This window comes from Amblyomma mixtum, chromosome 9 (assembly GCF_055824585.1).
Source record: "Amblyomma mixtum isolate Tamu chromosome 9, ASM5582458v1, whole genome shotgun sequence".
NCBI lineage: Eukaryota > Metazoa > Arthropoda > Arachnida > Ixodida > Ixodidae > Amblyomma > Amblyomma mixtum.
Genome location: NC_143020.1, coordinates 101,023,897 through 101,168,075, shown reverse-complemented (window position 1 = coordinate 101,168,075; position 144,179 = coordinate 101,023,897). Strand labels below are relative to the sequence as shown.

Sequence of the window (144,179 nt, the reverse complement as noted above, 5' to 3'; positions counted from 1 at the left end):
CCGGCATTCCCTTAGTCAACTTTTATTTGCACGGGGAACGTCACGCATTCAAGAACGTCATTGTCATCCACAACCTCAAGCTTGACGTTAAGGTTCCCATCCTGAAAAGAAGAGGGAAACAATAAGATTGCTGAGTAAAAACTAACCGCGAGCTTTTAACGTGGTGCGTTGGAGCTGACGTTCAACTTGGACCCCGGGGGCACAGTGAAATTTCTGACTGGTCGACCACGATGTGGCTTCACCACCACATAACCTAGCACGGGGAATCGAAACACCCGACAACAGTTTCAAAATAGCACACAGATGATGTCACTACACAAATCGTCAATGGTCTGCAGGGTCGTAAAGCCATTCCACCACCGTTGCGTAGTGCGTCTCAGAAAAAATCGTCAACGCATTAACCCTTGGCCACTAAAGCACTTTATTTGTGTTGCATGTAAATACCTCTATACTCTATATACAGACGAGTAGAATTCTAATGCTCTATTGCACCTCACTCGCCCAAGCATCAAAACTACAGGAGCCAAATGCATGAGTCAAGCAGCGGCAACCATTCAGGAGGTTGATCCTGCGCAGCATAAACACCCCTCCCCAAGGAGCACTGTTCTCTGTATAAAGTTAGTTGAACGAGGCGGTTCCTTAAAGTGATTCATCATACAGCTCGTTCACAAGCTAAAAGTCCAATCAGCACTAACAGACCAGGAAGGTTCTTTCAAAGTGCGACAGTTTAGCATCATTATGCAGCTACCTCACACCACACTCTTGAGAGTACTTAATAGTCTTTGGATTTCTTGCTATCCCCCTCTCCTGCCCCATAAAAGCGCTAAAAATCCCATCGCACACGGTACGACCCGGACCAAATGATAATAGGCACCACGTTCTAAGACCACTCACTAACCAGCTCGAGTGTTTTTAGGCCCATTCAGGTAGCATGTCCCTCAATATATTATTCACACATGGTTGACTTTCTAAACTTTTAATGCGCACTCCATTAACAGGGAGGTTTTTTTCCCACAGTTTTCTCCGAGCTTTCTTAACATTACTTCTTTCCCGGCCCTCAAGTGGCAGCTAGTGCAGCCAACATCACAGGCTTTGCATTGTGCAGTGAACTTCGCCTTTGGAAGATGACTGTGGTTTGATCCATAAATTGTAGGGACAAGTTGGTTAATGTTTCGTTTTGCTTCCATTTGACTTTTTGTCATTGCTCGCCGCTCCCCGTGATATAGGCTGTGGGGCTGAAGTCACGCTGGCAGTAGCGGTAACATGCCAATAGTGCCATTCGCAAAATGAACTCCGTGTCCATGCTTTTATTTAATTTGAGATGCCTCCCTGGACTTTTACGAGCTACTTCCGTTTTGAAAAAAAAGCCACTCTGTGGTTGCTATGCGACCGATTAGTGACGACATGGTCTAAGTGGCAAGGCAGATGTGGATACGTTACTGTTTGTGCGGCTAGCGGCGGTGCTACGTTCAGGCCGGCCATACCCGTGGCTGGCGGTTTTCGCTCTTCACAATTGATGGTTCGGAGAGAACGAAAGTATGAATAAAACGTTCTAAACTACGGCCAGACAACTTGGCTGTCAGGGATAAACTTATCTGAACAGTCAACAATGTCAGCTGTCAGAGTCTCGGCACGTATTCCGAAGTGTCAGAAAAGTGGCAATGTGAACTCACCCCGAAATAAAGTTTTGCCAGAGCGTTGTCGGGCACGTCGAATGTCAAGAGGGCCGTGTAAGTTCCCGGAGCGACTGGACAAGTATTGCCCCAGTCTTGGTTGAGTGTCTTCTCTATTTCGGTTGTGCCACCGCACAACTTCAGCGTACTATTGGTGGAAGGAAAAAGAGAAGCACAAGAAATATCCTCAAAATAGACCGTACCCTTGCATTGCCCCTCTAGTTTAGCTCATCATCCCAACCAACCTCCCTACTCCCACTGTAGGACAAATGCCTTTCCCACTTAGCTTCAAATATGACAGTCATTTGCCAGCTGCAGGCAGTAGTAGCTCTCTTTCCAACAAAAGCCGCAAATGGCCGAATGAAATGTCATGTGCAGTCTAGCGAAGAACAAAAATATTAATTTACGTCGGGTTCGTTTGTTGTCATTGAAGTGCCAGTTCGCACTTTAAAAAGTCATAAGAGGTGTCTTAGGGGAGGTGATCACTAATTTTTAACCGAAGGCTTTTTGAGGTAAATAGCAGCTTTCTTCTTTATAAAGTACCATTGCTGGCAGACGTTAGAAAACTGAGGTGTCACGTTAACTATTAAAGCGAATAACTGAAATCTAATGGATAACTTTTTAACTACTACCGATAGGCACCTGACTTCAATTATCGATTTGTAGCCGGCTGTTAGTAATCGCTGTATCAGCTTTAGAATTTCGAAAACTCGATTACTCTCGCCGCTTTGGCTGAACTAATTTTGGCTACATTCAGCCTCAATACATGCACCTTCAAGAAGCATGCAGGCAAAGCAACCCCTCCGATGCTCGTAACTAGTGGAAATATCCAATTTTTGTCAAGCCACAGCGCCGTGGGCAATCGCGTTTTCGAAAGAATAAAACCTAATATATCTATTACCAGCGGACGGCAACAAAGCTCTAATTACAATCAGGCGCCTATCACTAATAGTTAAAAGGATAACTTTTAGGGTTTAGTTAATAACTTGAATAGTTAACACGATTCGCCTGTTTGTTCATGTCCACCAACACCGATATTACTCTATCGCACAGAGCCTCCTTAGCTCGAAAGCCCTATCTTTAAATATTAGTGCTCAGTTTTCTCCGAAACACCTGGTATTTTAATGATAGAGTGAGTTGTCCACTGAGCAGCTTTCGGGCTATGCTTTTAGAAGAGTAATTTTGAGCTACTTTTTGAGACAAGCGCAAAGACAGATATGATAGGACACAGGCGGGGTGTGTGTTTCAGTGAGCTTAGTTGAATTGAAGTCAGACGCTCATCCGCTCGTCTCTGTGTGGTCTTCTGAAAAAAGTAACGCTGAATTACTTTTCTAGAAACAATACATCACCATGTAGTCCGGCAACGTCTTTATTGAATTACATGTGCTACTCGGAATATATAGCAACATTAGTTAAAGAATATCAAGTGCAACGCCGAAGGCTAACAGAGTCGTCTAATTGTGACGTGGTTGGCTGAAAATGTTTGAAGCATTTCAATGCATGGAACTCCATTTAGTGAGCTGTTAATGCAACAAATAAAAAGTCAGATTAGATTCAGGCGTAGGAAATGCGAATGCATTCTCTTTCACTCCAAAATATATTTCATTTCTGATTGTATTCCAAGACCGGCTTCGACACTACGCAAAATCTACCAGAGTTTGAGATTTTGGTGAGTTCGTGCGACACGACCGGTGGAGTGGCGCGGACGTTAACTTCAGAAATTGTTAGATCGAAGGAGTTTCGGGGCCCTGCAACCAGTTTTATTAAAGTGCCCGGATTCTTCAAAAATTGAAACAAGGTGAAATAAAACGTTTGGTTGAAGCAGCGAACTAAACTCCCTACAGGGATCACGCAAAAAGAACGGAAACAATACGTGATTTTGTTTTAACTTTGAACAAGTTCAAAAGGCCGAACGTTTTTTGGCGTTGGGCCTCTACTCACGTTGCAGTGATGTGCATTTTCTCTGGTATTTTTGAGAAGAACTTTATTCGGCTTAGGTGTTCCGTCAATTTATTAAATTACTTTGAAATTGTGGAATTAAATTAACTGGTACCTCGGCCTGCGATGGACCGACTAAGTGCGCAGTATTTTTCAGACGGCTCAAAATCTGGGTTTGATTCTGCGATAAAGAGCAAATAAATGTTGCACAAAACAATGTCGATATTCTCTGCGACTAACTTAGTAGAGTTCGTGACAATTCTATACCAGTTTTCGCCCGTCGCCTTCCGGTAGACTGCGCTAGATTGGACAGGTTAGGAAAACGAAACCGCGTTGTCAAAACTGCGTTGGACTAAAATGAAATAGGAGCATAGAGTGTGGGGAGAAATCAGCAGGAGCGTGGCCATTCTGTGCGTTCTTCGGTGCGCGCAGTGTTAAGTTCTTTTGCTAAATTGCAATAAGATGCATACATTCGCGCGCTTTGAGTCCTCTTGAAGTAAAAGCTGTAGTGAAAATTTACATCTCGCGCTCACACTCTCTGTGTTGTTTTCATTATTGGCTAGTCGCTGTGTCGTATTTTCTGGTAGATATGCTATGACGAGTTATGCGTCGTAAAGATCTCAAAGATATCTGCGTTGGCTTAATTTTCTTTCCAAAGAAGTGTCTCTTTAGTTTGTATCTTATACCGAAGCAGCACAGGTAGTCGTCCCAATATTGTAAATGGATGGCTTCACTCTGGTACTTTTAGGGCCGGCATTTGTCAATACGTTTGCAATATTGGGCCTGTTACCGGCGCTGCTTTGGTAGTATGCGTTGGTGCCGTGAGGTGTAGTCTCAGCAATTGTTGAGCACATTCCGTCAAACAGAGGAAGCCTTGCGGAGATTCCCAAAAGTTCACGCAGTGATTACGTGCGCATTCGTTCGCACTGAGGGAGGGCTTTGTTGGGTTTTGGGGAACGGTCCTTTATTACCCAAAGTTTAGGCGTCGTTCTTGAACATGCTTCTAATTTCTCTTTTGCTAAATCTATACTTATCGAAAAAAAAAATTGAGTACTTACCACGGCAAAATTGAAGGAAGACAGGGAAGCTGCTGGCCGTCAGCTTTGTAAAGTGAAATCTTGAGGAGCGGGTTTTTGGTAACCTCTTGGGTTACAAGGACCGTGCCATAGAATTTCGGTGATTTACCCAACTCAGCGTCTGTGACGGTGATGTTCTCGATCTGGACGACGGGGTTAGTGATACCTAGAAGGCAAGGTCAGTTTAAAAAAAGGAAAATCAAATATGCTATTTTTTCATCTTGTTTCTACTCGTTAAAAGCCAAAGTCGTCAGATCAGTTCAGTGTTTATTACTCGAATGCAAGCCTGCATGAAGAGACACGAGTGTGCAAACTTTCGGTTGGGTTGTTATTGAATCACTTAACCCTGCTCTACGTCATCGAGTATGCTAACTTGTATATCACATCCTTCTCGAAAAAGAGGAGATCAAAGTAGATGCAACCGAAGCCTGCCTGTAGATGTGTTTTACCAAAGGTGAAGCTATATGGCAACAGCATAAAAAGTTTTAGGTACAAAATATTTCACGCTTTTCAAGCGAATAAACAAAGCTTAGCTGCTTACTCGTCACCGAGGCATCATTCATGGCGCATTCTAGTTTATATGCCTGAAATATGTATTCATTTACGTGCTAAATCCTCTCGAGTTAAGTAATCTCAGAAATTAAATGGGTCTACCGCCCTGCGAATGAAGCCTTTAAGTTATGGTGCATCACGTTACGCTTTAAAATCCTTCGAAGGATACTTTTAAGTATAACCATTGTGTCTCATGCCGACTTCACATGTCGCTACTAATAAATGTTTAAAACGCAGCTAATAGCTGTATACAGCTTGGTTCGTTGCTCAAACTTCTACTTCACTAAGTGCTCTTCTGTGCTTCAAGTCGCAATCGCCGTCCGCGACGACTTTGGTTTTCTGCAGAATGGCACAAACTGACCCTTAATTTTCTGGGGTTCAGGGTATTTTTTTTTCTAAGATTTAGTTAAGTGTGCTTTTCTAAATTGATCGGATTGATTCATATTAACGATCAAAGGTTTCGCACGGGCATATTTTTGTGACATTATTGATCTCAGAAATCACTTGAATGTTGCTTCTCGCAGGCGTCCTTTGTCGGATGTGTCCTTTTACGTACACAACGCTTAGGTAATGTGCTTTGTTTTATCTGTGTTGAGGCTGATGAGAAATAAGCCAGTTAATTTATCTCACTTATACAGAGGTAGACGCTACCTACCACAACGCCACTACTGAAGGAATTGAAGGTATTGAAGGAATAAACAGGGAATTTCACCTAAGATGCCGGGCAATTTTTACACCCAGCTTTTTTGGGTTTGAAGAGCGTGGTCTTCGGCAAAGCATTGTCGAGGTTTTGTTTACATCGCGCCAAAATAAATGCGCTCTCGGGAAACTGGCAGGCAAAAAAATACTTCCAGTGCACGTAACTCGTTTAAATAGCCTAGACTTGTTGGGCAGCGGTGCGGAGGGTAACCATGTTTTAAATCATAAAAACTGATATGGACATTACTTACTGTGGGCTACACACCTCTCAATAAATCAGGATACTAACAGTAATGATTAAAATTTGACTATTTACTATTATTTCATCATACTTCTAGTTAGCATTTCTTAGGTGCATTTTGATACTCTGCACCGTTCAAAATGCTATGCGCAATGAAGTGGTATTCTAACTCAAAAAGCATTTTTTTAATTGCAGAATATCTGAGTTGAAGCATGCGGTACGTTTAAGAAACATATATATTACGTTTTCTTCAAAGACGTGTTCTTGACAATGAACATAGAGAAAACACGCGGCAATAAAAATTTTATCATTATTTGAATAACATTTTCAGCACGCAGTCTCGGTGGGAAAGTCCTAAAGTAGTGATCTTACCCGGTTTTTGAAGCTTCATTGATATGAATGATTTCACTTATCAGGCCAGTCTTGTCCTTAACTGAATATAAAACCAACACCGTTCAGATGGGCTGCCCAGTGTTCAACCCAGGCTAATTGTAGCCACTTCACAAGACCTAAGGTAATTCTTTCGTTCTATGCCTTAACCAGAATACGCGGTAAATGGTCTTACCTGGACATTGCGTTATCGCAGGATTCTGGGTGGAACAGGAAGCCTGGTGGAAAACCACCAAAAAGCCGAGAACAGTGATGGCGAACATCCCGGAATCGAATGCCAGTTGAACTGGTGCAGAAGTATGGCATCGCTAGTCTTTTTAAACGGCAGTCGCTACCGGAATTCAGCACGTCAGCGGCGGGGTTAACACCCTTCGAGAGGAAAACCGAACCTTATGCAAGGATTTTACGTGGTGTACTGACGACAGACTCGGCTAAAATATCGTTCATCGAACCAGCAGGGTAGAAGTCCTGGGCACGTGGATAATTGTTTACTTTATTTCTACAACTCCTCGTGCCCTTTAGGGGCGCTTACGAGAGGAACAGATAAGCATAAAAGATAACACGCGCAAATAAAAGCTCGTCATTTGAGTTTTATTTCACTCTTGGTCGGCGCAGCTCTACTAAAGAAACTCCGTTAAGCGGATATACTTGGACGTAAATGCAGTGTTGTCATAGGAAGTTGAACGTTCTCACTAAAGTTTAATTGCTGATGAACAAAGTAAGCTTTTGCGCGTTTTGCTATCTTCTTTGTCTTGGTTGTTCATAACAGTTGACGAGAGAGATCTGGTTGGTTTATGGTTGGTTTATGGGGTTTAACGTCCCAAAGCGACTAAGGCTATGAGAGACGCCGGAGTGGAGGGCTCCGGAAATTTCGACCACCTGGGGTTCTTTAACGTGCACTGACATCGCACAGTACACGGGCCTCTAGAATTTCTCCTCCAAAGAAATTCTAGCCGCCGCGGCCGGGATCGAACCCGCGTCTTTCGGGACAGCAGCCGAGCACCGTAACCGCTGAGCCACCGCGGCGGTCTGGTCATTAAATTGTAAGGAGGTGGGTAAGACTGGACCAGATTTTAGATGAGCTTATGTTTGAGGGACAGCGGCAGTCTTATCAGGGCCTAAAATAGTTTTCTAATCTGTATGATAAATCATTTACGCTGTCTAATGCAAAGCGGCAGATGTTTGTGCTAATAGTGTGAAGAATTTGAATTGACCACTCCTGTAGTCTAACCAAAAATAATCCGTCAGTAGCAGCTACAATGTAAAGGCAGTAATAAGGTGGAAAGTTGGGCGAATTGAATCTTATTGGTGTAAAGGCAGTAATGTAAAGGCAGTTGAATAGGCTGAGTTTCAGGATTAGGTGGGACCTGTCTTGCCCAGCGTGCGTGTGGTACTCTCAGATCATGGTACTCTCCGATCATGCAGATCATGAATGACAGTTTAGCAATATTCCTCAAGAGAAAAGTACAAAACAGATGTATCTTGCCGGTACTCACCTAAGGGGCACAAACGTGGAGGCTAACAAAGAGGGTTCAGCTTAAATTAAGGACTACACAGCGAGCTATGGAAAGAAAAATGACAGGTGTAACGTTAAGAGACCGGAAGCGGGAGGAGTGGGTGAGGGAACAAACGCGGGTTTATGACATCTTAGTCGAAATCAAGAGGAAGAAATGGGCTTGGGTAGGGCATGTAATGCGAAGGCAAGATAACCACTGGTCTTTAAGAGTAACGGATTGGATTCCAAGAGAAGGCAAGCATAGCAAGGGGCGCCAGAAAATTAAGTGAGCCAAGTGAAAATTAAGCCAACCTCAAAAAGTAGGTACTCCAACTGTAAGGGAGTAATTACTCCCTTATTACAAATCTACTCCACCTTGGGGAGTCTTACTCCACCTTGGGGATTCCCCTAAACATTTGACCAACACAGTTCCCACTTCGAGTTATTGATCAATTCGCTCTCGCCCTACCATAAGCTTGCCGTCCCGGTTAGCTCAATTGGTAGAGCGACTTCTCCGGTGAAGCGGTGGTCCCAGGTTCGAACCCCGGACCAGGACGAATTTTTCTTTAACTACGAAGTTTCTGAGAAAGCTGTATAGCTTTCCTTTGTAGTCGTATGGCTGCGCTTTGGTGGATGGCAATGAGTAATTATTCCCTTATTACAAATCTACTCCACCTTGGGGGATTCCCCTAAACGTTTGATCAAATAGCATCATATGAAAAAAAAAACACTAAGGAACTAGTAATAGTAATAACAGACACAAGCAAGAGTAAGGGCGCAAAAGAAAATTATTCAAAAATACAGGAGCTCATGGAAGTGTTGCATTTAGTTTGCGCATGAGGAAATTTCGCCACACACGTAAGCACATGCACGCACACACATGCACGAACCTGCAAGTACACATGCGCGCGCATGCTCGCATACACATGCGCGTACGAGCACAGGCAGGGTCATATGCGTGCACTCATCTGCTCGGAGACTGGTACACATAGAGAGGTCCACACAGAGTCTTACAAGTAGTGTTTTGCAAAACGCACCATAAATTATCTAGTTTTTCGCGTTGTTTAAGTTTTCAGCTTATAATTTCTATCTAAGTATTTTATCATGTGCGTGCTTAACTAGATATATCCATCGAAAAACTTTGTTGTACGATTCCAAGGCTGTTGAGGCCCCTAGCACAGGACATGCACTAACGTAATAGACTGGACTTAAGGTGGCAATTCCTGTTTTCTGTGCGTTCATGTGAGCACCCGGTCTTGAGAAATATATTTTGAGTAACGCTGGCAAACCAAACATTTCTTCAGGTCTGAAAAGGATGTGGCTACACTAGTACAAAGAGTTTATGCCTCTTCAGCGCAGCACACTCGCATTCCTAAGTACTCGCACTGACAACCAGTTCTGTATGAAAGTTGTGCCAACGTACGGCTCACATTTTAATTTTTTAACCAATTCTGGCACCAGCAGGCGCCGCTATCATCCAATAGCTGCCGCAACATACCCATAATATTGTCACGTTGTAGTGACTGCCGTCCAGCGGTCAGGAAGACAGCAACAAAACTTGCAAAGGAAGCTCTCTATTTGGGCTGACTTGCGCCCGCAAAAGAACTGAATCACTCGGCGGCGGCGTAAGCAACAAACGTATCGTCAGTCGTCGAACTACGAATGCCTGCCACTCGTGGCATCGCTCAATTTAAAGCCGGCAAGGAAACTTCGAGATAACTGGTCAAGATCATCTACAGTAATCTGGAAAACCGTAGATGCAGCCTTTTATGGCTGCGATCAATTGAGATCCGTCCGGTCGCTTCTCGCGTCACGAACAAAATTGATAACACCCCTTTCATGCGGCCTTGAGCGCGAGCGGGCGGACACTACAAGGATACGTGGCAATATCACCTGTGGGTCGAGGATAACATTTTGCTACCTCTCATATTCCGCGCCTCATCAGCGGTTGGGAAATTTTCATCAGTTCCTCTTCATTAATCTACTGCATCGCCGATTCAATCAATCGTTTTTATCGGCAACGATAAAAGCGTTCACTTCTAACGAACTGCGCATATATGCACATTCTCTATTAGCCTTTGCTATATACATTCAGAATCGCAGATCCATCTTTTCATTCTACTGTGCTCTGGGTGGTCTCCATTCTTTCTATTTAGACGCGTAAGATAAACTGCAGTGCGAATTAGACATTGTGACGACAGCCTTTTAGAACACGGAGGAAAAAGATCGCATTATAAAGCGATTTTCGATAGAGTGAAACAACATGAGCTGGGAGCCAAAGCCGCGTGTTACTTAATTTCGTCCAGAATCCCAAGAAAACAATACGTCCGCCAAAAATTGTTTGCTGAAGAATCGATGTGTTAGCTAAATAGTAAGAAACAATATTCATAACCGATCATGCAGTCAATCTTGACATCTTTTTCTACGCACAAACAAATGCAATTAATTTTTAAAGCACGCAGAAAGACGCAAGGGTTTCATTTCTGTTGACTGATTTTGGATAGAATTTATGTTTCAGCTGAAATAGATTCAGAATAATGAAGGTACTATACTGCGAAGGGCGGGGGGGGGGGGGGGGGGGGGGAAGAACGCTAAAAAAGTTTAGGTGCTGGGTATCGATCCCAGTACTTCTCGCATGCTTAGCGAGCGCTCTACCATCTGAGCTACACCCCCGCTGAAACACTGCCGAAAAAGAAGGCCGTGAAGTTAGCCGCCGAGCCTCATCATGTAGTAAATTGGTAAATATGTTTTTGAGGAAAGTAAATGGCGCAGTATCTGTCTCACGTATCTCGGCGGACACCTGAACCGCGCCGTAAGGGAAGGGAGGAAGGTAGGAGTGAAAGAAGAGAGAGAGAAAGAGGTGCCGTAGTGGAGGTCTCCGGAATAATTTCGACCACCTGGGGATCTTTAACGTGCATTGACATCGCACAGCACACGGACGCCTCTTGCGTTTTGCCTCCATCGAAACGCGGCCGCCGCGGTCGGGTTCGAACCCGGGTACTCCGGCTCGGTAGACGAGCGCCTTACCACTCAGCCACCGCGGCGGGTGAATCACCATGTAGGCCATTAGCGTTCAACCGACGAAGCTAGAGACAACCAGTTCCCACTGTCGCAGCGCATTCTGTTGCGGATGCACCGTTCATTAAACGTTGGCGGGAAGCAGAACAACCATTGTATGCAACAGAAAATTTCAGAGACAAAGCTTTGTATAACGCACAACGTTTGCTTATCGCACACTCTATACTTACCGCAATGTGCGTATATGCTGTACAATGGTTCTCACACCCTCCAATAATCTAATTACCCGTGGCCTTTGCATAGAGGCAGCATACATCCTTATAGATATGAAAATATAAACAGAAATAGCTTAAGCATAACAATCATAATCAGGCAGTCATAAAGGCAGGCAACTAAATCTAAGCGAATGAAAAAGAAAATAGCATCAATTTTTCCAGCAATTCATGCATTAAAATTGCACTGTAACTACCTACACACTAGATGCCAACATTTTATGAGATCCTGCCAAGAAAACATGGAGAAATATTCGAGCTCGAAATCAATTGTCGGCTTTTGGTAACTAGTGCAGTCACAACGAAAAACGCCAAAAAATCCACAATAAATCTGGCGGAGTTATCTTGACAGCGAAATCTCAATCAACTGAGCTAGGTGCTACAAAGGAAGCCAAGGGTTTAAATCTGGCGCCAATAGTGTTGCCAATGCAATGACTCTAAGCAGTAATACGCAACTAGTTCAGCACGGCCATTTCCATTACTGGGCTGCATCGTGTTGGACCAGAATTCCAAGCTGGACTGATACAAGCGCCCTCTAGTTCCGTCGACTGCTGTAGAAACGGTGAGGGATAGTCCGTCGTGATGAGATTCACGGCGGCTCATTTCTAGAAGTGCCAAAAAGTGCCGCTACCAGGAATAAAGCCTCCTAAAAGGCACTCGGCACACTACGCGCTCTTTTGTGCATCCTTCCAGAAACTGCAATGCTTACCGCACAGCACAACAAGCTTGAAAAGGCGATAACCACACAAGGCGAGCTGCCGATCGCATCTAATAGAGACAGTACTCGGGTATTATTGGCTCTGGCGTAAAATGTCTTGTAGCCGACATTCACCTCCGCTAAACTGATAACCCTTAATACGCCATAATCAACGTCAGTCTGTGCAAGAAGCATATCAATCCTAAAAAGCACCAGGTACGAATATACTTTGGGAATGGTTCCGTAGGCGCGGTTGAAACATTTATGTGTCTCATGAGCTGCATGAACATCGACTGGTACTTTTCAGCGCACCAGTCACCGAATGTGGCGTTTAAGCATCCAATGAGGAAAACTTGTCCCGAAAGATTCCCTGAACTTTTCCCCACGCTTCTTAACGTTTGTTTCCAAGGATAAGGAACTGAGCGTGAGCACACAGATTCCCGCAGCACTTCCTTGAAACGGGGAAGGCCACACGAATTCACTTCGCTGACATATATAGCACTCACGAAGTCACAAGCAGTAGAATTGATCAAACGCGCGGCAGTATAATCCTTGCCTTCGTCATCGACAAAAAAACATCCACTGCATTATGATGCCGCTTTGTTGACTGTGCACCAAGAAACGCACCATACTCTTCAAGTGAACACCTCGAAGAGACACCATTACTGTGCTTGGCTTGTTCACCACTGTGTTTCGATAAAGTAACAGTTCCAGAGCACGACCAGTGGATTTCCATACAATGTATCGGCACGATGCAAGCTTCAGCCACTGCAAAATGGGTTATCGCATGTCATACGCGGTTCAAAACATGCGCAATGTTTTCTAATGCTCAATTGTTCAAACGTCGCTGACGCAAAGATTTATCGCTTTGTTTTTACGTTATTCGAGGCTCTTGTGTCTAACTTGCACAATTTACCATTTTGAAGTTTTTGGTCACCTTAAAATGGACCATGGCCGACAGCGGTGACCATTCTGTTTGACGACTGTGGAGCATCTTTGTAGTTGTTGCCGCAGTCGTATTATTCAGTTCTCTGTGTGCGCTAGTTAACCCGACGATCATTTTCTTTTGGATGCCTTTTCGCTGTCTTCCTGACTGCTGGGCAGCCTTCACTACTACGTTACAATATAGCTGCTTGGGGGGAAGAAGGTTAAGATTGCTTTTTTTTAATATACTACAACCCCCTTAGAACTTATCTTTTCAGTTCGAAACTGCGCAAGAAATTTCGCCAGCGTAACAATGCCCTCCAACTAAGCTACAGTATAAGGCAGAAGGAGATATATAGTCTTCATGAATATATGAGAAATTTTTTTTCTCAGTTTGTCGAGCTTTTTCGCTAAAAGTAAGATGTAGTTTGGGCGTCCATGCTCTCTGCCTCGTTCACATGTACAGTTGCCTTGTTTTGCTAGAATCAAGTTGTGCTTTAAATTAGGGTACGATACGAATGCAGCATCGAATTTCTCGCTATTTTCATTCCTTCTCGGTGACATTCACTGTATTCAGTTTCTTCTTCACTTCGTGGTCCCAGAAAGACTGTCATTTCCCTCACATTTCCCGCTGCACAAATTTGATGCGACCTTTATGCACTGCATTTGCTTTATTTACATGCTGTCATTGAGCATTATGGGACGATTTCGCGCGCGCGAATTTTCTCTCTGGTTAAAGCTGATAAAAAACGTAGTTACGTACCCAGCAGACCTTAATTGCATGTCCTTGCGTTTCAGCTGTTATGACATTACATATAACTCTTAATAAATGGTTCTATTGAATTTCTGGAATGTAGTACTCTAAATACGCCGAGCGAGTCGGTATAGATGTTTTTGTTCTGAATTAATATTTTTTCTGCAGCGATGAAAATTGTTTACATTTGGCAGTGAAAAGTGATACGCACTGAGGTAACTATTATTTTATCCACTTCATCTTCTATAACAACACTTCAAGTGAATTAGATGCATTGTGTAAATAACTGTGTAGTTGTCGTATGTTTCATTTAGGGCAAAGAGTTCTTGAAGGACACATTCTAGTCCAGTTTGCTTGCTGTGAAAGTGAAAGTTTGCTTGCTGTGAAAGAAGGGGCCGAGCCGGTCCCGAAACGTCGTGTTTGTTCTGTATTTTACTTGGTTGGCGTCACTTACCTTCTCCTAACATTAAATTTTCCCAACCAGACTGACTGCTGTCGAATGTTTTCTTTTGAGGTCGCATACAGCACAGAAACTGTACAAAGGCTGAAGTGGATCGGTACTCCAGGCAATATCTGAAAGTGCTTCCGTTATACTTCATTCTTGCGATTTTTGCTCAAACCGCCGAAGCAGTGGCCTGATCACTCTGGGTATATTGTTAAATAGCATTCTCGGTGCTGTTTTTGCAAAGATAAGGTTATTGACATAGATGTTTCTATAATGAACGGATTTTGATGACGTATGCGCACGTGGATTTGGTTCTCCTGAAAGCAAGTGGTGGTTTGTTTGTTTCCACATACTCTCCACAAGTGATGTCCTACATGCGCCGGTTGAAAGAGGCAGACATAAGCTGTGTACTTATTCTATTCCCGTCAAGTATGATGGCCAAGTACGATGGCGGTCTCGACACCTGGGTGTCGAGACCGCCAAAGTGCACAGGTGCCGACACCAGGAGTGTATCAGCCGATCGCGGCTGCATGCAGTGTGGCACGGTTCGGAACTTGGAGGGAGGTCAGTTACTTTTTTTGCCGGTAGGACTTCATTGTTTGGCCTAGAAGCACACCATGTCGCCTGACGACTCTTTACCAAAACTACACGCGAATGTAATGTGAAGTCATCAGCATCGTATTTAGATGCATATCGTTTCTATTGCGAATGACCCGTAGTGCGGAGGCTTGTGTTAATTGCGATGCCATGTTCGAAGGATAAACGGGTTGACATGCTCGCCGACTTTACTGTGAGCAATAGAAATGAACCTTCGGTTTGGTTTGGTTTATTGGGGTTTAACGTCCCAAAGCGACTGAGGCTATGAGGAACGCCGTAGTGAAGGGCTCCGGAAATTTCGACCCCCAGGGGTTCTTTAACGTGCACTGACATTAAAGAACCCCAGGTGGTCGAAATTTCCGGAGCCCTTCACTACATAATTAAAACTGGAATTTTTGCTTGTCTAAAAAGCTGTGCCAGGTCTGGCACAGACTTAAGCTTTTAAATTTTTCAGTGACTTTTCATGAGCAAGCCAATGAGCAATAAGCCCATTGTCCTTTCTTTTTCGCCAGTTCCGTTATCTAGGTGAAGATCACTGATACACCTCTATCAAAACCCCTTGAGCGTGAGAGCTTTCGAGGCGACTAGGCTTATGTCACCACTGGCTGCACGTCCTTGGGAGTGTCTATTCGTGGGCTTGTGCGGATCTAATGGCCCGGGAACATCTGGACAACCTACTCATTGATATGAAGGAGAAAGCGGGAGGCTTTGCCTAAAGGCGTATTCTAATCGCCGATAAGTACGCATTTTTGCTCCGCGAACTCAACGTTGTGCTTCGATGAGAAATTTTGGTTATATTTTGAGCTCCTTATCACCGAGATGGATTTTGTGCTCCATCGTGGAATCAGGCTTGTGCTACGAATAGCCGATTTGAATAGGCCAAACGCAAAGCATAGTTCTTCATTACCGTTTGCGATGCTCATTACAATGGCATCTATACTGCTATGGAGAGGTCTTGTGACCAATTTACTATGCGCTGCTGCAATTATGAAGTTGTATCATACTATTCTGTCGTAACATTATTTTGTGTTTGTTGCTTGGAATCATGCTGGCCTCGCACCTTACCCGTAAATCGAAAGGCATTCCACAGTCTGCACGTGCTAATCATTGCAAGCCTATCATTATGTGGTGAAAAAAAACGCCAATTTTCTACTAGTCGCGTTCTCAGTGTCTTCGCGGGGTATAATTAGCCTACAATAGCAGTGCTGGCTGTTACAAGTGAACGCGGGCTAGTTCGTGGTTGACAATGGAGTGCATATTGCAACCGCGCAAAACGACGCGGGAAGAAGAGAGGAAAGCACAGGACAAGACGCGGGACGTCTCAGGACAAGACGCGGGACGTCTTGTCCTGTGCTTTCCTCTCTTCGTCCTGCGTCGTTTTGCGCGGTTGAAATATGCACTGCACTGGCTGTTACTATGCTGTCTTTTTTGTTTACCCATATAACCTCTTCATATAATAAGCACATGCCTCTTGGCTCTACCTGTAGGCGCAAAATATTTTTAGTGCGAAAGCACTAATCGAGTGGTTAAGGTTCTAGAAAAATAGTGTAGCATTTGTCTGTTTAAGAGCAACCTGGTTCGGGCGAATTTCACCGGTGGCAGCACCTTCCATTGCAGGGCGGTGGCGCAACTCTTAACCGCTGCTCCACTACGCCAGGAGTGGTATGAGGCCTCCCAGACATCTAAGAGTCTACACCTAGTAGTAAGTAGAGGACAAAGTCTGTATATAAAGCTACGCCTTGCTGTCACGCTGTACGCCCATGTTGCAAACTTTCTTTCACTTTTTGATATTTGGCAGTTAGTGCCATATCACAGCCATGCTAGGATCAAGTATTGTTTGGATCTTCTGGGGACATTTATTTCTTAACAAGAGTATCTCTCAGACTGGTAGTTTTTTCAGAAAAGTTTTATTTCTGCTGAAGCAGCAAAATACACAAAAATGTTTGCAGTGCATCTAGGTAAGAAAAACGTGTTTGCTGGCCGGAACATCCAAAGAGGAGAAGCGCACACTTTTGCAAATACGTTCCTATTTTGTTCCATGAATTAGCCCGTAAGCTTCGGATGCAGCGCAGACGTATCTGGTGACGCAGCCATCATTCGCTTAGTCAACTTTCACGTGCACGGGGAACGTGACGCACTCATAAACATTATTGCCATCTACAATCTTCGCTGTGATGACAATGTCGCCGTCCTGAAAAGAGGTCAGCAATACGAGTAGTGAGTACTGAACGCCGGGCGTTGTTCCGTTCCTCAAACCCCTCCTCCTGCTATTAATAAAAGCACATAGAAAATTCATCGCAGTTAGAGTGCCGCGAATCACACGACAGTAGGCAACACATTCTTCTTCATACGTTCTTCAGGCGTTCTTAGATATTCGGTCTCTCAATATTTTCAAAACACATGTTCGAGCCTTCAAAATAATGTAGACGTGCAGTGTAGACGTAATGTGACGTAGACGGCCGGGAGTTGGTGTTTTTTAATATAGTAGTCAGATTTTGTTGCGGAAGAAACACTATGCTAGGCGTGCGCGATTTCGCGGAGCCCCGGAAAGCCCCAACTGCGCATGCGCGAGGAGCGAGTGCGCGACAGTTGCTGCGTAATTTTCTTTCCTCAAATACAATTTTCAATTCCTTTTTAAGGCCCCCCTTTCTCTTTCTTCTTTCACTCCCACTTCCTCTCTTCCTGTACGGTGCGATTTGGGTGTCCACCGAGATGACAGAGAATTACTGTGCCGTTTCCTTCACTCAAAAAGCGTTAAGTTCAAAGGGCAAGGCATCCACCGAACGGGTGGTGGCATTCCTTGGACTCCCTGGCAGCGCTACAACACGCTGTCGCACTCGACTCCTAAAGGCGAAGTTTAAGCGTCATTAATTAGCAATTAATTAGTTTGGTTTGGTTTGGTTTTGTTTTATGGGGTTTAACGTCCCAAAGTGACTAAGGCTATGAGAGACGCCGTAGTGGAGGGCTCCGGAAATTTCGACCACCCGGGGTTCTTCAACGTGCACTGACATCGCACAGTACACGGGCCTCTAGAATTTCTCCTCCAAAGAAATTCAGCCGCCGCGGCCGGGATCGAACCCGCGTCTTTCGGGTCAGCAGCCGAGCACCATAACCACAATTATTAGTATCTAGTCATTAATCCGTAACTAGCCATTGGTTAGTAATTCGTTATTACTTAGTAATTAGTTCTTAATTATGTGAGATATCATTCAGTGGTGACGTCAACAGTGCCACAGAGGCAGTGAAAGTGGTGCGGAAAACGCTTTCGCCTCTACGCAGAGTGGAAAGTCAAATTGCCCCCTGAAATTCCGCCGCCGCTGCAAGAGGAGATATTAAAAAATTCCGCAAGTGCGCTTTCGCGCATAACAATGTTGCCCAGAACAAGATGGCTGACCATGCGTTTCCAGCTGAAACAAAGCAAGAAAGACTAGTTTGTTTTTTTTTTAGCCTTCCGAAATACGTTTCTTGCGTTCTATCCGCACCTTTAGCGCCTGTCCTGTAGCCCATGTAGTTCCTTTATATCGAAGTCGGCCATCTTGTTTTTGCCAACATAGTTATGTGGGAAAGCACACTTGCGAAATTTTGAATATCTCCTATTGCCGCGCCGTTGCTTCCGCAGTTCTACTCAGGATGGCCATTGGTGAAACCACAGCCAATTGTTTTCCCATGGTCTCGTCCTGGCAAATTGTAGCATTGTGGTCTCTATCCCTTACCTTTTAGCTGCATCATACCGCATGCAACTGAGGCAGGGCAGATACTGTGCTGTCAGTTTTACCGTAGACAGGTAACAACAGTTGTAATCGTAAACACTAAGACCATTTTTTTAATCTTGTGTTTTGTTTTATTTTCGTTTGTTTGGTTATAATACGTTAGTGGTGACTTTGATCTTTTTAGGTTCACTGTGCAGAAAGTAGTTGCGCATGATCCCGCCGTATTTCTCTCCCAAGCATTAAAATAATGAGGGAAAGCCGCAACTCTTGAAAGCAGGAGGCGAACTTGATGCAGTGGTTAAAGCAAGCGCAGGCTCAATCCACATGTTCCTGGTTCCTGAACGTGTTTTATTCTAGGAAAACTACTGCTGCGTTGAAGGACACAGCTTGCTAGTAATGCGCCGGCTACACCAAGGTCTATCCCAATGAGTTACGAACAAAGTTCTCCCCATGTGGCTGGGCAGCGCCATCTGATGTTAAAGCAACAAACAACAAACATTTTTTTAGCATTTAGCGAACACTTCTGATAAAATTTCGTGTTATTGATAAGAACACCTTGCTTTCAGTGAGCATAAAATCAGAACCGCACGGTGGCAGTAGGTGTACGAGTAGACTGTCAGCAACGGTCTAGTGCTAAACTATGCAAAGGAGGTGGCTTCTCTGCAATGCATGGGCGCTTTTCGACCATGCGATCGCGATTGGCCAGTTGGTGCCCCGTCGGAGCAAAGAAAAGAAATGTGAAACATCAGTAAATTATAGTGCAACTTCAGACTTATTCTCTGGGTTGCGACATCCCATTGCTCGTGGCAGAGACACGCCAGTGATGCCTGATGCATAGGTGTGTCGTGTGCATCCTTCACTCACTGATCGGAGCATTCTACCGCTGAGACAAAAAATGGCAACACGATTGACAAGCCTGGCGAGCATTTTCGGAGCTCCTTCAGTCTCACAAAAAAACAAGCCTCTTGTGCCTATGCCTGAGATGCTGAAGTGCGGTGTCTATGGCACGGTCGAACTGGATACATCATTGGATGTGTCGGTAACTGTGGAGTCATGTTGAGACCGGCCATGCCTTTGAGACGTGGCTTTTCTTTTGTACCAATTGACGTCTAGACCAGACGAAGGGAAAGCTGATCAAAATGATACAAAGTACAGCCCGAGGACTTCGTTGTGTGGCCTCAACAAACCCCAACAGTCAATGCAGGTGACCAATACATCAGCAGGCAGTATCGGCCTCTTATGAACAAGAATCCAAAAAGAGGAAGGTTGAACTCACCCCGAAGTAAAGTTGTGCGAGCACGATTTTAGGAAGGTACAAGGCCAAGACACCTGTGTAAGTTCCCGCTGCCACTGGGCAAGTATTGCCCCAATCTTGGTTCAGTACCTCCTCGATTTGCGTTTTGCCATTGCAAAGGTTGTATGTACTATTATTGGAAGGACAAAGACAAAGATTTGAAGCTTGAATACCATTCTGGAAATCCAAATGTACACTTGTACTCCTAATCTTTTTTAGCTGATCATTGCCATGAGCACAACTTCTATTAGTGTACGACAACGCCTTTTGCCACTTACCTCCAATTACTGTCCTGCAACACCTGCAGCCCTTTTATACCAAAGCATGCAGCTAGTCGAAGACAAGGTCATATGTAATATAGCTAAAAAGTAGGTGGAGTGTAGCTGCTTTCATTAAACGCGGCAGTTGACTCTCTAGAAGGGTGTACTTTAATGATAAAATTAGTTCAACACAGTTGAGCTGCTGATCTGCCCTGCTCGGAAGGTTTGGAAATGCTTGTTAAGGAATACAGTGTACAACGTTGAAAGCAAACACAGCAACGTACTGGTGCCGTCATTGTGGAATTTTGTCGAATAATTTCAATGCCTGAACCTCAATTAAATGTGTTTTTAGTGTGTAACAACAAGAAGGGCACAGTTTGATGCAAGAAATTTCGATTAGCCGCACTTGTAGCCCCACTTTTCTTTGCGTCTTTGAATTTATTTTCGCCGTAAGCTTCTGGAAACTGGAGGTTTCCAGAGAGTGGAAGTGTGTTGGTATAGGGTGGGTCGCCGCTTTTTAATGTGTGGAAGGACAAATGTAGTGTCGTACGGGAGGAAAGCATTTTTACTGATGTTTTTTGCCCCGAAGGAAGCAATTTTCTCCTACCATAGGATGGCCGAATGGTAAATCTTCATACAGATGACAGGCAACAGATTTTTAATCGAAAATGAAATATGCTGTGAGCGCAGTAAAAAAAAAAACAAACAGCTCGCACAATGTGACAACGGGTCGGTAGAAAGTGCTCCGGCACCCATTGGATAAATTAAGTGGCACCCTATTGGACTGGCTCGTAAAAAGCTAAGCTTATAAGAGGAGTATTAAAGTCAGCTGTGGAAAGTTTGCGGTATACACCGGGTGTCCCAGCTAAATGTAACCAACCTTTTTTAAAGAAAACGAAGTGTCCTAGTCCAGTGAAACCAATTAAAGGTTGTTCAGCGTCGCATGGCCTAGTCTCGAGTACTTTTTTCATTCTTCAAAGTTAATTAATTAGTTAAGCTTAATTAGCTAACTTTTTAATTATTGACTTCAGGAAAGAAGTGTCAAAGAAAATGTTTTAGATCGCCTCGAAAAACCGCTAGTAGTGCTGTTTCCATCACGGTACCATTTACGTAGCTTCATTTATAGGCACTAAATTAAAGTTATCACGTGACCAGCTGCTCGCTCGCATCTCTGCCCCAATGTTCACCCAGAGTCTCATCGAAGAGAGGACTTCGGGAAAACAGGATTTTATTCTCTAAGGTGCATCTTGGGACGTTGAAGTGGCATGGTTATCACGTGGAAGCTTTTTTGTATTGTCCAAGTTACGGTTAAAGGCCGGTAAAAAAACTACTTTACGTAAATAGTACGTTGCTGCAAATGTTTCAGTCAGCTGTTTTTGAAAGCGATCTACAACTTTTCCATTGACACTTTGTTCATCAAGTCAATAATTAAAAAGTTAGCTAATTAAGCTTAACTAATTACTTAACCTTGTAAAACGAAAAATACTGCAGTCTAGGTCACGCGACTCTAAATAACCCTGAGTTGGTTTCAGACGGCTAGGGGATCCCGTGTTTTTTAAAAGATTGGTTACATTTAGCTGGGATACCTAGTATTAGCCCACGGCCTTGGTCTTTGTGCTGCGAATCAAGACGGGCTACTGCAAGCCTGGTATTTTTTGACTAAGATGCTCTGGAGAATTGCATCTGATATACTGTAAAGGAGTCTCCATTGTCAGCAGTTTATCTCCAAATGACTTTATCTTAAGCTTGCAGAGCATAACATATGTAGATTCCGTGCGCTGTGGTCCCAGACCACATGCAGACGACATTGCAATAAACAATTGAAGCATAGGAGTTTATTTCTGTTGTGTCTAATTATAAACCTAACGCAACATTAGAGAAGTCGCCCTTTGAGCATGTGGGCATTCATTTGCACTCTAGGAGTACTTGGTCGCGTATTGTCCGAATGTTGTTTGATTGCACAACTTAAGCGTTGTTCTTGAGCACGGATGTTTTGCTCTCGCACTAAATGTGTGCATATCGAAAAGTTGGGGCACTTACCAAGGCAAAACTTGAGGAACACAAGCAAGCGGCTGGCCGTTCGGCTTAGACAACGAAAGCTGCAGGACTGGGTTTACGCCAACCTTAGTGGTTACGCGAACCGTGGCTTCGATTTTCACTGTCTTGCCGAGCTCCGCGTCAGTGACGGTGACGCTCTTGATCTGGACGACGGGTTTGGTGACACCTGAAAGGTTGGAGAAGTTTCAAGTTAGGAACATCTTGTGTGCCTTTTTTAGTGTTTCAGCTAGCAGGAAGCAATATCGAGAACTGTCGTAGGGGTTATCAAAATGACACAGTCGATGCAGTATTCATTACCACAGAACACGCATTAGTTAACAGGCAAGATTGTGCTTGCATCTGACTATGATGTAGCTTGCTGCTATTAAAAACTTTTATCCTGCTCTACGTCATCGAGTCGATTAATTAATGCCCCATACGCTCCTTGAAACAGAGGTCATAACAGTAGCTGCTTTCGAAGCCAGCGAAGAAGTATGCTGTTTTTCAGGCTTAGCTACATGTCAGTAACGTAAAAAGTTCTTGGAGCGAGACATTTAGGCCTCGTCAAAATGCGAAGCAGTGCTAGGGTTCATACAATGAACCCAGACGTCACACTTGGCAGTACCAGTTCACATGCGTGAAATCTGAATTTTTTTCCCGCAAGCAATGCCCCGACTGAAGCAACCTCCGATAAATTACAGTGGTGACCATCCTGCTAGTGCCAGCTTTAAGAAAACTGTAATGTTCTCACACCTAAATTTTCCTGAAATACTATGCGCTATTATGCATGAGCCGTGTTTCTTATGCTCACTGCACATCTGGTTGCTAACCTATGCCTAATACACAGCGCATAGCCGTGTAGTGTTTGATATCTTGCTAATCTCTTTATTTTCAATGGATACTTCTGACGTTTAGGCCGAAACCGTACTCCGCGACTATTTTACTGTGACGCGTAGCGGTGAAACATAGGGTACTTTAGAATTTAGCTGAATGGGTTGGAGACTTGTTCTCATAGACTAATTTAGGTCAGTTTTCATTACAACCTATACCGACCTATACCGAAAGGCTTTAAATAAACAATGCTTTTCGCGACGTAATTGTTATACATTATAGTATAGTAATCAATTGAATTAAGTTTGGCTCAGACGCTGCTTTTTCGTATGTGCCCTTTCGCACTCACAACTCGCAGCAGATTGCAATATGGATATCTGTGTACAGAAAAACTATGAACGAACTTGCGCGTTGGAGGTGTAGTAAAGACGACTGGTACGTATTGGAACGCTACAAGTTTGTTAGTTTATTGGGGTTTAACGTCCCAAAGCGATTCAGGCTATGAGGGACCACGTAGTGAAGGGCTCCGGAAATTTCGACCACCTGGGGTTCTTTAACGTGCACTGACATCGCACTGAACACCCGCCTCTCGAATTTCGCCTCCACCGAAATTCAGCCGCCGCGGCCGGGATCGAACCCGCGTCTTCCGAGTCAGCAGCCGAGCGCCGTAACCACTTAGCCACCGCGGCGGGGAACGCTACAACGTTGCAGCAGAACGCAAGGAGCAATACAGATTTAACGAAGGCTCATATCTTTATCACACCAGTGTTCCTGAAAAATAGAGTGGAGAATAAAAAATGAAGTGATGGAGAGAGAAAGAAACAGAAAATATAACTGAATGTCAAGTGGAAAAGCTGCGGCAAAACATAGTTATCTTAAATTTTAACGAGGCATTTTTTATAAGCTTTTCGATTGCATAAAGTTGTAGTTAACCTCTTTGCCTTTCTGTTCATATGTTCCTTCTTTCCCTTCCAAATGCCTGAGAAATTCGCCATTGTTGTAAGAAATCCGACACGTACTAGCGCTGTTTCCATCCTGCGAAGAATGAAAAGAATAGCCGAAGAAGAAATCGAGTCCATGAAAGCAGAAGATGAACATGAAAAGGATAGCGGAACAATGGAAAGGTGTTATGGACGTTTTAATGCGGAAGCCTTTAATGCCTCATCGTTGTAAGCAGGAATTGTAGACAAAATTGTCACGCTTTTCAATTGGTCGAAACGGTTGTGACGTAACAGTGCGGGAACTTCAAACAGGGCCAATTGTACTTTGGCTAGTAACCATGCAACCACTTAAAGGGATCGTATAGGGATCTTCAAATTAAGTGGTAATAAGTTTAGTTAATTGCTTAATTACCTAATTGGCCTAGTTAAACTTTCTCATCAGGCCAGATAAATAAAAAAACTGAGTAGGAAATCGGTCGGGTTCGGGAATCGAGCCCCGGTCTCCGGAGTGCGAGACGAGCATGCTAACCACTCCGTCATGCCAGCTTTTTTTTTCTTTATTGCCTGGCTTTGGCTCATGACATTGCACAGCAAAAATACACATAACGCTATATACATACGACACTGTCGTGGTCAGCCAGCACGAGACTGGCTTCGTCAGCTTAAAATTCCCGCAACATACACAACGGCTCTAGTCTTGAGAGCCACTCGGGAGGCTCCGCAGCTGCTTTTTGGATTGCAAGAAACCAGTCCATGCTTTCCCGAAAATAAATTCGGGCCGGTCGTGCGTCTTTGTCACAATGGTAGCCTGCCGTTCTGGAGCGCCATATACAGTGGAGGCCCAAGAGCATTATGAGATCAAAAGGTGCCCCATCCTCATAATCAGTGCTTAAATAGCGAATGGCACTCCGCCATGCCAGCTCGATGGTTTGGAAAGAACAAAGGCGAAAGGCGCGTCTAGTGAATACGGTGTCTTCGTTCATTCCCATCTTCCTCCCTTCCCGTTACGGCGAGATTTAGGTGTCCATCGAGATATGCGAAACAGATACATTACCTTTCCTCAAAAACCGATTTACCGACGAGCAAGGCGTAGAACCGAAGGGGCGATGACGTTCTCTGGACTCCCTGGTAGCGTTGCAAGACACTGTCGCGTTTCACTCTTATAGGTGATGCTTAACATCTGAACAACTCATCAGTGACACAAGCAGCAACACCACGCTTAAGGCTTTCGCCTCACCGCACTTTAGGTAAACAAGGTGCCCCCCTGAATTTTTTCCAAGCTCCCCTACTTAAGCGATTCTAATATGACCGTCTACGCATTACACAGATTTTATTTCTTCATTTGCATACGAGCACATCCGACTGGCTCAGGAATACTGCAGCGAACGTTCATTGTGCGTTGAAATCTGCGCAGAGGTTGCACGCATTCTCTTTTCTCGACGCACGTGGCCTCAGAAAAACGAAAAGAACAGGAATGCAAAACAGCATTTGAACGGTGTTTGCGCTGGACTTCGGTTAGATTTATGTGCTTTTTAAACGCATAGAGGCGATGTATGTTTTTTTTGTCCACCTTTACTGTTGTACCAGGGTCACAGCCCCGCGAAACATCGTTAAAATAAACTCTAAATTCAATGGAATAGCGTATTTGTGCAGACTACTTTGTTCGTTAACGTTTTTTTTTTTAAATCTGCACAGACGACAGAATATCTTATTGTTCACTTTACCACTCAAGTCAGGGTCAGTGACAGCGAACAGAAGGCGCTAGAAGATATACATTTAATGGCTGCATATTTTTCCTATGTTCACGGAAAATCACGAAGTCTACTCGGAACAAACGCATCATGGATCGCTGCGCTGCAGGCAGCCTTACTTCCTTCCGGGCCGTGAATAAACTAGCGGGGAAGTTTAACTTTCTGTTCACAATTATTGATCTTAATTAAATCCTTTATTGGGGAGATGAAAGTCCCCAAATGTGTGGGTATTTCTTTTATTGAAGAAACTCTCATCTGATCAGGGACCAATGAAGTATAAAATTACAGGAAGCATAGACTTTGGTACGAAAAAAAAATGTCAATCAATTCCTTTAACACGACCAAACACCAGTGAACTTCGCACTTTTCGCATCGTGCAGGGGTCCTTGAACGCTATTAGCAAAGCCTTCATATATGCGCCCATTTTTTATACTGTCATATGCCCTTTTGATGCGTATTCCGGAAAAAGCTTGAGAGGTTTGTACCAATCCCTCAAAAGAGTGTCATCATCATCATCATCAGCCTGACTACACCCACTGCAGGGCAAAGGCCTCTCCCATGTCTCTCCAATTAACCCTGTCCTTTGTCAGTTGCCGCCGCTGTATCCCCGCAAACTTCTTAATCTCATCCGCCCACCTATCTTTCTGCCGTCCCCTGCTACGTTTGCTTTCTCTTGGAATCCACTCCGTTACCCTTAAGGACCAGCGGTTATCCTGCCTTCGCATTACATGCCGTGCCCAAGCCCATTTCTTCCTCTTGATTTCAACTAAGATGTCATTAACCAGCGTTTGTTCCCTCACCCACTCCGCCCGCTTTCGATCTCTTAACGTTACACCTATCATTTTTCTTTCCTTAGCTCGCTGCGTTGTTCTTAACTTAAGCTGAACCCTCTTCGTTAGCCTCCACGTTTCTGCCCCATAGGTGAGTACCGGTAGGATACAGCTGTTGTATACTTTTCTCTTCAGGGATATTGGTAAGCTACCATTCATGATCTGAGAGAACCTGCCATATGCGCTCCACCCCATTCTTATTCTTCTAGTTATTTCCCTCTCATGATCCGGATCTGCGGTCACTACCTGCCCTAAGTAGACATATTCTCTTACTACTTCCAGCACCTCGCTACCAATGGCGAACTGCTGTTCCCTTGCTAGGCTGTTGAACATTGCTTTGGTTTTCTGCATGTTAATTCTTAGCCCCACCGTTCTGCTCTGCCTGTCTAACTGATTGATCATGCTTTGCAGTTCTTGTCCTGAGTGGCTTAGCAAGGCAATGTCATCAGCGAATCGCAAATTACTCAGGTATTCTCCATTAACTCTTATCCCCAACTGTTCCCATTCCAGTCCCCGGAATACATCCTGTAAGCAGGCAGTGAAGAGCATTGGCGAGATCGTGTCTCCCTGCCTGACACCTTTCCGTATTGGAATTTTATTGCTGACTTTATGGAGAACTATAGTAGCTGTGCAATCGTTATAAATATCTTCCAATATTTTCACATAGCACTCTTCTACACCCTGGCCAAAGAGTGTAGACCTGGCCAAATGTATCCCTTTTTTCAAAAGTACAGACCCACGGGATTTGCTTCTATGTACCACACCGTTTGGCTTGCAATCCATGCTTAGTAATCAAGACTTTATTAAGGCAAGAAGGTTTTTTGTTGTACCCTCTATAACGAGTATAACTTTCACGGATGCTATAGGAGCCTCAGTACAAAGCTTAGAATAATTCCCCCTGAACTCAAAGTATTCGATAAAGGCTGTACATATTTTACCTCACAAACTGCAAACAAACTTTGCAAACAAACTTTTTTTCCGCACTCGCACTTTTAGTGGGCGGGGCGGAAAGGGTTGATATATCTGGAAACCGTCATCATGGCCGTCTCGTTGAGAAATTGAAAATTGCTTTTTGAGAACAGAAAATGACGCAGTAAATGTCTCACATGTCTCAGTGGACAGAACCGCGTCGTAAGGGAAGGGATAAAGGAGGGAGTGAGATAAAAGTAGAAAGAGGTGCCATAGTAGAGGTCTCCAGAGTAATTTCGACCACCTTCGGATCTTTAACGTTCACTGACATCGCACAGCACACGAGCGCCTTTTGCGTTTCGCCTCCATCGAAATGCGGCTGCCGCGGTGGGGTTCGAACCCGGTACCTCGGCTCATCAGATGATCGCCTCTACCATTGAGCCACCACGGAGTCCTCGATTGCTTTTACAGACGCCTTTCGCACCGACCATGCTTGAAACACATACAAAAAACGAAAAAAAGTTTTCTTGATTATTTTCTCGTCGTTTGTGCTCGAAATAGTCATGGGTAGCCAGGAAATTAATATTCTTTATTTAATGTTTGGTGTTTGTCGAAAGCTGTGTGCAAGCGTTTCTAGTATTTAGACAGCTACAAAATCAGTACCGCGTTATACCTCAGCCATACCTTGCAGAATATTCTGCCCAGGCATATTTTAGCGACCTCTCACAATCAAAAGCCTATATTTCATTGTAGCTCTCAAGTAGAGAAGGCTGTTAGGAGTCTTACCGGAACATTTCGTTATCGGGGGAGTCTGGACGAAACAGGCAGCCTGGTGTAAAATCACCGAAAGTCCGAGAAAAATGATGGCAAGCATGTCGTAGTTGGCTTTGAGTGGAGTTGGTGCAGCAGTGCACCTTTGGAAGTCTTTTAAACACGAGGCACTCACAGAAGTTAGTGACGTCAAAGGTAGGGTAAACGCCTTTCGACGAACATACGAAACCACGGGTTACGGTTTTACAGGGTCACTCACATCAAACACAGCTAAAACGTCGTTCCGCTAACCAAGAACGAGAAAAAGGTTGGCACGTGCATTGTCACTATCTCTTTTACAGCCCCTTCGTTCCAGAACGGGCACTCCAGCAGAGGTTCAGATACCCAAAAAATGGTTTGGTTTATGGGGTTTAACGTCCCAAAGCGACTAAGGCTATGAGAGACGCCGTAGTGGAGGGCTCCGAAAATTTCGACCACCTGGGGTTCTTTTACGTGCACTGACATCGCACAGTACACGGGTCTCTAGAATTTCTCCTCCAAAGAAATTCAGCTGCCGCGGCCGGGATCGAACCCGCGTCTTTCGGGTCAGCAGCCGAGCACCATAGCCACTGAGCCACCGCGGCGGCAGATACCCATAAAATATGTCACCCATAAAATATGTCACGCGCGGTTGCAAATTCCTCTCTAGGTTTTTACTACACCGCTGGTCGGCTTGTCAAAAGTTAGAAACTTCCGCTAAACGGACATATCGGGACGTAAATGCCAACTATTAACATCTGTCAAAACGTTGTCAATAAACTTTAACTGCTGATCCACCATGCTATCCTTGCGCAGCAATTCTAAGAAAGAAGCTTCTGCCCATTTCCTATATTTTTTTATACTTACTAGACGTGATGAGTGTGACTTTTGTAATCACCTAAAAACCTCAGGGCCAAAATCATTGCTGATTCTATGTTGAGTGCGAACGGCAAGCCTTAACCACGACTAGGAGAACTTTCTGATCTCTATTCTAAACCGTTTTAAGATTGAGCCAAATTATTGCTGATCCTATGTTCGTGTGGGAAAAGTAAGTCCTGACTATAACTGGCAGGGCTTTCCAATCTGTATTTGTAAATCATTCAAAGACGGAGCCAAGTTATTGCTGATTCTATGTTCGAGTGAAAGAAAGCGTTGCAACTATGACTAGGTCTTTCAAATCTGTATTCTAAATCATTAAAACACGGAGCCGAATTATTGCTGATGCTATTTTCGAGTGGAAACAGCAAGTATTAACTATGACTCGGAGGACTTTCTCATCTATAGGTTGTATCATTCAAAGACGAAGCCAAAGCATGGCTGGTTCTATGTTCAAGCGGGAACACGAAGTCCTAACCATGACTAGGAAGACTTTCCATTCTTATTTATTTATTTTTTTATTTATTTACAGAATACTGCAGACCCTAAGATGGGTCCAAGCAGGAGGGGCAAAAGCACAAAAAAAGAGGCGCGGCAGATTACATAGCACATTACATAGCACATTACATAGCACAAAACAGTAATAGAACATAGTAAAGAACAAGGGAAAAAAACAAAACAACTTAGCAATTATTAATAAGCAATTTTGGTAATGGCGTCGATGCTGTTTACAACTTCAGGCGGGAGTTCATTCTATTGAGTTATTGTGTGAGGAAAAAATGAGTATTTAAAAGCATTGGTTCTAGCGCTGTAAGGTGTAAGTGATTCCGTGTGACGATGTCGTGTTAGTCGCGTTGTGATCGGTTTAAGAAATAAATCTGGGTTCATGGAGGGTTTGTTATTTTTGAGTAGGAAAAGAAATTTCAATCGTTGAATTTTTCTTCGTGTTTGCAATGTCTGTATGTTGTATTCTTAATCATTGAGAGAGGGAGCCCAATGATTGCTAATTCAATCTTCGAGTGAGAGCAGCACGTCCTAGCTAAGACTAGGAGCACCTTCTAAATTATTGAAAGACAGAGCCAAATTATTGCTGATCCTATGTTCTAGTGGGAACAGCATATCTATTCAAAGACTAGGAGGACTTTCTAATCTGTATTCTAAACCAATTCCGCTGCTCAATGTTGTTGACCTCAGTGTGAGCTATGAGAATAACGTTCCTTAACACATACTAGCGCCAAGAATCCGTTAGAAGGAATGAATATTTAAAGGTGCCTGAGTATTGTAAAGTTCATGGCTTCAGCGGTTGTTGAAGCAAGGAAATCAACAGCCCGCGCGTGGGCTGTATATCAGGTACTATGTTACCGGAAACGTGAAAAGTAAAAATATATATGGAAAGATAAGCACCTACAGTCGCTGTTGAAAATCTGTTGACCTCGAAAAACGTTTCTATGCATCGCGCACTCCTTCTATAAAAACTGCTGTCCTGGTACTGCTGTACTGGAGAAATGCGAAAACATAAACGTCAGCAACATTTTTGTAGGTTGTCGTTGTCACGTGACACTTATCAGGTTGCCTTTGGATGGCTTCAGCAACTTTTTGCTAGTCATATTTGCCTAACATCAGAAAACATTCATAATACATTTTAGCATTTTAGTGAACCACAGCGCGTTCACTTCATGTCCCTCTCACACACTTTAACCAACCACCCTTCGTGGCATAAGAAAACAAACAAATGTCGCATATGCCATATTCCTTCAGTGTTCGTACTTAGCGGCTGCTCACCTTGATTACGAACCATATGACATGTTTTTCCTCGTTAGACTTCATAGACTGCGGAAAACGCGCATGCTGGACCGGAACTCTGAACCTCTTGTTTCGGCCAGAAACCATTTCAATCGAACGATGCTATAACTTGGGACATTTATGGTGAAAGGGGCTTCCTACCGGACTGCTTGCCGCTGTTTATGCGGTGTCTATCGTTGCTGCCATTTTAGATGCGTTCATCCTAAAGCAGCGCGATACACAGGAAGAGTGAAAGAAACAAGAGACGACACGAGCAGACATATCGGAACTGCAGAGAGTTAGTTGAAGCGTTTTTGATAAGCCAGGAGTCTGAAACATGTGTCGTCTCGCCTTCCATTGATCTCGTGGAAAAAGAGATTCGCGTTCTCGGGGAATGTGTGGCGACAGGGTGATAGCAGGTGCTTGTCATGTGCCAAGATTGCTGAGTGGCTTTGTGTAGAAGAGGCGTTTTGCGTTCCGCTACATGCACGTACGGTTTTTTTGAGGGCTATCGCGATGTGTCTGTTTTATCGTTGTGTTTGGTGCTTATATATCTAACCCTTCTAGGATTAAAATTCCGTTGTTAAATTACGCTCGTGTCGCCTATTGTTTCTTTCACTCGTCCTGTGTATCGCGCTGCTTTAAGATGAATCCGTTCCAACTTGCCCAGTTTGCCGTTCTCGTTAGCTGCGTTGTTTTCTGTGAGTGTAGTGAAGTGCAGTCACTAGCTCTGTGCTTTGTAAAGAATCCGTATATAGCCCCTTTCTGTACATAGATAACCTCGTGTAGCAATTCTATATGACGGGTTGTGTGACGCGACCTGGCAAAGTCTGATTTGAAGCCTAGCAGATTTGAAGCCTACCAGCCTACCAGTGTGAAGATTGCGAAGCGCACCTCAATCGGAGCACTATCATCGCCCGTTATAAAGATGAGACCACAAGGCTCATTTCGGAGGCTTGCATGATCAAAAGGCTTGGTAAAACCTGTATCAGCAGCCCATCGATAAATCTACTATCAAAAGAACTTGCGTATCTTAATCAGTGACGTGCCTTTTTTTAGTCATGTTGTGTGGTTGTGCGGTATCTTTCTCTCATGCTTATTTTGTGTTTTTACTCGTGCCATTTCATTTATATGCTGCCTCACCTGTAGCAAGAAACCATTTGGTTGTTAGCAAAACAACAGCGCTGGTGTTTTGTCCTTCTTGTGTCTCGTCTTTGCGCTGTTTTTCCAATTCGTAAAACATGTACCAACCAGCCCGTATTTGCCCTCTACTAGTATGAGTTTATGTCCATGTAATAAATAAAAGAAGAAAATCCTTCATGGCATATGCGTTCCGTGACCCCCTGGCACGCAGTGGGCCTGTGTTCGAACCTAAACACTGGCAAAATTCTTTTTTGATTGAGACCACGTATGAGGTACCACTTCCTGCGGACGTATTTTACGGGCAACTTCCGGTGACGGGTTTTCCTTCGCATGAGGCATATAATGCTTCCGCGTTAATAAATATCAAATATCATTCTTCAGCGGATATTTGGAGGCGACGTATATTGTCACGTAGTGGTGACCGCAGTCCGGCGAACAGAAAAAAAACAGCGAGAATAGAGAGTTTTAGAATTGGGGACCCAAGACTCTCGGCCCCCAAACCACGTTGCGTTGTTGCTCTTGAATTTAGAGGAGCAGCATAGTTTGATAATTGGCTCAAACGCAGGCAGCGTTGGGTCGAGCGCTCGTTACGCCGCAGTGGGGAAAATAAAAAGGTGCATGAAAGCAACAAAAAAGAAAAGCTTTTCTTGCAAGTGAAAACGAACAGAATGCATTTTTGAGCAAGGAGAACGAGCAATAAAATCTCATAATCGTAATTATTTTGTTAGTACTACGAATAAAGTAACCTATTTTAAGTCAAGCAAAGCCAATCGCAGCCAAGTGCTCTTCAATGGTGTTTTTTTTTTTTTTGGGGGGGGGGGGGGGGGAGGGATTCACTTTAAAACTGCGAGTTCACCTGCGTAAGATGGCAAAAATCAGTCGAAAGAAAGCAAGTTTGCTCTGCGATCATCTGCTGTACACTGATTTGAGTTGGCTGACATCGAAGATCTGTTTCAGCCGTTGTCAGAAGCCATTTACCGACGACACGGCCGGCGGCAGTATACGTCTCGCAAAAGATGGGTCGACGTCGGAAGCATTGAAATCGACGTCTTTCGGAGAATGTTCCGTTTTAAGAAAGAAAACATTGATGAATTGTCATCTGCTCTCTTAATTCTCTCTTCTGGCTATCTCGCAATTTCTCGTCACTCGCGAGGGTGTCCCAAGACGGCTTGGGGGCCCACGCTAGTTCTCAATTTTTAGGTCTTGGGTTAACGCGAACGCAAGAGCGCAAGACTGGCTTGGGTTCTGCGCATGTGCGCTTGCGGCCGGCAATTCCCTTCGGGCCCCCAGCCTCTTGGGCCACCAATTCTAAATCCCTCTAATGTCTTCGAAACGAAACTCTTTATTTGGGCTGACTTGCGCCCTCAGAGAACTGAATCACTCGGCGGAGGCGTAGCAATAAGCGTGCTCGGCGGTCGTCGAACAGAATCCCCGCCGCTGTCGGCCGTGCTCTTTTTAAAGCTGATAGCGAACCTTCGAGATAAAGCTTGGGAAGTTGCTAGAACATTCTGGCGCAACGTAGAATCGGCTTCGCCAGGATGCTATCAATGGAGATAATTCTAGGTGCGTCTTGCGTCACAAATGAATCGATAAAGCGGCGTGCCGACAGCCTTGAAACACGAACAAATAAACACAAGAAACAAACGCTACAAAGATTCGCGGCAATAGTGTCAGCGAACGCCGCTCTGTTTTCAATGCGGAGCGCAGCAACGAATTCCATACTGAGTCCTGTAAGGCAGGTTTGACATCTATTGCTCAGCAAACCCTATCCCGCGTGTAACAGGGGGCGGGCACGGAAATCGTGATCTTGCCCTTGGTCACTCGTGCCGAAGTGAAGCAACTGCTCTATTCGTATATGTTTGCAGGCATGCCACTTGGGAGCTAAACATTTTGGCGCAAAAGCTAAAGGAGCTAGAAGCAACCTACCTGTGTGGTGCTATAAAGGTAACGGTACTCAAGCTCTCTTAAACAGAGGTCCCATTCTTGTCATTATTCGGCCCAAAAACGAACATGGAAGAGCAATCGTCACTCGTACAGAGTTTTAGTGAATTTAAAAAAAAAACATCCGCTTAGGAAGAGGCCGCAACCGTAAAAAATACATTTCGCAACAAAGGTGCCGACGCATAAAGCAAAATCATTCCACAAAATATAAGCACGATCTCCTCAGCGACTTAAACACACCACTGAGAGGGGGGAAATGCTATTCAGGAAAGGTGTCAGCCGATGCAAGATAATATCCCAGGCTTTATTTATGCAGCGCTGGACAAATGTATTCAGAATGTGAGTATTTGAAAGAAGGTATTAATCTATTGGTTTTCAGTCACTCCTGTACCGCACTGTGGTATTTTAAAAAAGCATATCGTTAAAATTTAAAAGTAGTATAGTTTTTCTTTGCGTTTAGTTTAACACGAGGCGTAATCGGCTGCGGTGGTACCATAGTGGTCTCTTGCAGTGGCGATTGCATAGTGCTCTCGTGCAGTGACCATCGAAGATGATCTGTTCGCGCCTACCGCGGATTCGAAACCCATCCGAGGCAATATCTATTTTGTTTCTCCACTTTTGCCAAAGCCACCTTCAATGTCAAGGTTCGCACATGATTCTTGGCTTGAACCGTGTTAAGTAAGGTCACCCTCAGGGTTAAGATTCACGCAAGATTTTTTATTGGAAATGTGTTAAGCAGTGCTTTCGCAAAAAAAAAAAAAAATTAAAGGGGGCTTTTAAGCTCCGCCTTAAGGGTACGACGCGATAGAGCTAATGGGTTAATGCCTATATATGCGGGATTGGCCATTCCCAACTTTAAATTCTCTGATCTCTGGCAGTCATCATACCTCTCCTGCAGCAGTCATGCAGATGTTAAGCGAAGAGTCACTGCACTACGATGGCAAGTGCTGCCGCCGGTGTGGCTTGTGCGACCCAGGTTTCTCTTCCACAGGAACCTGTCGCGAGGAAACATAATTTAACCGCCACCTGCCACAGTGGTCAGTTCGCTCACAGTCCAGTGGGCTGGTTGTGATGGAGCCAAAAGCTCACCTAACCTAACCCAGGTGGGAGACACAAGTTGCTTCTCCGGAGATATTTCGCTCACAACGACGACTGCGGCGAAGAGGAGAGCTTTTACGCAGGGCGGGAGACAACGTTGTTGCGTTATACCTACTTCAGCCCAACAACTCTGGGAGAAAAGGAACCCTTATTGCACTTTTGAAATAGCTATAGATGTAAAAAAGTTTCGTCATCGTCATTATCAGCCTGTCTACGTCCACTCTTTCTTTCCTGAACTTATGAAGAGGGTTTCTAGCCACAACACCAACGCTCCCTTTTTCGTTCAGCCGCAGCGCTGGCTCAGTGTTTATGGTGCTAGACTGCTGACGCGAAAGACGCGGGCTCAATCCCGGCTGCGGCGGTCTCATTGCGATGGAGGCGAAATGCTAAAGGCCCGTGTGCTGTATAGCGTCAGTTCTCATTAAAGAACCTTAAGTGGTCGAAATTATCCGCAGCTCTCCAGGCAGCAGCCCACAATTGCCAACTGGTTCGCTCTTCTACCACGGTGACGCGAGCTTCAAAGCAGGAATAGCAGTAACAGCTAGCATAGATCTATCCGGTAACACAGCGTAAACCATCACTATGACACTCCTTCGCGGCGATGGCAGACATGCTGGCCATTGCACAAGGTATCATGAAACATGAGCACCACTCCCCAGCAATCGCAATCCGCAAGGACTCACTGGCTGCTTTGCGGGCCTTCGCTCGCAATCAACTCCCTCCCAATATGCTAACGTCACTGGCTTCATACGGGCAATGCTATCCAGCCGTATCCGTCCACCTCGAATGGACCCCAGGCCATTCTTACTCCGTGGGCAACACCTGAGTCCACTCTGCGGCCACGATCTCTTGGTGTTCACATACTTCTTAGGCTTAGCCAGAATCATACTTACAAGTGGCTGACAGGGCTGAACGTCACAACGAGTGAAGAGACTACTTTATAGCACTCCGCATAGCCACACAAGAACTCCCTAGGTAACCTGACTCTCCCTCGAAAGCACACAGCGCTGCTCAGACAAGCCCAAACACGCTCACTACCCAATGACTTCACCTTACACAAAATACAACGTTCAGGACCCCAATACACCCCGCTAACAAGTGTGTGGCTGCACACTCACGCTTGTTCACCCACACTCGAACTATCTGAGAGCCAACACCACGCAGCTTCGCTCTCTCTCGAAACATACCCAAGTGGGAGCAGGTGGTGGTGGTTGAAAACGTTTATTCAAGGCTATTTATAGGAGAGAGTGCCGACTGGCCTTAATGGCCAGCCACTTACAAATTATAGGAGGGGTCCCGAGTCAGGGACCTGGGTTGCTTTCCTCGGCAAAACGGCCTGTTCACGCGTCGGTCTCCTTCAACACCTGCTGACCATCTTGGGGGAGGAACTTCTCCCTCTCCCATAAGTATAAAGGCCCGGACATGCGTTGTTTAAGTATATAATTTTCTCTCTCTCCTTACACGCAGATATCTGGACTGAAAATCAATAAAAGCAGGAATTGTAATTTGAATTAAAGGTAGGAGCATGTCTCAAACGACTTGACTTTATTATGTAACTGATGTTATTTTAAATGAAGAATACGAATTTACGTCGATATTCGAGCGATGCTTGTTTCACTAGGTAGGCGTGCTACCCACAAGACCACGCAGTCATGCTTGTGTGGGTTAAGTACAGCTGGGTTTTACATGCATGCAGTGTAATGCTTCACGTAAAGTGGTGTCTTTCAAGTGTGTGCTAATGAGTATATGTGTAATTATAGAAGTTCTAATTACTGAAGTAGTAATTAAGCAAGCAGCAAAGTGCTAGTTCGCGTTTCATATCATATTTGCTTGAAGTGGCATAGTCGCGCCAGGAAGCAGCAGCCAGCGGAAAACCCGCGCGATCTGACTGCGCCACAGCACGAACAGACGACGCGCGGGCAGCATAAGGTTTTCTAAGTGCGGAACCTACGCTCGGGTGGAACGCTCTTTTGTGGTCATGTGATTGTGCGTGTAGTGCCGTCAGTAGTAATCAATGGACGCCTGTAGAATCAACATCATGTGCGTAAATTGCTGTGTGGAAGAGTTCAAAGGAAGCGAGGGTGGAAGAGTGGGCTAGTTGGTAGTTCATCTTGGGGAAAACACAGCGCACTCCTAAGACAGGGACGAAGGAAGACAATACGATACAGCGCTTATTTCAGCTGATTATTTTATTGTAGAGCGACACATATATATGTATATATGTTCGAAGAGCGGGCGGGAACACATGTGTAGCAGCTGCTGTGTTTGCACGCGACTGAAAGATAGCATACTAAAGTTGAAAAGACACATGAAGGCAAGGGTGAACCTTCGAGGCAACAAAAAAATGAAAACAAAACATCATAAAAAAGACAAGTGGAAGGGCGATTAAAAGGATGACGTGAACAGGCAGCACAGGGGAAAAAGTAACACTACGAGATGACAACAAGTGAACAAAATCCACTAATAGGCCAAAAAGACCAATAAATATAGGAAGAATTTTAAAAGCAATAAAAGAACCAAAAGGGGCATTAAAGGCAGAAGACAGAAAACAACTTAGTCCAAAAGGTCAAAAAGGCTGAAGGACGTATTCCGGAATCCTACACATTAAAGTTACTCTGTGCCTGGCTCAAGTAGTCTAACTCACGTTTCGTTAGCGCTATCGAGGGTGTGCTAACAAAATCTTCACGTAGCGTTAGAATGTTGGCAGCTTCTATGATTTCGCGTGTGGTTTTATGCGCATTTCTCGCGATGACAGAGCATTCATGATGGAAAGGCGCACAGGAACCGGAGGGGCACTTTAAGCAGTGAACACCCAGGTTTTTCCTGACAGTGTTAAAAACATTATTCGAGTGCTCCATAACACGGTCATTGAGGCAACGTCCGGTTTGCCCCACGTAGGCCTTGCCACAGCTGAAGGCAATCTTATAAACTGCACCAACCTCGCAAGGAACGAAAGGTGCCTGGTGCCAAACAGGGCGGACTGGCATTCTCACAGCCGGGACATTCACTATGCGACAAAGCTCGGATAGCTTGTCGGGCGCCGAGAACACAACTCGGACACCTGCCTTTTGTGGAAGAAGGAAAAATGGGCAAACTGTATTCTGATGAATGCGTTAACCTGAACAAACAACAGTGACTCTGTGTGGTGAAAAGCGCCGAAGAGAGTTATTAACGCTGCGGCTTCATACCCTTAAAGCCGAAGCTGAAGTGTCCCCGTAATGTTTGCTATAACAAATATTGGACCCACTGCGGTGGCTCTGTGGTTAAGGTGCTCGGCTACTGAACCGGAGTCCCCGGGCTTGAACGTGGCCGTAGTGGCCGCGTTTCGATGGAGGCGAAACACAATGGCGCCCGCGTACTGTGTGATGTCAGTGCACGTTTACATACCCAGGCGGTCTAAATTATTCCCGAGCCCTCCTTTACTTCACCTCTATCCTCTCTTTCTTCTTCCGCTTCATCCCACATTCCACCCTTCCTTTACGATGCGGTTTGGATATCTACAGAGGTGCGAGACCACTCTCAATTTATTTTCATCAAAAATAAACTTCTTCAACAAATAATGGTTGTGAGGAATGAAAGGAGCCATAACTGCCTCCCTCCTCAGTGGTCACCTCAACCACTCCATGAGGAGAGGGAAGAAGGGGGAGCACAAAGAAGAAAGAGAGGAAGAGGTACCGTAGTTGAGGACTGCGAAATAATTTCGACCTCCTGGGGATCTTTAACGGACACTAACTTCGCCCAGCAGACTACCGCCTCTTGCGTTTCGCCGCCGTCGAAATGCGCCGCTGCGGTTGGGTTCGAACTCGGGTACTCCAGCTCGGTAGACGAGCGCTCCAAGCGCTGATCAAGGCGCGTTCGCATACAGTTGCGTGTTGGAAGCCCTCGTGCCTGCTTTGACCTCTTTCGAACCTGCCCTCTCTGCGTTTCCGTCCCAGCACACCTGTGCCTTTTCACTGGCGGCATTCCGCAGCCTGCGCATGACCGCACTCTCGGCCTGGCAGTCTTTAGGACTCACGTGCACTTTAGCCACTTCGACTTTCCCAGTAATCTCAACCCCTGCTTTATAAGCAGTGCCGCAGAGAGAGAGAATAAAGTTTATTTGTCCAACAGAATATACCCCGCCTAAACCCCCCAGCAGGGCCTTAGGGTTCGGACGGTTGGCTTAGGTGCTGGACGGAGGCTCTTGACTCCTGGCGGCATCCTCAGCTAGTCGGACTGCTTTGAGTTGGATCTTCTTTTCTGTGGTTTGCAGAAGGGTCTCCCCTGCAGTTTTGGTTGTTATTCCCGCTAGTATTCTTCGACCCCAAATAACATGGTCTAGTGACTCTTTATCCTCGCATTGCATTTATCTGTCCGATCGTACTGGCGTGAGCAAGGTTCCAAATTATTGTGAGTTTCCTTTCTATTGGATTTTGATCCAGGATTCTAGCCAAGGGTGTTGATATCACCCCTGCGTTTTATCCGCGGATTGCCTGTTTACACTCGCTAATCTGCTTTAGTGTGCATGATGGTCAATGCTATCACAAAAGACTGTACGGTTAATCGACGCCGCGGTGATTACAGTCTGTGTTCTTCATTAATTTATGTAGCTTTCACTTTTCCTTTTCCCAAGTAGGCTGAATCTACAAAATGCCACTCCTTCATGGTGTATACAGCACTTTTCGCTCTTCACCAGGACACAGCCAACGTTGGGGTGCCTGGCTCGATGCTCCAGCGACACTGAAGAAGGAAGACTAAATAGTTTTCCCAATAATAAGCAGTAGTGCTCAGATGCAAAACTGCATGACGAATACCAAGAAAGCACAGCCGCAGGCAACGCTTTTATGGTGAGACCACGGGCTTTTAAATTTGCTGCATGAGGAATCTGACGTCCCCAAGCGACGCATAGACTACAAGAGACACCGCAGTTGAGAGCTCCCAATTAATTTCGACCACGCGCTCATCTTGCACAACACACGAAGGATTTTGCGGCTTACCTTCTTTGAAATATTGCTGCTAAAGGCGGGATTCTCCTGTCTTGGCTTTGACCTGGACAACCGGACGCAATAGCCTTTAAGCCACTGGGCGGATCACGTGCTTTCAAAGAACATCGATAAGGGCTGCATGCTTTGATATGCTAGAAAAAAATTATCTGTGTTCAGAAATGTATATATCTGAACCCACGCTGCGGCTTACATCTCAGCCATATGGCCCTTATGCTGAACCCCTTGTGCAAGCCCCTTACAAAACCACTGTGACCGTGGCCGCTCTAGGTCTCCCGCATCACACGACCAGAGTTTTGCACATTTTGGACAATGGTTTTGTGTGGGTTGACGTAGATATAATGACCCGGGCGTATCAGGAAAAACCTGCTCATTGACCAATGATAGAAGGCGGAAAGCTTGGCTAGGGGCGCACTGCAATAGGCGATTAAGGTCATACTCGGCAGTCTGAAAATCATGCTTCAAACGCTTTTTTTTTTTCAAATCTTGACTTCTTATTGGCCGAAACGGATTCTGCGTGACACCGTGGATTCAGGGCTCTGCTCCGGATGGCCGATTGGCGTTCGCCACAGGACACATTCCGGCTAAGTTCACGTCCTCCGCGGAGAATTCCCGTGTTTGTTTTTTTTTATCATGCTGATGATACCGCCGTAGAAATAGTTACGAGAATGGAATGGCCACTGCAACTCTATTGTACAGCCATGGGAGGTTTTGTGACCTCTTTATTATGCGTTGTAATTATCACGTTGCAGCCTACTGTTCCGTTGTTACCATTTCATGCACATGCCCGGCCGGTCTTATTATTCTATGGTAACTTTAAAATTACCACTCGTCGAATTCTGCAGTGTCTTCGTGGTCTCATTTCCCGACAACTCATGTTCTATTTTCTTTCAGTCTTTTTTTATTCATGGCACCTCGCCATGTAACAAACGTCTTCGCTTGGCCTGCCCATGCGATTGGTTTCCTCTTAATTTTTCATTCGAAGAATATCAACGCTGCGATAGCCTCATAGAGTTTGTGGGTTGCCTGGAACATTTATTTTTTAATACAAATATCTTTCAGACAGGTAGCTTTTATGAAAGGTTTATTTTTGCTGATACAGAAAATACACAAAAATAATAGCTTTATATCTCGCTAATCAAGACATAATTGCAGACAGGGACATCCAAATAGCTGAAGTGCAGAGCTAGAGAAACACATTACGATCTTTGTTTCTTGATTTCATCCGTAATCCGGGGGTTCACCGATGACGTAGCCTGTGACGGAGTCTGCATTCGCTTAGTCGACCTTTACTTGCACGGGGAACGTGACGCACGCGTAAACGTCATTGCCGTCAACAACCTTGAGCGTGACCACAATTTGGCCGTCCTGGAAAGAGGTCAGACAATGCGAGTGGTGAGTAAAAAATAATGGTCGATTTGTGCAGTTGGGCCATATGCGAATTTGATACCCTAGTAGTTCGGTTTTTTCACTTCCGATCCGGTGCTCAGATCCAGTGTTCACGGGTGGCAGTTGTTCGGATGCTGATAATGGGCTAGTGGCCATATATGCCACTTCACAGGTCCCTATCGCTATCACTATTCACAGATCCCTCGGAGTCTTCCTACCACTCCTGGAGCAGTGGTGCAGTCGTGACGCAATGCGCCACTGCCCGTCTATGCTGCCATCTGTGGGAACTGGGTTGCTTGGATTGGGTTGCTCTTTCTAAGCAACCACTTACGATTAATTGAGCTGCCGCCTGACACGGTGGGCACTTTGCTCGTTAAATATGAATGAACTCTGGCCTTTTCGCATGCCCTTGCTCCCCACCCCCTTAACAGTACTCACATGACCCACACATCCAGTGTGACATGGATCCCCCGACAGCGGGTAACACATTGTGGGGACCGGCCCCTTCCCTGCCGGCATGTTATTTCGGCCTTCTTAGATATTAGGTCTCTGAGTATTTTCTAGACATAAGCAGGAGCTTTCCATGTAATGCAACAAACAAGACGCAGTGCGACAGTGGGTCGTTTTTGATACAGTAGTCAGCTTTTTCCCGCGTCCCGCAAGGCTTTTTGCAGAATTGTGGCTCCTTTCCTAGGCCTTTTGAAGGCAATAGCTGCAGCCTACCGCGCTCAGCTAAGGCGGGCCTAACCCTCAGCAGCCAGCTTTACCGTTAGGCAAGTTACAGTAGCTGGATTTGTAAGCACCAGGACCAGCCATTTTTTGAATTTTGTATTTCGTTTCCTGTTCGTTTGATTCTTGATCATCCGGCCTTGTTGATGTTGACTTATTCTGCGGGGTTTAACGTTACGCTCTTTGTGGCAAAAACACGCCAGCGAGGCCAGATGCATAAGCATGCCACACGCATGATTCCCGATAGGCTTTTTGCTGTAGGCCCAGCAAAGCCTACCGCGTCCAGCTAAAGCGGGCGAGGCACTGTGAAGCCAGCTGTACCTTTAGGAAGGTTACAGTAGCTAGATTCGTAATCACCACGACCAACCATTTTTCAAATGTTGTGTTTCGTTTTCTTTTCGTTTGATTGTTCATCATCCGTCCCTGTTGAGGTTGACTTAATCTGCGGGGTGTACCGTCGCGCTCTACGTGGCAGAAACACGCCAGCGAGGCGAGATGCATAAGCGTGCCACTGGCGTCAAAGAGGGACAATGATGACACGTTTGACACGCCTGGCAAGCTTTTTGAGAAATTTTCCTCTCCCTCAAAAAAATAAAAAGTAACTGAACTGTGGTTATATGTTGCCGCAGCATGGTCTCTCTGCCAGGGCCGAGCCGGATAAATCTGTGGATGTGTCGGTAGCAGTAAAGCACGTGTTGAGACCAGCCATGCCTGCAACTAGAGGTTTTTTCTTTGTCGCAGTTGACGTCTGGAGAAAGCGAACTTAAAGCTGAACAACGGTACAAAACATGGCCCAAGGAATTCGTTGGATGGCCACAACATTCTACAACACTCAATACCGAAAACAAAAATGTCAGCGACCAGTGTCGGCCATGTATTAACGAGAATCCAAAAAGAGGAAGGATGAACTCACCCCGAAGTAAATTTGTGCGAGCAGGTTTGAAGGAATTTCGAAGGACAAGAGGGCCGTGTAAGTCCCTGCTTTCACTGGGCAAGTATTGCCCCATTCTTGGTTCAGTACCTTCTCGATTTGGGTTGTGCCATTGCAAAGATTGTACGTGCTATTATTGGAAGGACAAAAAGAAAGATTTAAAACTTGAATGCAGTCCTGCAAGTGCACCATACCCTTATGTTAGTAGTCTGGTTTAGTCTACGTACGTTATCAGCCAAACTACTATTACTGCAGGACAATGCCCTCTACCAGCGACCTCCAATTCCGCCTCTTCTTTAACGACTGCGGCCAGCTGTAGAGCCCCTTTTTTATCAAAGCAAGCAGCTAACCGACAGCGAGGTCGTGTTTACTGGAGCTAAAACAAAAACCCTCTTGGGCGATCTCAGTGGATCGGTTGAACGCGTTAGGATGTTTCGTTCATATATATTTATTTTGCATTTTTACAACAAAGTGTAACGCTTCCTTCAATAACGCACACATAATGGCTCTATTTCTTTTGACGGTATGATTGGTTCAATATATCCGAGGTTGACATACTAAAGATTGTTGGTTCAGAGGTGACGTACTTAGGTTATTTATACCCGGGGTAACGCGCAAAATTTCGCTATATCTGAGGCTAACATACAAAAGTTTGTTATATTCGAGATGCCATAGTAAGGATTGTTTTAACCGAGGTCAACACACGTCAGGTAGTTATATGCAAGATTGCATAATCATCATCACCCTCACTGCGACCACTGAAGAGCAAAGGCCTCTCCCATTGCTCTCCAATTAGCTCTGTCGTGTGCAAGCTACGGCCACCATATTACCTCAGACTCCTAAAACACATCTGCCCACCTAACTTTCTGCTGCGTCTGCTACGCTTGCCTCTTCTTGGAATCCAGTCGGTACCCCATAAGGACCATCAGCAATCTTGCCTTCGCATTAGGGGTCCAGTCCAAGGCATTTCTTCTTGATTTCTACTACGATATCATTACCTAGCGTTTGTTCCCTCACCCACTCTACCCGTACGCGGTCTGTTAACGTTACACCCATCATTTTTCTTTCCATAACTCGCTGCGTTGTCCTTAACTTAAGCTGAACCTTTTTCGTTAGTCTCCACGTTTCTGCCCCATAGATGAGTACCGGGAAGATACAAGTGTTGTATACTTTTTTTTAGAGTTATTGGTTTAGTTTATTGGTTTATTGGGGTTTAACGTCCAAAAGCGACTGAGGCTATGAGAGACGCCGTAGTGGAGGGTTCCGGAAATTTCGCCACCTGGGGTTCTTTAGCGTGCACTGACGTCGCACAGTACACGGGCCTCTAGAATTTCGCCTGCATCGAAATTCCGCCGCCGCGGCCGGGATCGAACTCGCGTCTTTCGGGTCAGCAGCCGAGCACCATAACCACTGAGTCACCGCGGCGGGGCTGAGGGTTATTGGTAAACTGGCATTCAGGATCTGAGAGAACTGGCAACATCCACCATATCCAACTCTTACTCTTCTAGTCCTTTCGCTCTCGTGATTAGGATCTGCGGTCACTACGTGCCCTAAGGAGGCGTATTCCGTGGCCAACTTAAACCAATGCAGTAATCAATAGTCTGGGAAGGTTCCAGCAGTTTACAATTGGTAGCGAGGCGCTGGAATTCGTCGGGATGGCAACCCTTGTTGTTAGGCTAGTTGGAAGCTATGCTGTCAGAGGAACCAGCGCGAAAGGACAACGGGCAACACTGAAGGAGGGCGATACGGACAGAAATGATGACATTCAGCGCATTCAGCGCTTCTGTTCATGTCGCCCTCCTTCATTTTTTTCCGCTGTCCTTTTGCGCTGCTTGCTCTGAGATAAGGGTAGCGTAATAAGGTTCGTCACATCCGAGGCAGAATAAGCTCGTTCGTAGGATAACTCGCCATTTCCGCTAGCACAAATCCTTCTAATGCTAGCACAATAGTAAAATAGGCAGAGTGTAGCTGCTGTTATTAAACCTGCCAATTAGCGCTTTAGAAGGGTGTACTTTGGTCATAAAGTGAGTTAAACATGGCGACTTCTTGACCCATGCATATCGCAAGGTGCAGGAAACACTCGTTAAAAAATGTACAATTCTGGAAGAACAAATACTTGATAGTGACGTCGTTGTGCAAATTACTTTAAGCACTTCAATGCGTGAACCTAAATTCAGTACTTTGTCATTTTTTAACAACAAAAAGTGCACAGGAAATATACCATTTGGTGCGACAAACCTGAAGTGGCATTAGCTAGTACGTTTTGCTTTAAGACTGATAAACTTTCATTTCTCGTCATTAAATTTCCTTTTGCCGTGAGCTCTGAGAAGGTGGAGACTTCCTTAGAGTGGAAGCGTGTAGTTGGGGGATGGGTGGAACCCTTCGGTTGAGTGGATGGTGGGTGTGGCCTCGTAACTGAGGAATGCATTTTACTGGTGGGTACTCGGAGGTGCCTACATAGTTGAGTGCTCTTGAGGAGGCACTTTTTGTGGCCTGAGGGCACCCGACATGTGGCTGCTTCACTGAGATGTCTCGCAATAGTTTTGTCGCCGAACGAGGAATATTCTGCGAGAGTAGTAAAAAGGAAACGATCCCACCACGGGGTCAAGGACGCTGAAAGGCACTAAAGTACTGCCTGAGTAAAATAATTGCAAGGCTCTTTTACCGCCGCGTAAAAAGCCAAGCATTGAGCAACCGACGAAATGCTATATAATGAGTATTAAAGTGAGCTTGAAACGCGTCACTTTAATCGTAAGCTGTAAAGCGAAAATTCTATAAACGACACAGGAAACATAACAGTTTACGAGGGGCCTTTACGCAACTTTTTTAACCCGGAAAATAGGTGCTCCGTAATACCACTGGGCGACCAAAGCTACGAAATATGGCGGCGAGAAAGTAGACCGTCGACGTAGCGATAGCAACGCACTAGCATGCGTAAAACAATTGATGTAAGCAGCTATTGCGGAAAACCTCAGGGCCTAGTTTGCTCCTGGCGCAATGGCCATGACTAGGGTACAAGAAATTCCATGCTTCGTTAGCCTAAAGCACGACACTTCCGGCATAGTTTCTGAAACGCAGCTCGTATAGCTAAGGCCTCTCCTTGGCTTCCCTTCGTACAAGGCGCTCAGTGAGTGCCTGTGGTGCCTGTTTTGCTAAAAATTTTCGCTCTCTCTCTCTCTCTGCATACTGCCTTTTCCTACATGTGCTTTATGACTAGCTGTCTGTTGTTGCCGATAACTAAGGAGGAGAAACTATGAGTGTTCCAATCATCCTTCCCCACCCGCATATCATCATAGCCAGCCACATTACACCTGTTAGGAAAATCCCACCCCACTGAGCCCGGTGTTTTGCTAACCGCATCTATCTTATAACAGAAAATTTTTTAATCTCTTCTTCTCACGTTCTCCTTTGACAGTGCCATTTACTTTTTCCTTCCTCTGTATCCACCCTGTTCTCCTAAATGAATTTGCTTTAACTGCTTTCTCGCGTCACGTGCGCCACCCGGCAGGACATTCCTGCCTCTCGAATAACCGAAATAATACCGTCAACCCGAGCCTCTTCCATGTTTATTAAAATGGTGTTTGATTCACGTGTGTCCTATAAGGAACTGCACGTACTTTTTCTACGCTGATTACGATTTCGTTGCAGATATCACCTAAGTGTTCTTCGGCATAGCTTTCACGAAAACACATTCTAATCAATAGCAACACTGATAATAAGTAATTCATTTTAAGCCGTTTCCTTTTCGTTGATTCTCTGTCCGTGCATTCTCTGCCCACTTTTGGGATCTTACGTGGTTAGCAGGAACCTTCCAGGTGGCGTTTCGTTTTTCAACTTGGATAACCAGTTACGCCGACGATACCGACTAGGAAGTAGAAAGCAGGAATGCCTCCCCCCCCCCCCCCCCCCAAGAACTGCGCACTATACAGCTGACCATATTGCGGTAGACAGATGAAACATAGGAGTTCATATTTGTGGTGTCTAATTATGCTCTTACTGGAACACGCGAGAGTTCACCGAATGTCTATATGGGCATCTGTTTGCGCCGCAGCAGTACTCGGTGGTGTTTATGTCCATGGTACTTGACAACCCAAAACTTTAGTGTTCCACTTGAGCTTGGGTACATTTTCTCTGCTTATGAATGGGTGCATATTGAAAGGTTTGGGAACTTACCATGGCAAAACTTTAGTAACGCACGGAAGATTCAGGCCGTTCTGCCTGGAAAATGAAAGCTGCAAAACCGGCTTCGTGCCAACCTTAGTGGTGACACGAACTTTGCCTTGGATTTTCACTGTCTTGCCCAGCTCAGCGTCCGTGACTGTGATGCTCTGCACCTGGACGACGGGTTTAGTGACACCTGAAAGGCGAGATCAGTTCAATGCTACAAAAATCCAGACCGCTTTTTTATACCGTGTTCCCGGTCATGGGAAAGAAAATCGTGACGCTTAAAACGAATTATCACAATCACCCAATCGGTGCAGTATTCTTTACCACTGAACATGAATGCCTGAACGGGCACGACTCTGGGAGCTTTTGACTATGAAAGGCATCATATTAGTGAAGAACTTTGTGCTGCTCCAAGTCATCAAGTGTATTAATTACTAACCCTAATAATGGTTGCTGGAACCTAAGCCGGGGAAGAGGTATGCTGTGTTGCAGGAGTAGCTTCAATGCAATAGCGTAAAAAGTGGTTGGCGCAAGCAGTTTAGGCCTAGCCAAGATATGAAGAAGTGCTCCACTTCAGAAGCGTAACCCAGGCGACGCTCTTAGCGTATACTAGTTCAGATGCGTGCAATCTTAACAGTTTTGCCTACTAAATACTCCGACTCAAGTAACCCCATAGAAACTAAAGTGGCTGCAGACTTTCTAGTGCGTCGTTTTAAAAGACCAGAAAGAGGTCATGCTTAAAAAATTCTTGAAATATGCGTCCGATTCAGAATACATATCTGGCTGCAAGATATTCCGAAAACACAGGTTATAGCCTTACGCTGTTCACACTTTTGTTGAACGTCTTTATTTGCAACGTATACTTCAGACCTTTAAGTCAAGATCTTACTCAGTCAACATTTCACTGAGGTGCATTGGGGTATAAAAAGACGTATTTTGGCGGTAAGTTAACTGAACATGAGACGTTTCATGTCTGTTTTTAACATAACTGAAAGGCTTGGAACAAACAGTATTTTTTGGGACCTAATTGCTATCTGTGGCTTGAGAAAAGCGTATGTGACCTGAATAAAACATGATGAATTGAAAAGCAAAAAAGCCTCTGAAGTGTGATTGCGCAATCGCTCGGGTTCATTTTGTCATTTTTTAAATCCACAGCGGTAGTTGTTTTTCATTGGTGCCTTTACTGTTCTTCAGGAAGCACAACCTCTTTAAACGTTGCTAAGATCGATGCTAAATCAAAGAGAACGGCGTAATTGCTCAGATAGGTTTGTTCGTCACTGTTCCATATCAGAGCAGACGAAAGATTAACTTATTGTTCACGTTTTCACTGAACCCAGGATATGAGGTAGTCAATAGAAGGGGCTAGAGGCCGCAGATTTAACAGCTGTATATTTATTATGTCCACTAAAACTACGAAACAACTGCTTAGAATATATATATTATATATGACTACGCTACAGGCACCTTAATTAACCCCTCTCCGACCTATAAACTGACGAACTGGGAAGTTCTAATTTCTCATCTCAATTATTGCTCTAAACGAAATTCTTGATTGTGAGATCACAAATGTGTGGGTTCGTCAAACAATGACGAAACGGTCACCACATTACAACTGAAAGAGCTATCAAATTATAGGACACCTACTTTCTGTACGAACAAATGTAAAACAATTTCTTTCTCATGGTGAAACACAAGTGAACGGCAGACTTCCCACTGCGTGCAGGTATACTCAATGGCCATCAGAAAAATCTTCTCACATGTGCATATTTTATGCGCTCAGCTCATGTTCATTTGAGCATGCACTCACTTTTTTTAGTGTCTTACTGAACTACCTTGAGAAGTTTGTTCCTAATCCCTCAAAATCACCTTTATCAAAAGTGTAGAGCCTAGGGAGTTTGTTTCTGAGACACCTTGTGTGGCTTGTAATGCATCATAAGTGATCGAAATCTTTTGAGGCTGAGAAGCTTTTTGTTCGTTTTCTAGAAAGCGCTAGGACATTCGTGAGTGCTACATCAGTCCCACTATAGAGCTTTGAAGCAGAGCCCCTGCAATCTGAATTCTTGAGAAACCTCAGGTTGCGATTAAACTTTTGGCGGAAATTATGCATTTGAGTGACTGGGCAGGAAAGGGTCAATGTATTTGAAAACACTCATTAGTGTCGTTCTTTTGTAGCATCGATCGTTTTTAAAGACGCCTTCCACAACGAGCATGTTTAAAAAATAAAAATCCCTGGAACACCAAACATTTTCCACATAACTTGCCACATTTTTCAGAGCGAAATATTTATCAATAGCCTGAAATATAATGTTCTTGGATTTTTCTAAGTTTAATTTTTCTCCGCGGTTTAACTCAGCATGGTTCTCAAATGTACTGAGCAAGCCGTAAGACCAACACTGCATTATCACTGACGCATACTACTCAAAATGTTATGCTTAGGCGAGTTTTCTCTTCCTCTCAAGACATGAAGTTGATTGCTTCATTGTAGCTACGCAGAAAGGGCTTACCGGAACATTTCTCTAACGGAGGATGCTGGGTGGAACAGGCAGCATGATGGAATGCAGCCAGAAGGGCGAGAAACGTGATGGCAAGCATCTCGAAGTTAGCAATGGGTGGAATGCGTGGCGTAGGACGGCTTACCCGGCCTATTTAAACACGAAGTGCACTCGGATGTCCGCCACATCGACGCCAGGTCAAGCGCCCCTGGACGGACATACGAATCCTCGGGCGACAATTTTACAGGGTGCATTGACGTCACACTCGCCTGAAAAATTGTTCCGCGAACTCACTATGATGGAAAGTGTGGGCACATGTACTGGCAAGATATTTATTGCTACTAATCCTACGGCCAAGAACGGACACTCTCGCACAGGTGAAGAGACGCATAAAAGATGTCACGTACGGTTACAAATCCTTCACACGGTTTTTACAACACTGCTGATCGGAGCAGGAATATTTAAAGACTTCCGTTAAACCGATTTTGCTGCATGTACATGTCGGCTATCAATATCTGCCAGAGAATTCTTACTAAGTTTTAACTGTTGATTCAGAAAGATAAGATCGCGCTGCGATTTTTATGCTGAAGTTGTTTCCTAGCTTTCTTGTTTTTGGCGTGTTCATAACTGGCGATGAGACCGCGAATACACAATCGCTTGTAATCACTGGGGGAAGACTGGGCCAAATCGTAGCTGATCGAATGTTCGAGTGTGAACAGCAAGTCTTAACTAGGCCTAGGAGCGCTTTATACCCTATTTACTAAATCATTTGTGCTCCTAAATGTTCTTGAATCTACGTTGATTATGTAGAGATCGCCATTCCTGAAGAAAAACTAGGCTTGAAGAATCCTTAAAAAGCAATTAATAGTTTTAGAGGTGGTTAAGTACTGTTCTATTTCATGGCTTCAGCGGTCGTCGAAGCAAGGAAGCGGACACCTTGTCTGACAGGTGTAGGGCCGGCACTCATTTACCGGAAACTTGAAACGAAAAAATAAATACACAAAGAAATGCACCGAGAATCGTGATTGAAAATCTGCTGACGTCGAAAAACATTTCTGCGTGTGACGCTCCAGCCACAATAAATATCACTCTGCACCGGAAATTTGGAGTTGGCGTGCATATTTTCCGTAAAACGTGTTTTTGGGAAAGTTGGTAACATTCTTGAATCATACCGGCAGCGAAGAAGCAGAAACACTAAGAGAAGGAACACGCAAAACCCGCACGAACGCTGCACTCACAACTGGTTTAGAGGGAAAGATTTCGGGCATGAAAAAGGAGGCTTTGTGGTGTTAGCGAAAGGCCTTTTCCAAGAGAAAGCCCTTCAAGCGGTTGAAAAGAATTTCACCCTTATAAAGCGTTGTGCTACTGCGGCAAAACAAAGGATAGCCGACTTCTGCAAGGATGTTGGGAATGAAAGTTTGTTTACAGGAGTCAGTAAGTCTAAAGGTAATGCCTTAAATGTTTTCTTTAGTGCTAAGACGCGCAAACCCGGTGTGTCTTTTCGCAATTATTGTTAGTGAAAAAGGCTCTTTGCAGTTACATGTTAGCCAGTTTCTGCAAAAATCTTTGAAACAGCTTATTGTTCACGATACGTTCCTTGTCAAAAATTCTAAACAAGTAGTCAATTTTCTGAAGACCGACCACACCATCGGGTTTGCATTGTCTGGCAATGTATACAGGATCTATTTTATTCTATACCTCACCAAGAGTTGTTCGCTTCTTTGAGACAATATATGAACAAGAGTGGTGTTGTCCGTATCCAAAATTCAGCTGGCATGTCTGTTGACAATTTTTTCATTCTTTTAGGATTTTACCTTAAAGGTACCATTATCGCTTTTAACAATCACCTCTATTTACAGACGAAAGGCGTTTGCATTGGATCTTCCGTCGCACCAATATTAAGCGACATTTTTTTAGCCAGCATTGACCAGGTTTTAAGCGCTGCTTTTAACTCGGACGAGGACATCAAGGTGCACCGATATGTTGATGATATTTTTATTTTTTTGGACAAGCAGAGCCCTTTACATTACTGCGTTATTGTTAACAGGATTTTGGATGCTTTTAGAAAGCACGGAACGGGACAGACATTCACTTATGAGACACCGGATATCGACGAACTTCAGTTTTTAGATATTCAGGTGAAGTTGAGCAGAGATCATACTCGTTGGATGTACGCCCCTCGTGATCAGAAGCAACTCTTGCCCTACGACTCTACCCATTCGAAGGTGATAAAAAGTAGCATAGTTAGCTTGTGTCTGGATTCGGCGATTGAGAAATCGTGCGCCCATGAAATGCAGTCTGGCTTTGAGAACCAATTGGCAAGAATTTTGTTACTCATTGTCGGTCGTGACTTCTGTTGCAGAAGCTTGCCTGAAAAAATCGAAGGCACGCACAGCGAACCCCAAGACGAAGAGGCACAGGAACTTGCGACCGGAAGTTGCCCCCTACCTACATAAAGTGTCGCATAACATGAAGAAGGTTGCGAACAGGTATGGGGTGCCGCTCGTTATTTCGGCTCCGGTGAAGCTTTCAAAGCTGTGCCCCCATATTTCAGGAAGCGAGACAAGAAGAAGTGGTTGTGGTAAAAAGCACAATACGCACTATGTGCAGTGCGCTTCTGGGGTGGTATACGAGCTGCCAATTTCATGTGGAAAAGTGTACATCGGTCAAACAGGGCGATGTATCAACGACCGGCTAGGGGAGCACCAAAGCAATTTAAAGAACAGAGAAAATGTGCACTTGGCTAAGCACTGCCAGTCATGCACGAAATGTTCGCCACGTTTCGACAGTGTTAGAATTCTAGGCAGCAGGAAGTATCAAACGGTACGTGAGCTCCTGGAGGCCTTCCATATAAAGAAAAGAGCAGATGGCTGTATTAGCGATACGTCGGATTTTATGTACGCTTCGGAGTTCAACCTTTTCGCGGCAATATGATAAGATGTTTTCTGATGTTCCTTGGCACGTGCTTGTTACGATTTTATTTCTTGTCTGTAGTGCGCAGACGCCTGACCCTTTTTTATGCTTGAAATCTTTTCCAATAAGGCAGTTGTGAGTGCAGCGTGCGTCCGTGTTTTGAGTGTTCCTTCTTTCTGTATGTGTGTGCTTCTTCGCTGCCGGTATTTGAACACGTGACGCGTCGACAAATTAATAAATGAGCACTGAAAGACAGTTTTGGCATCTATTGCTCAGAACACCTTCTTTCGGAGGTAGCAGTGGGCTGACAGGGAGATTATGATCCTCTCCGTGGTCACTGGCACAGAAGTGAGCTACTGTTTTGGTCGTATATGTTCACTGGCTTGCGTGTGGTAGTTTGGCATTTTGGCGTAGGGACTTAAAGGTGCACTGAAGAAGAATCTAAACTCGTCAATTTGCAGCGGGAACTCAATCTACACGTTCCAAGCATTCTTGGAAACTTCGATTTATTGCCCAGTGTGGCCGATTTCCCTAATTAAATCGAATTAACGTCCGGCTCCGGCCTTTTTTTTTAATTATTCCCGTAAGGTGGGCGGAGTCGACCAACGCGTGGAGTGCCTTTCACCCAGTCCCGTGGCGGCTTGCCGCTCTGCCATCGGCGGTGTAATACGTAGTAATCCATAGAAGCAAATAGTCCGCGCGTATTTTTATTTCTGCGGGCTTATTTTGCGGCTATATTATCTGCAAATGAAACTATTTATTCACGGAAACCTAAAAAACAAAATAAACCGAAAGCAAAGCTTCCGCGGAGCTGGCTGAAAGGCACTCCACGCGTTGGTCGACTCCGCCCACCGCACGGGGAGAATTCAAAAAATAAAGGCGGGAGCCGGACGTTCATTCGATTTAATTAGGAAAATCGGCCACGCAGGGCAATAAGTCGAAGTTTCTAAGAATGCTCGGAGAGTGTAGATTGAGTTCCCGCGGCAAAAAGACGAATTCAGATTCCTCATCAGTGCACCTTTAAGAGGCTTGCAACAACTTACCTGTACGGTGCTTAAATGATAACGCTGCTGAAACATTGCCTGAAATCAGATCCACACTTTTTTATTTACAAAATAAACGAATATGCAAAAAAAAAGCTGTTACCTATGCAAAGTTCTCATAAATTAAGGAAAAATTATCAAGAGTAAAGGAAACACTGCGCTACAAAGGTGCCGAGGAACTGCAAAAAAGTATTCAACAAAATACATCCCTACTGGAAAAAACCGCATATATGGACTCCATACAATACGGATTTCCATATATACGCACTTATTGGAATACGGAATTCCATATCATACGGAAATAATATGGACTTCCGCATTATATGGAGAGCCTTATATGATACGGAATCCTTACGACTTCGTATTATACGGACTGTACGGAATTCTCTGCTGAACCGTATGATGCAGAAATGATACGGAATAAGCCGCCATGGTGCCGCAGTAGTTATGGCACTCGCCAGCTTACTTGAAGGATGCGGGTTCGATCCCAGCTGCAGTGGTCGCGTTTTGATGAAGGCAAAGTTGTGGAGACCCATCATGCAATATATCAAAATGTTACAGAACCCCAGGTGGCCGAAATTTCTGGAGCCCTTCACTATATGGCATCCCTCATAGCAAGAGTCACTTCTCTGTGCTTTCCATGCAAAAATAATAGAGAAATGCATTTAATCAAGAAAAGCAACTGGTGCACAATTATTAAAACATATTGCATAATTACACTGTTGCAATAAGCACACATTGTGACTTGTACTATGAACAATGTCAATGTCATTTGCTTATGAAATGCTTGTTTTTTAAATGTGTTGCATTTTCAAAACCATAATCTCGCACTTTTGGTTTTGAAAACGAATGTGCAGGAAACACAGGAGCCAATATGAAGTGAAGATGAGAAAAAAAAGCTTTACTTTTTCACCGTTTCAATACCTTCAGCATATCAGCCAGGTGCCTGTTCACACTGGCACGTCTCTTCGTGCTAGGGATGTCACTTGGGTGATTCCCAAGATGTTGTTCAAAAGCACCTGAAAAAAATAAAATAAAAGGAGAGACAAAAAGTAGTTTTGGGGCAATATCTCCAACTCTAAAAGCACGTTCAATGCTTGGAAAGAACAATTTACACCTAAAATGCTTTCAGGCTAATTTAATTGCGCACCTCTGTCAGCCAACCATCAACCTCCCTAGTGTCAACTAATGAGGCAAGCCAGGCAGTAGAACTACTCCAGCAGTACTTCCAGCAAGAGGGTTGCTCAGAGCACATGTGCAGCCTAACCATGATGAATGACTATTTGGTGAAGCGGTGGCATACCAACCTAAAGCAAACTACCTTGCACAGCTTTTTTGGGGGGGTCACAACCCTTAAATGAAACTGCCAATAAATGAAACAGTTTTCCTTGTCCCCATCGAGTTTTGTTTAAAGGGAGTCCACTGTAGTGCCCACTGGAGAGCATGTGAAAACTGATCTGCTATACAGATCTGGAGGCACATTTTCAAGTGGTTGACTTGGTGAAACAGCTATCACTGGCACACATCGCTACAAGGTAGCCACTCCTAGTCAGTGAACCTGAGAGCCAACCACTCTAGCACATGACCCCTGGTTGAAAACATATGAGTGGTGTTGTGCACACCACAGGTGCTGTGCCTTCTGACACACCATGTTGTCGTATCACTGGAGCATACTCCAAACGAGCTACATGCAGTTCAGTTGAGCAATTTGAACATGCTGCCGATACTTTGCACTAACCCAAAACCACATTATGATTCATGTTTGCCATGTCAGCAATAAAGCTTATCCACCAACCAGGTTTGCCTTGCATACAAAGCTACTGTGCTTGCAACTCACAAACCACAGCAGCACATATATGCTACAATGTTACAGAAAATAGCCTCATATACTGGGAACTTCCAGTGAAAGTGCACCTACCCAAACGTTAGCCCAAAGTGCAGCTGGCACCTAGCATGCTAGAGCAATGAGTACCGATTAGCTCAGGATGATAGAAAGACAGCTATTAAGTACAAAGTGCACCAGCCAGCAAGTCACAACTGCAGCACCACCCAAAAAACATCCTTTTCCTTGCTGCCTAGGCATACGCAGCAGCCTGAGCAGTGCGCACAAACATCACAGTGCACTACTCAATTTCAGGTCATGCAATATGGGCACAATACAATTCAGCCCTTTTGCCATACCCACAGTTTGCACATCCACCTGCAAGTCTAATTCAAGAAAACTAAGCTTAATTATGACAGAAAAGGACATACTTTTGAGAGCATCAAGCTTCATTGGTGTCAGTGCCTTCTTTTCGGTGGTCTCAGGGCCGCCCTCTTTATGCAGGTAGCGGCGGCAAGGGGCTCCAGTGACGCTCCTGTTGTACAGGTTCTGGATGCCCCAAATTGCCTTCGCTGCTTCCCGCACAAAGAGGCTATCCTTCGGTTGGTCCATGAGGTGCTGCCACTTGTCAGACGGGATCTGGACACCAGGCCCAATAAGTACCTGCATGGCCAAAGAAAAGAGTGCTATGTGCAGTAACTCCCCAATGCCGACATGTTTCACCTGAATCAAGAGATTAGATGACAGAAATGATACTTCCAAATCAGACATTTTGCATCTGCATGATGAAGCTGCAGCTTGAAACTTTATGAAAGCACCCCTGTAGTACACCATGTACACCCTACGGGTGTTCCCATGTCATCTAGACATTAGAACACAAATAGCAGAAGCACGCATAAAAGTAAATGCCGTTTGTACCCCTAGCAGTGTTCTTCCTTAGCAACATTAAGTTCCCAAATATCATTTACACTTTAAGACACCAAGACCTCAGACACATGAGGGATAATTATAGCATATATGCTCACGAAATAATACTTGAAGTTTTAGTAATTTGGTACCACTCAAGTTGCTATACATTTGCAAAAAGCTGCAAAAAGAATGCAGCATAAAACACAAGGCTACCCTTTAAGGACGCAATTCAAAACATGGAAAATATGCAAGGCCTAAGTAATTATGTACCATGCAATGCGAGAAATTGGCAAAAAGATGTGATAGCTAGGTATACCATCAGTGCCTAAAACAGGCATAAAAACTACCAATTTTTTATTCCCTACAGGATATTAAAGGAATGAAACATCGGTACATTTCACCATGTGTCACTGTTAACTACCTAAAAAATATTCAGTGGCCATTACACTCATTCCAGGAGAATACTGGAAGGGAAAACATTTTTTTTTTCCAAGTGCACTGTAAAATCTTTGTAAAAAGAATACTTTACCAGGATTCGCTTTTTTTGGATTGAGATACTAATTGCAGACTGGTGCGGCCCTTGACCTAGGCATGATTATCCAACTACTATCAATAAACTCTTGGCCCAAAACAGAAAACATTGTCTTGCGTACATCAATACTCCATAAGCACCTTGAGTTTGATGTTACAAAGCAAGAGCTTCCTTGTTTGCCAAGCTAAAAAATTTATCTAGACTGCATTCTTCAATGTACAAGCCGACCCCAGGTATATCGATCCTGCGTCTTTTGAGTCAGCAGCTGAGCACCATAACTATTGAGCCAGCACGGTGGCTGTTTTATCATCATCATTTATTTTACCCTTAAAGGCCTCTGTTGAGGCATTACATAAGGGGGTGGGGGGACAAAGCAAATACATTTTAAGCAAATAATTTTAAAATAAACTAAAAGCTTAATACATTCTTGTACACTAAACCACAACGCGCTCCGATTAATGGCCATTTCAGCCAACAGTGTTAGACACTCCTCACTTGAAATGCACAAAACCGCAGCGCATTTTTCATCCGATATACTTATTACAATGCAAACTGTTTTTGGCAATTTTTTGGCGGGGGACTTAAGTCAACATTCGAATTTGATTGGAGATTTTTCTATTTTGCATCTCCATTAACGAGGTTTTACTGTACACAATGGTGGATGGCATGGAGAACGCACTTTGTACAGCACTAAACATCACTGAACTTTCAGTACAGATATGCATGACCCGAATGAAGAGAGGCGCTCAGATATTGCAAGCGGCTTCGCCAACTCTAGTGTGCTTCCTTTTGTTCCCCATTAACTCTGTTCGCAAACAACACATAACACGCATAACTCAGAAAATGTGTCAAATGAGAGTTCTGCAATGTTAAAAAAGATGAAAATACAACACTACCCTAAAAGCTTTTTAAACACCATAATATCCCTATGTAAACTGAAAAAGCAACACCATCTATATGTAATGGTAATCACACGTACGTGGAGCTTAGTTGAAGAATAAGGTAAAAATCATGAAATTTTACGAAATATAGTGGCGAACTGCAATCTCAATTCATACCTGATTGACGCACACATTGGACACCTGGTTGGTAGTGGCACTGCAGGATGCCATTTCTGCAGGTTGCAGTGCCTTCAGCAAGAAAAATAGTATAACATGGATTAAATGTCACTGCAGTCATACAGATGTACTATCAGGAGCATAAGTGTGCGCTTCACACAGAAAGCAGCGGAGCAAGGCAAACGTGCACTGCAGTGCCATCTACGGAGAGCATCTTGGATCGAGGCAGCCAATCGGATGCTCTTTCTCATCTGCAGGCATGTCGCTCGGCTAATTTCAACATGACATGCTAAGGCTAGCCAGGATCGGTGCTACATTAATCAAGTGAGAAAGCTAAAACAAAAAAGAAAGTCACATGCTGTTCCTATTCATCTAGCCGGAAGGCTGCGCCGAGATAGTAATGGTACCACTCATTGTCATCAAAATAAATAAATAAATAAAAAATTCCCTGTGTCCCTTGGTTTCTGTGGCTGTTGGCTTCTCTCGTATTTATAACGAGCCCCTCATTCCCCTTTCCTTGTCTGATTAATTGCCTAACGAGGGCCTCGGTTCTGGCAGCCTTGATGCCTTAGGAAGCATAAGAGGGTTCTCACAAAGCTTCCACCCTCGCCGTTCGATGACGTTCTACGTCACATCAGCGGTAACTCAGGACGTGCTACGTCCGCCGCTTAAGAACGTGGATGGCACTGGTGAACACTCCCAAGGTTAGGTTATTTGTAAACATAAATACCCCCGAAAGCAGAAGGTTTGACAGCTGTCGCCGTAGCTCAGTGGTAGAGCCCCGGACGCGTAATTCGGAGGTCGTGGGTTCGGATCCCACCGGCGGCATGTGGTTGTTTTTTCTTCTGCTTTCCTAATCAATTAGCTTTAAGCGATAACATATTCAGTAATATTCTATATCGAACAACAGCACAAAATAAATAAATAAATAAATAAAAAATTCCCTGTGTCCCTTCGTTTCTGTGGCTGTTGGCTTCTCTCATCGTTGTGAATTAAGTTCTAAATATGAACTGTTTCTGCAACAAGTCAGCCACGCACACACAACCATTTTATTGTATTGTGCCATGGTGCACAATAGCCCACACATCATTCCTCAAGTGTGCAACACAAAATGAAGAGGGCCACAGGATTGCTACTGCTGCGGCACCATCAGGCATTTTGACGAGCTGGAGCAAGCTGAGTGATTATGTGAAGGGCATTTATGGACTCTTTGGAGGTGAATTAAAATATATTTTGAGCACTGCTCACATCTAAACTTAGCCATAAGCTTTGTATAGCCTCAAAAGTTGGTGTCTCAATCCCTCCAAGCTGGGAAATAGCTGTTAACAGTAAAATCATAAACGCAATGAGAAATTCTCTAAACAAACTCAATTCACACCTGAACGGTATCTATGCCGAAGGCAGGGTCTACATCCAGGCGGCTTTGAGGCGTGTCCACTGACAGTTTCCCATTCTGGAATGGAATGAAAATAATAATCATCATCAGCAGCAGCCAACTACACCCACTGCAAGGCAAAGGCCTCTCCCATATCTCTCGAATTAATCTACTCCTGTGCTGGCTATGGCGATTTTGTACAAGCAACTTAATTTTATCTACCCACCTAACGTTCTGCTGCCCCCTGCAATGCTTCCCTTCTCTCGGAATCCAGTCAGTTAGCTTAGTAGCCATCGGTTACGTATCTTTCCTTTGCATTTACATGCCCTGTGCATGCACATTTCCCGATTTCGACTTAGATGTCTTTAACTTCATTTGTTCCCTGACCCACTCTGTTCTTGTCTCCTACCGTTACAACTATCTTTTTTCTTTCCATAGCTCTCTGATCCGGATCATAAAAAAGAAATGGTAAGGGTTTGATGTCCCAAAGAAACTCAGGTTATGAGAGACGCCGTAGTGAAGGGCTCCGGAAATTTCGACCACCTGGGGTTCTTTAAGGTGCACTGACATCACACAGCACCCGGGGCTCTAGCATTGCGCCTCCATAGAAATGCGATCGCCACGGCCGGATTCAAACCTGTGTCTTTCAGGTCAGCAGCCGAACGCCATAACCACTGAGCCACCGCAGCGGCTTACGAGAGGGAAATAACTCTAAGGTTAAGAATGGGGTGGAGCGCATATGGCAGGTTCTCTCAGATCATGAATGGCAGTTTACCAATATCCCTCAAGAGAAAAGTATACAACAGCTGTATCTTAACGGTAATCACCTATGGGGCAGCAACACGGAGGCTAACAAAAAGGGTTCAGCTTAGATTAAGGGCAACACAGCAAGTTATGGAAAAAAAATTTCTAGGTGTAACGCTAAGAGACCGGAAGAGGGCAGGGCAGGTGAGGGAGTGAAGGGTTAATGACATCCTAGTCAAAATTAAGAAATGGGATTCCGCTGTGTATGTTATGGGAGGGCAAGATAACCGCTGGTCCTTAAGGGTAAAGGAATAAATTCCAGGAGAAGGCAATACTAGCAGAGGGCAGCAGAAAGTTAGGTGGGCGGATGAGATTGGAAGCTTGAGGGGATACGATGGCCGCAACTGACAAAGGACAGGGTTAATTGGAGAGACATGGGAGAGGCCTTTGCCCTGCAGTGGGCGTAGTCATGCTGATGACGAGCTCACTGCGTTGTGCTGAATTCAAGCTGAATCCTTTTCGTTAGCTCCATGTTTCTGCCCCAAAGGTGAGTACTGGTAAGATACAACTGTTATGTACTTTTCTCTTGAGGGATACATGAAAACTGTAATTCATATTCTAAAAGTACCTGCCAAATGCATTCCACCCTAGTCTTATTCTAGTTATTTCACTTTTGTGGTTCATGTATGAGATAACTACCTCCCCTAAGTAAACAGTATGAACAATATGAGCAAACAATACAAAAGCTTGAGAAAATGCTTCATCAGTTAGCACCAACAAAAACCTTTTTACGGCAGCACAAACCCAGCAAATCCAAGACATGCCTGCTTCAGCATGCTCCAACAGTGTTTATAGACCATTACCGCAATCAATCAGTGCTAGCCCATTGTTTCAAATCCAAAAAATTTGCTAGCTGCTGTAGTGTGTTGTCACTTGGCTCCTGCTTGTACTGGGCAAACTAGCAACTAGAGTTGTGAACAAAACTTATTTCTGAGTAAAGGTTGGGCGCAATCAAGAGAGGTACTGTGACGTCTGTAAATGAGAAAGTTGGTTCGAAAATCTGAGGCCTCTTGGACATTTGGAGAGAGTTGGCATTAATTGAATTGTGACATCTGGTAAAGAAACAGCTTGACATTTTGGTAAGTGGCTGCCAAACAAAAGCAATATAATACTTTCTTCTACCTCAGAAACATATTCTCATACAAAAGGTGGCTATATAGCTTCAAATAACAATGTAAGACCTACCTCATCTGCCTGTAACAGTGGTGACTCAGCCACGGCTGTTTGCAGGCACTGCCCATCTGTCAAAGTAGCCTCGGTTCGGCCAGACCAATTCTCATTCTCACACACACCCATCTCACTAGTTTCAGTGACTAATTCAAGATCTGAGATGGGTTTATTCGGCTCAACAGCCCTAAGCACCAACGTGCCACTTGAAACTTGGTCTATCCCAAACAGCCTGCGCTTGACAGCATCTTCTGGCGCTGCTCCCTACAAAAATAGAGTAGGAGGAGGTAATTAGGCATATGCATCTTGGCCCCACTGTTCAGGAATGCCCATACCTCTCGCTGTTCTTGAGAGCATCTGCACATCCTACGGAATGTGCTCATATCCTGCCGGATGCTTTCTGCACAGCAAAGACAAAAGGATGTCAAATGATTACTTGGTCACAGCTTGCTAGCACCCCAAAACTGCATATGGGCTATGAGAGACACTGCTGTGTAGGGTTCCAAATTAATTAAGCCATGAAGGGTTCTTTAAAGCATATCTATCGAAACACAGCCGCTGTGGATGTGATGCCAATAAGCAACTGACACTTGCAAGCAAATTTTATGCACTGCATGGGACTCAAGTCAGACCTGTACGCATCATATATATTTTGTGGCACAAGTCGCTTACAGCGGAGAGGAAGCTATGCATGCTAGGCAACAGCTTCCAGGCTTGTCCGGCTGGCTAGTGAGTGCAAGAGCAGCGTACTTGTGGAAGACACTGCCTTGTGCCAGTAGCTTATACTTCGTGGTGCATAACTTAGGAAGCGAGATGGCAGCACATTCTTTTTTCCATTGAACAGTAGCCTACTTTACTTTATATAGGTTACCTACAATGAAAACGACGTTTGGAGCTAGAAAGCAATCAAGCAATTTTTAAATCCAGATCTCTCCACAAAACTGAAAACATGAAAAAAAAATTGATATAAGCTTGAACACCTAAAGGGGCATGGTAATGCAACTATTGTGATTCAATTCCCAAAGATCTACAAGAGGATGGGTAGTGCAGCAAACAATGAAGAGCACATTTTTTTATGACCTTATATTAATCTCAATTTACTCTCTCCTAATGACCTACAATACTGCTCTCGCCTTCCCTAGGGTTAACGTGTACAACCATGCATTTGGCTTTCTTTTTCTCAGAGAGGTCACTGCAAACACAACTCTACACACTGTTTACTACATATAATCAAGTTCTCAACACAGCTACAGATCCACTTGACAAATAGTCTTACAACTAGATAGAGGTTGGACTTTGTTTTTATTTTTTTTAAATTGACCAGACTCTTGCAATGCTTACTTCAGTGCACAATTCTCTTTTTTTTTCAGCAAATATAGTTTTTATTTGCAGGAACTTTTTTTTTTCGCAGGGATAAAGTCACAGTATATTTTAACCATTTTTTCAGCACTGGCATAAATTTACCTGCAATTAACGCACATATCATCGTACATACAGCTGTGCTTGTCGCAGAGATCTCCATTTAAAATACCAGCAAAAGTCAAATGACAGAACCATCAGACAAACACAAACTGGGCTGTCACTAGAAAAGTGGCAAACTGGGCTCTCATGTTATCCTTAGGCCATTGCTCTCAGCTGACAAAGAGGGTGACAAATCACATGGTCCAAGTGTTGACTGCAGTGATGAAACTGCTGTTGAACCATTGAGGTAGACAGAAAATGGTACTTTTTCATGAAGCTTGCTCAAGACCCTCAAACATGGCGTGGACAAGCCCACTTAACCAAGCAACAGCCTTTATATGCTATGGCACTGAACAGCACTAGCCTAGACGTTTGGCGAAGAGAGGAGCCTCCTGATTTGTAGAGGCATGTAAGGCAGCGAAACAATGCCCAAAAATGCACAACTGCACCCAATAGCAACACCACCCCACCATGCCATTGGTTTTAATACCTTTTTATTTTCTCCTTTGAGTGTAACTTCTACTCAATGGCCAGCAAGCTGCAGCATACATGTCAAGAATACTAACGTTTTTTGGTTAAAAGTGAATTGCAAAAAATCATTTTGATATAAGTCCAACCTCTACCCATAACCAAAAACACGAAATGCAGCAGCGCTGCTCATGTTTTTAATACCTGTACAGCTTACTGAGTTATGGATGCAACTGATTTAGATTAACTACATTAGCAAAAACCAGTAATGCACCACACTGCGTTACCAATACAGCTTACAGTTCCTCTCCCAGAAAGTATTGATGATGAGTTTTTGTACTGCAAGAGCATCTGTGGCCAAAGAGTGCCAAGACATGGTGTTTTCAGCTACCAAATGCAGGGTCAAAGATTTATTTCCCCAGCATATCACCCAAAGCACATCGAATACCAGGCCAGGGAGAGCTTGCATCGAATGTATCACTGGTAGATACCTGGGGGCACTGGGGATCAAATCCCACATTTCCTACATGTCCCCTCCTGGAAAGTAACATTACAGACAATAGGCACGCACAAATAGGTGAGGAGACATCAGCGTCCCCTTATAGGCATGTGGAGGAGGGAGGAACAAATATTGTTGCATTTTCTTCTGTTTCTCCCACAAGGCAGGCACTGAAATGTGCTGTTGGTGCCGCCCCCTTCCCTTTTGGAAACATTTGTGTACATAATTTACCATTAAGGATGCAAAACAATGACACATGCAGGTGGTGCAACACTATGTGTTAATGTCTTACCCATTCCTTTAATGACTTCCTGTTGAAGGTTGTCGTTTCTGTGGCGCTCCTGTGCAAGCTTTTTTTTTAACACAAGAACTTCATTCTGAAGTTTCTTTATGATTTTTCCTTTTGGAGAAAGGGTTTCTCCGCATTCCTCTTCAGATGAATTGCTCTCGACAGCAATTTCCCTGAGCCTTTTTCTTTTTGCCATTTTCTTGCGGGTATTCCTTTCTTTTTGGCTCAGCTCCCGCTAAAATTCATGACAAATGAAGACAAAAATGCCACATTAAAATTAACACCTATAAAACTCAAGAACTAAGCGGCTTTTCCGTGCCAAAGGATCCCCTTCCAGCCAGCGGTGCTGGCTGATTCTCATGAACCTGCTAGTGTGACAGTGCAGGGAGCAGCAGACTGCCACTTCGTGCACTGCTCCCTGCACTGTCACATTAGCAGGTTCATGAGAATCAGCCAGCACCGCTGGCTGGAAGGGGATCCTTTGGCACGGAAAAGCCGCTTAGTTCTTGAGTTGTATCCGACTACAGTTGTTTAAGATTGCAGATCAGGTTGCACATTTTCGTTAACTGCTGAAATTATTATTAAAAACTGTGCCAACTGTATTACCTAAAATTTGTCTTCAGATCTAGGTAAAAAATTGGTTTTTAAAGAAAGCAAATGATGCAGTAATCTCACTTATCTCGGTGGACACCCAAACTGCAGCCTAAGGGAAGGCATAAAGAAAAAAAAGAAAGGAAGAAAGGAAGAAAGAGGTGCTGCAGTGGCGGTCTTGGCAATAACTTCGACCACCTTGGGAACTTTAACTGGCTGAAATTATTCCCAAGATAAAATTTTTGGCAATGCACTGTTATTAGGTTCAGGCAGTGACTACAGCAGGCAGGCATATGTGGGTCTCTGGGCAGGGTTATTGGAATAAGACAAGAGGTGCTGTCTCCCCTGTCACATGACAAACTTGACATAATTTTCACCAAACAGCACTTCCCAAACTTACTACCATGCTTCTAATGCATGCACAGCAATAAATTCTTCAATGAAAACATCAAACCTTTCCAAAATACACCTTAAAAATCATGCTATAGTGAATCTGAAGGAAATTATAGGAAAACGCTACCAAGATATCAAACATGCAGAAGCACATGCAAGTCTGTGACACAATCCCAGGGACTGTCAAATTATAAAAAGGTAAGAGGTCAGCAAGGCCAAAAAGTAAAGTACTGCGTTAACACAGCTCTTTCTACCAATGAAAACACGCGTTTGCTTACAAACCAACCAAATTCTTCATGCTAAGGGGAAGCAAACACCCTAACTGTATGGCGTTGAGGACAAGCATTGAAATGAAATGCAGGCAATTGCGCAGAGTAGTGACTTTTTGAATAATGCACTAGTAGGTGTTGTGTGGCAATATATGATCAGCAAATGCCACTAGCATTTTCTGTTAAACTACAAAAAGATCAGATCTGAGCAGACATCATCTGTGGAAGCGAATGCGTGAACTAGTTATGATTGGTGTTCACCAAAGAAAAGAAATAGCAGCACAAGACACAAGCACAAACCAAAAACGGAACACATCACAGTGTGCCTGTCTCACACAATATGGTAGTGTGCACCCTCGTTTTGTCCCTCTCTGGTGACTGATTGATGGGGTTTAACGTCCCAAAGCGACTAAGGCTATGAGAGATGCCGTAGTGGAGGGCTCTAGAAATTTCGACCACCTGGGGTTCTTTAACGTGCACTGACACCGCACAGTACACGGGCCTCGAATTTCTCCTCCAAAGAAATTCAACCGCCGCGGCCAGGATCGAACCCGCGTCCTTCGAGTCAGTAGCCGAGCACCATAACCACTGAGCCACCGCGACGGACTATCCTTCTCTGTTCTTGTGCTGTGCTAGATGTAATTAGTTGGATATCACGTTAAATTTGATGAATGACAGGGGTACATGCCATGAGGTTCTTGCTTAACTTGTTTGCAGAATGTTGACTATCCCGCATTTGTGACAATAGCTTTGTCAGGTATGCCCACTTGTATAATTGGACCACAAGCCGAAAGCTGTCATTTATGCACTTGCTTATAACCACTACGCGATTTCACTATTTAAATTTGAAACTAGCCTCACCGCAAACTTACCTTTTCAGACGTTCCGCACACTGGTCCATCAAAGACACTGTCGGGCCACCGAATGCGTCTCTTTTGCAGCCTTCGGGCCAGTTCCTGTTTTGTCACTGAAACCAGGGTGATGTATTTCACATAGGGATTTTCCCAACGTTGCACATTGCAGTAAAATCTGTTCATGCAAGCAGTGAGCTGCTATAAGGAATGTCATTAGAACACCAAGGGCATAAAGGCTGGTGAATACACACACCAAGCACAAACACAAGTGCACTACTGCATTCATCGCTGTTTATAAAAAAATGCATATGTAATATTGATGTCGAAAGTCTCTAGGATGCCTCAAAAGCATGCATAAGTGGTATGTATAAAAACAATCATGTCATCTGACTGCCACACTTTAAAGTATGTGAGTCAAACTTCCACCATCACACTGGCTAACATACCGTATTTACTCGCATAATCCTCGCACTTTTTTTCGCAGAAAATCGGTGCGAAGTTAGGGGGTGCGATAATTACGCGGGGAAAATTTTTGAACAATGCTTTGGAGTGCTGAAAGCAAATGTAAATAGGCTGTGAACCGGGGTTCTCAAGCCAGCTATTGTAAATTTAACCAAAACTTCAATTGCAAGCAGGACTTACGTTTGTAATAAAACCACAGAGACGACAAACACTAGCTGCAGAAACACTTTATTTGCGAAGGCTGGCCGCCCGCAACATCACCATCACTCAGAGTCCGCGGAGTCCACGTCGACATTGCCATCGCTATCGCTGGTCGCTGCTTCGTCGGCTTCCTCAGCTTCACCCTCTTCATCTTCGTCCCACACCAAGTGGTCTTCTGTCGCGTCCAGGGCGTTGGAAATGCCAGTTTTCTTGAAACTCTTCACGACCACGTCAGCGCCAATCATGCTCCATGCATCTGCTACCCAGCTGCACAGCAGCTCCACAGATGGCCTCTTTATCTTGCCACCCGGCGTAAGAGCGTGTTGGCCTTCGGCCATCCATTCTGCATGCACTTTTCTTTAGTTCTGTCGAGTGATGTTGGGGATGCGATGATTATGCGAGGGAAAAAAAAATTCCAATTTTCGATAGGCAATGTGGGGGGTGCGAGCATTATGCGAGTGCGAGCATTATGCGAGTAAATACGGTAGGTATCAACTGCTCACACAAGTCCTGGAGATTTCTGTCCCGGATAGTACACAAGCAATGTTTCACATAACTTCAGCCAAAGCTTTAAAAGAAGTGCAACACCATAAAGGAGTGAAACAAAGGACTTATTGTTTGCGACTACGTTGCACAGCTTTGAGTACTTGTAATTTCAATATTCAGTTTGAGACCAAGCAGAAAACAAAAATGCGAATGGAGGCCACAAACAGCCTATTCAGTTTGTTGTAGCAACATACTTCCTGCACCACTTTTTTTACAGCATCAAAAGGATATGCCTTAAAATTAAAAATACCCCGCCACTGCACTCTCCCATTACTGTAGCAAACTACCTACTGACCAGCGCGCTGGGTAACAAATAAATAGAAGGAACAACCAACGCTCACTTCAATGAGCTCCCAATGATAAACAAAAAATAGACAGAGGCTGCATTGAACAATAACAATGTCACTTCACCGCTTTCCCTTTCTTGACTTTCAAGTGACGACTCGGCTTACAATGACATACCTATCAGATGGAGGTGCACCCTCTTACAGACAGAGGTGCTGATGCACTTCTAGGGCGACGCTGACAGTGCTCCAACATGATGCCAAAGAATATCTTTTTCACATATCTATGTTACGTGCAACGCCCTGTATAGGAGCACTACAAGATATGCATGCATGCAACATCACAAAGAAAAAACAAAAAGAAAGGAAAACAAAGAAGGGCAGTGGGCCCTCGAGGTGCTGGGATTTCGGCATGTAATCAATCGCAACTTGGGCAACTTGAATACTGGGCAAGCACGACGGGGCTTTTCTGACAGGAACGTTTAAAGCGGGTTGATGGCACATGCTCAACAACGCAGCCCACTTGGAGCACATGCAGCGGCCTGTTGTAAATAGCTCTTCATCGCCATGGGTTAACAAAAAAAAAAGCACTGCGCATTAAAATTATGCGCCAAACGCATACAACTGCAGACATAAAACTTACCGGCCAGTTCTTCGATGTGCCCAACGTAGTAGCCCTCGTCGTCTTTGGTTGTTTTATTGGCGCACCAATAAACCTGCTTATTTTTCGCCAATTCCTTGACGGACTGTGGGCTGTAGTTTTTTATGCACGAAACACTAACTACAGCTTTACCTCCATCTTCGTAAACCACATAGGCAAACTGTGGCTTTTCCATTTTTACAAATGTGCACAGTCAAAAGCTCCAAAATACGACGCACGCCGACCGAGCAAACCACGATGTCTACAGAACTGTCTGAGGCTATGGATGGCTTCGGCTTGTTTGGTTTTTCATGCTTTCCGCGACATTCGTCTGCTTCAGACAGGAAGATTCGTTCATACTGTGCGGTTTGTCGTGTTGTTCACAGAAAAAGAATTCCCTGCTATTATTCCAGAGGAAACAGTATATGTGCACAGTTCGTGTTATATTACGTGCAAGTATGCAAGTGCTCATGAGTCTCAACGGGTCAACAGTCATGGTCTACTACGCAACCGTAAGCTGAGCCTTAATTTCAGGCCGCAGTTTTATCAACTGAATAACACGCACCCTCCCGACTAACAAAAAAATAAAAAAGGAGGAAAACCAGATAAACAATTAAATATAACTTAATCGAACGTGTCTGGATCTTCATTCTGTGTAGGTGTTGTTGACGCTTTGTGCTGAGATTAAAGTGGTAGAAAAATTGCATTCGTAGCAGCATGTGCCGCAATGACATTAACGCATGCGTACACACAAACACACACAGGGAGAAAGAGAGAGAGAGAGAGAGAGAGAGAGACAGACATACACAAGTCGCGACGACCTACATAATTGGAATGTGCCTGCTTTCAACATCTCACGCCCGATTGTGCACACATATACTTGCACGAAGAACATGACAGTCACGGCGGATATGACTCGAATATAGCGCTGTGACAAACGGGAATGTTGGTAGTAATATATAAGTTTTGCATGCATGACGTTCTCGCAAAACCACTATTAATAGTTCTCTATCACAGTTTCTGCTCATGTATAAGCCGCACACCATCTATTATGACCTTTCATTACTTAGTCAACTGCGCCTTTAATATTTTTTTTGCGAGCGAGAGCTTGGGAGTGGTGTGAGGGATCACTTAAACCAAATATCGGTGCCTTGCAAGGAAAGGACCACGACGCGGATCCACAGGCAGACGAATAATGTTTATCATTTATCCTCCTCAACCACCTCGTCTGAGACAACGAACTGCTTAGTTTTTAGCCAACGCATCATAATCATCATATTATCTGATCTGTAATGTCCACCCTTTATAAAGAGACAAACATTGGTGTTTATCGTCATTTTAAGGCGAAAGCCTTTAATGCCTCATACTGTCGTTAGCAGACGCGTCGGCAGCCGTGTCGACAGACGCGTCGGCAGGAGTATAGTGAACTAGAATATTCTAGTTCACTGTAGGCAGTAGTGTCGACAGACGCGTCGGCAGATTCGTCCGCCTTCCGGCGTCACTGCTTAAAAGGCTCAAGGTTCCAGCATGCATAAAGGCGCATCTAGTGAATGCATGGGCTTCATAAATAAAATAAAAGGAGTAAAGTCAGGAAAAGGGAAATAAAAATAAAAAAATAAGAAAATAAACAAAAATAAAAAGACAATAAAAATAGGATGTCGAATAAAAATAAAAAAACAACAAAATTAAGAAAAGGAGCAACAAATATATTGTAAACAAAATTATGAAAAATAAAAAAGTAAATAAAAACAAACAGTGGCCAGGAAATGCTTTCACCTTGCAGCACTTTAGAGACCCAAAGTGCCCCCTGAATTTTCATTCCTTTGTCGCTACCGTCGTTGCGCCATACCGTCGTTGCTGCAACCATAACCGCTTGCTGCGTTTGTTATTAAGCCAGCAAGCAGCAAAATGAGCCTTCGTCCCACGAAAAAGACACGTAAGCGCTATCTTGACAAAGATGAACCATTTGTCGTGCCGAACTCCACGGATTACTGGAAAAAGCAGCGAAAACGAGCAGTTCTTTCCGGGGAGACAGCGTCAAGAGGCGATCCTTCAGAACGCGCTCATGGTGCCAGTAGTTCGACCGCGGACAAAACGTCGTCAGTTTCGACATCTGCTCCTTCAGGTGAGCACTGTGTTGAAGGCGTCTACGAGGGCGGCCCCTTTGTAAGTGCTGAACACGCGGGAACATGCAGCCGTGTACCGGCGCAGCCGTCGTCCAGTGCCAGCAGTTCGACAGCGAACACAGGGCCATCTCTCTCGACACCTGCTCCTTCCGGCGGGCGCAGTGCTGAAAGCATCGATGAGGGCACCCTTGAAAGTGGCACTGAACACGTGAAGGAATGCGATCGTGTACTGGCGCAGCCGTCGTCCGGTGTGAATACTCCTGTTTCAGGCTACAGAACCGAAGTGGCCAATGAGGGCATCCCCGGGACTGAGCGCACAGTTGAACCAGTTGAACCTACTTATGAACCGCGTCATCCGTCGCCATCGAGCTCCAGATCTACACTTTCAGGTGACTATGCTGAATGGTCTGATGAGGACATCCCAACTCATGAAAGTGACAGTGAACACCTAGAGGACGACGACACAAGTGGCAGTGAATCTGAGGAGGAAGCCGAAAGCCTAGATTCACTGTTGGATGAAAATGAGCTCCTGGCACCTGGCTTTGCTGACTTAGATTCAGCAACGTTACCTGGCTCTACGACAACCAAGGCAGCTGCAATTGTAATGATCATGGCCTTTGTTGTTGCTCATGGGCTTACTTGGGTTGCTTTGGATGATCTGCTGGCTCTCATTGATGGCCTTTTTGGCTTTAGAGGAAATGTGCTCCCGCGATCAAAACACTTGTTCAGGAAGCTATGGGCTTCAAGAGCAAAGCGGGTCGCCAAGCATTTTTTTTACTGCAGCGTCTGTGGCAACCTGCTCAAGCCAGTGAGTGGGACATCCAAAATGAAGTGCTCTGCCTGTGTCCTGGCAACTGATGTGAGATCACTCAAGGCGAAGGGGAATTTTTTTGTTATTATGGATTTAAAGGAGCAGCTGAAGACTTTGATAGCAAGAACAAAAGCTGCTCTCTACAGCAACCTTGTCAATCTGAAAGAAGATGCTGAAAGATCAACAACGACCCTGAGAGACATCACAAGTGGCAGCATTTGCAGGGAGCTACGCCAGAGTAATCAGCTGAACTGGATGGACCTGACGCTAACTGTCAACACAGATGGAAGCCCCGTCTTCAAATCCTCTTCATCATCAGTGTGGCCCATACAGTTTTTGGTTAACGAGCTGCCACCCAGTCTCAGGATGAAAAACTGTTTGGTTGGTGGCCTTTGGTTTGGAAGGCACCCTGATATGACCCTGTTCATGACGAAATTTGTCGATGAAGTGAACAGAGTGGGTCGTGTTATCTGGGAACAAGCTTCCACGACAATGAGATCAGCAGTGTATGCTGTATGCTGTTGCGTAGATGCTCCTGCTCGGGCTGCCGTTAGCAACATGGTGCAATTCAACGGAATGTTTGGCTGCCCCTGGTGCTACGCCTGTGGAGAACACCTCGAAGGTAAAGTACTCTGATAAGTTCGATGTATTTATTAGGCCACCTGTTGTTATACGAGTATGTTGTTAAATAAAGTCTAAGTAATTCTCTCCCTTGCCTTGCAAGAAGATTGCATATCTTCTGGCAGCAGAACTTTCGCATCAGGAGTGCACATATTAAGTATAGAATTTGCTATAGGTGTAATGGGCATTTTATCTTAAGAAATTGAAGATATAGAGTTTATGCACAATTTGTTTACAGCATAACGGGCAGTTCTGTGCTAATGTTATGCCCTGCACCTTTGACCCTACCCTGAATGAGAGTCTTTTCTTCTAGGTTAGCCAATCCACTGAGTGCCTTTTCATACTTCTGCTGCCCTCACAAGGCAAATATATTGCACATAAACTTCATTCATTCATTTCTTTGAGTTCTCGAAACTTGTCAAAGGGTTTGCCTTTGGTAAATTCTCTCCTTTGCCTTTGCAGCAGTTCTTCATAGCCAACATGAAGACATGTAGATATTGAGAAGACATGGCGAAAGACCTACTTAGTCTTTACTCATAGCTTTTGATTTTATGCTAAAGCTAATGCACTGTACATGCTCGTGTACTTTTAACGTTAACAAGTATGCGTCGTATGTCGGGTACATGCAAACTGATGAGCTCGTGCAGGCAGTTTTCATTGTTCTTCAGCTTCTTGCACAGGCAAAATAAAATGGCCATTGCTGTCGTCATGCTGTGCGGAGCTGTGACTGAACTGTAATCGTGTTTTTGAGTTCACCTTAGAAGGGAAGACTCCTAGGCTGTTTTTGTATAACTGTCAGCTTTTGGAAGCTGTTAGTATCGAAGATGTGCTGCTGAAAATTACGGTATGTTTGGGCCCGTAAATTTTCAGGAAAAAATATATACTAGTGGTAGCCTTAGTTTGTTGGTGACAGTAGTGTATCAGTGGGAAATGTTCTCTTGCTATATTATTTGGTTTGGATTATTGGGGTTTAACGTCCCAAAGCGACTGAGGCTATGAGAGACGCCGTAGAGGGGGGCTCCGGAAATTTCGACCACCTGGGGTTCCTTAACATGCACTGACATCGCACAGCACACGGGCCTCTAGAATTTCGCCTTCAAGAAATTCAGCCACCGCGGCCGGGATCGAACCCGTGTCTTTCATGTCAGCAGCCGAGCGCCGTAATCACTGAGCCACCGCGGCGGGGCTGAACCCTGCTTACCCCACAAGTCACTTGTATTTTCTGCGATGTTGTAAAATCAAAGTCTGTTTATTTCAGGTGGGCAGCGATACATGCAAGCCACGGTGAATGATGAGCGGACACCAAAGGGAATGCTTCGAGAAATGAAGCTTGCTCTTGAAGTCAACGAAGCAGTAAATGGAGTGAAGGGGCCATCGCCACTTGCTCACTTGAAGCACTTCAACGTGGTCTTTGGGCAGACAGTGGAGTACATGCACTGCGTGCTCCTTGGCGTCACCAGGTGCCTCACTGATAACTGGCTTGACTCTTGCAACAGCCAAGAACCCTTCTACATAGGTTGGTATTACTGTACTAATTCGTGTTACGCATACATACAAGCTTCTCAGTTTTGAGGGGTGTGATACGCACCAACGGTGGTAGTTCGGCCTCCTTGTCATCGTTGATGCATGGTATTGATGGAGCATTGAAGCTAGCACAGCACATGTGCATGCAGAGCTTGTGAACTCTAGTGTCCACACTCTGCCTATACACAGTATCTGTGCGGAAAGCAGCCAGCCAGTTGGGCAGGCAGTGCCTGTCACGTGACTGATGGGGCCAGCAGGGCATACGGCATGATTGGCATTCAAATTTCCCAAATTGCTGTCATTAGTAGTTCAGCAAACGTGCATACATTATATCTGTTGTTAGTGCTGCCCCTGGCTTGCACCTCTCATGCCTTTCCTTCCACAGTTGCTTCACTCTTTCCTTCTTTTGCCTAGCTGGAATACACACATATTCTGATTGACATTGAACCCCCCGTAAGAGCGTGCTTGGTTGGTGGTTACGTACTCTGAATGCGGCTTTTTCTAATTTTTTGGGTTGCCACTTTCGAGGTATGGGGTGGGGGGTGTCACAGATGTCTTGCAGCTCTTTTGTTGCGGCAAGCATGAGTTTGACAAGTGTCGCTAGTTTACAGCACCTCCTTGTTCACTGTGAGTGGGGCAGCCATGGTTGTTTGTTTTATCTTGGACGAAATGACACTGCCATCATACATGTTTTAATGGTAGCACTGGCCTCTGATAGGCAAGTGCTCGTTATAACTGTAATCATTATAAGTGGGCTCAACTAGTTATGTCTGATGGTCAAGCATTAACTGCAGTACATCTGCTCTTAGGATTCCTGAACTAAATACCTGTTGTTATCAGGAAGCAAGGTCATTAGGGTAGGCATACCTTTATGATTTGTTCCCAACATGAATGCTTCAGCTTCGTGCTATCTTCATTCTTATGGCACACAGCAACAACATTGCATTCAAAAAGCCACAGGCTCAGTTTGGAATATGCTGCTGTTTAATGGTTTGCAAGCGGTGTTGTTTGGCTGGCTCATTCAATTACTTGCATTTAAATTGCACATCTCTTCCTTTTTGCTTCAGGGCGCCCGACAACATTGGAGCAGCTTGACAACAGGTTGCTTGCCATCAAGCCCCCACACTGCTTCACAAGGCTGCCACGTTCGATTAAAGAACGCTGCCATTGGAAGGCAAGCGAGTGGCGGCACTGGCTGCTGTTTTATGCTGTGCCATGTTGTTTAGGCATTCTTCCCCAGCGGCATTTAAATCATTTCATGCTGCTTGTGGAAGCAGTCTTCACACTTCTTTTGGAAGAGTTGACTGATGAACAGCTGCATCATGCTGGTAAGTTTATACATTTTATTGGCTGTAAAATTGTATTGCATTTATAATGCTACAAAAATGCATTGAACTGCAAATTGCACGTATGTAAGCATTCACAGCGAATTGTACATATGAGAAAGGGAAGTTGTGAAACATGTTTGGCAGCATGACTTCAAATGTACAGTAACTGTGTTAGAATGATAGAGAATGATAGAATAGAGGTGGAATGATATTATGTAAATGGGAGCTATACATAAAGCATGGACCACTCAGCATGTACCACTCGCACATGTCTCACATAAAGTTTGATATAGTAGTAGCGCTCAAAACAGGGACGACAAGATAGAAGAAGATAACACAAGCGCTAGCGCCTGTGTTGTCTTCTTCTATCCTGTCGTTCCTGTTTTTAGTGCTACTGCTTTGTCCTTCCAGTGTAAACACCAACTAGTCCACTGCTTTAAATCATGTAAAGCTGTCATGACTGAGAGTCTATCATCATCATGAATGAATGCACAAACTTTGTTGAGAAGCTCATTCACAAATACAAGTTCTTTGCCGCATGTTCCCCAAAAATATTCAAAGGAGGAATTATTCATCAGTGTTAACTTCCATAGGACGTAACCATGTTATTTTGATGGAATTGCTACTGACCTTCAGCCACTTTTTAGTTTGGTAAACATTAAGATGAGAAACTGGAACCCACCTGGTTTCAAGAAAGAAGATGAAGCTGCTGAAATAAGGGTCCCTTCTTACCTCAAGACTTTTCTTGATAAAAGTGCTGTCTGAATTTCAGAACTCATCCGAGGTCAGGGGGCATTGAACAAAGCTTGCTATTGAACTTAGACTAGTGCTGAAGTTTAAGTTTCTGGAAGTGGGCACAAGGTTATGGTAGGGATTGTGCTGATGCCGCGTTTCCTGATGTTGATGGGACGAAATTGCCAGTTCGAGTAAAGCAGCATATTGATTTAGCAAGTTCGAACTAATGAGCTTTTACTCTATATGATATAAAATTGCTTGAAAATGGTGACATCACAATCCTTTTACCATGCACGCTGTGGCAGTTCCTCTTCAGAAGCAAAAAAAAATAGGCACTCAAATGAATATTAATATGCCTTATACAGTGCAACTAAGCAAGTCTAGCAGTTTTGATTTTGCTTCATTTGTTAGGTATTGCAAGAAATGTTTTGTAAATGGTAAAGCACGCCCGATTTGTTGGAACAGTGGTGTGATAGAGCGCAATCACAAGGAAACACAAGATTAGGTTTTGTGCGGAAATCTTTCACAGTGAGCATGGCTGCTCTTTTGTGCAGGTCGCTTGCTGCAAGAGTTTGTGTCCAGGACAAGAACACTCTACGGCCCACGTATGATGACTTTTAATGTGCACCAGCTGCTTCATCTTGTGACAGCTGCAAAAAACTTTGGGCCTTTGTGGGGGCACAGCGCATTTGTCTTTGAAAGTGGAAACGGCAGACTTGTGAAGACCATAACTGGTGCAAAAGGGATACCAAACCAGGTTGTGGAACGCGCGGTGATGCTGCAACAACTGCAGCTCATGACGACACTGCACATTTTCGAAAGAAAAGTGCAGGAATTCACCAATGCCCTACTGGCTAAGCCTTTAATTGCTGCTGCTACGCATATTGATGGCGCATGTCTTTTGGGCTATTCCAACCGCACGCCTAGCCTGTCAGCGGAGGAGACCAATGCCCTGAATGCTATGTTCAGTCGTGTCATTGCTGTAAATGAACACTTTCGTTTTGCTTTTAAGGGAACAGTGTTGCACAGCAGAATGTACAGAAAAGCGAAAAAAACCAACAGCACAGCAGTGAAAGCATTAGACAATGACTACTTTGTCATTGACAGGATTTTTGAAATAATTCACGACTCTTGTGAAGCCACTAGTGCTGTTTTTTTTTGTAAGAAACTGGTTTGTATAGATAGCACACACAGGCTCCCAGGACATATTAGCGAGTGTTTTTTGTCTTTTATGACTACTCCTTCTGTTTTGAAATTGAGTGACATCCTTGCACCATGCCTTCTGATTGAATTACCGGCTGATGATACAGCATATATATGTGATTTGCCAAACCTTATTGAGCGTGACTGACATCTCAGCTAAAAGAAAGCGACCAATAGAACATGACAAAAGCTGGCCAGAACCAAGAACCTCTTTCAGTGCAGTGGTACAAAACGCAACGTACAAATATGATTGATGAATTTTAAATGAAAAAGCAAAACTGTGGGCTATTGACGGTTGCTTCTGGGGGGCTATGGAGTAACTTCAACCACCTGGGGATTTTTAACATGCACCGACATCGTAGAATGCATAGACAATTTTGCATTTTGGCCTTATTAAAATGCAGCCACTATGGTTCTGATTAGACCCACGGCCTTGGGAATATCATCATCATCAGCCTGCCTACGCCCACTGCAGGGCAAAGGCCTCTCCCATGTCTCTCCAATTAACCCTGTCCTTCGCCAGTTGCGGCCACCGTATTCCCCGCAAACTTCTTAATCTCATCCGCTGACCTAACTTTCTGCCGCCCCCTGCTAGCTTGCCTTCTCTTGGAATCCATTCCATTACCCTTAAGTACTTAAGTACCAGCAGTTATCTTCGACTGAATTTCATATTCACCAAGCCGCCGTTGCAGTTAAAAAATAAAGAAGGAAAGGATTGATGATGATGGATTTTTACAGCGCAAGACAATCTGTGGCCAAATAGAGCCATGTCAAAAGGTTTTTTTTTCTACTCAAGGTGGGGTCAAAGACCCATTTGCCAAGTATTTCATCTTAATTAAGTCGAGCACCAGACCAGGAGAATTTTTGTAGCCATTGTATCACCGATGGGCACCCGGCAGCACTGGGGATGAAACCCCGCACCTTCCGCATGTGAATCAGATGCTGAGACCACTAAGCCACCGCTGCAGTAAAGAAAGAAAGGAAAGGACAGTTGCTGGTGTACAAAATGTCTTGCGGTTACAGTAGTGTTTTCTTCGTCAAACTAGCTTCGGAGAACATTTGGCCTGGTGAAGGAAAAGTGGTGGGTAGGCTAAAATCAGGTGATAGGTTAAATAGGCAAGTATTTGTGTGCCATGTAGTGTGGCTATGGTTTATTGGGTGCAGTTACACTCAGTAAAGTTTGAAACTTGCCAGACGTCCAAGCTTACTTTCAGTAAAATGTGGGAGCCTAGTGGGGTTGAATAGTTAGGCATCTAGCTTCTAATTCAAAAGGTTGAGCTCTATGTCATGGTGCATTCAGTTGCTGTAAAGTGCAGGCTGCTGTACTGTTTCACAAGAAGGTTGAAGATCCTAATGGCCAGTTATACCTCTGTTTTGAAACTAAAGTGTTGAGAGGAATGGCCATTGTAATAATGCGAGTCCGTGGAAGCAGAAGCATTTTCTAATTCTTTGTATCCTATCTGATGGTACACTCCAAAGAGTACATTAGCTACCTAAATTTTGTGCTGTTTAAACTTTTCTGTGCTTTAATTTCTTTTCAATCTTTTGTATCACTGAACTGCAATATGATGGGACCTCATACCGGTTTGTTTTTTGGGATTTTTCGCTTGTGTTGTATGTGTGTGCAATGTGGTTCATGCGCTTTTCATTTTTGTATGTTATGTCCTCTATTTAATTAACCAAATATTGTTTATATGCTTCATACATCTTCTCAGCACTTGGCCTTCCGTGCTTCTGAACTCTGTGCAAACTGTGCTGGTACGACATTTCTGGTCCAGTGACTTTAAAATATTGTCAGTGGACAACGAAGAAGACAGTGCTGTGCTCGTGCAATGAGCGCGAAGAGGACGAAGTGTGATCTGTGCGCTGTTGGCCGGCGGTGGTTCGATTGAGCTGCTGTGAGCTGCTCTCAGCATCCCTCAGTGACTACACATTGTGTGCCTACATTTACGTAACAATATGTTACACAGCTCCCTGAAGTCATTGAACTAGTGTTTGTTTTGTAGTCCCGCGCTCTTTGACGAGATATGACGAAGCTAGATGTTGTGTTTATGTACCGAGAATTCTGAACGAATTGCCAGATGAAGTATATATTCTTGGTTACATCAAGAAATGCATTAAAAAAACATGCTTGGTTCTGTGTAACGTGTTAAAATGTATTAGTCCATATTTCTGTGATATGTATGTGCTACCTATCTGATGTTGATTTTTATTTTGTCCCTTGTTGATGTTGATTTTTCCCAACTTTTGGTTCTCTGCATATGTCAAAGTTAGCTATTGCGTACTCGTCTGCTGGCGTTGTTGGGCCGAGTCCCTGAAGCTATTGGTAGCTTTGACATGCCCACTTCTGGAACTCTGTATTCTTTTCGTGAAATAAAACAAACATTTTGTTCCCTTGCATATGTCAAAGTTGGCTATTGCACACCCGTCTGCTGACTTTGCCAGGCATAGTCCCTCAAGCCATTGATGGCTTTGACATGCCCGCTTCTGGAACTTTGTATTCTTTTCGTACAATAAAACAAACATTATTATTATTATTATTATTATTATGTATTCGGTGATTACTGTTTACGCCTTGTATGTAATCTGTTGCTTTCCAGTGTTGGGGCTTGCCATTATCATGACTAACTGTCCTGTGACGTGACAAAAGGAATGTATTATACATAATTACACCTTGACGGCTGAACTGCAGGTAGGCCATATACCTAACGGTTAGTAATGACTGCTAAATGCTGAGGTAGCACAACTGTACTGCTACGGACTATAACTGGTTCAACATAATGGAAACCGCGTCTGTGTTGTCTCTCTCATAATCCTGCCCTCGTGCGCTGCTGTTTTCCACAATTGAACCCTGCTGGTTTTCCTGAAAGGGGCTGTTTAATTTGAAACAAGTAGGAAACAAGCAGGTGCACTGATCAACTCCAGTCTTCTATGGATATTTACCAGAATGGTGAAGGGCCTGCAAATATGGCTCAGCTACTGAGGTGTCTACTGGTTCCATACAACGTTGGGACTGTTTCTTGGCAGTTTTGTAAGAATCAATTAAGTGCTTTCTTTTGAGTATTTTGCGTTCCACATTGATTTACAGCAATTTCTGCTGAAATGCGTTCGGCCTAATTGTTTCCCGTAATAATGTATATCGAACAACAGAGCATATATATATGTATTTGCGAGTGCCTTCGTAGTGCGGACCCTCGTGGCACCCGTTTGTAGTCTCTCCTCTCTGTTCGCAGTCTTTAATGTGCATAGTATCCGAAAAGGTTCTTTTCCCTGCAGGCTCTTCGAAGATTCAGTTCTCACGCGATGTAGACGAAAGGCCTTCATAGGTTCCTCGACCACAGGCGTACGCGGGAATACGCTGCTCCCCGTACATGCTGAATACCCGCTGCCGGATCAAGTGTCGCTTCTGCCCGCGGCAGCGCATTATTCAGCAGCTGCCGTTGAACCGCGCTTCTTCGCCGTCTTCCCGGCGCCGGTACGCGGCGATCCATATTGCTCACAGTTCTGCGCCGTTTCGTCCGTCGTCATGCATGCGCACGTGCACATGTGTAGCGCTGCTCATTCCTAGCCGTGTGCGAAAGTCCAACCGCGCGCTTAAATTTGCATCTTTACCGCATATCTCAAGATATATTGTCACGTTGTAGTGACGGCAGGCCAGCGGTTATAATTGTTTTACAAGAACGGGCGTTTGTCGTCGCTTCCGTCTTCACGCATCGATTTACCGAGCAGATCCATGCATGCATAACTGGGACATATTTCGTGTCTATATATACGGATGCAGATCTACGCAAGCGGATCCACTTCCATACATATATGTCTGCGACCATCCATTCATATGGATAAGTTTCCGTAAGTGCTGCGCAGAGGCATATGCATACAGACTGCATGTGTCGTAAATGACGTCAGTAAGGACTCCGTACGCTCCGGCCATATAGCCGCGTCCGTATCCGTCCATATTCCATACGTTCCGTAAGTTCGTCCTTAACACCTTATGGAGTCCATATGCTCTCCGCACACAGCCATCCGTACCCACCGTATATTCCATAAGGCCGTCCGTAACACCATATGACGCCCGCATGTTCTCCGCATATAACCGTCCGTAACCTCCGCACGGTTTCTATAAGATCCATATGGGCTTCCGTAAAGTCCGTACGGCATCCGTTTGATTTCTGTATGCGCCTTGCGGAAAATGTACGGAAACCGTATGCCTTCCATATAGTTGCATACGGATTCGTTTCAGTAGGGATGCATGTGTGCTCAGCGACTATGACGCTCCTGTGAGAAGCGAAAAATGTCATTCAGGAAATGTGTCAGCCCACACGAGAGATTATCCCTGTTTTTATGTATACAGTGCTGGACAAAAATATTTCGCGCGCTAGCTTCTGAAAGTATTTAGTAGCCTAATTGTTTTAACCAATCCTCTAATCTGAAGTATAATTTTAACTAAGCGCATTGTGGCAAATAATATCTACTTAGCCCTGCAACTCGCGAAGAGCGGAAGCCCATAGTATACTTTCCGAAACAGTCGCAGATGTAGTAAAATTTATCCTGTACGGCGAATGTTTCATGCGACAGAACGGGCCAGTTTTGTGGAACCGTCCTAAGTAGTGCGACTTGAGGTAGACGTGGGGGAGCGATGGACTCTTGCGCATTCACTGGCGACCAATGAAAAACTTTTCACGTGTACCTGTCTTTTCTCGGAAAACTTTATTTGTAACTCTTCCTGGGGTGTTTCGCCGCGTCTGTGACTGGTGGGTTTCCGCTGTCACAACTGACATCTGCATCAGTCCAAATGAAAACTGAGCTCAATGGCACAAAATATGGTCCCAAGACTTCTTTGTCCGGACAGCGAATAACGGCAATTGACAATGTCAGTAGCCTCACTGTGTGCCACGTGTCAACGTGGTTCCAAAAAGAGGCAGTTAAACTCACCTCGAATAAAAGTTTTGCCATCGGGTTGTCACAAAGGTCGAAGGCCAAAACTGCTGTGTAAGTTCGTGCTTTAACTGGGCAAGTATTGCCCAAATCTTCGTTCAATACCTGCTCGGTTTGGCTTTTGCCACCACAAATGTTGTACGTGCTTTTATTGGAATGAAAAAGAACAACGTTCACTTCTTGAGTAATGTCTTGAAAATAAAATGCAACCTACTCTAGTTTAGCTTCTCATAGTCATAAGCCTAACTGATATTATTGCAGGACAATGCCCTTTCCCTGCGACCTCCACTTATGCCTCTCCTATAAATGCTGCGGCCAGCTGCCGAGCTCAAAAAAAAGGGCCACAAATTGGGCTTCTACCGCACGAGGCGGATTTAGGGTTGCATAATCATCTCATGATCCTGACTACGTCCACTGCAGGGCAAAGGCCTCTCCCATTTCTCTCCAGTTAACTCTGTCGTGTCACTGTCGAATGGTGAGGGTGGAAGCTGTGCGAGAACCCTTTTATACTATGCCATCAAGCATACCCGATTCGAGGCCAACGTTAAACAATTAAACGTACAAGTTAAGGAAAAAGACGTGCTCGTTATGAAGCTTAGAAGCAAAGTCCCTAGACTGACTATAAACTTTTGACAAAGACAGTTCATTTTTTTTACGTTAAATTCGAAAGTTTTATCTTAACTCACACATTTGAGTGAGCTGGGTTGAAAAGGGTTAAAATGTGTGAAAACGCTCACCTTTTATGTTCTCTTCTGACTTAGGTCGTTTTTAAAGCTCCTTCAAAAACGAGCATGTTTGAAACACAAAAACGACTTGAACGCAAGAAGATATACTCATTATTTTCGAAACATTTCTGCAGAAACTATTTATCAGTAGGCTGAAAATGAATGTACTTGGTCTGCTTCTGGTTTTATTTTTCCGCGCGATTGAACTCAACATGCGTCTTTTGTACTTACTGAGGCGAATTATGGCCACATCTCAGGTCCTGAAGTTCATTGCTAGGCTCTAAATGGTCTTACCGCAACATCACTCCAAAGGAGGAGTCTGGGTGGCATTGGCAGTCTGGTGGAAAATGACCAAAGGCCCCAGAAAAAGAGATGGCGAGCATGTCGGAGTTGGCGATGATTAGAATTCGTGCAGCAGTGCGTCTGTGCTAGTCTGCTTAAACGCTTCGTGCTCCTGGATGTTCGGGTCGTTACCGGTAGGCCAAACGCCCTTGGACGGATATGAAAAGCCTATTTTTATGGTTTTACCAGATGAATTGGTGCTAAATTCGCCTAAAAAATCGAGGGCATGGGGGATAAAAAAGAAATGAAAATGCCGCTTCTCTGCCCTGATCACAGAAACAAAAAAAAAAGTACGAGAGGAATGACGTTGGTACATTTTTCTCGATCAATGACGACATGATCACTGTAAAGCAGAGGTCCCGTTTTCGCTTCTGCATAATTTCCTTTCAACAAGAAGACTCTTTTTCATCTCTTATTCCCACAATACTAGAACATTGCACAGTGAAATTCGTGTTTGAAGAATGAGGAATCGCGGGCCCTCTCTATCCCTGGCGTATAAGAGAAATTTTCCAGCCGCTGTTTTTGAAGCGGCTTCCCTACCATTCGCACGCCGAAATCATGCCTGATATGAGTGTCTTGTACATAAATCTTATACCGAGCTGGTAGTCTGGGAACCTGCATTGATGACTTCCCTGACACTACAATAGCTGGAGCTTTCTAGACTGCAATACTGCACTGTTTTTATGAGAGCGCTGCAGTCGCAACCTGCATGCGTCTATCTGCGGAGTTCATGGCTTGGTGTCTTGACCCTTTAGCGAAAATGGTAATTTAAAACTCACACCCGAGTCATTCAGCACCCTTTTGGAACGATTTTGTCGTGTGCCCACCCACAGTAATTCAGGGCATATTTCCCGCCGCGTCTCCCGCACGCCTCATGGAGTGTTTGTCGTTTTTTTTTTCTGTTCTCAGCTGTGAAACACGCCGAGTAAAGGCACTTGGATTATGGGCTCATAAGGTGACGCCGCCCTAGCTTTTTCAGCGAAAGCAAAGAAACGAAGTGCGGGTAAGGCAAGAACGTCAAATAATCACCCTCCGACGTCCTTGCCTACTAAATCATGTTTCAGTCGCATTGGAAACAAATCCCGCTAGCGGAAAGCCCCCGGTTTAAATTTTCCGGCCGAGAACTGTCATCTATTTTAGGTAGAAAATGTCGTGGCCTACTTCATACGTCTTGGACTTCTAGCTCGTGCTTGACAGCCGTGCTTAAAACAGCTCACGCAAAGCTCGGGCTCATTTGCCGCACAGCCATGCACTCTGGAGGTGCACGTGTACATACGGGCTGCCAGCTTGTGCTGCAACTCCGAACTGTGTAGCCACGAATCCTGCTGCCAAGGAACAAAACAGAAGCGCGCGAAGACGACGGGACAAAAGAAGGAACGAATACACACACACAAAGTGCAGTATTCGTGCCTTCTGTTGTCCCGTCGTCTTCGCACAGTTCTTTCTTGCTCTAACCATGAACCGACTAGCCCAACATCATGTCTTACTTCAATGCCAAGGAACGACTGTGTAGTGTACTGCCGTAGTAGAAGCTGCTTTATTTTTGAAACGAACTTTGTGAAACGATGCGCATATCCCGAAAGCAAAGTTTAGTCAGTGAATTTGCATGTCTTCAGTTCCACATAAGCTGCATATGTCGCACATCCAACCACCTTGCCATTGTCCTTAATCGTTAATGTAACCACAGTGTTGCCGTCCTGAAAGTAAAAAAAGAAATAACAAACAGCCACAAAATGCCAGTTGTTAAGAATGGATGAAGGAGAAATTAAATCGCCGAGGATAAAGGTGCAACTCGTTTTGCCACGCAAATCTAGTGGAGAAAGAAACTTGTTCACTTGTTTGTTGATCAGCAAGTGCAGCCCGCTTCTCAAAGAGTTGGTAATGTTTGTGATGTAGTAAACTGATGCCCAGCAGTAAAGTTTGTTACAAATTATCAGACAAAAAGTCTACATGGTAATGAAAGTTTCATTCAATATCGTGAAGCCACAAACTAGAAAGGACCCTTAAGTTCATCTTTAAGGGTATGCCGCAGTAGCGCTGACGGTTTAGTGCTCATGTATGCGGCATTGGCCATTCATTACTTGACATTCATAGATCCGTGTGAGTCCTAACACCACACATGGCACTGTGCTGCAGCGGTTAAACGATGCGTCACTGCCCTGCGATACAAGGTGCTGGCACCGGCGGGGCTTGTACGGCCCAGGTTGCTCTTCCCGAGCATACTATCGCAGCCTTTTGGTTTTGCCGCTTCGGCTCCGAGGCTTCAAAGGTCGCCAACGACTACGCCAACATCGATTAGTGCACTTGTCGTTTGCACTCTGTGCAAGTTCTATAACTGTGTGGAACTAAACCAACTAATCCAACTAGTTATGTTACTCATGGCGATTCTTCTGACGTAGGCATCGTTTGCGTTCTCTTATGTTGCCAACACAGTGGTTCTAGATCCTTTGTGATATGCAGACATAAATGTTCTCTAGTCGCAAGGCCTAGGTATACAATTTCAGGCATTAACTGCCCTTATATTGTCGCGAGTGGAAGAAAAAGACGAGTAGCGATCGCGGCGCGCCGATGACGACGTTGCTGCTGGTGGACCTGCCTGTTTGTTCTGTGCTCTCTGTCTTCACCCGTTCTCGCCGCCGGCCTGTACGTCAAGCCGTGACATTTGGTGGAGGTGCTGGGTACGTGTGTGGTTTTCCTTCGTGTGCTCTTGCTTTCGTGTTAGCATCGGGACAATGCTTCTTTATAGGGGGAGGTAGTGTCGCGAGTGGAAGAAAAAGGCGAGTAGCGATCGCGGCGCGCCGATGACGACGTTGCTGCTGGTGGACCTGCCTGTTTGTTCTGTGCTCTCTGTCTTCACCCGTTCTCGCCGCCGGCCTGTACGTCAAGCCGTGACAATATTCAGGTAATTATAACTAGCAGCTAGTTAGTACGATCGAGCCCTTTGGGAATTTCCCGCAACCTTGAGCTACAAGCAAGAAACAGCAGTGTATTGATATCTTCTTTTCATCACCCGATGTTTCCAAGCAAATTTCCTTACCCCGAAAAAAAACGGTGTGAGCCCGTGGTCAGGGATGTAGAAGGACATGTGAGCTGTGTAAACGCCTGGATTGATGGGGCACTCATTTCTCCATTGGTCGTTGAGCTCCTTTTCGTGAGGAGTGCTGCCATCGCAAAGCTTCAAGTTGCTGAAAATAGGCACAGCAAAAAATAAGGATAGAAGATCAGCATGATTTATAATCTTCAGCGGCCTAACATTAGAACTTCAATAAAACTTGCGTTGGGCCTAGTTGGTACAGGATGTTGTGAAAGTGTAGGTAGCGCAACCACGGGACAAACCACGAAGAAAGACAGGGACACACACAAGCGCACTAACAACCACGAAGACAGAGACACACACAAGCGCACTAACAACCACGAAGAAAGACAGAGACACACACAAGCGCACTAACAACCACGAAGAAAGACAGAGACACACACAAGCGCACTAACATCACGAAGAAAGACAGAGACACACACAAGCGCACTAACAACCACGAAGAAAGACAGAGACACACACAAGCGCACTAACAACCACGAAGAAAGACAGAGACACACACAAGCGCACTAACACCACGAAGAAAGACAGACACACACAAGCGCACTAACACCACGAAGAAAGACAGAGACACACACAAGCGCACTAGTGCGCTTGTGTGTGTCTCTGTCTTTCGTCGTGGTTTGTCCCGTGGTTGCGCTACCTACACTTTCACAATAACATTAGTACGCCGGAGGATTATATTCAGAGGGAAGCGTGTCCAAAGTCAAGCCGCCCAACTCTGACTTCATTCATTCATTTTATTTCTACTTTTGCCATACAAATTACCAAAACACTGACTGAACCCATAGCCAGAGGCTAGTGTGGGGTTCAGAAACAAAATATATCAAGGCAATGACACAGCACTTGTGAAAAATGAACAGCACAAAATCACAGCGAAAGACCCAAATACATCATACAACAAGGAAAAAATAAAATAATGTGCATTTTACAGCAGAAGGAAAAAAAAATCTTTCATGAACAACATGGTACAACAGACACAAACCGAAGACAATTGTCACATATGTCAAATAAGGCTCATAAAGTATGTTCGCAATGCTCTCTTTGTTTCATGAGACTGTTTTATTTCTGGGGGTAAAGCATTCCAAACCTTGGCTCCTGAAAACTGCACCAATCTTTCGCTGTAAACGTAAGAGACTTGCTATCCTTTCTGGCACTGGAAGCATAATGAAAATCATGTCTTAATTGGGGTTAATAGCTGGGACTCATGTTCCTAATATGCCTGCACAACAAAAATTAAAATGTTGACAATGGTGAATTAAAAGCATACTTGCTGGAGAAGTCCGCGTTCAATGGTGCTGTTACAGAAAGGCATGTACACGATGTAACGCAGCCATCCCGCTGTAATATGCTTTACGTGTACCTCTTGATGTGAACTCTACAGGGCGTCTCATAGATAAAGACCTCTGGGCATTTTTTACGCGCGAAGTGTTTTGTACGTTCCGACCGAACAAGGTTATTGCGATTCTTTGTTCGTATTTTATTGCAGCGAAAAGAAAATACTAGAGAACATCCCATTCATGTTCATTGATCTTACCACGGCATGATGAAATCGATGCAGGGCAGGTAGGTACCATCAGCTGTAGAGACGACAATTTCCAGGGCAGGGTTTGAATCGAGAGGAGCTGTGTTGTGGACATCAGCGTAGACATCCACTTGCTTTCCAACCTCGGAGTTAATGATTGTTACATTGTCGATCAGTACTACCGGATCTTGAACATCTGCGGATGTAGGTTATCGAAATTAGTTGAACTCGAACTACAAGAGTTTGTAACAACAACTAGAATGCAACGTCATGGACTCTAAAATTCAGCGCCACCTTATGAACTCTGTAGTTGAAAGCTATTAAGGCGAAAGCCTTTATTGCCTCATCGTTGTCGACGGAAGGCTGTCAGCAGAAGCTTGTCAGCAGAGGTGTCGCGCTTTTGACGGGTCTCCACCGAGGTATGTGAGACAGTATGTCAGACAGTTGAGTAATTTCCTTTTCTCAAATACAATTTTCATTTTCTTCATTACGGCCCTCTTTCTCTTTCTTTTTTCACTTCCACGTCCTCCCTTCCTGTGCGGTGCGGTTCAGGTGTCCACCGAGATGACAGAGAATTAGTGCGTCATTTCCTTTCCACAAAAAAGCGTTTCGTTCATAGGGCAAGGCATCGCGCCGAACGGTGGTGGCTTTCCTTGGACACCCTGGCAGCGCTACAGCATGCTGTTGCTGTTGTTGTTGTGACTGAGAGAAGGATGAAAAGTAAAGTGCACGGGCCTGTCGACTGGCTCCAGCCGAGCCACCACCGCTGCCACGGGCAGATAAAGGAGTGTTAAAAGATCAGAGGAAAGAGTGAAAGAAGAGACGCGCGTCGCAACAATCGCGTCCGCTGAAGCGAAGACGCTGGCTGAAACAACAGATACCCCCTATGCCAGTTCGCTGCACAACACGCTGTCGCGTTCCACTCCTAAAGGCGAAGCTTAAGCGTCATTATATACCGGTTAATTAGTATTTAGTCATTAATCAGTAATTAATCATGAATTAGAAATTTGTCATTACTTTGTAATTAGTCATTATTTATTTGTGACGTCATCCAGTGGTGACGTCACCAGTGCCACAGGGGCAGTCAAAGTGGTGCGGAAAACGTTTTCGTCTCTTCGCACTTGAGACAGTCAAAGTGCTCCTGAATTTTTTGAAGATGTACATCCTTTTTCATGCTTGTGCGCGAAATTTTCTTTGCATGTTGGGCTCCTTGACTTGGTTGCAACAGGGGTTGAATATTTTAACAGCTTATATCAGTTATACCAGTGAAGGTGTAACGGCTGGGCTGTACTTTTCTATGCATGCTTGAGAATAAAACTGTAACTCTCTTGCTTTGGCCAGTCATAAATGGCCTCTCATTTGTGACAGCAAAGCTAGAACATGTTTATTGCACCCTGAACGCAAGCCGCTACCTTGTGAGGTCTAAAGTTAGAGCTGAAAGCAGCCATGACTGAAGAAAAAAGAAGCTAAAAGTACTTTCTAACATCAATTTACGGTGTCAACATCTCTCTCTATTTTTGACAACCAGGCACGTATTCTGGGAGCGTCCATTAGTCTATACAGAAACTAGGTTCTTTTTGCGGCTGAAAAAAAAAATGGCATACCATGCCGTTGAGGTTTCGAATCACATTAGCTGCATAGGATCTCTCGTCTTTAAGTTGGATGTGGGATGTTGTTTTTTTTTATTGCGAAAGCAATACTACTCGCACTTTCAAGCCTTCGCGTGACCCGGCCGCAGTTACGTTCGACCTTTAGTGGAGTGAATATGGGCGGCCAACTCGCTCCTTCAGATAGCCCGGCTGCAGTTACGCCGCGCCGCGCACCTGTGGCGCTACTGCCTCTGTGAGGTCATACCAGCTGTAGATTATGTTTTCTTTCTCTCAGTCGCAACAACATCAAAAACAAAATATAAAAAAATTACCGAAGACACACTGAGTCGTAGCGCAGCGGCAGCCGGTAGCCACGCGTGACCTGTAGACGCGGCGCACTGCGTTCCTTCAGTTGGAGGCGCTGCGCTTTTGCTTTCGCAACCTACCGGGCTTAACCAAAGCTAAGCCCCCGCCAATATTTTTTCTAAAGAATGTTCTTTTGGCGTAATGCGTGATGTAAAACAGCACATTTTTTTTGTCACGTTGAGCTCTTCGGCGCTCTAATTCACAGGCGTCAAACACGTCGAATGAACTTCGCGAACTTTCAATATCTCACTATTAAAGCTATTATAAAGCTTATGACAAATCCTTCTAAGATGAAGTAATAACCCAGAACTCTTTTAATGCCTATGTTAAGCTTTTTGAGTAAGCCGTGTTCAAAGAAGTGTAAAAATTCAACTTACTTTATAACCTTTAAAATACTGATGTTCGAAAAACGACCTTATCAAAGCTCACAGACCCCAGAACCACGTAAAAGGCACCGAAGAACTTGGTGCAGCCAATAAAAACTCTTTTCTTTGTTCATTTAAGATAGCTGCTTTGAGATGGCTTGACGCAGCCTGCCGCAAGCGTTCCAGGTACAAGCTGCAGGTATTCGCGGTACAGTTATTGTAGCAGCATCCAGCAGTAACCGAAAGTGACAGCAAGAAGTTACGTAGACATAGGCAGACGCCATCACCGAAAGTTATATGCAAGGCGTGAATTCAAGTTAAGAAAAGGCCGTTACTTTGAGGAAGCAGTTTAACAGAAGAAGAAGCGCCAAGAACAATAAGGCGCTACAAAACACATGAGGCGGGACAGGACGACGATGGTTCAGAAGGCAAGAAGATAGAAACGCAGGTCTTACCAGGGCACTGAGTTACCTTGGGATTCTGCACCGAGCCACACGCATCGTGAAGAACAGCGAAAAAGCCAAGGCAAGCGAGAGCAAGCCTATTCGGCATTGTAGAGTACTTGGGCCCAGCTGATGCAAAGGCCGCGTTGTGCTGCCTTTAAACTTTGCGTTACCACAGTACGGGGACTGAGAAAAGAAACGAGATTCCTCTATTAGGGTGTTCCGGAAGGTTATAAGAGCGGAAATTATTATTCCTTCCACCCTGCTGCCACCGACCTTTCGAAAACGGAGCCATTTCGTGAAAACATCCGGCTGTTACATGCGCCGCCACAGCGGAAAAGGCAATTTAATCAGGCTATTATTGAGTTCACACTACGATTTTGGAAACTGAAGAAACTTATTTTGGCTCTGGATTTATATTCGAAGGGAGTGCAGAAAGTGTAAAAGCCGTTGGTTTCACCGTCGTACAGTTATGAGATATGTGCAACAAGTGACGACCCAATCTGCACGAAGCTATACACCAAAAATACTAAAAACACTGTAAGTGTAATATTGTGCCACCTCTTTCAGCAGTCCATATCAACAGGTGTCCTTCCACAAGATTGGAAAGTTGGTAAGATCATTCCAGTCCCCAAAAGGGCTCACCTGTTTCATGCGAAAATTACCGCCCCATTTCTCTCACAAGCGTCTGTTCGAAACTAATGGAACATAGTATTTATTCGCGCATAGTCAAATCCCTTGTCTCCGTAAAATTCTTTCATACTAACCAGCATGGCTTTTTGAAAGGACGTTCATGTGACTCCCAATTGGCTGTCTTTATTAATGACCTAAGCTTCAACCTTGACCTAAACGTTCCTACTGACACTCTCTTCCTTGATTTCGAAAAAGCTTTCGATAAAGTACCGCATAAAAAACTGCTACTAAAGTTATCGTGTCTAAATCTTAATTCGTTAGTATTACAATGGCTTTGTAACTTTTTGACTAACAGAGAGCAATTTGTCTATGCTAACAATCATTCTTCTCCACGTAGCCTGGTCATTTCAGGTGTTCCCCAAGGTACAGTCCTGGGACCTTTGCTTTTCGTCATATATATTAACGACCTTCCTTCCAGTATTTCCTCTACCATCCGTTTATTTGCTGACGATTGTGTAATTTACCGCCCAATCACTAACAGTACTGACGCTGGCATTCTTTAACAAGATCTTAACCGAATCCAAACATGGTGCGAACGTTGGTTAATGTCTCTCAATATTTCCAAAACATGTTTAATCTCATTCCATCGTCGGCAGATGCATACTCCTTCTAAATACACTCTTTTCGGTTCAGAAGTATCGTCCGTCTCTTCCTGTAAGTACTTGGGTATTACTGTAACGCAAAACCTAACATGGTCATCTCATATCACGAACATCGCTAACGAAGCTAATCGTACCCTTGGTTTCATACGGCGCAATCTACGATTTGCCACCCCATCCATCAAATCATTAGCATACATAACTTTTGTCCGTCCTAAACTAGAATATGCTTCGGCAATATGAGATCCTCACCAGTCTAACCTCTCTTTAACCTTAGAAAAAATACAAAATCGAGCTATCCGCTTCATTTATTCTGACTATTCGTACTACACTAGTGTGTCTGCCTTAAAATCTAGAGGCCGCCGCGGTGGCTCAGTGACTATGGTGCTCGGCTGCTGGCCCGAAAGACGCGGGTTCGATCCCGGCCGCGGCGGGAGAATTTCTGTGGAGGAGAAATTCGAGGGCCGTGTACTGTGCGATGTCAGTGCACGTTAAAGAACCCCAGGTGGTCGAAATTTCCGGAGCCCTCCACTACGGCGTCTCTCATAGCCTCAGTCGCTTTGGGACGTTAAACCCCATAAACCAACCAACCAAAATCTAGAGCTAACATACCCAGCCTTAATACGCGACGAAGAATTTCTCGATTGTGCCTCTTTCATATGTTTTATCATTCATCTTTAGGAGAATCAGTCATATCACCTGCTTATCGCCTCTCAAGCCGTATTAGCCACCATAAGGCCGTCTACGCCCCCACCTCAAGAACTACCGCTCATTCGCGATCTTTTTCGTCACGTCATCCCGGGACTGGAATGATCTGCCACAGGACGCCGTGCATCACATCCACGCCATTCATTTTAAGAACGCTATCAAGACCATATTTGTTTAACTGTCATGCCCATCCCTCATGTAATGCCACATACCAGGAGCCTTTGAGGTATCAAATAAAAAGAAAAAAAACTGGCAGACCTTGGCCTGTTTCAAGCCCGGTTCTATAAGCTGCCGCTCTCTGAGAGGCGAAGTCATTAGAACTGGGCGCTACGTCGCGCGCAATGTTAAAGTTCCCGTCGCAAGCATTTCGGAGAGGTCTATGATAAACAACATAAAACTAGGAGTTTTCATAATATTTACCCAATAGTAAAAAAGGTGCTAAATGTTAGCTAAATTCTCTTTTCACTGAGCATGTGCTATGCCCGCCGGCCGTGATAAAAGATAACGATCGAGGTTCATAAAAAAAAATGTAAGTATTCATGTTTGCAAAATTCACTTTATACCATGTGTAGAAGATTAATTTTAAGCTTGTCTCTTAAAAATCTTTTTGTGATGACTGATATCGTGGTAGCTGGGAGCAGTGGGATTTTGGTGGCTCGTTTCTTGAGAAATTGCTGAAACCGATGTTTCCGGTAGGCCCTGGAGATCCAGCGTAATCTATCAGCAGTCACAAAACACTCTTACTTTTCGATTTCTTTTTCAGTATTGTTTTCTCTTGTACTATTGCCCTCAACCCTTCTCCTCTAGTTCTCTGAAGAAAAAAGTTTCGGGATACACGACCGTATACTTCTACTGCTACAATGAATAAGAAAAAAAGCTAGTGAAAGAATGAAAGGGAATGAGTGAAAATGGATGAATGAAATCAGCGAAACAATGGACATGCCAGGCACTCCTCTTCTTGCAGAGGCGCCAGTAGAATGACTGTAACCCCAAAAGTAGAAAACAGAAGTGCGAATACAAGTGAGAAAACTATTGGCGGCGCTTCACATGTTGGTACCTGGTAACAATCGGCAGGGGATAACAGGCAACTTGAGTGATTCCTTTTCCGCAGATTCGTCGCAGCAAAATCCCAACTAGTCTCTCATTTAAAAGGCAATGATCACGGCTTAAACAAGGCAACACACTTAGTCCTTGCTATGCAACCAATATTTATTCTAAAAACTCTGAAAACTTAAAAACAGGTGGCCGTATTGATTGCGAGTCCAAGGTAAATATTTTTGTCTCTTTTATTACAGCAAGTAGTCAGAATGCACTACAACGCATTTGACGCGTACTTGGAGGAAAGTTTCATACGTCGACTCTTACTACAACTGGGTAGGACGCACATCCAATCACCTTGCCGTTCTCTTCAACTGAGAGATTAATTACAACTTGGCCATCCTGAAAAATATAAAAGCAGTATCAATGAACGTCAGTACAAAAGCCAATAGCAATTGTTATCCTGAAAACTTGTGTTTATACACGGTGTCAAAATGGCTGCTTCTTGTTAGCTCTCACCCGCCGCGGTGGCTCACTGGTTACGGCGCTCGGCTACTGACTCGAAAGACGCGGGTTCGATCCCGGCCGCGGCGGCCGAATCTCGATGGAGGCGAAATTCTAGAGGCCCGTGTACTGTGCGATGTGCGTGCACGTTAAAGAACCCCAGGTGGTCGAATTTTCCGGAGCCCTTCACTACGGCGTCCCTCATAGCCTGAGTTGCTTGAAACCAAACCAATCTTGTTAGCTCTCGTCCGTCCGAGCGTATACGATTTGCTCGTGAAATGTTTGTTTTCCTGTATTTAGCTCTCAGCTAATGTTGGCCATGCAAAAGATTGATAAACTTCCTCGAAAGAGGATAAGTCCAAGAGGATGAAAGTATTTTTCCCTTTTTTTCTCATAGCCGGACAAGAAGTCAAGCCGTTTTTACGAAAAATATGCCATAGAGCAGGATGCCACAGTGTAACGACTGCTTCGAAGCATACAAAAGGGCTACGAATAGTTGAAGTAAATAAGACGCAAATGTCAGCCCGAGTGTCTTATTTTTGCTTTCTTGTGGTCAGTGCAATTATTTTGCACATTAAAGGTGCACTAAAGAGGAATCTTAAATCATCGTTTTCCCTCGGGAACTCGATCTACACGTTCCCAGCATTCTTAAAAACTTCGATTTATTGACCGATGCGGCCGATTTCCCTAATTAAATTGGATTAACGTCCGACTCTCGCGTTTTTTTTAAATCTTCGCATACGGTGGGAGGAGTCGATCAACGCATGGAGTACCTTTCAGGCGGTCGCGTGGCGACATTGCTTTCTCTTTTATTTTGTTTGTTCTAAGTTTCCATGAATAAATAGGTCTAGTCAGAGACTACATAGCTGCAAATTAGGCCCGCGCAAATAGAATACGCGTCGACTCTTTGCTTTCGCCGATCACTACGTATCTCTCCGCTGATGGCAAAGCGACAAGCTGCCACGGGACTGGGTGAAAGGTTGGTCGACTTTTCCCACCGTTTGTGGGGAATTCCAAAATAGAAAGGCTGTAGCCCTTCGTTAATCCGATTTAAAATAGGGAAATCGGCCACACAAGACAATAACTCGAAGTATCCAAGAGCGCTCGGAACGTGTAGATGGAGTTCCGGGGGTAAAAATACGGGTTCAGATTCCTGTTCAGTGCACCTTTGAACTCTTCGTAGAGCCACGAAATTTGCGGCCCTGAACATCAAACAAAATCGCAAAACCATAGATATTTAGGTGTTTATAGTACTGCTAGATGCATTTAGAAGCTGGTTTACTCACGCTGAAATAAAGCTCTGCCAACGGGTGGTTAGGAAGATAGAAGGAGACGTGAGCTTTGTAAGATCCGACTGGGATAGGACACTGATTATTCCACTCGCGGTTCAGCTCTCTCTCCAGGGTTGTGATGCCATCGCAAAGGTTGAGCTCGCTGAAAACGAACAGAATAAAAGAAGAAACTATGATAGGCATCCCAAGTGGCACAGGTTATCGGCAAAATATAGTAAACGTACTGGAAAAGGCCGGCCCTGCAAAGGACCAGTGTGAGAGCATTCATTTGCAGTATTATTCCGCTTACCTGCGCTGTTTGCGTAATAATGTCCCGAGTCTACAAAGCAATTGCAGAGGGTTAAAAAAAGACTAATAAAGAGGCACACAAAATGTGATTTAGTGACAAACTTGAATTCGAAATACATTTCACCAAATCATGACTATATTTTAAGGAGCTTTGGAGAAAAAGCATCACACGAACGGGTTGACAATGATGCCATTGGCGATGTGCATATACAAGTCAGGAGGGTGGCAGCTATTGCAATTAGGCTTAATAAGAGCTGCAAGCTGATGGTGGTGCAGGCCTACGCGCCTACATCAAGCCATTATGACTAGATCGTTGAAATCTTCTATGAGGCTGCAGAATCGGCAATGAACAAATTAACATCACTTTACAGTCGGGGACAAAAGTCTCCGGACCACGTGTTCCTCTAATGAAGCCGATAGCTCTGCTATTAGTCGGCGGCTGGAGACCCCACTTATGGAGGTTAAAGTTAAATATTTGCTCTTTCTTCTCCACAAGTGCGCTCTCCAGCCGCTTTCTGATAGTAGAGCTATAAGCTTCGCTTGACGAACACGTGGTCCGGAGACTTTTGTCCCTGACTGTACACTCCACAGGTGGGCGGCTTCAATGATAAGGTAGGGGAGAAGCAGGCTGGAGACCAGGCAGTAGGGGACTATGGCATAGGTTCTAGGAACCGCAGGGGAGAGTTATTAGTGGAGTTCGCAGATATATATATTTCACGAATCATGGATACTTCCTTCCGCAAAGGATGGTTTGGTTTGGTTTATGGGGTTTAACGTCCCAAAGCGACTAAGGCTATGAGAGACGCCGTAGTGGAGGGCTCCGGAAATTTCGACCACCTGGGGTTCTTTAACGTGCACTGACATCGCACAGTACACGGGCCTCTAGAATTTCTCCTCCAAAGAAGTTCTAGCCGCCGCGGCCGGGTTAAAGGTGAAAAAAGGAAGAGGACGTAGAAGAGCGCCAATGGTGAGACTAAAATGCTATATGCTCCCCCTAGAATTATAGAGGATGTTGAGGTCCTCGAAAAGGAGCGTTGTAGCTACTACACAGAGGTCACGTCTCGTATCGGCTATATATTTCGAGAGGAAACGAAGGAAGCTAGTGAAGCTGAAGCCCAATAACGAGTTAGCGGTAAGAGGAAAAGTAGAGGAATTCAAGATGTCGCCGCAGAACAGCTATTACGCTTTAACTGAGGGAGACGACCGTAATGTTGAAACGATGAGAGATACTCTCACAGCTATCGTTGCAGAGGGCGCCGGAGAAGCAGGCGGTACGATGGTTCCGCGGGATACCGGCAAGCTATCTCAGGAGACGAAAGATGTAATTGAGAATCGACAGAGCATGGCGGCGTATAACTCTACAGACAGAATAGAATTAGCAGTGCTATTAAAGTTAATAAATATGCCTAAAGTAGCCGACACAAGGAAGTTTATTATGGAGAGAATCGAGCATGTTCCAAAGAACGGAAGTCTAAAAGCGGTGAAGAGTGAATTAGGCATAGGTAAAACCATATCTATGCGTTAAGAGACAAAGAGGGCAATCTTATTAGCAATGTGGATCATATAGTTCAAAAAGCCAAACAGTTCTGCACAAATATACACAGTAGCCATTGCAATCAGAACGTCTATGAGAGCGACAGAAGCGCACAGGAATGGGACATCCCGCCAATAAAGAATGAGGAAGTAAAGGAAGCCTTAGGAGCAATGAAAAGGGGAAAGGCAGCTGATGAGGATCAGGTAACAGCAGATTTCTTGAAAGACGGAGGGGAGATTGTGCTAGAAATACTAGCCCTCCTGTATACGCAATGCCTTGTGACCTCGAGCTAACCAGAAGCTTGGAGGAATGTGAACATCATCATAATTCATAAGAAAGGAGACGACAAAAAGGGCTTAAAAAATTACAGTACTGTCCGTTGACTACCAAGTATTTACTATAGAGTAACGGAAGAACAACCCTAGAGTTCAGTCGACCAAATAATCAGGCAGGCTTTCGTAAAGGATGCTCTACAATAGACCATATTAAGACTCAATCAGGTTATAAAGAAATGCCCAGAATGTAACCGACCCCTATATATAGCGTTCATTGATCACGAGGAAGCATTTCACTCAGTGGAATCCTCACCAGGCATGCAGGCATTGCGGAATCAGGGTGTAGAAGAATGTATGTGCAAAGAATAGAATATAATTATAACAACTACAAAGCTAAAATAGTCCTCCATAAAATCATCTTTAAAATTCCAATAAGGAAGTGTGTCGGGCATTGAGACACGATCTCACCAATGCTATTACAGACTGTTTAGAACAGGAGGCATTCCGAGGCCTGAATTGGGAATAGTTGAAGAGACGACCCCCCGCCCCCCCTTAATGGAGACTACTTAAGTAATTTGTGATGATTCGATGACATTGCCTTGCTAAGCCAGAGAAGACATGAACTGCAAAGCATGATGAATGAGTTAGACGGGCAGAGCGGAACGGTGGGGCTAAAAATTAACATGCAGAAAACCAAAGTAATGTTCAATAGTCTAGCAAGGGAAGACCACTTCGCAATTGGTAGCGACGTGCTGAAAGTAGCAAGGGAATGTGTCTACTTAGGGCAGGTAGTGACCGCTGATCCGGATCCTGAGAGGGAAATAACTAGAAGGGTAAGAATGGGGTGGAGCGCATATGGCAGGCTCTCAAAGATCATGAATGGCAATTTCCCAGTATCCCTCAGGAGAAAAGTATGCAAGAGCCAAGAGGCAGGATTGTATACAAGAGTATACAAAATTATACAGAGTCTTACCGGTACTTACCTATGGGGCAGAAACATGGAGGCTAACGAGGAGGGTTCATCTTAAATTAAGGACAACGCAGCGAGATATGGAAAAAAAAATGATAGGTGTAACGTTAAGAGATCGGAAGCGGGCGGAGTGTGTGAGGAAATAAATGCTGGTTAATTACATCCTAGTCGAAATCAAGAGGAAGAAATGGTTCCGGGCAGGCCATGTAATGCGAAGGCAAGATAACCGTTGGTCCTTTATGGCAACGGAGTCGATTCCAAGAGACGGCAAGCGTAGCAGGGGGCGGCAGAAAGATAGGAGTGCGGATGAGATTAAGTTTTCGGGCATGTGGTTGCCGTAACTGGCAAACGACAGGGTTAATTGGACAGACATGGGAGAGGCCTTTGCCCTGCAGTGGGTATATTGAGGCTGATGATAATGATGAAGATTATAGTTTTACTTTTGTGATTGTTCAGATATTATTTTCAGTACTACGTTACTAGTAATTAGTTTCCTTCTTTTCGAAAAACCAGATGAAACCACAGGTACTACTTCGAGAAACTAAACTTTGTAGAAAAAATGCGGAATATTCCTTCGCGATACAGGAATAAATACCGGGCTTCGCAAGAGCTTCGCGGGCAACGAACTGTGTACGTGGACGCCTGAGTGACCAGCATCCCACTTGCAACGTGTTCCTCTGCTCACATTTCTTCAGGACGGCACAACCGAATGTCTCGGTAAGGGAGCTTGAGCTTTGTCCTCTGAGAACAAGAAAAGAAAAGCTCGGAGCCTTGTATACAACCTGCTGTCTATAGCCTGCACACCTAGAGAGTCTTTACTGCTCCTGCTCATGTTCCATTTGCGCTGCATATTTTCCGGATGCTTGTATAACACTTAATAATATCTGTGAACGTATATTTATTAATAATACTGAAACTTGCAGGGCATTTAGCAGCCTGGATATTAGTTCGCCCCTCAACCTATCTCAGGGGGTAATTTTTTTGCGGAAGCACTGTTTCTGAATGCAGACGTCGCAAAGAAGCTTACCACGGCAGGATTGATTCGACGCACGGCAATTCTCTACCATCAACTGTCCAGGTGGAAATTTTTAAGACGAGGTTTGAATCTATAGGAGCGATGCTGTGAACGTCCGCGGTGATGTCCACTTCTCTTCCGAGCTGAGAGTTGGCGATGGTCACGCTGTCCACCAGGATGACAGGGTCCTGTACACCTGCAGAAAGGGATCATAGAGGTCGGTGCAAGTGCGTGTGGAAGTCGTTTAGGTATTATGTGGACATCAGGACGCTGTTTTTTTCTGTGCATTAGGTTTATGCAAAGCAGGGCCTCTCTTTTACTCCTGCGTTGTGCATAATGACTCACAACCTCCAACCCTGACGTGCAAAATTTTTTCATTGGCCATAGCACTAATCAAGGAAGACCCTTGCCCGAAACTGTTTAGTGTACTGGCGCAGATGGACTGCGCTCGATAGCTCCAGCAATGAAATTATACCTGTGTTCTTACCTTCAGGAATATGCAGTTGCGTTCTACATTTTTATGTTACGTCAGGCGTCTGTTTTATGCAGTTTAATTTTAAGAACTTCTTTTAAAAGTGTTTTAAAAATCAGAAGGGCTAAATGCTTAGCTCTTTCCAGTGTTTGCGACATGAATATCATCAGGAGACAAAGCGAGAGAAATAAGCAGCTAAGTAAAATACACGACGCAGAAACAACACAACAGCGACTGAAACCAAGGACAGCACTGGTTATTGTGCATTTTTTATGGAGTTGTTGGCGATAAGAAAATTCGACTGGATGATCTTTGAGACAGGAAAGAAGATTTCAGATAGTTGAAAAAAAGACAACCAAATACCTCCGGCGTGTTCCGAGCACAGGACGACCGCATGTCAAGTAGGTGTCCGGCCAACTCAACTATGGCTGCGGCGGCCTTCGCTTCGGCTTTAGAATGCATTCGTATTGTTCCAACCTTACTTTGAGAGTGTTTAGCAGCGGCCCCTCAGAATACAGCAATGGCCGTAGAACGCCTTGTCATACATCAACTGCCACATAGTACGCGGCCGAAAAGCGACAAAGAAAAAATTGCCCCCCCCCCCCGCCCCCCACCCCCTAAATTTGCCGTGTTAAGCTAAATGCGGCTTAATGCGCTAGCACGGTATTCGTCTTCAGCATCCGAAAAGGAATGGCAAACTGACTTGTTAATAAAAACGTTATTTACTGCATACTGAAAGATTTTTTTTAGGAAAAGCAGGATCCATGAACCATAAATCCTAAAAATATCAGAAATATATTAGATTTTAAAGAGTAGTGTCAAAATTTTGGACCCAATTATTAGAATTTGGATTGTTTTGACGAAGCAGTAGTTTTGGCAGAAGTAGCGATTCACGATAATGAGCTTCTCTGAATGCATCGAGATTTTGCTTGACTCATCGTTAGATAGGCGGAGCGCCGATCCTGAGACATATAGGCTCGTTTTGCACTGTAATGACGACTGTGACCTTTCACTTGTGCTGCCTCCCACGTGACGGCTTAATTCCGTGCCATACTCAGAGAACATTTCACGAACTTGAATTTAGACGCCGTCTGGCCTTGAAATAGACAAATACCGTTGAGAAGGCAAACATCCAGAAAACCTCGTCTTACCAGGGCACTGGGTTACTTCGGGATACTGCACCCAGCCACACGCAACCTGAAGACCGGCGAAAAAGGCAAGGCAAGCGACGGCGAACATATTCGGCGTAGTTATGGGCTCTAGTCTGACACTAAGACCGCGTTGTGCTGCCTTTAAATTCTGCCCTACCGCAGTACGTGTAGCTGAGGAAAAGAAATCAGATTGCTGGTCCTGATTACCAGCAACTCCAGAGGAGCGAAAATTAGTTGTTCCTTCCTCCCGGCTGTCACCGACCTCGTCAAAACACTGCCATGTCGTAAAAACATCCGGACATTACATGACGCCCTCAGAGCGGACAAGGCAGTTTAACTAGACGATCAGCTCGGTTCATAATATAGTTTTGGAAAATGAAGGAAGTGGTTTTTGCGCTGCATCCGCAACGCGCTGCCGTACTTGAAGAGAGCACAGGAAGTGTAAAGGCGGATGGCATCGCAGTCGTCCGTTCATGAGATGTGTGAAAATGGGAACAAAGTTGTACCAATATCCTTCAAGAGAAAATTATACAACAGCTGTATCTTAACTTGTACTCACCTAAGGGGCAGAAACGTGCAGGCTAACAAAGAGGGTTAATGTGTTGTATGCTTTTCTTGAGGTACTATGCATTAATATGCGGTCAACCACTGTTTCGTGAACATAACATTGTGCATCGTTCCAATAGCCACGCTAGCTTTCGCGTCATGCCGCTTCTTAGCCTCTTGTTCACGGCCAGGGTTCACAGGGCGATTGCATTCGACATACCGGGTACGGCACTGGGGCTAGACAGGAAGGTACTTGCACAAGTACCTCGTTTTTACAAGGAGAAAGGGTGTACACAGGTTGTCCTAGAAACATGTTTCAGGAGCAGTTGTGGCCTATATTTCGCATGGCAGCCCACAACAGGGGCGGGATTTAATTGCTACATTCAGAGGTGCGACTACACAGCCACTTACTGGCCCCGTTCTGTGAAGCCCTCAATCCGATTGCAGTAAAGTCTTGCAAGTTGGATGGAGGACGGCCCCGCCCTGTTTTGCATTCCGTCCGCTCTAAGCAAAATTTTTCTTACACCAGATTTGAAAGAGCGTGAGCGACCAATTTGCCAGGCGCGGATTATCCAGAAATGACAATCCGAAGAATGTCCAAAAGAGTAGGGTTCAAGATTAAATCGGGCAAACAAACATGTGTTCCAGAAAATTGAGCCCGAGAAACGAAAAAGGTTGCTGTTATTAATATGTCAACTCATTCTTACATCATATGAAAAAAGAAAAGTTGGAGGAGACATTTAAGCTCCGCCTTAACGGTATGACGTGATAGCATAATTAGTTAATTGCCATATATGCTGTAGATCATTCTCTACTTTACATTCACAAATCCCTAAGTGTCCTCATACCCCTCCTGGCGCAGTGGTGCAGCGGTTAAGCGATGCGCCATTGCCCTGCGATGGCAGGTGCTCCCATCGGTGGGCCTTGGGTAGCTTAGGTTGGTCTTCCCGAGCAGCCACTCATTAATTTAACTGTCACCTGCCACGGTGGGCAGGCGGAGATTGTGACGGCACGGCAAGGTCACGTGACCTAGATGGCCACCTGTTTCCTAGGTTGCTCTCTGGGCACCACCTGCCTAACTCATGCTCGTGATCTGTCGGTCAAAGCGCCAACAACGCCAAAGCCGGATTTTCTGGATAACTGCGCCTTTAACGCTATCGCTTTAAGTGGCCCTAAGTACAACCTGATCGTTGGGGTTTCGTTCCCGCAGAAAACCATGCATTCTTTACGCAGGAGTGCAACGACGCTGTGAGCCAAGTATTAGAAGGAGATCTAGAGATGGTTGCACCATAATGCACGGTTACAGGGTGTAGTTTTTTTTTTTTTCACATGAAACCACCGGCGATGTCCCAAGACAAACTTTCCTGTTTGGTCGAAAGAAGTCACTTGCCCTTGTGACGTATTCACAGTTTGCTCTGATGGCCCGCCCTGATTGCTCGAAAGAGGTCACACGACCTTGTGACGTGATCAGAGCCTGCATAACGCCGCAGGCAGCACCCTGGCGACAGCATTCTGAGCAACCTGCTCACCTTGGCAGGCAGGTGGCAATAAGATCAATGATTGGTCGAGAGGGGTCACGTAACCTTGTCACGTCATGGCAACCTACACACCGTCTTGAGAGCAACACAATTTGTAGACAGCAACCCAAGTAGGGAATCAGAATTGTATAAGTAAGGTTATGCATGCGAGTGTCGGCACCGTAAGTGCATAGTGGATGCCTGCTCCGCTATTTTGAATGAATGAATGAATGAATGAATGAATGAATGAATGAATGAATGAATGAATGAATGAATGAATGAATGAATGAATGAATGAATGAATGAATGTTTATTTTGACAGAAATACAGACAGCCCTACGAATGCCTGGCCTGGGCCAGACCCGGGCCTGAAGCTGCGGGCCCGGGCCGGGCTCGGGCTTAAAGCTGCGGACCCGAGCCGGGCTTGGGTCCGTACAGAAACGGCTGGTGTCCGACAATTCATTCACTATTGCAAAGAGAAGTACACAACGAAAAAAAACTAAGCTTTATTCATTGACTTATTTTTTTCCTTATTTCCACACCGGGGTGGCTTAGTGGTCAAGGTGCTTGATTACTGAGCCGGAGAACCAGGGTTTGCTCCCAGCCTCGGCGGCGGCATTTCTGTTTCGGCGGCAAGCATGACAGCCGTGTACTTTGCAGTATCATTGCTCGTTGCAGAAACCCAGGTGGTCGAAATGATCCGGAGCCCTCTGCTTCGGTGTCTCTCACAGCCTGATTGCCTTTTGGCCCTTAAGCCCTAAAAACACAGCTTCTATTTTGTAGCTATATTTTTTTCATGTTAGAAAGTTCACAAACTAAAGCGCGTTTGGTTTTCTTTTTGATCAGCTGACCAGAACGTGTCGTAAACGAAACAGCCACAAAAGCTCGAGAGAGTTTGTAAATCTCATCTCATAACCACATCCATCCCTCCTCGCTTCTTCAGCCTGGTTGTCATGACAAGTGTTTTGCCCTTTAAGTTATCACGTGGTTCGCGTGTTATCTTCTGCTCCACCAGTAAGAGTAAAATTCAACCGGTCTTAACTGGCCATTGATCGTTCGTCATCCGAAAACATACCTATACACTATTAGAAATTCATTCGGGAAGAACATATTAGTTTAGGACGCTTATAGTCTTCAAAACACACACAGTGAAATACTCAAGCCTTTAGCTTTTCATTTCTGCTGAAAGGCGAGAAGTTCGGCTGTGAGTTCAACCTGTGAGATCGCGTTTACTAAAAAATGTCATCCCACTGCTTGCTAGGCAGCTTTAATGTTTATACTTCCTGGCGGCAAAATATAACTGATTAAAATCATGGGTGGATGCAAAGTAGTCTATTATGCGCGTACGCCGCCCTTTTTATTTGGCTCTCGGAACTTCCGAATTTATCTTTGCGCACTACACGAGATCACTGTCCAAAAAACGGGCCTGGCGAGCGCTACTCTTAATCGCTTCACTTTCTTCTGGGTTAAAAAGAACCAGCTTTCTGCAAGCCAAACTGTCATTTCAGAACCTTTGTCGGCCAGTTTCTTATCGGTCTAGTAGCAGTCTACTTGCTCAGAGTGAGCAGTATATCTCAAGCGTTACTGCGAAACGGGCCGGCCCGGGCCCGGGCTGGGCTTCACTCCGGGATTCACTGGCCGGGCCGGGCTCTATACAGCGATAATTTAGCGGGCCTGGGCCGGGCCCGGGCCTGAAGCCGCGGGCCGGGGCCGGGCTCGGGCTCAAGGTCTCGGGCCCGAGCCGGGCTTGGGCCTCAGACTGAGGCTCGTGCAGTGCTCTACTCCCCTTACTGAATACACAAAACACTCAAGCAACACAGGGTAAACAAGCTACATAAAGTATATACATACACTTAAAATGGAAGGTACATGCAATAATTAACAGAAGCAATGAAAGAATGTTGCAATTTCAAGGAAAACAATCATATTTGAGCTAGCAGTCCGAATATTGCAGTAAATGGATTGAAAATTGCTAATAAATCTAGGCAGACACACGCAAATTTTGACACAGAATCCACCACCAATGTGAAATATAATACCATTGCATTCAACTTTTAAGATTCCTTAGTCGTTAGCATTGCTTTTTACGAAAGACAAGTGAAGTTAATGAACCTAGCTGGGAGCTTGCTGACGTGTAATCACGGTCACAAGCCAGAGCGCAGGCATTTTATTGAGCATCGCGTACACACAGAGAAGACTGTAGGCTGTAAATCAAATCCCAAACAAGTCGACGTCAGGCCCACGTTTTGATTGTATTCTTTGTTGACTCTAAATCTCACCTCAACCATACGTCGCTCCTGAGGTCAAACAGCTGTGCATTCGTTGCCCTCAGAAACGGCGGAGTTTATGTCCTAAAATAAAACTCTTGTTTCTGCTATCATGGCTATGGGAAGTGTTCACGTTGCTTTGGTAAGCTCCAACTCTCGCGATATGTCCCAGATCAGCAAATGAAACATTAGAGACGGTGCGGGCCGCACAGTGGCGCATACATCGCTGCTGCCAGCAGTTCAAAGGAGACGAGAATGAATTCCGTATTCTAGCATTCATAGATTAATGGTAGTCCTCGTACCACTCCTGGTGCAGCGGTAAAGCAATGCACCACTGCCCTGCTATGACAGGTGCTGTCATTGGAGGGGTTTGTGCGACCCACAGTGCTCTTCGTCAGCAACCTCTGGCGACCAAAGGTACCGTCCATATGCTATAGTGCGCCGTTGGCTCACAATCCGGTGGGCAGGTTGTGATGACGCTACAAGGTTTCGTGACGAAGGTGGCCCACCGGCATCTTACGTTGCTCCTCTGGGAATTCTTGTTCACCTGACTTCCTGCGACAGGAGCTCCCTAACGCTATCCCATTAGTACGACTTTCGGTGCAGCACCACTGAGAAAATAGGGTTAGCGTGTTCTAGCAAAGCAGAGATTTAAGCCTACGTCACACACATCGGGACGTGACAACCTAATTTCTGGCAATGTTGCATTCCAAGCTCATGTTGTTTATCGTCAAAGTAGACATGCTGGAAACAGAATTAATTCTGTAACCACTCTAAACTCTAAAACGTAATCTTCTTCTCCAGTGGGCTTTTGAGAAAAAAAGCAACTTCTATGACATGATATGCAGATGAAGTTCTTACCATCATAAACGCACCCCCGTTCTGGTTCTTTGAAACAGGATAGATGTATAGAAAACGTAGCTAACATCTTGCAGCACAAGTCACGTTTTCGGCTTTGCTCATTCTTGCCCTCATTTCCGCAGTAAACACAAACCTGCCTAAAACCTTCGCATATACAATGAAACTCGTATTCCTTGCATTGTGCCTTCTGTAGAATTGCATTCCTATCAATGCTACATCCGAATAATGACTGATTACTGCACGTTTCAGCCTTTATTCTTCTCGCAGGCTCTCGTCTTCCAGTTCATTTAGCCGCGGCTTCAATCGCGATGAAATTAGCTCTAGTTCGGAGAACAAACGCCTATTCACACCGACGGCTGCTCTGAGCGCGGCCACCCTGATACCATTTTATGAGCCAGCAAAAGTGGTTTCTGCCAGTACAACGTGGTTGCGCCTATGTTGCAGCCTCGTTATGCTAACGAACCGAAGTGTTCGTTTTCATCACAAGGCCAGTGCGGTGACTGATAGCCTGTTTAGTAATTTGCATTTTTGCCACGTGTTCTTCCGTGCGGGTGTGTTTTAGGCGGCTGATAAAATTCTACGGGAAAGCATAACTACGTGACACTGTTTAAATATTTCTGGCTTTATATTACCAAAAAAGAAGTATTATATTTATTTTGAAATGAAGAATTTAAGGTGTGTTTGTCAACGGACGCACAACGTTTAAATTGTAAGTTTTAGAATTAAGAAAAATAATACAAAGCAAACCAATTCTTCTTTGTTGTAAAGAAAATCAGGCGCATTAAAAATGTGCTCGCCTGAGTAAGGGTAGGAAACTTCAATTAGTTTAGATTTCAACGATTTCACTGCACCTGTTTACTGGGGGACAGTGATGTTTACAAGTGAATAATTTCAGCATGCGCATGCATTGCGAGCGGTTTTGTAGACGGCACGAGGATTTATGATATTAGTAAGCGAAGTTGGTCTGTCTGCACCAGCGGTGGTTCAAACCCCGCCCGAGCAAAGAAATTTTTACTCCGGAATATCATGGGCCACAAGAGCGATACGATGCTCCAATTGGCTTTTCTCTGGCCGCGTTGTGAAGAATTGGCACTATTGCCTGGGTTTACACACAAATTTTCATCGAGTACCCAGGCACTAGCAGGCAAGCACATAGGTGTCATATGGTTACGTACTGCAGTAACAGCTGGACCGCGAAGAGAATAAGTACATTTGCTAAGGATTTGGTTCTGTGTTGTGCGGTACAGTTTGTTCAGTATTTATGTCCATGCCCCGACATGCACACCAAACTTCTATTGTTCAGTGGGTGTTTTCCAGTAAATTATTATCATTGGGAGATTTATTTAAACCCTGCACATGCACTTGCGTACAGCCCAATGAGCTCATATTGATCAATCGTCAGTTTTATTATCGACATAAGTGAGAACAGTGCCGGAGGCTCGCCTTATTCGGTACATCCAAATGAATTCAGTCATCACCCCGTCTCGCCTCTTTATCGCTATCGATCGGACCCTTCCTGTCCCAACTGCCCCTGTATCTATGTGGAGCTGGCCCATTGCCTCTTCTATTGCCCGGCTGCTGAGCAGTCGGTTTCCTACCCCCCACTTTCTTTATCCATCACCACCTGGCTCGACTGGCTTGGCGCTGAATGGGGAGGAAGAACAGCGACTTCTCGTCGCCCAGGCGGTCGACATGCTCGGCCTGTAAATTATGCACGAATAAAGGTCTTCTACTAGCCGCCGCGGTGGTTCAGTGGCTATGGTGCTCGGCTGCTGACCCGAAAGATGCTGGTTCGAACCCGGCCGCGGTGGTCGAATTTCTTTGGAGGAGAAATTCTAGAGGCCTGTGTACTGTGCGATGTCAGTGCACGTTAAAGAACCCCAGGTGGCCCAAATTTCCGGACCCCTTCACTACGGCGGCTCTCATAGCCTCAGTCGCTTTGGGACGTTAAACCCCATAAAACCAAAAACCAAAGATCTTCTACTGCTACTAAGTGAGAACAAACTGCCCTAGGACAAGATGTCCTGAGCGAAATTTGATGTTAGAAAGTTGATTCTAGAACTCGGCAAAATATTTTCAGCCGGTTTGATACAATTGAAGGCGTTGGACAACATGGAGGAGGAAATCCCAAGAGGTGCGATTCATACAGTAGCTTTCCAGGTTAATTTAAAATTCTTCCCCAGTGGCTGCAGAACCCTATGGAAAGTTCCCATAAACCAAGTCCCAAAATTCCATATATTTCTATATAGACCATAAGGAGTCTATATGAAGTGCATGGAGATGGTATGGACCTTATAGAAAGCGCGTGTGCACACTCACTCACTCCATTCGAAGATATGCACACTATATATAAACTATATAGAAATAATACAAGCGACTCGTATGGAACGTTTTAGTAGGGAAGCCTGTGGTGACGTGTTGGGCACAGCTGGTGAAGCTATTTTGCCTCAGTTATTGCACCGGCCCGACTCCTCGTCTGCATATTATTTTCTCGCATGGGAAGCCTACATTTACATTTTTCGCTACAGTGTTTTTGGCTTTTATACTATCTCAAATTTTCTTCACCATCAATATGTAATTGTTTGCTTAATATTGCAATGTTAAAGCCCATAGAAAAGTATGCTCAAACCCGATCAACTGCAAAATGGACACTTCCACGCGCTAGAACTAATTATGGTAAACAAGCACTTAATTTCCTTATACCTAATGTTCTGAACAGCTACGAATCTAACCAGCTTAGCATGTATAACCTCCGACCACATGATTTAAAAGTGTACTTTGTAAATAATATTCCATAACTTCTTTTCATATATTGTAGTTTGTATATGTATCGGTGTCCTTTTCCCCTTTGTCATCAACCCAGCAGTGCATAACTTTCAAATGCATTTGTTCAGTTTTAATCGTTTTTTTTCTAGTTTCATACTACATCTCTGTGTAGCCATCCGTTCAATCGTAAATATTATAAATTCTTTCTATACTGTGCTCGTATGCGACCTGCCACCGTTATGTGCATGTTTTATTTTATTTATTATTTTGTAACGGCTCTTAGATGAGCCACAGGCATTTTCAAGCTATTTTGTTTAGCTTTTGGCCTGTGGCTCATTCTAAAGACTGTATGCACATTTCTAAAATAAAGTTTGGATTTGATTCGATTCGATGTTGCGATGGTGGTGTTGTAAATGCGCAGGAGGTACAAGCCTTACAGTGACCTTTGGGCTAATGCTACGCCTGAGTCACTGATTTAAATGACAGCATCTTTACCCCGGTTCCACTAGGCCGATCGTCTCTGAAACTTCAGTAGTGCTTGTGGCACTTATCGCAGTTAGTTTCGGGAGCCTTCAGGGTACGCGATGAGAGACGTCGTGGTAGAGATTGTTCAGCCTTCTGAGGTTTTCCAGGAGTATCGCATTCTCGCCATAAAACCCTGGCACCTTCTCTACTGTCTCCATGGGCTTTGTATGCTTCGCCGTTCAAACATGCCGCAAAGGGCAGAACACACATTCATGAAAAACATAAAGACCGGAAGGCTCCAGCTCCAGACGGCTTTGGAGCAGAATACCGCAAGAAAACCCGCTGGAATTACTTTAAAAATAATAACGTACTTGAAGGACTAAGCCAGTATTGGATGGTAAGTGCATATTTTTAGGATTCCTTCTAGAGTAATGTCGAAACATGTATCGGATCCCAAGTAATGCTTTGGCATAGAAATACGTATGCGTGAAGCATTATGCTTCCGACAACTTTCTGCCTTTCCCTTTTTTTTTTCATTAGCACAAACAGCAACTTTGAGGTGAGCAAAAGCCAAAGAAACAATCGAACGCGCCATCGGTCCTGTTGCAGATGCACTGCGAAAATGATGGTAAGAAGCTAACCGTAAGATTCATAACTACAATATTATGAAATACAGTCCTAATATGTTATCACCAAGCACAAGCGTTCCCTAATTCTAAAGATTTGGATTTTCATGTTCGTGCTTCCTTATTAGGTGCACACATGGCCAACTTCGCTGAGGAAAGAGGAATAATCACCAAATGATAGCACAGTGCTCTCCAGTGCCGTCACCTGAATGTTGCAATCATCCTTATGTATTGAGCCAAGCTGCAAGTGGTCCATACAACTCACCAGCTCCCAGAAAAAAAAAACAATGTCAAGCGGATGCAGAATAAAAAAAATGGCAAGCCTAAAACTGATGCGGACACTGAATGCTGACTTTTTTAACAAATTGCCTCTCAAGAATTGGCCTTAGGCCCAAAGTGGCTCTGCAAAGACCCCCAAATTCAAGTACTCAAAGTGCTGAAATCCAACGAGTGCTGTGGGGAATCAGTGTGTTTTAACTGCAATGTGCTTCCGGTATTCTCTTATTAACTTTTCTTGTAGCCAAGGGTTTCTTCCTTTGCATGCAGGGTGAGTATGCAAATGACAATCAAGTACCTGTAGCAAAGATTCTGTACATTGATTCGAACAAAAAACAACCTGGGTTAATTCATTCCAGAAATAGTGTTCAAAAAACAACAGCCTTGGCAATTTCTCCTACGTAACATCGGTGGTGACTGAACCCCTTAATGCCCAAACTGCTAGTGCACAGCATTTTCATTTGCGAACTACTTTGCCAAAATCCTACGTGTGACTAGAGCGGTCTTCATGAATTATTTGGGAGGTATTGGCTCCAGGCGAAGTGTATGCAGCCTTCAACCTCTCTCATCTATTATCTTGTTTCACATTCTTATATTCATCATCATTCTCAGTACATCCAGGCGAGGCAGATTGTCTCTTCTCGTGTAGTGCATATAAATCTATGCAGCACACAGAATGCTAGCACAACATACTCTGCGTAACATGAAAGGACATTCAGCCTGTTCAGGAACACTGGTCATCTTGCTGCAAGGATAACAAAGACATCCTCCACAAAGTGTCTTGAAGAAAAGTTTCGCGCATTCAGTTCTGCATGCCTGAAAATAGGCGCTCATCTGCAGAATGCAATGACGCAACAATGTGGCAAGAGTTAGCTGCAGATGCCAATAGTGTTTTCTCTTGTTGGCCATGGTGTCAATCAAAGCTGCGATTTTGCTCCAGACAAAGACACATCAGCGATTGATTTTGAAGCGGGTGCTTTTTTCTTGGCAGTTGGTTTTATATGTACAGGCATATTATGTAGAATAGGTAAATCAATAGTGAGTGCCTTATATAAATAACTACAATAAAACAGTGATCACAAAATGAACAAGGGAGGGGAAAACCTCAGGTTGCTAGAGCCAACGTTTCGACAAGGGGACTTGTCTTCGTCTGGGCAAAGCGTTCATCATCGGCAGGGATTAAATAGGGCCATCAACGCACCCTCTCTCTACCATGGACTACAATAAAACAGTGCAAACCGTGTGGATGAAACAGTTATATTTAGAACATTCGCACTGATTGTTTCTCGCATTGCTTACAGCACTGTAGATAATTGTTAATTTCTGCAAAATAATGCTTTGACAGTAATCATGGTTAATAATGAGCATCTTTTAACTCGAAAACTTTATGTGGCTCATCAGTCAGGAGATCTGGAGTTGACCGACCTTCTATAAGCAAAGGACCGAAACGCCCACATGACCTCATGACGTCATCGGCAGTTCCGACATCGTCACAAAAGAAAGCGAATTCCGAAGTGGGTTTCAAACCCCGGTCGGTGCGAATAGATCAGCTTCGCTGCCCACTTCATAGCAGCACTTCAGCAGAATACTCTGCGCGCGCAACCGCCAGCCTCTCGCGCTTGGCTTGGGTATCCTCGTCTTCATCAACGTTCAGTCGAACTGCGCGAACAGATTAGCTTCGCTGGTCACTGCTTTAGAGTTGTGCGCTATTACCGCACATGAACTTCCCGCGTGCATGCTTTTGCACTCATGACACATAAGTAGTTGTAAGTGTCCTCCAAGATTTTCTTCGATTTCTACACGCAACCAAGCAGAACTGAACATTAATGTCCTTATTTTTTGCGATACATTGCTCTGCTCGATCTGTAACAGAAGGCACGGTGGCCGCGTTGTAGTTTCGGCCAGAAAAGTGCCTCATAATATCGGGTCTCAAGTGAACCCGACGAATACATTTGGAGTTGCATTGCAAAGTTTGAGTAGTTTTTTGAAGTTAGGAATGTTCAATTTGTTTTTTTTTGCCAGCGGCAGGCTAAATTTCAAACCTAATCCAAACACCGCTCACTTTTTTGGTACACAAGTATAAGCTTGTAAGTATAGCAGATAACCGACCCACTGTGACTAAAAACATGATGCAATTCAGAAAAAATCTGCGCAGGAAAACGACTTATGGCAGTCAATTCCACAAAGAAAAATTTTTCTCTAGTCATATAAGGCGCATCACAACATTGAAAGCCTTGCTCAGGTAAAAGTATACCGGATTCACTTCACTTGAACCAAAATCGCAACAAAAACTTTGGGCACAAAGCTTACGTGATTAGTTTTTATTAATTTCAATCAGCAAATGAACAATACAATGTAGTTTGGGAATAAATTCTTCAGATGAAAGAATCGTGTGCAGGGCTGATTTGAAAAGCTTAGACGGAGCCTATTTGCTGAACGTGTCCAAAATTTTTGGATAAAATTTTCAAACTTTGAAAAGTGTACGTTAATGGCATAAAAATATTGGAACTGACGGTTCGTTCTTGCGATGTGTAGCAATATCGTTCTTTCATAGTGCTTCCATCGCTCTCATCAAGCAGTTAAGAGTGCCAAAGAAAACCTCTGGAGAACACTTACAATGATAGCAAAATGTTAGTAGCAAAAAAATGGAAGCCTGCCGACCTGAATTCTGCTGCTATACAGGTTTTTATAGTGAAATCTTACAATGTTGAAAAACTTCCGCTCAAACTCTTTCCCGCACAAAAATGCTTTTGTCCAGAGTCGTTAGGCATGTGCAGCCGGTCGGCGACCTGGTCTGGTTCAAGTTTTATGAGGGTTTAACGTCCCAAAGCGACTAAGGCTATGAGGGACGCCGTAGTGGAGGGCTCCGGAAATTTCGACCACCTGGGGTTCTTTAACGTGCACTGACATCGCAGAGTACATGAGACTCCAGAACTTCGCCTCCATCGAAATTCAACCACCGCTGCCGAGGTCGAACCCCCGTCTTTAGGGTCAGCAGCCGAGCGCCATAACCACTTGGCTACCACGGCGGTGTTCGGCGACCTGGAGTAATGGATGAGACCTATATTTTGATCCTGGGGGACGGCAGTACGAGTCCCTATTCTTACGTGGAGATATCTTATTTCCTCCTTTTCCGATCACAAATATCCATGGATGTGTTAAGTATGTTCGGCAGCAAATCTGAACGCTTAGAAGTTGATAACGTCGTTTCGGATGCTCCGAGCGGACCGTTTCTGCCGTCTGTTTTTAAGAATTTTTCACGCGGTTGGGCAATAATTTCTCGATTTTAAGACCAAAATGATAGCCTTTACATACATTTAACTCATTCTCAGGTGTTTGCTATTCTTTTTAGGCGAGCCCCTTTGAAAGTCTTGAATTGCCGTGGTCCGCAAATAGCGTTTCAAGCCAGGCAGCTGTACAGGCTGCATCTGGCGAATACTCTGGTTGATAGAGGGAAGCCAAGATTTTTAGACGCCAGTGTTGACCCATGACGGTAACAGAGCAAAAATTCTGACGATTTTTAAACCGCAGGAAAGTGTGAAAAACGGCATGTAGGCATTTCTTGATTACTGATGTTAAAAATAGTCAGATATACTTCAGCGAATCTGCAAGGTACTGTCGCGCCCACATGCCGACGATGGTTTTATCATCCTGACAGTGTTTCCCTTACAAAATGATCTACAGACTGTCTATAGACTTCTTATAGACTCTATTGGCTTCCTATAGATATTTCTTTTGGTCTGTTCATAGTCTTTAGACTGTCTGTAGACGAAATTCGTCTAAAAGTATAGGGCCATAAATCTATAGATTGTCTGCAGACTCTCCATAGAAGTTGTATTGGCTATAGACTGTTCTTTAGGATTTGTCTATATTGAGTCTATAAATATTCTAGATAGAAGTCTATGGAGAGTCTATGGACTGTCTATAGGCTGTCTAAAAAAAATTTTGTAAAGGTTCAATCAAAGCGTTCATCTGGAAGCACTGCCGCGGAGTTGCTTTTGTCTGTAGCTAATAGTGCGCGAGCTGCAGTGTCATTTCATGCGCTGTAGACGGATAGGCAATGATACTTCATGAAGCTGGTTGCTTTCCAAACGTCTCCAACAGAAGAATTAAGAAGGCAGGGTTCTTATGCCGAAGTCTGCGTGCAAGCGAATATACCTCATGAAGCTGTCCGGCTAATAGCTCTCTGCTGTGTGTTTTAAAGGTTCTCAAGGTGTTTTAAAGGTTCTTCTTGTGTGTAAAATGTAGTAATAGCGTCATTAATATTAATAAGAATACAACTATTTCCACAACAACCCTAAGAAGAGATCTTCAAATTTATTCAATGATGTTAGTAAGCTGTAGTTGACCCATCTGTTTTCATAGACGCAAGTTGCGCATGCTGAGCTGCTTGAACTCTTATGTAACTTTGACTAGAAAGGGGATAGAGACGCAGTCCAGAACCTGTCCTCCACTGTTGATCTGAATAGTGGCGATCAGATTGCCGTCCTGAAATAAAATAAAGGTGTTTACTACTTTAGACTGCTGTCCTGTACGCATGAAGTCATCAAGATGCTTAGTGGCCAGCACCATCAAGGCCTTAATAGCCATCAGAAAAAATGTAATGACCATTTAGTTAACGCGAGCACGTCGCTGGAGAATATCCAAAAGATATTGATTGATAATATGGTCGACTTCCTGGTAAGAGCAAAAAAATGCTAAAACGTTCGGAAAAAATCACAGTAGTTAGAATTGTAACTCAGGGCATAATCTCGGGGATTGATCTCTTGTTGTAAGCTGAGACAGCCTTCTAGGTGCAAGTGGAGTGGTGCGGGCCTCAAGGTTTTAGGACAGCTGTTTTGCAGCATCATGTGCGCTGATACTTCTGTGGGAATTTTAGCCTCAATATTTGAAAAAGAATATACTCACCCCCCCGCACATCCTAACGAGCGGACCACTAGGAAGATTGAATGTAAGGTGAATGGTGTATTCTCCGGGTTCCACGGGGCACTCGTGGTTCCAGGCCTCGCTCAGTTCCTGCTCCAACTCAGTTGTGCCTCCGCATATCTTCATCGTCCTGTACGTGAGCAGTTACGATTGCGATTAGAGTAGCAAAACTCAGGCCAACAAACGTACCGGCTTCCTTCACGTACCGGCTTCACGTACCGGCTTCAAGTACCGGCTTCTAGTACCGGCTTCAAGTACCGGCTTCAACGTACCGGCTTCAGTGCATTACCCTTCATTTATTACGCCTTTTTACACAGATAGAAATAAAGATCATTCCATTCCCTTCGGTGAAAAAAGGGACTTCCCTGCAAAAGTATGAAAAAACTCGCGTAAACTCGGCCCATTCTATGGCCTTGAATGCTTGGCTTCAAAACAACAATCGTATAAAGGACGAAAGCTTTTTTCTCAATGAAGACAAAGCTACAAGGGCGGAGCGTCTGCAGCTGTTTAACCCCTCCCACAGTTCGGCAGCAGGAAGGCCGCCTTGCGCAACTAGCTGCGTGGTTGGTGCGCTCTGTCGCTGTTGTAGGTGTCGCCATCTATAGAAGCTTCTTGTAAACGCAAGGGCCCGAACGATTTTGCAATCAGAGAGCCTAATTTTTGGAATGATACTGTAAAGTTTAAAATGAGCCGTCATATTACAAATATTACGTTTCTGACGATCATTACGAATATGCTATGTTTATAAACAAACCAATAAGTGTAAACGTCGAATAAGTATAATCTTATGCGTAGGAGGAAAAGATTGTTTCGACTTCATAGCTTTGGCAGGATCGCCAAAAAAAAAAAATCAGTTCTGGTAGATCTCTATCAATGACTAGTAGTCTTGATGAACTGATCAAACTGACTGGGCTTATAACAAAGAAAATAATTTCTAATAAAGAATAATTGCGTCCTTGCATTGAAAACAACACCGACTAGTCTATGAGAACACCGGGGGAGAAAAAAAAGAAGCAGTTCTGCTTTGATCTCAATGACGTAACACTTGGCACAGTGGATTTCAATATTTTCGGCACACCGTACGATGTTCTTTGCTGTCCAATCACGTGGAAATAAAAAGAACACATGTCACTCAAACAAAACTCGACCATGTGTCGTTATGTCGAAGCATTCACGTTCAGTTGCGTGCAGTACTAAGTAGTTCACTTCAAATAAATTTGGTTTCATTGAAGAATTAGTAATGAAAAGTAAAAGAAAGCATTGTGCCTCTTGAAAGAAAGACACTACTTGATCGTCCGTGAATCCCCTGCCGACCATACTGCAGGACGCATTGAGGTGTTGTACCTTGTGTTGCCTTTTTCTTGAATGCCGTAGAGTCTACGAGAAGCTCACTATTACTGCACTTCTGTGCGATCACCTTACCAGAATTCGGAAGAATTCTCGTGACACCAATGACGGCGCCCGCTTATTCTGCGGTTGGAGCGAACCTTACCTTGTTGTCGTGCATTGCTCAGAAATTAGAGGGCGCCACAAACGCAACTAAACTATTGCCATGCCATATTGTTCTTACGGGAGGAGAACTTCACGTATGGCTCTCTTCATGCTTTTTCTGTCCAAACCATTCGAGTTTTGAGAAAAAGCGGCCTCTCGGAACATTGCATGGAGGAGCGGTTATAGCTAATGCTCACTCAATAAGCGCCTTTTTTGGCTGTCTGTCTTTTTTCATTCAAAAATACTGTCGCTATGAGTAGGGCAGCTTGTTAGTACTGCGTCAGCTGCACCAAAACATTTCCACGACAACAGTCCGTAGTTGGGTCAATTTTCATTACGAGAGGAGGAAGTAGAGCGAGAAGACAAAGGGCAAGAGGCGCGCTGTGTCTGTCACCTCTTTCTTGGGCGGTTTGTGGGCGCTGTTTTTTCTTTTTCATGTTGTATCTCAATCAGTGGTGAACAAAACACGCACATAGGAGATGAGTGGCGCCATCTGTATTAAACGCAACCAGCTACTGTTGCTTTCTTGTCACCGATAGACAAGCACTTGTCTTGTAATAAAACTCCGCGTTCTAGGTCAAAGAAGTATTTTTTCGTGAAAATCTGCACTTGAGCAAACAGAAAGCCCGCAAAGCCCGAGAACAGTGAGTGACCCGTCAGACTTTTGGCATGCATTGCGCACTTAAAGTTGGGAAGAGGTCGGCTTGCCTGCAGGGCAGGGATGGCTTAGAGCCACGTGATTGCATTTAGCCAGTAGGGACTTCATTCGCATTTGGGATTAAAAAAAAAAAAAACTCGACTGTAGAGATTCCCTAGAGAGCCTATCCTGTAACATATCTAGCCCAAGCATACGGCAGGTGCGGCGTGCCGGAACTCGTGAAACTTGTCGGGTGAACGTACGTATCTCATAGAATTCTAAAACATTTAACAATTCTTTTCGTATGTTATAAACCCTATCTCTGATAACATGTGGGGTTCGGGAACTGTTTTTCAGCGGAGCTATCCTTTTTTTTTCCAACCGGAATGCGCAGTGTACAAGCCGTAAAATACATCGTGCAATAAAAGCGACTAGTAGGCTTCCAAGCAATGCTTGATGGGCCGGGGGAGGTCTAAGCCTTTACTGCAATATAATAATGTAGTTCCTTTTGTTTTCCTTTCAGATTCACATGACGTGGCTGAAGGGTAGTAACGCTAGACAGTTTTCAGTATGATTAGTATACGCCGCGTGTTTACTTCAAGTGTTATTTGTGTGTGCTTTAAAGTGGGCACAGCTTAACGGTAACACAATCATACAAGGTCGAAAATCGCTCAGTAACGTTTCATGTCCGCAGTTTGGCCTTGCGATTCAACGCCAGAGATGAATGAAACCGTTCTGCAGAGCCTGTTTGAAACGAATTCGATTCAATTATTTCTTTAGAGGGTGCTTAAGCGGTTTTCGCCAAAGATAAGAGAAGCGAAAGTTCGATAGATATTGGATCGGCCGTCGTCTTTTTGAAAAAGATATTCGCTCTAGGGTATGCATTTCGCAGATATATGAGCGATTAAAAACGACCCTCTTCCTTTTCTCTCTGATATCAAGCACCAGAGTACCCCCAAAAAAATCAGGATGACAAGCGGGAACTACACTCCGCGAACAACGACGCCACCGAGATGTGTTGTTCGCTTCTGTCTGGTGCGTTCCTTTCGCTCCACTGCTGGACTGGAGGCGACCGAAGCACCATCCACCTCGGTGTGGTCGTCTCGACGCGTACTTGATTCGCCTTGTTCGTCTACATAAGTCGCTCTGGTGCTTTGTTTTCGCATTTACAGGGGGCAGGTTTTACGGCGAGCCAATGAGAGCTCCTCCGTCCTGACGGCATAGAAACCATACAATGTCGCAAGGCTGGATTAGAGCTAGAAACGGCCGCGGACTTTGCCGGGTACCGCCGGGAATGGGATTTTGTGAATATTACCACTCAATAAACGGCTCGCTTTTTAAGCCTGGTACGCGGCATGAACCCGCAAAAGCCTTTACGCGTAGGAAGACCAGCATTTGTGAGCCATCTTAGAACCGTTTCATGCGTTCCATCAACGCGTGTCTTTGACCAAGCGGTGCGCTTGAAGCTCCGGTGGTCGGAAATTGGCTGTACACTGCCTAGAATTCGAAGCACTGCCTTGTTCAGAGCCCTGAGCAACAAATTAATCTTTACTGCCTAAACGGCCATGGTTGCGCGTTCAAATGAAGGCGTGAATATTCCGGCAGCGGCTTGGATCCAAGATTGTTTCTGGCATATCCTCGGAGTGGCCATGAAGTTGTGCGTAGAGTTCGCCACTACGAACCACGCCTCTCCTTCGACAATGCTTCCAAATGAACTGCGTTTAAACTGGTTTGGCAACCACCGCCTCATCTTCAGCTGTTCCGTGCGCACTGCCTAGGATAAATTCTTGCTTGGGTGGTTGGATTAGAGGGTCAGTGAATCAATACAGGAGCAGATATTCACGTATTTCAACTCCGATGGCGAAGCGGCCCAGCCCTCCACATACCATAGTATTTAACACTTCATAGGCAACTTCATAGGCTAGACTCGCACGACAAGTTCTAGTATGACATGGCGAGTGGTTGTTTCCGTTTCATATGCAATAGTTTAACCTGGACGAAACATTGGATGTAGTGTGGGCTTGCATTACACGCGAAATAATCTAAAGCTGCGTGCACCCGCAGCGATCGTGACAACCAGTGTTGATGTGTGCGGCTGTGGATACCCCATACTTTCAACCTTAACGTGATTACCTTGGCACGATGATGTTGACGCACGGGAGAGGCGTGCCGTCAGCTGTAGTGAACGTAATTTGAAGGGTGCTGGAGTCGTCGCCATTCGGTTCTTTGACTTGAACAGTAGCAGTCACTTTGGCCGCCTTACCAAGTTCTGCGTCTGCGACGGTGATATTCTCGATTTTGACCGAAGAAGCGTGAGTTCCTGCAAGAGTGCATGATAGACAGTGAGACAAGCCTGTCCTGAATGTTGAGTCCCCGCACACGTCCGGATGCAGTTGCCAAAAGGCGGCGTAGGAATTAGGCGGCAATTTTCGGTCCACTATGAACCGGAACATGAACATGGTTTTAGGGTTTTAAACAACCCTTACCACCGCCTCACCATGGTCTGAAATCTATAATTGGTATGAAACTACAAGTTATGCGTGTAGGGAGCAATGCGAATACCGAAGAAATCGATCCTAAAGTGAGTTGAATTACATGCGACGTCATACTGCGAACTGCTAGCCATCCTGTTTACGTTCGTTGGCATTGTGACTGTCTTGAAAGGCATGGCAGTAGTTCATCTTGAATCTAGCCCTGCTTGCCGCTCTAGACCAACTACACCAATTTGCCCATCCTGCCGCTCTACTGAGGCAGTAGTCGTTGGTTAGCGATCAGGACATGGACGAAGTTTCTCGAACTGCGAACGTTATCAGAAGGCTGTGCCGGTTTTCTTTGTTGCGAGAGGTGTTCGGTATCCAGTGTGCACATGAATGAAGCCTACCTTACCCAATATACGCCAGACGAACATTCTTCTTGATTCTATTTTTTCACTCAGGCGGTAAAGTCATAGAAGACGCTGCCCTCGTTAGTTTAGCACTTAGTTTAGCAGGACAGGATATCGTATATGGTTGGGAGCCTCGAAAGAGGGGAATTTCTTTTTAATTTTGAAATTTTTATGCCTTTCTTTCTAAATCGTCTGGCTGAGCAGCGGTTAATGTTAATTGTAATCGCTCCTTTGTTTCAGATTACTCCAACTTAGGGATTTCTTCCTTACCGTACTCGATTACGAATTTCGCCCATACCAGACCGCCTACCTATTCCATTTTCGTCGCTTGATATTTCCTGTATGGCGAGCGTAGACATCGTCATGCAAAAGAATGATTATGGAATCTTTCCTCTACCCTGAAAATGCTAGAGAATATCAGGTGAAAGAAACTAAACTGACTACAAGAAACTAGACTTATTTATCTCTCCAGCGTGAATCACGAGTTCGAAAGAAGGGCGCGGCACTCCAATGTTTTCACCACGAGGCCACGTTTGAAGCTAAAGGTGAACTCAAATATAAACACAAATAACTGAGCACGCTGCGTGGACTCTGATTTAGCGAAGCGTTACACATAAAGCATTACACTGACATTTGTGCTTTGCTGTCGCTACGATTTTCTCATACTGAGGATGATATGGTTAAAACTGAGAGCAAACAATTCATGCGCTGAAATAAATTGTATTCCGGTCATTACGACCCTTCGGGAAGCGCGTAGACTTGGAACAGTCGTGAGATGTTTCATAGGTGAGCAGAGAAAAAAAATCTTTTTGCGTTTATGTGGGGCCTAACGTCTCAAAGCGACTTAGGCTATGAGGAACGCTGCAGTCGAGCGTCTTCGAATAATTTCGACCACTCTGGGTTCGTTAAAGAGCACTGACATAGAACAGTACATGGGTGTCTGCCATTTCTCCGCTATCGAAATGCAACTGTCGCGGTCGGTATCGAACGCGCGTCTTTCGGGTCAGCAGGCAAGCCCCATAACCAGTGAGCCACCGCGGCGGCTGGCCGAGAAAAAAGCCAAGCACTTTAAACCATTCACTTTCGTGAAGTGATAAATGTGCATTAATCAGACCGTCCGTAACATATGGCCCAGCGTGTGAACAAGTAGACGGAGAGAGTCTTACCAGGGCATGTCGTAAGCTCCGGATGCTGCTCAGAGCATGCGGCCAACTGAAGAGCCGCAAAAAAGCCCAAGAAGGCAATGGTTTGCATCTTGCTGACAGTGAGTGGACCCGACTGCCGTCCTCGGCAGCACTGCTCTCCTTTTTAAGCACCACGTTGATTCCTGTCGAGCCAGCTGGGGGAAGAAAGAGTTGGGGGAAGGACGAAGGTTCATGTACCGGTCTCCTTCCATCGTCCTCGCGGAGTCCCATATATGACGTCATACCATTAAATTCATGCTTCAACAACCTCGCTTCGACAATCCAAACTCTTGCCTCACGTCGCTACCACAGCATACACAGCAGAGCTTAGAGTTTTTTACGATTCTAGCGTTGATAACAGCACAAAAATACTTTTCAATGCCCGTTCTTTAACCTAGCTCCGGTTTAACAGCTGACACGTGTCGAACTGCGGTATTTTACTAAACCTGGATTGTAGTTTAAAGAGCCGCAATTGTCCTGAGCTCAGTCATCATGGGAAGTGCAAGAATTCCGGAAGAAGCTGCTTTTTTTTTTGTATACAAGTTTTGCACACTTGGAGTTCTGGTGTGTATAATTGAGCAGTATGGGATAAATTGCGCACTCTTCTAGCCATGTCGCGTAGAATGCACATAATCTTTCGTTCTATTACCTAATAGCTTCTTATCTACACTTGGATGTTCGCGTAAGCTGATGCCTCTCTCGTCACGCGATCAGTTCATCTATAGGCACCTCTAAAGGCATTGAAGATAGCGCGTTATTCAGAAAAAAATACCGTATTCTGTACTTACTCGAATCTCGTTCAGTGACAGTTCTAAGCAGACACCCCAAGGTTGCTGGCGAAAAAAAAAATTCCTCGAATGTAAGCCAGCCGAAAAAACAGTTGACGACTGCAGTTGGGACTGCCTGCAAGCGGCATTTATTTCCACGATTGTGCTCTCGCTCACACGTGCTCGTCATCGCTGAACTGATTATGACTGTCCTCTTCGTACACTGTACAAACTTCTGTACCATGAAGTGCATTGGATGTGCTGCACTTTCGGAACGAGCTTGCAAACAAGCTCACCGGGATGTCATCTCAGGCTGTAGCAATCCAGCCAGCTACAACTCCTAGGAACGCGCGATTGATGCGACCTGTTGGAGTTCGTTTACGCGTTTGGCTGTTCCCGTGGAATACCTTGCTCTCTTGCCTACTCTCTGGCTTCGACCTGTAGCACTTCCGGGGTCAGTGGAAGTGCCGCTGACCTCCGCGTTTTCACGAACTCAGCCAGTTCTAGTACACTTCGGGACGGCAACCTTTCTTCGGGCCCCTGATGTCTCTCCTTGTTGCGGCGCTAGGAAAAACGTTAACGCTGCCTTTGTAGCAGTTAACATTCTTTTCATCCACGCCGAAGGACTGGTTTGCAGGTTTGAAGACGTCTCTGCAGCCAGCACAACTTTTCACTTGAAAGTGGCACTATAGTGACACTTTCTCATTGGTTTCATGATGTCGCTAAAGCACCACGTGTCGAAAACTTGCACTGCGCGGAGGGTGCCATGCCACCACTCGAACAAAAAATGAGGTCCAAAAATTGGCAAGATTTTTCCGTAGTTAAACAGAGTAGACGTGCGGAAGCATGTGCTTAGTCAGGTTTACTCATGGTTTTGCTTTGCTGGTTCGTCGGCACACCTGGCGACGATATTAAACTCATATAAGAACTGCAGATTGGGCTAGCGGGTGTAGATCCATAACGGTGGTTCAACAGCGCAAACACACGCAGACCACGAAAGAGACAAGACACACAAACCTGGTTCAGCGCTGGTTTGTGTGTCTTGTCTCTTTCTTGGTCTGCGTGTGTTTGCGCTGTCGAACCACCGTTATTAAACTCATGTCAAGCTCTGATGGAGGTCACGCTGGTCTCATCTCTTCGTGCCATAGATCGAAGTTGATGAAGACGATGATCTGCAAGGCACAGCGCGAAACTTTGCTGCAGTTTAACACGAGGCGTGATTGGCTGAGGCAATGGCACAGTGCTCGCGCCGCCACGGGTTTGAAACCCAGTCGCGACAATACTTATTTTATTTCTGCACCCTGAAAGTCAGGGACGCCATAAGGTTCATGGTTGGGTTCGACCCCGTGAAGTTGGGCTGTGGCAATAAAAAGCTTGGCACAAAAAAAATGAAGTGAAAGCTGCATCGCGTAGAGATAGAGGCCGGAAGCGGCTAGCAATGGCCCCATGGCAGTTAAACTGCAAGCAATCCCAGTCGAAAAAACGTCAGAACCGTGCCAAAAATACAACAAAATGTGTTTGCAGCTTTTTCGTAAAGACAGATTTTTGTTTCTTTATTTTATTTTATTTATTCCGTACTGCACACCTTGTTCAGGCCTAAGCTGGGTGGTAAAAAGAATAAAATAAACTGTGCATCAGTCAACGGAAACTGGAAATAGTGAATCATTCCAGTCTGTTACAGTTCGGGGAAAAAATGAAAACTTGAATACAACCGGCCGTGCAAGATAAGAGGTTAGTGAATTCGAATGATGGTGTCGTGTAGACCTGAAGGTTGAACGAGACAGATAGAATAAAGGTTTGGTTTGGTTTGGTTTATGGGGTTTAACGTCCCAAAGCGACTCAGGCTATGAGAGACGCCGTAGTGAAGGGCTCCGGAAATTTCGACCACCTGGGGTTCTTTAACGTGCACTGACATCGCACAGTACACGGGCCTCTAGAATTTCTCCTCCAAAGAAATTCCAGCCGCCGCGGCCGGGATCGAACCCACGTCTTTTGGGTCAGCAGCCGAGTACCATAACAACTGAGCCACCGCGGCGGCAGATAGAATAAAGGGTTTATTGCTAAATCTCTATTAAAAAGCATGGCAAGAAACCGCAATTGAAGAATTTTCCTTCGCTGCTCAAGAAGATAAATGCCATTATAACTCATTGTTTGGAAGGGAGAGAATTTTGACAAGAGAAATCGCAGTTTTCCTTTGTACCCTTTCAAGACATTTTATATTTTGTTTAGTAAACGTGCCCACACAACACATCATATTCAAGTTTAGGTATAATTAGTGAATAATAAGCAAGCAATTTTACGTTAGGGCGACAGTTTTTTCGCAAAAAGTACAGTTTACGCAATGCCGAAGTACAAATATTGTCAGTGTGTAAATTCCACGATAAATTGTTAGCAGTTCTGACACCCAAATACTTATATTTGGTTTCTTCCATGAAAGGCGTCGAATCTAACATGTAAGTGAAGGATAATGGAGCTCTTTGACGAGAGGGACGAAGAAAGATCGTCTTTTCAGTATTAAGCCGCATTCCCCAGATTTTGCTCCAATCAAATATCCCAGTAAGAGAAGCATTTAAATCGATTTGGTCGTTTGTTGAAGTGATTTCACGAAACAGTACACAATCGTCTGCAAACAAGCTTATTTGCAAAGTGCAATTAGTTGCACTAGTAATATCATCCATGTAAAGTAAAAAAAAAAGCAATTGTCCTAGTACACTTTCTTGAGGGACTCCTCAGTTGACCGTAAGGCAGCCGGATTGTTGCTCTATAATTGCTATGAACGGGCGGCGGTTTTTTAGATAGTTTGTTATCCATGCGATCAGAATTTCTGGAAGATCAAGAAGTTTAAATTTAAATATTAGCTTTTCATGTGGAACTGTATCAATAATTTGCTAAAATCAAGAAACGCAGCGTCAATTTGACCATTTTTGTCGACGTGAGGCGAATGTATTACTGTGACTATTGTTTTTTCTATGGTTTTGTGGCATTTTTCTATTGTGGTTTGTTTTTTCTGTAGCAACGACAAAAAATTCTGCTGTCACTGCAACAATTTCGCTTGTTGACAGGAGTTTTTGGTAAGGAACCGTAAAGATAATTTGTTGGGACAACAGAGCCTTTTCTGTTTAGTTTTTCAACTGGGATGAACTTACGTGAGTGTATACGCGTGGAAATAGAGGAGAAATCTGCCGGCGACAACAGCTATTCTCCCGCGACATCTTCACAGAGCTGACTAATTGGAGGGGAAAACTGCAGAACTAGCTTCATGTGTGCATCCACCACCGGAAGCTGGTGCTTTTTATTTTGCCTGTGAAATGTCAAATCGCATACAAAGACTGAAAGTTGTCGAGTTGCACTTGTATAATCTATACGGGCTAGCACAAATTAAATACTGTAATCCGAGCCCATTGTCTCCATGCTTTTTTTTTGCTTTGCATTCGGCAGTGTTCTGGTAGAGTGATTAAAAATTATTGGCTTTCTCTGTACGTCTTGAAATCGCTACTACAATATTGTCTCAAAATAATTCATCGACTGCTGGGGCTCGTAATAACTGATTGTCTTGCTTTATTAATAGCCTCTCTGCATCCATAGTGCTGAGTTTCTTTTCGGAGGATGTGCGTTCAATCTGGAGGTCGTCGACGCAGTCTGAATACATGATGCATTTTGGGATTGTTTTCAATATGACTTCATTTTTACTACGAACAGTTTACTAACTTAAAATGCACTCTTTTCCTTAATTTATGTTGTATCTAGTATCCACTGCTGCCCAGCTCTCCCTCAGATTTATAGCTTACCGCCTGCGTTGAACTTGCCTACTACTGGCGCTGGCATAGAGTTCTATGAACAGCAAACTAATGAAAGAGCGGGAATGGTTTGGTCTGTAACGAAGCGGAAACATGCAGCAGCACCCTGCGAAAGCCGCGCAATTGAACCAGAAGCACATAACCTTAACACAACAAGAGCAAAGCCAACCTGCAGCTTGTCGACAGGTTCTGCTGTCCATGACAAAAGGCAGAACTTGAAGGAATAGTTTTAAAACTTTTTTTACGCAGCAGAATGACGTGAAGAGAGTAATTATAAATGCACAATATTAACTGATGTCCCAGCAAGCACAAAGGGAACTATGTTTACACATGTTAAAAAATGAATTTGCCACGCAGGCAGAAACACAGCTTGGCTAGAGGGGACTGTGATTAAATGTACAGTACAGATCAATGATCTGCCTAACTGCATCTCGTCCCAAGTAAGACTGCTTGCCGATGACTGTGTTATTTACCGTAAAATTACTGCTGAAACTGACCAACAAGCCTTCTAATCAGACCTAAACGCGATTAATATGTGGTAATCTGAGTGGCAAATGACCCTAAATCATACCAAAACTAAGTCAATTTCATTTACACGCTCCTCTTCCAGCATTATAACCTCATACCTTGTAGATAACAATATTGTCGAGCCTACTACCACATACAAATATCTAGGAGTAAATTTTCAAATGGATCTAACATGTCATCATCACATCAACGTTGCTCTTGAAGCTGCTATTCGCTCACTCGGAATCATGAAACACAGACTAAGGCAAGTCCTCTCACACTTAAATCTCTCGATGCCCGCCAATGTCCGACAATGTGGCTTCCAATGGCGGTGCCAGCCATTTTTGACTCCCAAGCTGTTCTTGAAGTTTGCGCTTCTCTGCCCTCTCTACCTGTAACTCCCTTTCTAGAGCATCCATACGTAGCACTAGTTTGCTGTTCGCCTGTTCAGCCCTGTCCAGGCGTGCACCTTACGCAGCATTTGCATATAAAATCTGTGCTTTCGGCCTTTTCCACCGATTGGAACCGCGTATCTTTTAAATTCACCAACGCCTCACACTCCTAGCTTAACCATCGTAGCAGCACTCCATTATTGCTGCCGTTTTCTGACGTCTTTCATTAGGAATGTTTCATCTGGTTGGGCAGAAATTTTGGGGTTTTAAGATTAAAATTATAGCCTTTATATACATTTAATTCATTCTTAGAGGTTTGTTATCAGGTGAGAAAAAATTCGGAGGATTTTAAAACTGCGGAAGGGTTTGGAACACGACATAAAGCATTTATAGAGTACTGATGTTAAAATTTCTCAGAAATACTTCAGCGCGTCTGGAGGGTGCTGTCGCGCCCACATGTCTACCATGTTTTTATCGTTCTGAGAGTGTATCTCTTATAAACTGGTCTCTAGACACTCTGTAGACTTTTTATCGGCTTTATTGGCTTCCTATTGATATTTCTTTTTGTCTGTTCATAGTCAATAGACTGTCTATAGACAGTCTTCTGAAAGAGTATGGCCATAAATCTACAGGTTTTCTATATACTGTTCTCTAGGATTTGTGTATAGAGAGTCTATACACTTTCTAGACAGAAGTTTGTGGAGACTCGATGAACTCTCTACAGACTGTCTAAAAGTTTTTTGTAAAGGTTCAATCAAGGTGTTCATCTGGAAGCACTGCCGCGGAGATGGTTTCACCGCAGCTAATAGTGCGCATGCTGCAGTGTCATTTTATGCGCTGTTGCCCAACAAGCACTAATCCTTCATGTGGCCTGTGGCGTTCCTAATGTGTTCAACGCCAGAATTAAGCAGGCGGGGTTCTTGCTACAAAGTCTGAGTTCAAGCGAATATACCTCATGAAGCCACCCGGCCAGCCACCCGGCCAGCAGCTCCTTGCTGTAGACTCTGAAGGTGTTTTAAACGATCGTCTTGTGTATAAAATGCAGTAATAGCGTAAGTATATTAATAAGAATACAAATATTTCCACAACCCTGAGAGTAAAATGTGAAATTTATTCAGTAATGTTAGCATGCAGTAGCTGACTTATTTCTGTTCGTAGACCCAAGTGGCGCATGCTTATTTTGAGCTCTTATCCCAGAAACGCTCCGACCGTGACTTGAAAGGGGAAAGACACGCAGTCCAGAACCTGTCCATCGCTGTTGATCTGAATAGTGGCGATCAAATTGCCATCCTGAAACAAAATACAGGGGTTTATTACTTTAAAGTGGTGCTCAGTTCTCGCGAAGTCATCAAGATAATTAGTGGCCAACACCATCAAGTCCTTGGTAGCCATCAGCAAATATGTAATCTCCATTTCGTTAACGCGAATACTTTGCTGGAGAATATTAAAAAAATATTGATCATTGATATGCCTGATTACCTAGTGCAGAGTCACAAAAATGCTAAAACCTTCAAAAGAAATAACAATAGTTTCAACCCAGGCAGCACTGCTGATTGACCCAATATTGGAAGTGTATTGGAAGAGGCTGGTCCTACGAAGGACCAGAGTAAAGCCATCCATTTTGAATCCCGGGCCGATTACCTGTGCTCCTTGGGAACTTCAGGCTTGTAAGCTAAGTGAGCCTTGTAAGTGCAAGTGGTCTCGAGGCCGCAAGGCTTTAGGAGAGCTCTTTTGTAGCATCATGGGAACTAATACTTCTAAAAGAAGGACCACAGATTGTGGAAATTTTTGCGCCAGTAACTGAAAAATAATCTACTCACTCCGATGCAGGCCTGCGCGAGCAGACCACTAGGAAGATTGAATGTAAGGTGAACGGTGTATTGGCCGGGTTCCACGGGGCACTGGTGGTTCCAGGGCTCGCTCAGTTCTTGCTCCAGCTCACTTGTGCCTCCGCAGACCTTCATCGTCCTGTACGGGAGCAGTTACGTTGGCGATTAGAGCAGCAAAACTCAGGCCAACAAACGTACCGGCTTCCCTCTTTACTTTAATGCATTTCGCACATATAACACTCTTGCTCGCTATGGCACGGCTACAGCTATTAACTTTGTAAGGCACTGAGCCTTTCCACTAAGACGAACTTTCGGGAAGATGCTCTGCGCGGTTGGCCAAAACTGCAACGTGGAGTAGAAATTAACGAAGTAAAGGGAGGAACGTGCAACAAAAGTTTATGTCACATCTTTGGAGGAAGCAGTGAAATCCGCCGGCATCTTGAATGGCAGTAGTAACCACCGGAGAGAATTTGAAGAATTCAAAAATAGGCAACTAAATTTCTATCCTTCAACGGATCAAGTGGTGTTACGAGTGGAAGGTGGAGAGCGAAAAAAAAAAGGACGAGAGGCACCCTGTGTGTGTCACCTCTTTCTTGTGGGGTTTCTGGGCGCAGATATTTCATTATGTTGTCGTATCTCAATGAGTGCTGAAAAAAATACACCCGTAATGGATGACTGCCGCCATCTGTTTTAAACGCCACCAACTGCTATTGCTTTCGTGTTACCGATAGACAGCATATTTTTTTGCAACAGAACTCAGCGTTCTAGGTCCCAGAAGTATTTTTAATGCAAATGTGAACTCGAGCAAACAGAAAGCCAGCAAAGCCGGAGATCACTGAGTGACCGAACATGCTTTTGGCATCCATTGAGTTCTTAAAGTTGGGAAGAGGCCGGCTTGCCTTACAGGCCAGGGATGCCTTAGAGCCACGTGATTGCATTTAGCCTGTAGGACCTCCATTCCCATTTGGGATGAAAAAAACTCGGCAGTAAGGATCCCGTAGAGAGCCTATTCTGTAACATATCTAGCCAAGCGTAAGGCAGGTTCGGCGTGCCGGAACGCGCGAAACTTCTCGGGTGAACGCACACATGTTATGGAATTCTACAACATTTGATGATCCTTTTCGTATGCTATAAACGCGATCTCGCATAACATGCGGCATACGACAATTGTTTTCCAGCGGGACTATCCTTATTTTTTTTTTGCAACCGCAATGTGCAGTGCTCGAGCCGTAAATACATCGTGCAATAAAAGCGAAACGTTCACTGCCCTATGAAATGTAGTTACTTTTGTTGCGCTTTAATCTTCGCATTGTGGGCTACCTTTCGTTCCATACGGCAATGATACGGAGTGCTGACATGTCTGAAGAGGAGTAATGGGAGAGAGTTTACAGTATGATTAGTTGGCGCTTCGTGTTTACTTCAAGGCTTGAGTGCGCTTTAGCGTTGCTACTGCTTAAAGGTAACACAATATTACGGGATCAAAAATGGCGCAGTAACGTTTCATGTCCGCAGTTCGGCCTTCAAATTCAGCGCTAGAGATGAATGAAACCATCCTACGGAGCCTGTTTCAAGCAAATACGATTTAATTATTTCTTTACAGGGCGCCTTAAGCGTTTTTCACCAAGGCTAAGAGGAGCGAAAGTTCGATAGATATTGGATGGCCCGTCGTCTATTTGAAAAAGATATTCGCTCTAGGGCATGTAGTTCGCCAAGATATCGGTGATTAAAAACGACCCTCTTCCTTTTCTCGCTCATACCATGCACCAGAGCAACAAAAAAAAAAGATAAAAAAGGCTGTATACACAAGCGAAAAAATTGCTTGTGTACTGCCTACAACGAATCGCTGCCTCGTTCTCAGCCCTGTGCAACAATTAATCGCTAGTGCGTAAACCGCTGTGGTTGTGCGTTCAAACGAAGGTATGGATGTTCCGGTAGCGGCTTGGATCCAAGATTGTTTCCGACATTTCATCGGAGCGGCCATGAAGCTTTGCGTACAGTGTGCCGCAACGCGATGCGCCTTTCCTTCGACAATTCTTCCAAATGAAATACATTTAAACTGCTTTGTCAACCGACACCTCATCTTCAGCTGTTCCGTGCGCACTGCCGAAGTCAAGTCCTCCCGTGAATGGTTAGAGTCAAGGTTGTATGATGCAGTACAGCAGCAGATATTCATGTATTTCAGCTCCGATCACTAAGCTGCCCGGTCGTTCACCTACCTCAATACTAAACACTTCATGGGGAACTTTGGCTAGGCTCTCATGAAAAGTTGTAATATGGCATGGCGAGGGGTCGTTTGTAGTTTCAAAACATTGGATGTAGTGCGGGCTTCCATTATAGGCGGAATAATGTAAAGCTGTGTGCATTGGTAGCGATCGTGACAACCAGTCTTTCTGTGTGCGACTGCTGGATGCGCCATACCTTCAACCTTAACGTGCTTACTTTGGCACGACGATGTTGACGCAGGGGAGAGGCGTGCCGTCAGCTGTAGTGAAAGTAATTTGAAGGGTGGTGGTGTCGTCGCCGGCGGGTTGCTTTACTTGAACAGTAGAAATCACTTTGGCCTGCTGACCAAGTGCTGCGTTTACGACGGTGACATTCTCGATCTCTACTATAGAAGTGTCAGTGCCTGCAAGAGTGCATAGTACATAGTAAGACAAGCATGTTCTGCGTTGTGAGTCCCCGCGCATGACAGGAATCAATCTGCGAAAAGACGGCATAGGAAATGAATTAGGCGGCAATTTCCGGTCCAATATGTACCTGCCGTACGACAGGTACATATCTATAATTCGCTATAACTTGGAGTGGGAAAGTCGTAACTCGAATATCGAGGAAATCCTAAAGTGGAGTTCAATATAAGATGTACAGTCTTTGTCAAAAGTAACCAGGCTGCATGGTTTGCTTCTAGCTTGTATAGTGGAACCCTTGTGGCTTTTCTAGTGATCAAAAGGTGTTGGAAGGTAATAAGACCCCAAATCTTTACCTTCCACGACCATTTCAGCTTCAGAGAAGCTGTAAGGGCTCCACTGTACGAGCTAGAAGCAAACCATGCAGCCTGGTTACTTTTGACAAAGACTTTACATGCCTGCTAGCCATCCTATTTGCGTTCGTTGGCATAGCGACTATCTTTAAAGGTATGGCAGTGGTCCATCTTGAAACTAGCCAGCTTGCCGCTCTGGACCAAGTACAACAAACTGGCCAGCCTGCCGCTCTACTAAGTAGTCCTTGGTTGGTGGTCAGGACGTGAGCGAACTTTCTCGAACTGAGAAGATTCTCAGAAGGCTGTGCCGGTTTTTTTTGTTGCGAGAGGTGTGCAGTACCCGGTGTGCACATCAGTGAAGCCTACCTTATCTAATATACGCAAGACAACCATTCTTCCTAAATCGATTTGTTGACTCAGCTGGTAAAGTCATAGAAGACACTGCTGTCGTTGTTGACTTAGTTTAGCAGGACAGGAGATCGTCTATGATTGAGAGCCTCGAAAGAGGGGAATTTCTTTTTAATTTTGAAGGTTTTATGCCTTTCCTTCAAAATCCTATGGCTGAGCAGAGGTTAATGTTAATTGCAATCGCTGTTTGTTTAAGATTACTCCAACTTGGGGATGTCTTCCTAATGATATTCGAGTAAGCATTTCCCCAATACCATTCCGCCTTCCTGTTCCGTTTTCGTCGTGTGATATTCCGTGTACGGTGAGCGGGTAAATTGTCGCGCAAAAATTCGTTATAGAATCTTTCCTCTCATATGAAACAGATGAAAAATACTAATGAAAGTAACAAAATTTACTGCAAGAAACTTGATTTATTTCTCTCTCCAGCGGTTATCTCGAATTTGAAATAAGGGCGCGGCACTCGAATGTTTACATCACGAGGCCACAATTCAAACTAAAGGTAAACTAAAATACAAATACAAATCAATTTCCACGTTGCATGAACTCTGATTTAGCGAAGCGTTGCTCATAAAGCATTACACTCTCATTTGTGTTTTGCTTTCGCTGCAATTTTCTCGTACTGAGTAATATGGATAAAATTAGGGGCAAACAATTCATACTGTGAAATGAATCGCATTACTGTCATTATGACCCTTCCGGAAGCGAGACGTTTCGGGACAGAGAAAAAAATGCGTTTTGCATTTTTGCGGGGTCTAACGCCTCAAACAAACTTAGGCTATGAGAAACGCCGTAGTGGACGTCTTGGGATAATTGCGACCCCCCGGAGTTCTTTATCGTGCACTGACATCAAACAGTACACGGCTCTCTTAACATTTCGCCTCTATCGAAATGCAACCGCCGCGGCTGGGATCAAACACACATCCTTCGGGTCAGGAGTCGAGTACCATGAGCAGTGAACCACCGCGGCGGCTGGCAGAGAAAAAAGCCGAAAACTTCAAACGCTTCCCTTTCGTTAAGTGATAAATGTACATTATTCACACCGTGACAGATGCCCCGCCGTAGGAACAAATACACAGAGAGAATCTTACCAGGGCACGTCGTAAGCTCCGGATGCTGCTCAGAGCATGCGGCCAAGTGAAGAGCGGCCAGAAAGCCCAAGAAGACGATGGTTTGCATCTTGATGACTGTCAGTCTACCCGAGTGCTGTTCTCGGCAGCACTGCCTTCCCTTTTAAGCACCACGTTGATTCCGGTTGAACCAGCTCCAGGCGAGGAGGGAGTTGACGGAAGGAAGGCTGATGCGTTGCTCTCCTTCCGTCATCCTCACCTATTCGCATATATGACGTCAATCAATTAAAGTCATGCTTCCGCTGTGGTACCAACAACCTGGTGTGGAATTTGGCTTCCGTCCAGCCCAGATCAAAGATTCAGTCTTGGAACCTGTATTGATTAGGCTATTGATCTGTGATTCTGAGTCAGGCCAATGGCCTGTTGCGGCCATTAGCACAATCAGCACTGTTGGCCTCACGTCGCTACCAAAGCATACACCGCAGAGCTTACATTTTTTACGATTCTTGCGATCATAATTGAAAAAAAAAGTACTTTTCAATGCCCGTTCTTTGACCTAGCTCCGGTTCAACCGCTCGCATGTGTCGAACTCCGGTCATTTGCTCAAGCTTGATGATAGTTTAAAGAGCAGAAATTGTCTTGAGTTTAATCATCATGGGAAGTACAAGAATTCCGGAAGAGCCTGTTTTTTTTTATACATGTTTTCAACCTGTGGAATTCTGCTGTGTATTATTGAGCAGTATTGGAAAAACTACGCAGTCTTCCAGCCATTTCACGAAGAAAGCAAATAATCTTTAACCGTATTACCTCATAGCTTCTTATCTACATAAAGGGAAGTTTATTGACCACCAAACTAGTGAGCCGTTGTACATACAGAACGTTCAGGCACAAACAAACAAATGGGCACAAGCAAATGAACAAAATTATACAGGTCCAGAACATCAGCGCGGCCGTGTCGGCTCGTGCTACAAGTGCACAAAACAATTAAATGAAAATGAATATTAACAGATTCTCACACCTGGTTACACAAAATCAACATTTGTCGAATCGACACTAAGATGCGGACAGGAAGAAGGAGGGGGGAGCTGCCTAATACGGCAGAGCCGGCATAGCCAGACTTTTACCGCGCACCACAAAATACCGCGTGTGCCAGCGTCGCAGAAACTACACTTCGATGTTCGAGTAAGCTAGTGCTTCTTTCGTCCCGAGATCAGTTCACCTATAGGCGCCTTCTAAAGGTATTGGATAAAGCGCACAAATCAGAAACAGTATGTTCGTGTTTCAATACAGGTGTGTATTCCAAAAGATTTATCCTGACTGGTTGGTTTGGTTTATGGGGTTTAACGTCCCAAAGCGACTAAGGCTATGAGGGACGCCGTAGTGGAGGGCTCCGGAAATTTCGACCACCTGGGGTTCTTTAACGTGCACTGACATCGCACAGTACACGGGCCTCTGGAATTTCTCCTCCAAAGAAATTCAACCGCCGGGGCCGGGATCGAACCCGCGTCTTTCGGGTCAGCAGCCGAGCACCATAACCACTTCACTTTATTATACGGTTTAGTCAAAGCTTTCCAAGGTGCTATTTTCTCTTACTCAGCAGAGTAGTTAACACGGAACTAATTTCTCAGAGACTTTTGGCTGAGCGGCTTTACGAGTTGGCCCGTTGACTGCGCAAGCGTAGATGCCACCCCGCATGCGCACAACGCTGAGGCATCCCTGCGAATTTTGCGGAGCACAGCTCACGCTCGCTCTCCCGCTCACCCCAGCGGAGAGGACGCACCGTGCGAGCCTTTAAGAAACTTAAACATATTGGCTGGAGGAAGCAAAAGTTAGTATTTTCTGGATACTTCAGCATGCATCATAAGCAGAGGATGACGTACATGCCCTGGCGCATTCAGGTGGGGAACGGAGGAGAGATATACTGAGAAGAGGGAGACCCTGTAGGAGCGGCAACATGCAGCAGCACCCTGCGAAAGCCGGGCAATTGAACCAGAAGCTCATAACCTCAACGCACCAAGAGCAGTGCCGCGCTGCAGCTAGTCGTTAAGGTCTGCCAGCATGACTAAAGGAAAGTCTTAAGGAACGTTTTTTTTTTTCTCATTCTTCTGCAAGATGCGACTCATTATATACGGACTATATCAACCAATGTTGCAACAAGGTTTATACAGTTAACACAGAGGGAACTGCGTTAACGCGTTTTAAAAATTGAATGTGCCACACAGGCGGAAATACAGCTCGGCTAGAGGGGACTGTGGTTAACTGTACTGTACCGATCATTGCCAATGGTTATAACAGAAACCAGTAATATTGTTTACACACATTACTGAGGCTACTTAAGTGCATGCAATTCACAAGCACGTAAATTGAGAAACTGGTTTGAGCAGGAGCACAGAATCCACATGAAACATTTTGATCACTTATATGTTTTACCCAGCAAATGTAGTACATGACTACAATGTTACTTTATGGCATGAATCCTTAACACAGTTGCATATAATCGGGGCAGACTCGTGAATTGTCTTTTAAGGGAATTGAATTTTTTACCATGTGTAATTAAGCAGAAAAGACCATGCATCTAACAGCTAGGTGTCAGTTTAAAATATCTTTATTCTTATCTTATCCTTGTCTTCCTTATCTCAAATGAGCATACAACTGTAATACGAGATAGTTTTGCTGCGGATATTATTTGATACCACAGTCTACATGGTGCCTGACCATCTGCTGGCGTTACAAATTAGCACTTCAAGGTATAGACTAGGTTGAACCACTTGACCATAACGAGCTTGTTTCGCTATCTTTGCAGCAAAACAAGGATTAGAGAGCATGGAACAGTCGTTGCGTGCAATACATGAAATGCATGAATTTGAGTAAAGTCAAAAGGTGTTTGAAAGCAATAAAAGTGAAGGAGAAAATGAAGAACGTCATCGAGCTCTAGGTGAGCGAAAGATGGAACTTGAAGAAAAAAATTACAAAAGGTGTTTAAATAATAAAGGGCTGCGACGGCAAAACCATTGACTTATTTTAATCCGCCCACATATGCACTGTACTTCACCCTTAATGCACCCTAAACTCCTAATCCAACTTAATCTCATGTAATCCACTCTCAATCCACAATCAGCAAGAAACCACGCTTATTCCCCTGCTGTCATCCCTAATCGAGTGTAGTTCAATGTAATTCACTTCTAATTCACCGCAATATGCCAGAATCTATCCGTAATCTACCAAAATCTATCCTAATCCAACTTAATGCGCCCTATTGGAACCTAAGACAATGTAATAGACACCTACCCCGCCCTAATCTGACTAAATCATCCGTAATTCGCATTTAATCCACAGCTCTGCACAAAAATCCACGTGTAATAGAATGCAATTCACTGTAATTGCATTTAATCCACCCTGCTGCGACCAAGTCTAAGATAAACCGCTGTAATCCTTAACAATCCACCATAGACCTGCTAATTCCACCCCACTGAAACTTAATTCAACGTAATCCACTCTTAATCTAGCGCGATCTGCTAGAATCCAAACGTAATCTACCACAATGTAGCAAAATCCTACATAGTCCTGCGTAAACCACTCATAATCCTCCGCAGTCCGCATGAACCAATTCGAAATCCACCATAATCAACCGTAATGCAACTTAGTAATTATTGATTCACTAGGAGCGTCTGGCGTGGACAACGCCTTGTTTTTTTGTAATTTCCGTACACATACAGAAGCCGCGCGCTTTTCCCATAGTGGGCCTAGTAAGAAGGAGTTCGACTTAAAAATCCCAATCTGAAGTCTCCTGATGTGAATCCGACAACCAGGAACGACCCGAGCGCACAGAAAAGACATTTATCAAGCGCAACCGAACATTTTGTAGGCAGTTTTCTCCAAAACATAAATAATATCAGTACCCTCCCAACGTATTCCTTTTATATATTTCCTTTCAATATCTTTTGTATAGTCCTGACTGCTGTCTTGAATAAAGTTTTTTTCGGATGCAGCACGTCGATAGGTGAGGTGGTGGTGGGTCAAGGCAAAGATTCTGGGATACTTTTACGCTGCACAACCTGTATGTCAGTTTGCGAGAAGTGCACTTGCTCTATAATGCGTGGTGCTTAAAATTGCAAACAGCTGCGCAATTTTGCCAAAAGTCCACTGCCTTCCTTGTAATATACATAGATTCAGGCGCATAGTTCAAGGACTCAACGACGCAAAAGTGCAAGACATGAGCCGAAGGGGCTAGGATGATGCAGCAGTTATGCCCTCGAAGGCGCTTTTTGAGTTCCGAGTAGGTCTTGGTCTTTCGGAAGTTGTCTGAAAAAGTTTAAATTGCTCGTAGATTAATACCGCGTTGAGTAGCGCCAGTTCGAAGCAGCAGGAAATAGGTGGAAGAAAGAATGCGCATCAACAGATTGTGAGGCCTGCCGCGCTTCCTGGTTTTTGCCGCTGTCGGTCATTCACACCGCAGACTGCAAGTTTACTGCCGAGGCATGTCCTGTACAAATGGCAGCTGATACCTTTCTGGCGCATTGTGGACATGTACTTCAGGGCATAGAATCGCTTGTAGCCGCAGAAGCAAACTTTGTATGTCTTGACGGTCGGCAAATTGTCCGTCCTGAACCTTCGATGCTAGCCCAGCAAAGCCTTAGTGGGGTACCTCCGGCATTTACATTCTGAAAAATGAACAAGTACATCAGAAATTTTAGAGCACGAAAATCTTGTCCTAATTCTGTTGCATTTGCGATATACCTGCGCTTCGAAAAGCTGTCCAGCGGGTTGAAGATGAGCGCGGTGAGATTTTCACGTCTTTCAGCAAGTAGAGGAAGCTGTCATTGATGCCCCGGAAAGGTTCGTTCGTAAGGGACGATGTTATCAACCTGTGCTGCCCGATAGCATCCTCAAATTTGCACAGCCTGTTCGGGTACGCGAGCTGTTGAAAAGTCATACTCAGAACATCAGCCGTGGGTCCTCGCACCCTCTACACAGTTACCACCATTACGGGTATGCAAAGGCTCTCTGCAGTAAGCTTACATCTATCTTCGCTTTTAAGAGGAAAATATGACCTGAAGGCTCCACCGTCTAACGCATCAATGTCTGGATGCTCGTAAATGGACAGTGGGTCACGCCTTGTCTCCCCAAAAACTTCTAGGCGCGTGAGATCTCCTATTTTGGAACATTTTAGTTGAGATAGGAGTAGTAGCGGGGCTTGCAGTATGCTCTTCGGCTTCGAGCAAGCAGCAGCATGCAGAGGCAATTCGAAAAAAAAAGGCACCACAATTGTCATGTCATTAGCAGTTCTTCGGTTGTACAGAGAAAATGCACACTTCTTCCTCACAGCGCCACCAACTACAGCAGACGTCCGGACGCGGACGCCTCATACCACCCCTTGAGGCCAGCGATGGTGGCGGCAGGGTTGCCGTTGGTGGCTACTTTGCGCCAAATTGGCTACTTTTCGACCCCGTCTGGCGATGAAAATTTCACGCTGGCTCCTTGGCTACTTTCTGGCTACTTTGAACTTCTATTTTGGCGCATTTACTAGCCATTTTTTTTTGTAATTCCATATACAATAGCATCCAAGAACAGAAAAGAACAATTATTTCCAAGCTTTGCTGTCCTCATCGCTGTCCTGGTCGCCTTGATGCGCGCGCGCGTCCTCGACGCATATATTCCTCCAACGAGCTGGAGTCTGAAATACGCCAGCAGCAGAGAATTAGCGGTGCACTTGATCGCGCATCATGTTTGACTTTCCGGCACGCAGCGGCATCGTACAAGGACACTTGCGGCGAATGCCCTTTTCAACACCTGGCGCAAGGAGCACTGACAATTTTGACCCTTCCAATTTCTAATGCTGATGCTGAGCGTGTGTTCTCTTACGTGAACTTGACGAAAACAGAGATCCGTAACAAAATGTAGCTGGATTTGCTTATGGCAATTCTGCGAATCAAATTCGGGCTACGACTCCAAGAAAAAACAGCATCTTCGTTTAACGTTCCTGCTGGGTTGTTGAATAGAATATGCCAAAATTACTCCGGCAAGAACACTATCTACTCTAGATAAACTATGCGGACTGAAATTTTATTTATTTGCAACGTACCTGATACGTGAAGGCCGAGCAAGAGGCCCAAAATTCCGTGCTCTTTATTTACTCTGTGTTTTTGTGTTGATTCAAAATGATATTATTTATTGTTCATTAATAAAAGTGGCTTATAATAATGGCTCTTTTCTACTTGGCTACAAATTTGGCGCCAAGATCAGGTGGTGTGGCTACTTTTGGCTACTTTTAGCTTCAGTTCTGGCTCTTTTTGAAAAATTCCCAACGGCAACCCTGGGTGGCGGTAGCTCTCACCCCTTATCGCAGCTGGTACAAAACCTGCAGCAATCGCAATACAGAAACAGCAAGCGCAGCAGAGGTTGGTTGTCATTGCGCTACCTCTAACCGACCTTATTACCAAAATTGTCATCAGTGACTCTCAACAGCCGATCCGCAACTACAATGCCGGTGGCATCTCTCGCCAGACGTTCTACTTTCTATCCTCCCATATTTCACCTCTCGCTTAATCCTTTGGACTCCAGCACCCCTTCACCCCCCCCCCCCCCCTCACCTCCCGGTCACTCAGCGGAAACACCCGGGCGCGCATTCTTACCCGAGATCTCAGCTGCCGTGCCGAATGTATGCTCCGCCGCCTCGCTGCCCCTGACACTAATATCGCACACGCTTCTCAACTAGCCACTTACACGGACATGCTCCACCACTGCGAACTCGGTAGATGCACATATCCTCCCGCACAACGCGGTCTAACAAGACGCGACGCCATCCAATGGCACAAACTGTTAACAGGCAGCTTCCCACACCCCCTCCTGTACAGCCGAATGTTGCCGCAACAGATAGCATCCAGGTGAGAATGCTGGTCAGCTCCAGCCACTGTCACACACATGACGTTGACTTGAACATACTACAACGCAAACAACTTAGACACTAAGAGACGTGGGAGTCGATCCTGCGTGGCCCCGAGCCAGCCGACCAACGCCGGCTTATCCAGCGAGCGGTGGAGGGCAGGACATCCCAAGCTATCACCGCTGAGCTCCCCTAAGCCACAGCAGCCGGTCCTTGGACTGCTCCTCCCCTGTTCTGGGGCGAAAAAGAGTTCGCCACCAACACCTCTCGTGCTTTCAGGACTTTCTGTCAACATTTCAGCGAGTGTCTTTGAAGCAACTTCTCTTTCGTTTGCTTGTCATCTTGGTCGCTGACAATTCTCTTCGGTAACTTCAGTAGGCGAAGTACGCGGTGAATACAATGTCGTACGCGCTGACAACCTTGCTAAAACGCCACAAGGCTAAAACAAGCAGCTTTTGAGGTTTGTAGGGCACCCCCTTCAGCATAAATCTTTTTAGGTCATTCAGTTCTTTTTGTTCTTACAATGTCACTCCTCTTCATTGTAAAAAAAAAAAAAAAACCTACGATAACGCAGCTCTCGCTTGTGTTGCAACGCACAGACTACGGGTAATGTATCCTGCTGTATAGCTGCCATTTTTTACATTTGTTACTATATAGGGACCTTCTCGGCTAGTCATTGTCTTAGATTTGCATGAATTTTCTCAGTAAATTGGCTTTCAATTATCGTGACGTTCTTTTGCGTAATTTACAACCTTTCTTGATGGTAATAATGTCTAGGGCGAATTAAGGCGGTTATTGTCGAAATCGGTTTTTACCCTGACACAGCTTCAATCGGCACTGTCATCGCAAACAACGCTTGATGGGGTCGCCCGAGAGCTTCGCAAGAAAAAAAAAAGGAATAGATACATTTAGCCTAATGTGTACCGCCACATTTACCTCCGAGCAACACAGCTAGTCGGCCAGATATTGGCAATGCAATGGCCGAGCCCGATCGTACAAAGGACCGGAGTGAAGCCAGCCATTTCAAATATTGCATAAATTACATGTACTGCTTGGGTAATTACCGCTTACCGCGCGCTGCCAGTGCGCGGGTACACATTCGGCCCGACGCCGCAGGCGTGCGCTCAGCTCATAGAGCTATGCTGAGCTGCCGGCAAGCGGCATCATCTGGCGGCGTTAGAATGATATGCGCATGCGCATTGGACGCGGTCGGCAGCGGTGGCGCTACGCGCTACACTGAATTCAAGCCCCTTAATCAAGGGGTATTACACTGAACAGACCAGAATAGACAGATACCGCAAGAGCCATCCGCTACCGTGATTCGCTGCTGCGAGGCAGCACTGTGCGTGCGCACCCTCATTCCTTCACTCAGAATTTATTTCAGACAACGGAGAGGTTGTCCAGTGTGACTTGGCAAAAGGCATACATTGCCTGACGAGGCCACGCCACCCGGATGACAGGCGGCACCACAGGCTACAAAAATCAACAAAAGCATTACATGATAGATTAGTTTAGTTTAGTTTATGGGGTTTAACGTCCCAAAGCAACTAAGGCTATGAGAGACGCCGTAGTGAAGGGCTCCGGAAATTTCGACCACCTGGGGTTCTTTAACGTGCATTGACATCGCACAGTACACGGGCCTCTAGAATTTTTCCTCCAAAGAAATTCTAGCCGCCGCGGCCGGGATCGAACCCGCGTCTTTCGGGTCAGCAGCCGAGCACCATAACCACTGAGCCACCGCGGCGGCTACATGATAGAACACACGTTCATTATTTTTTACACAATATATAAAGACATCCTTAGAAAACTCTGGCTTTCGGCGGAAAAACAAACAGCATATTTTAACCACAATTCGAACATAGCAATATTTACAAAACATACACAAGTGATAGGTATACGTTTAGTTTTCATCTTTAAGCATTGCTTTAATTAAAAATTTCTATTTACGTATAGAGGGGGTGCTGCGTGCAGTATCCAGATTAATAGGGTATTGATTAATTAATTCACGAATTTGCCATCATAACCTCTGAAAACCATAACTTGCGCGTACACGAGGTGTTTCCATACATTGCTTCCGAAATTCGTATGTGCTAAGTTTAGTGTGATAGGTGGTTTCGAAGGTTATTTTGTCTAGTTTGTACTGGCGTAATATTTTGTGACATAGTTTGTATGTGTGCAGTTTACTTATTTGTAGTATTCCATAAGGCCTAAATAAAAGCCGGCAGCTGTGCAATAACTGTATTTTCCTGATAGCTCATAGTTCCCGCTTTTGAACTGCAAGGAGAGAATCTCGATTTGTCTGTGTCGTCGTTAACCATACAAGGGAACAGTAGCTTAAATGGGAATGTATTAATGAATAGTATATTCATTAATAATATACTAGCCCATACTAGACTCCGCACCATGGCCCTAGATGGCGCGGCGTGCCCGTCAGCTTTAGTCAGCTCCATGCGCGCCTGCTTCGTCGGGACCAATCAGCGCGTAACAGTGGCGCCCCACAGAAACTGTTCACGGTAGCGGATCGTGGATCGGGCCAAGCTATATCTTGCCGATGTCTGCAAACACGTTCAATGCGTCGTTGGTCAGCCGTGGGTCAGGTCATTTTATTAGGCTGTACTCGGTCACTGTAAAAAGACGTGGGGCAGATTTTATTGGGAGGTCCTCCTCCTTATGCCGCAGAATAAAATAAGACCCATGGCTTAATTATGTGACCCAGTATTCGAGGCTGCTCAGTATAGAAAAATGACGTGAACTTAATGCACTAAACATAACCCAGACATAATGCAGTAAGTGCGTTAACTTCAGGGAATGCCCTAGATCGGGAATGTATCGGTTCTGCTTGCAGTGGCCTGTGAGTTGAATTTATGCCGACTGGGAGATTTAGGTACGCGATGTATGTTCTGCATGTTTCAATATCTGCCACATAAAACAATGCTATAGGCTACACCTAAACTTGGGTCATAAGAAATCACACAGAAAGGGCTCCCCCAGTCAATTGTGGATGTGGAATGTTTCAAAATTCTCCACACGCATCAGTATACAGCAGCAGCAGTAGCAAATGCTAGACGCAGTATTTCTCTCCGTTACTTCTCTGCATTATCACCCGGACCAAAACTATGTATGTGAAGCTTGTTGAGGGATGTTGCGGCAAGAGCAAAGTGACTGTGTCAAGGTTTAAAGCGAGCATAACCCTTACATTCCCTCTGTCGACTACTTCTTTCTTTTCCTGTACCATCCAACAACTTCCGCTATACGAAAAAAGCCCATAAACACCAAAAGAACCGAGGCCAGGTTTTTGAAAACATCGTGTCTGCGGCGCCAGTTGCACGACAAACGAGCTGAAAAAATGGTACTCGCGTGGCTGTTCCTTGCCCTGGGTCACTGGTCGCCGCCTGCATGTTCAGTGCAGACACCAGAGGTCACGCAGTGCCTATGTAAGTCTGTATTACACTTCTCTCCAAGATCACTGTGTGTTGGTCAAATGTTTAGGGGAATCCCCCAAGGTGGAGTAGATTTGTAATAAGGGAGTAATTACTCATTGGCGTCCACCCGAGCGCAGCCATCCGGCTACAATGGAAAGCTATACATCTTTCTCAGAAACTTCGCAGTTAAAGAAAAATTCGCCCTGGTCCGGGGATCGAACCCGGGACCACCGCTTCACCGGAGCAGTCGCTCTACCAATTGAGCTAACCGGGACGGCAAGCTCATGGTATGGCGAGAGCGAATTGATCAATAACTCGAAGTGGGAACTGGGGGATTCCCCTAAACATTTGACCAACAGAGTTCCCACTTCGAGTTATTGATCAATTCGCTCTCTCCCTACCATGAGCTTGCCGTCCTGGTTAGCTCAATTGGTAGAGCGACTGCTCCGGTGAAGCGGTAGTCCTGGGTTCGAACCCCGGACCAGGACGAATTTTTCTTTAACTGCGAAGTTTCTGAGAAAGCTGTATAGCTTTCCTTTGTAGCCGTATGGCTGCGCTCGGGTGGATGCCAAAGAGTAATTACTCCCTTATCACTGTGTGTTACTTCGTAAGCGAGAGCTCGTAGAGTGACTTTCTCCGAAGCTAACAACGTCGGAGTTGCTAGTGCTACCATGTGGGAATGTGAAAAACAATCCGTACGATAAGGAGGGTGGGAAAAACAAAGCACACTAACACACCATTGTGTCTGTGGGGTTTATTCACGTTATTTACGTTTTTCTTGTTCTAAAATGCACCAGCATGTCGCAGTATGTACCCTCGTAACGCATTTTAATCCGAAACTTTCTGCATCTGGTTGTCGCCCACAAACAACCTCTAGTCACATTTGCCTGAGTCTGAACGGGGCAAAGCGTGGAAGAATTATCCACCTGTAGATCATGTATTGATTGATTGAAAGTCCTCTGTTTTGGGACAAAGGCACAGTGCTACTGCGGAGGGGATCATGTATGACATTTTCTGTTCTTTGCTATTGTAGGTTGTTTGTTTGCGAAGATATGTACAAAGGTATTGGTTTTGTTTTTACCAGGCTTAACATCCAAAAGCTACTCAGGCTGTGAGGGATACCGCAGTGAAGGGCTCAGGATAGTCTCAACCACCTGGATTTCATTAACGTACTCTGTCA

At 44.7% G+C, this 144,179-nt stretch overlaps 3 protein-coding genes across 3 annotated transcripts; 1 reads left to right on the top strand and 2 right to left on the bottom strand.

Moving 5' to 3' along the window:
* Window positions 1–11: 11 nt before the first annotated feature.
* LOC149330368 (uncharacterized) lies at window positions 12–6,832 on the bottom strand. Its single transcript, XM_089560245.1, has 4 exons — window positions 6,745–6,832; window positions 4,670–4,853; window positions 1,674–1,821; window positions 12–101 (listed from the first exon to the last, which is right to left on the bottom strand). The coding sequence occupies exons 1-4, from the start codon at window positions 6,830–6,832 to the stop codon at window positions 12–14; spliced, it is 510 nt and encodes a 169-aa protein (XP_089416371.1).
* Window positions 6,833–41,223: 34,391 nt separating this feature from the next.
* Window positions 41,224–68,552, bottom strand: LOC149330367 (uncharacterized). The gene is made up of 12 exons (XM_089559409.1): window positions 68,237–68,552; window positions 66,119–66,213; window positions 63,997–64,228; window positions 61,612–61,676; window positions 61,295–61,540; window positions 59,309–59,383; window positions 57,931–58,002; window positions 55,863–56,094; window positions 54,534–54,628; window positions 52,047–52,101; window positions 47,251–47,351; window positions 41,224–41,313 (listed from the first exon to the last, which is right to left on the bottom strand). Exons 1-12 carry the CDS (start codon window positions 68,427–68,429, stop codon window positions 41,224–41,226), a joined length of 1,551 nt encoding a protein of 516 aa, XP_089415535.1. The 5' UTR covers window positions 68,430–68,552.
* A 1,589-nt stretch (window positions 68,553–70,141) lies between these two features.
* LOC149330366 (uncharacterized) lies at window positions 70,142–77,028 on the top strand. The gene is made up of 4 exons (XM_089559408.1): window positions 70,142–71,792; window positions 73,050–73,307; window positions 74,383–74,643; window positions 75,933–77,028. Exons 1-4 carry the CDS (start codon window positions 70,142–70,144, stop codon window positions 76,727–76,729), a joined length of 2,967 nt encoding a protein of 988 aa, XP_089415534.1. The 3' UTR covers window positions 76,730–77,028.
* The last annotated feature ends 67,151 nt before the right edge of the window (window positions 77,029–144,179 follow it).

Coding starts and splice junctions, on each gene's coding strand:
- LOC149330367 (XM_089559409.1), bottom strand. CDS start 68,429: ATGGAAAAGCCACAGTTTGCCTATGTGGTTTACGAAGATGGAGGTAAA. Junction 61,677..63,996: donor GGAAGTCATTAAAGGAATGG/GTAAGACATTAA, acceptor TTTGCTGTGCAG/AAAGCATCCGGCAGGATATG. Junction 41,314..47,250: donor AAGTTCGTGTCACCACTAAG/GTTGGCACGAAG, acceptor ACCTCTTTCCAG/GACGGCCAAATTGTGGTCAC.
- LOC149330368 (XM_089560245.1), bottom strand. CDS start 6,832: ATGTTCGCCATCACTGTTCTCGGCTTTTTGGTGGTTTTCCACCAGGCT. Junction 4,854..6,744: donor TGCGATAACGCAATGTCCAG/GTAAGACCATTT, acceptor CTTGCCTTCTAG/GTATCACTAACCCCGTCGTC. Junction 102..1,673: donor TGGCAAAACTTTATTTCGGG/GTGAGTTCACAT, acceptor TCTTCTTTTCAG/GATGGGAACCTTAACGTCAA.
- LOC149330366 (XM_089559408.1), top strand. CDS start 70,142: ATGAGCCTTCGTCCCACGAAAAAGACACGTAAGCGCTATCTTGACAAA. Junction 73,308..74,382: donor CCAAGAACCCTTCTACATAG/GTTGGTATTACT, acceptor TTTTTGCTTCAG/GGCGCCCGACAACATTGGAG. Junction 74,644..75,932: donor TGAACAGCTGCATCATGCTG/GTAAGTTTATAC, acceptor TCTTTTGTGCAG/GTCGCTTGCTGCAAGAGTTT.